The sequence below is a fragment of the Bufo gargarizans genome, chromosome 2 (assembly GCF_014858855.1).
Source record: "Bufo gargarizans isolate SCDJY-AF-19 chromosome 2, ASM1485885v1, whole genome shotgun sequence".
Classification (NCBI taxonomy): Eukaryota; Metazoa; Chordata; class Amphibia; order Anura; family Bufonidae; genus Bufo; species Bufo gargarizans.
Genome location: NC_058081.1, coordinates 71,524,775 through 71,668,953, shown reverse-complemented (window position 1 = coordinate 71,668,953; position 144,179 = coordinate 71,524,775). Strand labels below are relative to the sequence as shown.

Here is a 144,179-nt window from a genome sequence, read left to right as displayed (position 1 = left end):
GCCACAACCCATCTTTAATGCTTTTACTGAGGGAAGGAGGTTGTTGGCCAAAAGCTCACAATACATTGCACCATCCATCCTCCCTTCAATACAGTGCAGTCGTCCTGTCCCCTTTGCAGAAAAGCACCCCCAAGGTATGATGTTTCCACCCCCATGCTTCACGGTTTGCACAGTGTTCTTGGGGTTCTACTCATCCTTCTTCCTCCAAACATGGCGAGTGGAGTTGATACCAAAAAATTATATTTTGGTCTCATCTGACTACATGACCTTCTCCCATGCCTCCTCTGGATCATCCAGATGGTCATTGGCGAACTTCAAACGGGCCTGGACTATGGTTGTTTCAATACCAAAATTTAGATTCAGTTTTTATACCATAAAAAAGTATTGCGATACTCGATACCATGCAAAAAAAATAAAACGCCCAAAAAATCCACGTGCATTCCGCATTTTATGGAACGTCCAGCCCATAATCGAACAGTCCTATCCTATTTTTTGGGGGGGACAAGGTAACTAAAAATCGTGCTGTTTTTCTTTTCTTTTTTTTCTTTTACGGCGTTCACGGCATAGGAGATATTTTTTTATATTTTAATAGTTTGGACTTTTCAGACGTGGCGATATGTAATATTTTATTTATTGTTTATATATTTTATATGTAAAATTGGGAAAGGGGGGTGATTTATACTTAATATATTGGTGTGTTTTAAAATATATATATTTTTTTTTTTCTGTTTATTTAATAACTATTTCCCCCCTTAGGGGCTAGAACCTGGGATCTTTTAATCCCTTGTCCTATTCACCCTGAGAGAGTTCTATCTGGGTGAATAGGACCTCACACTCTCCCTGCTGCGCTGGGCATAGTGCACACAGCAGCAGGGAGATTATCATGGCAGTAGCGTCCTGGCTGCCATGGTAACCGATCGGAGCCCCGCAATTACACTGCTGGGGCTCCGATCAGAAGCTGCCACTGCCACCAATGAGAGGAGGTGAGGGGACTCTGTGGCCACTGCCATCAATGATTTTAATACTGGGGAGGGCGCACTGCGCCACCAATGTTTTTAATATTGCGGCAGATCACAATGCCCTGTCAGAGGCAGGGTGACGGCAATGTGTTTCTGCCGCCGCCTGCATTTGTAATGTATTAAACATTAGTTATCATTGGTGGCGCAGTGGCCACAGCCCCTCCCCTCTCATTGGAGGAGGCAGCAGCAGCACAGGGGGGAGGGAGAGACTGCTTCCTTCTTCCCAGTGCTTCTGAGGGAACATGGCCACGCTGAGAGCAGCACGATCCATATTCTCTGATACTGGGCAGTAGCACAGCCTAGTATCAATAAAAGACAAATCCTGGTATCGGATCGATACCGGGCTAAAAGTATAGATTGGGTATCGAAAGTTCAATACCCGAAACAACCCTAGCCTGGACATGTGCTGGCGTGAGCAGGGGGACCTTGTGTCCCCTGCAGGATTTTAATCCGTGACGGCGTAGTGTTACTAAAAGTAATCTTTGAGACTGTGGTCCCAGCAATCTTCAGGTCATTGCGCAGGTCCTCCCGTGTAGTTCTGGGCTGATTCCTGACCTTTCTCAGAATCATCCTTACCCCATCAGGTGAGATCTTGCATGGATCCTCAGACCGAGGAAGATTGAGTCATCCATCTTGTGTTTCTTCCATTTTCTAATAATTGCAAAAAACAGTTTTTGCCTTCTCACCAAGCTGCTTGCCTATTGTTCTGTAGCCCACCCCAGCCTTGTGCAGGTCTACAGTTTTGTCCCTGGTGTCCTTAGACAGCTCTTTGGTCTTGGCCATGGTGGAGATGTTGGAGTGTGATTGATTGTGTGGACAGGTGTCTATTATACAGGTAACAAGTTCAAACAGGTGCAATTAATACAGGTAATGAGTGCAGAGAAAATAAATACTAACCGGTCTGTGAGAGCCTGTATTCTTGCTGGTTGGTAGGTGATCAAATACTTATTTCATACAATAAAATGCAAATTCATTATTTTCTGGATTTATTTTTTGTAGATTCTGTCTTTCACAGTTGAAGTGTACCTACGATAAAAATTACAGACCTCTCCATTCTATTTTTAAATGTGAAAACTGGCAAAATCACCAGTGTATCGAATACTTATTTTCCCCACCGTATGGCCTCGAGTAGTACGACAGTTTCATGGGCACTAGTGATTATTACTAGATAGACGATACCCTAATTTAAAGGGGTATGCCCCTAGACCCTGATACATAATATATATGGAGCAGGACACACATAAAATCTAAAATAGATTAGTAGAGTACTGGGAATAAAATCAGGTCTTGACCCCAGCTGACATGACCCATGTATTAATACGAGCCTGTCTATTATTACCTCCAGTATATGGACCCTTCGTTGCCTATTGAGGGCTAAACATGTCAGTATATTATACCGCTGCTCTGGAAAATAATTTGCCATTTGTTAGCATAAAGCAGAGGACCTTTCACTGGTTCTGAGATTACAATATTAATACCTGGCATTGTAGAGCATGTTCAGGAGATGTCATCGCTATTTTTTTTTTTCATGACAGCGCTGTCCCCCCCCCCCCTCCTCCCTCGCATCTCTTTTGGCGCCCTGTAAGCTAATTAATAGTATCGGTACAGGGAGGAGGAGACAGACGCGTTTTTCAGGGGGCTTCTCCTTCTCCAGGGCTGTGAGTTGTCCAATCACAGCGGAGCGCGTCACAGCCAGGGCAAAGGTGAGGTTTTTTTTCTCAATGGCTGTGATGCGCTCCTCTGTGATTGGACAGCCCTGAGAAACGCGTCCGTCTCCTCCTCCCTGTACTGATGCTATTGATTAGCATATAGGGCGCCAAAAGAGACGGAGAAATGAAAATATATATATAAAAAATAGCGATGTGACTAAACATGCCCTACAGTGCCAGGTATTAATACTGTAATCTCAGAACCAGTGAAAGGTCCTCTTTAATAAACTGCAGGATCAGCTAAAGGGTTTTTCCAAGTGTGGTCAGAAGGGATTAAAAACATAAAAGAAGCAATACTCACCCCCACTGATCTCCTGCCGCTACCCACTACTTTCAGCTTCCGCCTCGACAAGCAGGACATTTTTTTTTTTTTTTTCATCACTTATGGTTCAAATAGTTTTTATTGAAAGAGGGTTAATAATTGTAGAGGTACCATCATATAGGTTGTACACAAATACAAAATACATCCAAAATGATGTAAAAAAGAAGGTGTCGGAAAGAACTCACATCAAGGCACATAACAAGATATATGTCTTTCTTAATAATAATAATTAAGTTCAGACACCATATAAGCAACATTGAGTCAACAAATACAGACAGGGGGAAAGACTGGGACGAGACATATGAAGGGTAAAGGTAAAAGGGGGAGGAGGAAAGGAGGAGAAGGGTGAGTGTCCAGAAGATGGCACCGGAATTCTATGCATCTGGAGAGAGAATAATACCACTGGTCAACTAAGCCGAAAACTGCACTGATTCCCGAAATTGGAACCAAGGTTCCCAGGTTTGTGTAAATATAGACCTCTGATTATGGGCCTCCGCACTCAACTCCTCCATGTGGACAAGAGCATCAAGTGCAGTTACCCAGGTTACTCTCTGCAAGCTATCAGTCGACTTCCACTTACGGGGGATTATCTGCCTCATGGAATGAATAAAAGTTCTAAATGCTCCTCTTTTCACTTGTTGGAATCGACCCGGGAATATAGACAGTAATGCTATCAGATGAGAGGGTGATATACGAGACCGGTAGAGATTGTTGTATAGGGCGAATACATCCTGCCATAGAGGTGCCACTCCTGGGCAGTCCCACCATATGTGGATCATGGAGCCCACTTCCGCCGTGCACCGCCAACAGGTATTGGGGGCCGAGGGGAATAACTGGTGGATCTTTACTGGTGTCCTATACCAACTAGTCAAAATCTTATAATTAAGTTCCTGAATTCAACTTGATATGAAGGATTTGTGTGTAAGCAAAAGTGCTCTTGCCCACTGTTCCTTAGTCAGGGAAACCTCCAAATCCTTCTCCCACGCCAGGATGAAACCAGGAGTATTCCCCTAAGCGTTGGCTGACCCATCTCCAACCTCACCCGTGCTCAACAGGTTGTAAACCAGTGACACAGCGTGTCTCTGCCCAGAGTCCGCAGTACATAATCTCTCAAAATCAGTTAGAGGGGCCGATAACTGCGAACCAGGAGACAGGGAGTTGAGAAAGTTACGACGTTGAAAGTATTAGAACCAGCGTCCTGCTGGGTTGGGTAAGTGGTGTAAAAGTTCATTGAGGGGGAGTAGGCCTCGTTCATTGTTTAGGTCTCGGATCCTAATCGGGGCTAAACTGTGATCTCTAAAAGATGGAAGGCTTTTGATGCCATCGGGCAGATCTGGGTGTTTCGAAAGGACCGCGGTCCTGGTGTTGAAATTAGCTTAGTTTCGTTGCAAACTTACTCCATGATTTTGCTAGAGTTAACAAAAGAGGTGAGAGTTGTGCTTGAGATAATCTCCGTCGGAGATAAAGAGGTAACCAGAAAATACCCGTTGCTAAATGTGGATCTAGTTCGTGTTCAATCTCTACCCACAGTTTCGTAGTACGTTTATGGAAGAGATCTAGGACGCAGCTAGCAACCGATGCCCTGTAATATGAAAGATAATTAGGGAGTCCTGTTCCTCCCCTAACTTTCGGACGTGACAGGACACTGTAGCTTAGCCTCGCCCTAGAGCCACTCCAAATAAATTGAGAAGCCATCTTACAAAGCCGGGTAAAAAATGTCTGGGGGCAGGCCAACGCCACCTGTAAAGCGTTAGTTAAGTGGCGACCAGGCCGGTCCTGCCGCAAGTTGCCCTCCCCCGCACCGGGCGGCTGCCGCACTGCCCAGGTTGGCACGTCTATGATTGTGCACCACCCGGGCGCAGCCTGAAGAGGGGGACTGACAGGAGGGAAGCGCCTCTAATGTTGCGTGGCCGAGCTCTGTTCGGTCCGCGGTACAGGAGCTTTTGTTTCCTGTACCCGGCCGGACTGACAGGAAATGCTCACTTAGTCTGCACTTCCTTTCAGTCCGGCCGGGTACAGGAAACAAATGCTCATGTACCGCGGACCGAACAGAGCTCGGCAACACTACACTAGAGGTGGGGGGGAATGAGAGTGACAAGGGAGGGGGGGGAGAAGAGAGTGACGAGGGGGGGGGAGAAGAGTGACAAGGGAGGGGGGGAATGAGAGTGACAAGGGAGGGGGGGAAAGAGAGTCACAAGGGAGGGGGGAATAAGAGTGACAAGGGAGAAGGGGAAATGAGCGTGACAAGGGAGGGGGGGGGAGAGTGACAAGGGGCGGGGTATAAGAGTGAGAAGGGAGGGGGGATAGGAGTGACAAGGGAAGGGGGAGAAGAGGATGACAAGGGAGGGGGTGAGAGAGTGACAAGGGAGGGGGGAGAAGAGAGTGACAAGGGAGGGGGAAGAAGAGAGTCACAAGGGAGGGGGGAGAGTGACAAAAGAGGGGGGGAATGAGAGTGACAAAGGAGGGGGGAGGAAATGAGAGTGACAAGGGAGTGGGGGGGAATTAGAGTGACAAGGGAGGGGGGAATGAGAGTGACAAGGGGGGGAATGAGAGTGACAAGGGAGGGGGTGAGAGTGACGAGGGGGGGAATAAGAGTGACAAGGGAGGGGGTAAGAAAGAGAGTGACAAGGGAGGGGTGGATTAGAGTGACAAGGGAGGGGGAGTGACAAGGGGGGGAGAGTGACAAAGGAGGGAGGGGGGACAGGAGAGTGACAAGGGAGGGAGGGGGGGGAGAGAAAAGAGTGACAAGGGAGGGAGGGGGGGAGAAGAGAGTGACAAGGGAGGAAGGGGGGGAGAAGAGAATGACAAGGGAGGGAGGGGGGGAGAAGAGAGTGACAAGGGAGGGGGAGAAGAGAGTGACAAGGGAGGGGGGGAGAAGAGAGTGACAAGGGAGGGAGGGGGGAGAAGAGAGTGACAAGGGAGGGAGGGGGGGAGAAGAGAGTGACAAGGGAGGGAGGGGGGAGAGAAGAGAGTGACAAGGGAGGGAGGGGGAGAAGAGAGTGACAAGGGAGGGAGGGGGGAGAAGAGAGTGACAAGGGAGGGAGGGGAGAGAGTGACAAGGGAGCCCCCAGATCCAGACCAAGAGCCAGACTGCAGCCAGAGACCAGATCATCTTATTGTTCTGGTGGTAAGTAGACAATACAATATGTTTATTATTTAATTGTTTAGTTAATAATACTACATTGGAGACAAATTTACCTCACATTAAAAGGACACTATAGTCCCAGAACCACTACAGTTTAATGTAGTGGTACTGGTGTCTATAGCCTGTTACTGCAGAGGACACTGTGCAGTACTGGTGGTAAAGGAGCACTATAGTGCCAGGAAAACAAACTCATTTTCCTGGCACTATATAGTTGTTAGGAGTGGGGCACCCTCGTGTCCCCCTCCCACTGGGCTGAAGGGGTTAAAACCCCTTCAGCCACTTACCTTTCTCCAGTGCCGGCACTGGGAACTCTTCTCCCCGATCCTCCTCTCAGCTGCGAATGCGCATGCCCACGCATTCAAAACTATGTCCCGCGTCTTCCCACTGTAATTTTCACAGTGAGTATCGCGGAAGAACCTCTAGCGGCTGTCAGGGAGACAGCTACAAGAAGCTTGTAAACATAGCAGTTATTTTAATTTAAATGCTGAGAAAGGGGTGGAACATATGTGATGTCATGATATGGGCAGATAATCTGATAAAGGAGGGGGGGGGCAATTTTTATCTTGCCTAGGGCGGCAAAAATCCTTGCACCGGCCCTGTCTGGGGGATATCACAAGGGATTGTCTGAAAAAGGTACAGGAGTTTGGGCAAAAATCCATCTTAAGGGCATTGATTTTACAAAACTATATCATGTAACAGATTATCATTTAACCTCCAGGAAAATGAACGTTGTTTTGTAAGATGTGATTGTATAAGGCCATAGACAGGGGAGTGGTCCGACCACAGGAACCCGTCTATCAAACAGTGGGGATCAGAGTCTAAAAGTTTATGTGAGATGAACAAATGATCCAGTCTACTATAACTATTGTGGGCTTGTGAGTGGAAGCTGTAATCCCTGACTCCTGGGTGCAGTATACGCCATAAATCTACCAGGCGAAGAGCGGCCAGATCTGCCATAAATCTGCGTCTAGAGACCGGGGAGATTGGAGACTTATCAGCCGATAAGTCAATGGATGGGCCATCACCATATTGAAGTCGCCTCCAAAGATGATAGAGGAGCCATCCGCAAACCGGGCCAATCTTCTAAGTATTGAGGATCCGAAGGTCGCCTGATCCTGGTTCGGAAAATAAACATTAGCGACTGTGAAAATTGTATTGTCAACCGATAGCTTGAGAGAAACATATCTGCCTCTGTGGTCAATGTCCACGGGCAAAACCACCGGATGGAAGCTTTTGTGGAAGGCAATAGACACTCCTCCTGCTTTTTTGGAGAGGTTGGGGCTATGAAACCAGGTATTATAGTAACTATTTTCACACTTGGGAACCGACTTAGCCTTAAAGTGGGTTTCCTGTAGTATAATTAGCATGACTCGTTTCCTATGGAATCGGTATAGACTCTGACTACGCTTTTCCGGCTTGTTGAGACCTCTGGCATTGTAAGTACAGAATGAAAGGTGTGCTATCATGAAGGACGAGTTGGTATCAAGACCTTTAGTTAAAGTGGATCAAATCACCCAATAACGTGGAGCAACACAGGGGAAAGATATGGGGAGGGTAGGACAAATAATAGACAGACAGACAGACAAAAGACGCAACAAAGATGAACAATAGAGCCGAATATTACGACTCAAAATTGAACTATGTTGTGACTACAGTCACAAGCAGCACTGAATGCTGCAATCCCTAAGTAGGGGAAGGAGAAGTCAAGGACCGAACAGCAGCCTTACTAATCTCCGGCCATAGAATATACAGTTGCAAGAAAAAGTATGTGAACCCTTTGGAATGATATGGATTTCTGCAAAAATGGTTGGTCATACAATGTGATCTGATCTTCATCTAAGTCACAACAATAGACAATCACATTCTGCTTAAACTAATAACACACAAATAATTAAATGTTACCATGTTTTTATTGAACACACCATGTAAACATTCACAGTGCAGGTGGAAAAAGTATGTGAACCCTTGGATTTAATAACGGGTTGAACCTCCTTTTGCAGCAATAACTTCAACAAAACATTTCCTGTAGTTGTGGATCAGACGTGCACAACTGTCAGGAGTAATTCTTGACCATTCCTCTTTATAGAACTGTTTCAGTTCAGCAATATTCTTGGGATGTCTGGTGTGAATCGCTTTCTTGAGGTCATGCCACAGCATCTCACTCGGGTTGAGGTCAGGACTCTGACTGGGCCACTCCAGAAGGCGTATTTTCTTCTATTTAAGCCATTCTGTTGCTGATTTACTTCTATGCTTTGGGTCGTTGTCCGGTTGCAGTACCCATCTTCTGTTGAGCTTCAGCTGGTGGACAGATGGCCTTAAGTTCTCCTGCAAAATGTCTTGATAAACTTGGGAATACATTTTTTCCTTCGATGATAGCAATCCGTCCAGGCCCTGACACAGCAAAGCAGCCCCAAACCATGATGCCCCTACCACCATACTTCACAGTTGCGATGAGGTTTTGACGTTGGTGTGCTGTGCCTCTTTTTCTCCACACATTTTATGATTAATTTGTGCAGAAATCCATATCATTCCAAAGGGTTCACATACTTTTTCTTGCAACTGTATAAGAATTGTAAATATGACAGGTAACACATGTCAAAACAGTGAGCAAGTATAATGATCAGGTTGGAAGGTAAAAGAGGCAGCGCACAGTTTTAGATGATGCGTAAAGAGAAAGACACCTATGTCACAGAATAAGAGAGCGCAGAACACTAAGTTGAAGGAACAATAGAACAACAATAGGAGCTGGTCTCTCAGCTGGTCAGTCTCTGGTGTCGAGAGGATCTCTGGGACTTGGAGGTCGGCGTCTGCCATTCTTCTCTTCCCAAGGGCAGTTGCACAATCTGGGGACGAGGCCAGTCGGGGAGCTCCAGAGGAGGAAGATCAAATGTGGCCAACATTTTAGGGAGGTCAGTCAATGACTTTAAAACAGCGGATTTCCCCTCTTTACTAGCGATGAGTTGAAACGGATACCCCCATCTGTAGATGATGGCTTTCTCCTTGAAAATCGTCAGGAGAGGTTTTAACGTCTTTCTTAACATCAGAGTACGTCTTGCAAGATCAGGTAGGACGAGGATTCCTTTATTTCCTGAGGCGATGCCTCGTCACTTCTGGACGCTCTGAGGGTGGCCTCTTTTTCTTTATAGAAATGGATTCGGCAAATAATGTCCCTTGGACGTGCAGGATCTGATGGTTTAGGGCCTAGAGCTCTGTGTTTACGATCAATTTCTATAGGTTTGTCCACATTCAGCAACTTGCTAAAATATTCCTGGGCCCAAGTCTCCAAGTCAGGAGACGCTATTGATTCGGGGACCCCTCTGAGGCGGAGATTATTTCTCCGGTTTCTGTTTTCAATATCGTCCAAGTAGGTCAGAATATCTTGTAGCTGTGTGGCCTGCTAATTTATGACCTTGCGGTGAGAGTCCAGTGTTGTTAGGACATGTTCTTGCAAGTTTTCCATTTCCTCCACTCTCGGTCCTATGTGCTTGATATCCTGATGTAAAGTGGCTATATCTTGCTTATGTGAGGCTTCCATTCTGCTGAGTAAGGCATCTACCTCATTTTTAGTGGGTAGAGCCCTTAGATGCATTTTCCAGTCCCAATTTCAGACTGGTTATATGAAGCTGGTGAACTGCCTGCTTTATGTGACATGGCAGGGGAGCCACCCAACTGTGATGAGGAGCCAGGAGAAGCCCTTGAGGATTTAGAGAGTGAGGGGGAAGATGGGTCCGCCGAGCGGGGACTTACAGCTTCTGCATACGAGGCTGAGGTTCTGTGGTCCCCTCCGCTCTCCTTTTGCTGCTGCCAGTGGACTGAGGAGCGCACGCCTGCAAGCTGGAATCACGCTCTGCCTCCGCCATCTTGGGTACTGCGCTTCTCACCGAAGTCTCAGCCGGCTGGCAGGGTAAGCCGAAATAGCGGGAGATGTCCCCTGGATCTCTGCCCGCAGGTGCAGGGGTGGAAGCGGGAGCTTTCTTGCACCCCATGGATGAAATATAACCTCCTGGAAGAGCCCTGTCTGAGAGAAAAGGCCGTCGGTGTTTGGGAGCTAAGCCGGCGTGCTGCTTACTCCGCCATTGGCAAGCTCCGCCCCCTTTTTCATCACTTATATAGCGCTTCTATATTCTGTGGCGCTTTAAAGACATAAGCATCAGGATGTCCCCAATGGGGCTCACAATCTAAGTTCCCTATCAGTATGACTTTGGGAGGAAACCAGAGAACCCGGAGGAAACCCACCTAAACACAGGGAGAACATACAAACTCCATGCAGATGAACCTAGGGCCCCAGCTCTGCAAGATACCAATGCTAACCATTGAGCCGGGAATGCCTCAAAATGCCCTCTCAGCCAATCACATAGTAACAGCTATGCTGTGAAGCAGGTGCTGATGGTTATCAGAGACCAACTTATCCCATAAAGCGATAGTGTCCCGGTCCCTCTTGTGAGAGAGGTGAGAAGATCGGATAGACTTGCTGCATGTGAGGCTATCTGACAGGTCTCTCTGTTTTCCTCTATGTTCGTTGTTGTTTGGCAGGATCTCACCTGTCCTCAGGTGCCGCTCGTTATCAGTGATGAGGCTCTATTTATATCCGCCTCACACTGCTGACCATGCGGTTGATAGTTTCTACTTGGAGTTGCTAGTGCTGGGTTGTCTTGGATCTCCCGCTTCTCCATACATCTCTAAGCTAAGTACTTGTTGCCTTCGCTGTTTCTTATTATCTGGTGTGTGTTGTTTCTAGGCCTCAGGGAGACTCAGTTTCCTTCATTCTGGAAGGAACCAGCTGTCTCATCCCCTGCTACCTATCCTGGGGCTCATCGCTTTTAGCAGGGCATAGGTATCTGGCGTATGAGTATTTCCACCATCAGGATCTTCTCATACTGGCAGGAGTTAGGGAAAGGCCTAGGGATTACTAGGAGGTCACCATCCCTCTTCCTTAGCTTTTGAGGCCTAGATTGTTGTCTATCCGTTGTGGTGTGAATTTGGCGTTTTCCCTACCCCTTTACCCGTGACAGATAGGCATCGAAAAAAGGCACCTCTGCTTTCCCAGGGCCATAATTTTTAATTTTTCTGTTTTTGTGCAGGACAAGTTGTACTTTGTAATGGCACCATTGCATACGATGTAGAGGGGGGCTGGAAAAAAAATTCCAGATTAGGTGAAATTGGAAAAAACCTGCGAATCTGACACAGTTTCATGGGTTTTGTTTTTACGGCGTTCCCTATGTGGTTAAACTGACCTGTACCTTTCATTCTCCAGGTCAGTACGACTAGGATACCACATTTATATAGTTTTTATTGTGTATTAATACAGAAAAAATAAATGTCTCTCTTTTCATCGCGATATTTTTATAATTATGTGTACAGAGCTTTAGGGGGCTCATTTTTTGAGGGACAATCTGCAGTTTTTATTCATACTTATTTGGAATACATATGATGTTTTCAGCACTTCTTAGTCAGTTTTTTATGGGAAGCAAAGCAGCAAAAAAGGGGCAAATCAGCAATGTTGATTTATTTTTTCAGTTTCGCCATCCCTGATAAATATTTTAATAGTACGGGCATTTAGGGACACGGCAATGTCTATGATGTTTATTTTTTGACCATTTCTTTTTATTCTGGGAAAAGTGTGTGATTTTAATTTTTTGTTTAGTTTTTACTCCTTTATTTTTTCTTAGGCACCCAAATGGCCTAACAACATGCAATCGTTAGACTACCATTTTTTTTAGCAATGGGATTTAAGACATTGCTAAATAGAAAATTGTGTATATTCAAATGCATGCCTAAGTAAAACCTCAGTGTTTTGTTAAGGCATAAATGTTTGGAAAAAAAAACAACGCCAGCAAGGAAACCGGAACTAAGACTAAGGCCTCATACACACGAATGACGTGTGAATTAGGCCTTAATATGTGCATGCAGGAAAATAATACTGTCAGTGTGTGACTGCTGACTGCCACATGTGTGGACTGATAGAGGAGCACTCCGCAGACACAGTATACATTTGTGTGGTGGATCAGCTGGGATGCCTGGCATCAGACTCCCACAATATTTCCTGAAGACCCTTTGAAACAAAACTTATTCTTGATTCAACTCCGAATGAAAAAATTCCTGGTTTCAGACAGAGACTGGGACTGTTCAGTGATCATGACCGATACTGGTGCATGCCTCTAACACACGCGATGGGTCCAGCGTGGATAAAGTCTGTTACGTATCTGCTTTGTGTCCTATAAGTGTAAGAACCATGTCAAAGGAGGGTAATTTCATACTGATCCACAGCATAGGTCATTAAAAATTTGATTTGGCTACTTTGCCGAATTTTACAAAAAAATGTGCTTAGTGACAAATTACTTTGTCATGAAGCGCATTTCTTTGTAAGTGGTGGGTAGAATGACAGGGAGCAGCGATTGCGCCAGCCCCCCCGGTCATTGTACCCCTTAGATGCCTCGTTCATAGCTGATGGCCGGGTCTGATATTAATAACAAAATTTTAAATAAAAAAAAATAAAAAATCATACCTCATTCATTTGCACGCTTCAGGTCGGCCACCGCCATCTTGCTTGAAGATCTGGCGTGAAATTTTGCGCGGCCCATGGTGACGTAAGACGGGATTTCGTGCAAGATCCTCAAGCAATATGGTGGCGGCCGGCCTGTCGCAAGCAAATAGATGAGGTATAATTTTTTTTATACTACAAACCGGATTCCAAAAAGGTTGGGACACTAAACAAATTGTGAATAAAAACTGAATGCAATGATGTGGATATGGCAAATGTCAATATTTTATTTGTAATAGAAAGTAGATGACAGATCAAACGTTTAATCCGAGTAAATGTATCATTTTAAAGGAAAAATACGTTGATTCAAATTTTCACGGTGTCAACAAATCCCCAAAAAGTTGGGACAAGTAGCAATAAGAGACTGGAAAAAGTAAATTTGAGCAGGAATGCTACTGTAAAGGAAATCACAGAATGGGCTCAGGAATACTTCCAGAAACCATTGTCAGTGAATACAATCCACCGTGCCATCCGCCGTTGCCAGCTGAAACTCTACAGTGCAAAGAAGAAGCCATTTCTAAGCAAGATCCACAAGCTCAGGCGTTTTCACTGGGCCAGGGATCATTTAAAATGGAGTATGGCAAAATGGAAGACTGTTCTGTGGTCAGACGAGTCACGATTCGAAGTTCTTTTTGGAAATCTGGGACGCCATGTCATCCGGACCAAAGAGGACAAGGACAACCTAAGTTGTTATCAACGCTCAGTTCAGAAGCCTGCATCTCTGATGGTATGTGGTTGCATGAGTGCATGTGGCATGGGCAGCTTGCATGTCTGGAAAGGCACCATCAATGCAGAAAAATATATTCAGGTTCTAGAACAACATATGCTCCCATCCAGACGTCATCTCTTTCAGGGAAGACCCTGCATTTTTCAACAAGATAATGCCAGACCACATTCTGCATCAATCACAACATCATGGCTGCGTAGGAGAAGGATCCGGGTACTGAAATGGCCAGTCTGCAGTCCAGATCTTTCACCTATAGAGAACATTTGGCGCATCATAAAGAGGAAGGTGCAACAAAGAAGGCCCAAGACGATTGAACAGTTAGAGGCCTGTATTAGACAAGAATGGGAGAGCATTCCTATTTCTAAACTTGAGAAATTGGTCTCCTCGGTCCCCAGACGTCTGTTGAGTGTTGTAAGAAGAAGGGGAGATGCCACACAGTGGTGAAAATGGCCTTGTCCCAACTTTTTGGGGATTTGTTGACACCATGAAATTCTGATTCAACATATTTTTCCCTTAAAATGGTAAATTTTCTCAGTTTAAACTTTTGTTCCGTGATTTATGTTCTATTCTGAATAAAATATTAGAAGTTGGCACCTCCACATCATTGCATTCAGTTTTTATTCGCGATTTGTATAGCGTCCCAACTTTTTTGGAATCCGGTTTGTATTTCAGGTAAAATCGATTCACTATCATGAAGCAGGAGGAAATTCGGCTTCGAAGTGAATTTATCTCGAAATTCAGGATCGCTCAACACTAGTCACGAACATGAGCTTGCCAGCAGAATTAAGGGGCTGCGTCACTCCATCGGGGCTTAGGCCCCTTCCTAGGCCAGTGACATCACCGTACATCGGTCACATGGCCTAACCACAGATCACTCCTATTCAAGTGAATAGGGCTGAGCTGCAATACCAGGCACAGCCACTATGAAACGGATGGCGCTCTTCTTGCAACGCTCACCAAAGCTCTGGCGAGCACCGTGGCCTCCTTAACCACTTCAACCCCGCTAGCTGAAACCCCCTTAATGACCAGGCCACTTTTTACACTTCTGCACTACACTACTTTCACCGTTTATTGCTCGGTCATGCAACTTACCACCCAAATGAATTTTACCTCCTTTTCTTCTCACTAATAGAGCTTTCATTTGGTGGTATTTCATTGCTGCTGACATTTTTACTTTTTTTGTTATTAATCAAAATTTAATGATTTTTTTGCAAAAAAATGACATTTTTCACTTTCAACTGTAAAATTTTGCAAAAAAAACATCCATATATAAATTTTTCGCTAAATTTATTGTTCTACATGTCTTTTATAAAAAAAAAATGTTTGGGCAAAAAAAAAAGGGTTTGGGTAAAAGTTATAGCGTTTACAAACTATGGTACAAAAATGTGAATTTCCGCTTTTTGAAGCAGCTCTGACTTTCTGAGCACCTGTCATGTTTCCTGAGGTTCTACAATGCCCAGACAGTAGAAAAACCCCACAAATGACCCCATTTCGGAAAGTAGACACCCTAAGGTATTCGCTGATGGGCATAGTGAGTTCATAGAACTTTTTATTTTTTGTCACAAGTTAGCGGAAAATGATTTTTTTTTTTTTCTTACAAAGTCTCATATTCCACTAACTTGTGACAAAAAATAAAAACTTCCATGAACTCACTATGCCCATCACAAAATACCTTGGGGTGTCTTCTTTCCAAAATGGGGTCACTTGTGGGGTAGTTATACTGCCCTGGCATTCTAGGGGCCCAGATGCGTGAGAAGTAGTTTGCAATCAAAATGTGTAAAAAATGGCCGGTGAAATCCGAAAGGTGCACTTTGGAATATGTGCCCCTTTGCCCACCTTGGCTGCAAAAAAGTGTCACACATCTGGTATCGCCGTACTCAGGAGAAGTTGGGGAATGTGTTTTGGGGTGTCATTTTACATATACCAATGCTGGGTGAGAGAAATATCTTGGCAAAAGACAACCTCCTGCATGTCTGACTTTTTAGTCCGGCGGCTTTCGCCGTGCACCGCCGGAGCTCAGCCCCCGTCCCCATTATAGTCAATGGGGACGGAGCGGCGGCTCGGCGAAACAGCGGAAGGACGGATCCGACAGGGAGACCAGCCTGCCGGATCCGTCCTGTCGCAAGTGTGAAAGAGCCCTTATACGTTTACCCGGAATTACTCTGCATAACAGGCTGAGCAGCTACGTATATACGATTACACTGCTTATCCTGTACCGCTCCAGAGCTACATTCATAATTCAGCAGGTCGCCATTGGAAACAATCAGCAAGCCTGTTGCCAGACACCTCCCCTAAACGCTTAGCTAAGCTTCTATAATGTGATGGAACCGTTAACTTTTCCTAAATCAAACCAGCCTGAGGGCCGTTTCAAGAATGCAGGGAGATTTCAGCTCTGAAGCACCCAGAATTGCGTATGAGTCCTTACAGCATACACTATGAAGCCTCATTCACACGTCAGTTTTCAGTCAGTGATTTCCATCAGTGATTGGGAACAAAAATCAGGAATGGAGCCTCCACAGACATAAGGCATAAAGGGAAGATCTGCTCCTGTTCTGTGTTTAGAGCCGCACCTGGTTTTGGCTCAAAATCACTGATGGAAATCACTGACCGAACACTGACTTTGTGAATGAGGCATAAGGGTCCATTCACACGATCGCAAAATGGGTCCGCATCTGTTCCGCAATTTTGCGGAACGGGTGCAGACCCATTAATTTTCATCGGGGCCAGAATGTGCTGTTCGCATCCGCATTTTGCGGATCCGCACTTCCGCATCCGTGCTTCCATTTCTGCAAAAAAAATATATATAGAACATGTCCTATTCTTGTCCGCAATTGCAGACAAAATTAGGCATTTTCTATTATAGTGCCGGCGATGTGCGGTCCGCACATTACCGTTGTACAAAAAAGGCAGAAGCCTATGGACAGCTCTTCATAAAGGGCTCCAGTAGCTAAAGGCATCCATTACAGGGCTGTGGGCTCCATTTCGGTGCCTGCAGGAAGACTAACTCCTCAACATCCGAAATTCCCTAGGACCGACACGCCCTTGGTACATTAGGCTGCTGCACTTTTTTTTTTTACGTGGGTCACGTGTCCAATGTCTGACAAGAAACCCCTCCCTATATCTTCAGACTAGACAGGATACGGGTCCTCGACCGTTCCCAAGTCCTGCCCTCTCAGGTCTGACTTTCTCCACAAACTAGGTCATTGTTTTTCAGAATTAATCCCAAAACAGCGCAACCGAGCACGACGTCCGTCACCGACCGCGTCACCGCCCTCCGCCATCCCAAAACACCGCGCCTTTGCAGACCACGCCCACTTACTTGAAGAACTACACGCCCCCTTTTCACTACTTTCGTTCAATTGGTTGGTAGATCTTTGATTTCGCGCTCCTGACGCGCTGACCAATCGCAGAAAGGCGTGCCGGGGAAGGGTGGAGCCTGCGCTACATATAATAGCGGCTGAGCCGCCCACAGGAGGTTCTTTTCGGTTTTTCTCCAGTACCGAAACGAGTTCCCTGGCCCTTCAGCGAGCAGCTGCGCGATCTTTCATTATGGCAAATACTAAAGTTTACTTCGATATCGCCGTGGACAACAACCCTATTGGCCGTCTTGTTATGGAGGTAACAATGAAGCGGCGTCGTTTTATTTATGCGCTTGGTTATTCATTCATACAAAAGGGCTGCACGACTGCTGCAGGGAAAGGGAGTGGCTCTGCGCTATTGTGTAGGGATGGGGGCGCTTATAATATACAGTCGACTGTGGTTGTATGTAACGCGCATATTTGTCGTAACCCCAACCATGTCGGCCGATAGATGTACAGACGATATCGCTCGCTTAGATTGGCGTTAACCCTGTCTTCACTAGCCGCCGCAGTGTCTGGCGGAACCTGATGATTGGTGGAACGACTGTTGGAAGAGGGCGTGGCTTGGTCTCTTGCCCCGCCCTCCCCGGCAAGTTAGAGGGTGGGGGCCTGAGGAAGGAATCCATTTTGGGCAGCGTGCTTTTATTTAAAATGTCTGCTTCCTCCTCTAGCGCAGGGGAAGCCGGAGGCGCCATCTTCCTCTAGTGTCATGCGGCCCTGTTTTCTGGGGGGGTTTTCTCTGCTTTCTTGCAGAAAACTGAAGATAATACATTATTTGACAGGCTTCCTGTTATAAAACACCGGCCCGAGGTGTGGTGAAGCGCGGGCATGGTGTGGGTGTAGTGCGGCTATGCCTAGGGCACTGTTCACATCGAGCAGTGCTGCGTCTGTCACCCCAGGGACTGTGTAATGGGGGCTGCCCGCTTCCCCTCGTAAGGATGAAAGGGAGTCTGTCAGCAGTTACAATACAAAACTGCTGAGGGAGAATACATAACACCAATATGGGGGCCATAGTCTTGTTGTGTGGCCTATACTGCCCCCATGGGTGCATGTTGTGTAACAGCAGCTGTAGACTCCAGAAAAAAGCCACCATACGTGAGTGGGGGTTATCTGCACCATGAGGACCACCTTTAAGGGGTTGCCCAGGATTAGAAGAGCATGGCTGCTTGCTTCCAAAAACACTGACCCTGTCGATAGGTTTTGTCTGGTATTGTAGTTAATACCGCACCTAACCTGTGGATGAGGGCGGTGCTGTTCTTGGAGGGAAGCGTCCATGTTTCTTAATTATAGACATCCTGTTTTAAAGGGGGTTTCTGAGATTTTAATACTTATGAGCTATGCTCAGGAGGGTCCAATGTCTGACATTGGGGGCCCCTGCTGATCTGAGAAGGTTCTGGCTTTCCCCAGGCCGGTGATGTCATGGCCTAGGTGCCGCACACTGATGTAAATGGGGCTGAGTGATGCAAGCAGGACACAGCGCTACAGCTGATTGGCGGTCTCGGCTTCCCCCCCCCTCCAACAATCAGATACTGGACGTATCCTGCAGGTAGTTCAGAGGTATTAATATCATAGTGTACGTGTAGTCCGCTTATTCACTGAGGGTTGTACTTGGGATGAGTTCAGAAAGAGCAGAGATGTAATTTAACAGGTTTTCCCGAATCTCTAGTCTGCGCTGCATCTTGTGGTGATGGGTTCCCTTTAAGGGGCAGGTGTCAGGTTAAAGAAGCACCAAACAAAAACTCTCCTGTCTTCTGCAGTGAGGACATTGCGCAGCCTTCTAGGGCCAGACAAGGGAGTTTAATGAGACTCTCAGCGTGAGCTCCCATTCTGACCTCTGCTCCTGACAGGCTTGCTCAGCGGTGTCACAGGACACTGCAGCCCTGTCCAGAAGAGCAGAGGTCAGAACAGGACCTCATGCTGCCAGCTTCTCTTGCTGGGCTCATGAATGTGTGCACCCCACGCTGCGGACTGCAAGTGACAGTCTTCAGTGCACAGGCATCCTGTGTGCCCGCAGATGTGGACCCCTTCACTTGATTGGGTCTGCAAGATTCATTCCCACCCCAAAGTTCAGTATTTTTGCGGTGCGGAGGGTCGGACCGAGATCCTGTGGGGCTCCACACCAGTACATATTTTGCAGATTGTTGACATCAAATACATGTACCCGCTAAGAGCTGGGTGACGTCCTGCTATAGGAGCATGGTGTAGAGCGGTTACATGGCATGGCACCGTGTGCTCCTGGGCATGGCAGTGGCGCCATCTAGTCCCTAAAATTGCGATTGATGTAAATATTCCAAGAAACTCCCTTGGGTAGCAGATCCTTTTTCATTCCTGTGACTGGTCTAAAGGGGAATCCTAAAACTCCAGTAATCTCCCCTTCCCGTCTGGCTTGTTCTAGAAGGTTCTGATTTCTCTGCATGTTGTCCACATCCCCCGACTGCTCCTATAATGCACTCTCCCTGGAAGGCATGCTTGCATATAATCTGTCATGTCTGCCGGCCTCTAATGTGTTTAAGCTTGCAGACGCTGGGCACGGCATTGTAAATGACAGTGACCTACAGCCCAAGGCATCTGCCACATGCCAGCCTGAATAAACAGCTATGTCAGGCCTTCCCCGTCTGCTGAGCGTGTCGTAATAATGGCTTCTGTCTGCTTTCTTCTGCAGTTGAGACCTGACGTTGTCCCGAAGACTGCAGGTAAGGAGCTCTGCAGATGCCTGGGGTGTGTTTCTGTACTAGTTACCAAGTCGCTTGGCGAGAACAGAGCCGATGGTCTAAAGCCAATTTGTGACACTTTACTTAAAAGGGTGTTTCTGGTTATTTGGGCAGCATGGGGGCTCAGTGGTTGGCACTTGGGTTCAAAGCCTAGCAAGGAGAAGATCTGCACGGAGTCTGTATGTTCTCATGTGTGGGTTTCCTCTGGGATCCTCCTTATCCACCAGATTGGGGGGGGGGGGGAATATAACTATTGGTTGGGGTCAGAGACCCAGTACCCCATGGAGCCCCCAAATCAGAGTCTGCTGCCATGTGCATGGGGGATCAGTGGTAGAACCCCACCAATGTAATGTATCCTGCTATCCTGGAGGAGCCATTTCTGCATAGAATGTTCATGTTTCCACGTGGCTGACTGAAGGATGGATTTATGTAATGCACTGAGCAAATCAGTAAGGCTACTTTCACACTAGCGGCAGGACAGATCGGACATGCTGTTCACCCTGTTGGATCCGTCCTTCTGCTATTTTATTGTGCCGCCGCTCCGTCCCCATTGACTATAATGGGGATGGGGCGGAGCTCCAGCGCAGCATGGCAAAAGGCCACCAGAAAGTCCTGCATGTCCGGTGGCCTCACTGCAAACTGCCAATCTGTGCCCCAGCTCTGCCCCATTATAGTCAAAGGGGACAGAGCGGCGGCATGGCAAAATAGCGGAAAGACGGATCTGACAGGGTGAACAGCCTGTCGGTTCCATCCTGCCGCAAGTGTGAAAGTACCCTTAGTATCTGACAAACAAGCTCAGTGCCATGGTCGGGCCGCTGTGCACACCAACTTGGAACAAGCCTCTCGAGTCACCTGAGGGCCTAGGCATAGGGAAGGCATTTTAGGGGTTAGATAACCCCTTTAATTACTCCAGTTGTGGTCCAGGAGGGTTCCCAGATGCTGGCCCATGTGAGCCTCTGGTTCTCATGTCTGTTCCTCAACTCCGGTCTTCAGGGCTCACTGGAATACCTGTGGTAAGTCTTGATGGATTGACACCATTTATATCAGCTTCTCGGTACTAAGAATCCTTAAAACATGACTGGCAGGTGGTCCCTGAGGACCAGAGTGCAGGAACCCTGCTTCAGATGAGTACTAGAGCTGAGGCTTGCATCCAGTTGGTGTGCAGGTTAATGTAGGTGTTCAGTCAGGTTCTCGTGTAGGTTTTGGCTGTACATAGAAATGTCCTCCTCTAATGGTCATCATTATCCAGCACTCTGAGGACCGTTGCTGCCCCTTACTACTGGTGGAGGGCTAATGTGGACACTGAAATCTTTACTTTAGAAAAGCAGCTGAAGGGGTGTGAAGGTGATGATTGGTAAACAAACCATTGACCCTCTGGGGTGTATGGGGTCTCAAACACTGCCCTGATGTCCTTTCCTGCTGTCATGCTTGGCTGAGTGTATTGGGGTGGAGTAATACAAGCATAAGGTGGCCATAATGGTGCTCCACATAATGACTGTGCCTAGCCTGCACTGATATTTGGACATCTAGTTTTGACATTAGACACCTGTCTAGCCATGCTCCAGACTTATCTAGCAGGAGCCCCTGTGATAAATGTGACATACGTCAACTGAGCCGGGTTTACGCTGCATTAAGTTTAGCACGTTTGGATTTTTCAGAATTGCAGAAGTGACTGGATGCCTTTCCTCACAGCAGGCCCAGTGGGATTGTCAGGGGACCCCTGTTCTCAATGGGTGTGGCACCTAATGGGCACATGGCATCCTGCAGATACACCATGCTTGTGTGGTAGAATTCCCATTTAATATATATTCCTAATCTCAATGGGCCCCTTGTAGGCTGTTTAATGCTCCTCATGCATTTCAGCAATGACATTTTCCTACTTGGATCACTTGTGGTATAGGAATGGCTAGCATACACTCTGCATCCTAGTCATCAATAGAATGCGGCTCAGACAAGTGCGACCTAAGCATTGTCCTGCATCAAAAGGTACCCAGCGCAATGTCTGCCAGTCGGGGTACTGTTGGGTATCAGGCTTGCGCAACCTTTATTCTTCAGACAATTGCTGATCCACCACCAAACTGGTCATGCTGTATGATGGGCACCACATCTTCAGCCTTTCATGCTCAATGTGAACCTGGCGCACACTAGTTCGATGCCTGTCCAACCATTTCATTTATGGCCATTCTGTTGGCATACCCCAAATGTCCCAGATGGGAATATGCCTTTAAAGAGGACCTGTCACCTCTGGATAAGTCTGGGGCATTTATGGCTGTGTTGTGCCATTCCTCTATTATTCCTGCTAGAATTAATGAAGAATAAATTGTTTGTACTGAGGGATGTTAACCAATTGGGGGAGGGGGGGGTGTCCCTCCAGAGTCTGTCAATGGCAGCACTGATTGGATGGACTGTGCAGGGACACCCCCAACTGGTAACACCCCTCTGTACCCTTACTGCAGACTACTAGTGATTCATCCATAACTTCTAGTAGAAATAAAGGGATGGCACAACATGCAGACATGGGAATAGTTACTGCAGAATTGTTACATGGGGAATTCAAGGAATTACTACATGTCAGGAGAGGTCTTGCAGTAGAAAACTAACCTCACCTGGAACTACTTGGAGTGCTCTCAATAGGACTTTGGCTCTTCATGGCTAGGAGTTGAGAATATTGGAAGTATATTTCTTTAGGTGAAATGTTACTGCATTCTTGTCTTGTGTCCTGGAACATCCATATTTTTAATACCTTTTTTTTTTTCTGCTCTTAGAAAACTTCCGTCAATTGTGCACTGGTGAGAAAGGATTTGGCTACAAGGGATCCACCTTCCACAGGATCATCCCAAACTTCATGTGCCAGGTATGACTTGTATCCTAAGTCACACTATGCTTGTGTTCCTTACACTTGGTCTTGAGTCACTTATGGCTACCTGGACCTATGTCTTGCTCACGTCATGCTTCTGCAATGCAGATGTAGACATGGCCTACAAGATGTTGTGGCATTTAAACCATTTTTTGGGGGGGTCAGACATCCTAGAGATGCACCCCATGTTGCCTGAGACATCCCTTTCTTATTTTTTTTCCCCATATCAATTATCATGCCTATAGGGAGGAGACTTCACTCATCACAATGGCACCGGTGGAAAGTCAGTCTATGGAGCCAAGTTCGCCGATGAGAACTTCCACCTGAAGCACACTGGAGCTGGTATCCTGTCTATGGCAAATGCTGGACCTAACACAAACGGTTCCCAGTTCTTTATCTGCACTGCTAAAACTGAATGGTGAGTTTCTGCAGGTTTGATGGCTTGGCAAAAAATGTTAGTGTTCCCCAGCAATTGGCAATGCATTTTTTTTTTTTGTGTAGTCACTGTGTATGGACCTTGCATCAATCCCTTGGGCCTAAATGCTCATTCAACCCTTAACTTGCCCTGGTCTACATATAATTGACACTGTAACTGGGCCATATGTTGCCTGAGGCTGTCCATAAACTTTAGATGGGTGTTGGGAAAGTGTGAAGGGCAGGGAGAGCCAGTGTGGATGTCCTGAATAGGGAATAACCTCTGGCAGACATAGCAGAAGGCTCAATCTGTCTAAAGGCCCCTCCATATGCTTCATGTCAGTGGTCTAAACCTGTGGCTCTCCAGCTGTTCCAAACTACAGCTCCCATCATGCCATGTTGGCAGGTAGCTGGAGTACCCCAGGTTGGGGAATGCTGCATTAGATGGTTTTTATGGCCTCAAGGTACTCTGGTAGTTCAGTTGTGAACGATGTCAAGCTCACCTCCCTTGTATCAACTTCCTGGATGCATGCAAACCTTGGTAAGACCATGAAATAATGGAAATAAAGCGATGGATCCAGCATCGAAGTTAGAAAATATCATGGGTTCCTTTATTCAGTATAGTACAAATCATGTTTGACTTTCATGGTCACCAAAGCATTATAGAGGGCTATTTGCATCAGGTGCAATGCCCAAGTTTTGCAGAGGTATGACCGATCCACCCTTCCCATAAACTTGTATTCCTGGATGCACACAGGTTTCAAACAAACATGTTCTTAGTCGTGACTGTCCGCTCACAACTAAGAACATGTTTGTTTGAAATGCATAGATGTTCATTTGGAACACCTGAGGTGATGCTGTCACTATGGATTTGTACTATACTGAATAAAGGAGCCCATGATATTCAACTTCGATGCTGGATCCATCGCTTTATTTCCACTTTGGTAGTTCAGTAAGGAGATGGTAACTGTCCTGTAAACAAGGTATGTAACCCATGTTATCGTTCTTCAGGCTGGATGGGAAGCACGTGGTGTTCGGCAAAGTCATCGAGGGCCTCGATATTGTAAAGAAAATGGAGGCATGCGGCCATAACAGTGGGAAGACATCCAAGAAAGTCACCATTTCTGACTGTGGTCAGCTTTAGAGAACTCGTCACTTGTCTTAACATTACAAGCATTCCTTTACTCCCCTTGACTGCTTCGGATCCATTTGATTATAAAATGAGGCTTTATGGACTGCTGGAGCATAACATTACACACTGTAACATCTTTTGTTTTTTGTTCATTTTCCATAAGTTCTGTGGTCTGCAGGACATGATCAGAGATTAAATAAAAAAAACAGTAATGAATGGCTTGTGTGACTTATTGCAGGGGCTCCTGCTGGGAAATGCTGTCCTTTTAACATTCTGCTCTCACTTCCTGTGGCCCGGTTCACCCAAATAAAAAGGCCTTTAAAGTGCAGGAATTTTCCTGTTTCCTGCACTTCTGTATATTAGAGGGCTATTTGTGTCAGATGCAATGCCCAAGTTTTGCAGAGGTAACCCCTCCCATAAACTTATAGTCCTAGATGCACACAGGTTTGGGGACTGATTCTGTGGGTCCACGAACTGGAACAGGTGGATCTGTCAGCATGTATGGTAGTAAGTACAAAGACATCACGCTTGTCTTTGTACTTGGCAAGCAAACTAGAGCTCTAACCCTAATGAATTCACAAAAAAAGCTTTCTGACAGTACATCAGCACCCACAATTACACTTCAATAAATCCCCCCCTCCCATCGTCATACTGTCACTATTGGCAGACAGAACACAGTGACAGGTAGTAGGGACAAATGAGGGGTGTCGGGGCACTTCTAGGCCTCTTTGACAAGGGTGAGTTTTCCACATGGGTGCAATGCGTGAGGTGAACACATTGCACCCACACTGAATCTGGACCCATTCACTTCTATGGGGCTGTGCACATGAGCAGTGATTTTTTTATTTATTTTTTTTCTTCATGCAATGCAGGTCCTATAGAAGTGAATAGGGCTGTGTGAAAATCACAAGTGCATATGCGGTGCGATTTTAATTTTCATGCATGGTTGCTAGATCGGGATGGGCACCCGATCATTATTTTCCTTTGTAACATGGTCTGGGTCGGGGACAGAAGAGATATAGCTAAATCCAAATGTTAAAGAAGGGTAGCCGGATCCCGAGCTAACAGGAGGATGTTGTCCAGGTAGGAAATTAACTGGACTCCTCGACTGCGGAGCCATGCCATCGCCGGGTGCATGATTTTGGTGAAGCACCATGGGGCTGAAAGGAAGACAAGTGAAATGCCAAATCTCTCCTTTCCACTGCAAGCGAAGGAGGTCTCTGGAGGGTAAGGTACACGTCCCGGAGATCAAGTTTCACCATCCAGTCTCCCCGAAGCAGAAGGTCTCTGAGGAGGTGGATGCCCTCAATCTTGAAATGCCGATAACAGATGAATTTGTTCAGTGGGCGGAGATTGATGACAGGTCACATTTAACTGCCCTTCTGGACCAGGGGGATGTTGCTGAGAACACCAGCTTTCGGGTCTGGACAGCGTTCGATCGCCTCCTTTCTGTAGAGGTGCCACGGTTACTTGTCTATGCTGCTTTGTGCAGGCATGGATAGGGCCAGAGGATGAGGAAAAGGTAAGTGGCGTGGGTACCCCTCAATTCTACTTGGAACCAGAGGACCGTGGACAAGACCCAATGGTCCGTGGTGATGTTGGCCCAAGCATGAGAAAAATGTTGTGCCCCCTACATAAACCTGAGAAAAAGGGTGAAGACTAACACTTACCAAATGGCCTGCGTGAGCCAAAGAAGCCTCTACGACAGGCATGTCCAAACTGCGGCCCTCCAGCTGTTGCAAAACTACAACTCCCAGCATGCCCTAATAGCTGTAAGCTATCCAGGCATGCTGGGAGTTGTAGTTTTGCAACAGCTGGAGGGCTGCAGTTTGGACATGCCTGCTCTACATTCTGGTGCACCACGGGAAGGGAAGAAGTTCGTCGGTTGTCTGGCCTCTTGGAAGGTGGACGTATGATCGGTTGGTGTCAGAGCCTGGACCCGAGCCCCGGGTCTGAAACGTGGAGCGGCCGGTCAGACGGCCCCTAGAGCTGCCGGCCCTTGTAGAGACCCGACCCTAGAACACCTTTCTCATTGAGGACTGGGCCTTGTCCATGGCTGTGAAGGCGCCCACGAACCGGCTTAAGTCCTTGATGAAGGAGTCGCCAAATAAAAGGCCTTGTGCGTCTTGTCCAGCCTCGGAGAGCATCAGATTGGCTAAATTGGGTTCTATTTTGAACAGTATGGCCTTACGTCTCTCGATAGAGTGACATGTTATCATTCCTGGCAATACATATTGCCCGTTGAATCCAAGGGGTTGGGGTGGGGCGATAAGGAGAAGTACCTGACAGTTTCTCCTCTGGTGCTTCCAAGTCCTCAAACCTAGCCTCATCAGAGCCGATATCGGACTCTGTATCAGAAACCGGTTGTGCTCTGGCACATTTCCAGTTCCACTCCTTTTCTGCCTGGCGTGGTAAGGCTCATGGGTAGCAATTGACACACCAGTCGTTGGGTTTCTGGAGGCATGAGGGACTGTAAATGGTGCCTGGGCAGGTTCCCTGGATGTGGAAGGCCGTGTTTTTAGGGCCTCTGAAATAGACCTGGAGAGGGTCTGGGACATGGATCCCATTGCCGCAAGGATGGTGTCTGAGACGGAGCGCTGAAAAGCGTCCGCTTGTGATTGGTCTAGGACGGAGGAAGTTCCACTGATCACAGGAGGTGGAAGAAGAGGGTGAGACTCTACGTCTGAGTCCTCAGCCTGAGGACTGGGAAGCGTATGCAGCTGAGACATGGTACTCCCAATGTGGCTAAAAACTGCCAGGTGACAGGGGTTTGCAGACTAATGTGGTCTAATACTGGCAGGTAAAAGGGCACTGTGGTAGGCAGGAATGGGGGGGGGGGGAGTTAACTGAGGGTAAGTTACCCCAACTAACCCGGAGCGTGAAGGAGCCGCTGGCTGCACGGAGCAGAGAGGAGCGGATGCGGAAGGGGCATGGTCGAGGGAAGCGCAGTGAACATCAAAAAGCGCGTGAAAAAGGAGCAAGAAGAGCCCCATGTATGTGGTGAATGATGAGAAGACGGCCGCCGAAGTACCACGTTAGCGGCTGAAATCTCGCGGGACTTAGCCGCGATAGAGGACGGGTGACAGGAAAGCGGTTGAAGTGGCGCGGAGGAGCAGGGGAGAGAAACTGTCGGAGGGGAAATCTCCCACCCCCCCAGGACAGCACGGGAGAAGGTAAAATAAATCAGGAAGGTATTGGGGAAACTTCCTGGCAACAGGGAGGAGGAAAGAAAACTGAGGAGAAGAGAGCAAGCTCAAGAGACAGGGCAAAGAAAATATACGCAATACCAAGAGGAGAAATGACATATATATATATATATAAAAACACAAGATAATGAAAAATCAGAAACACAGGAAACATGTCAATGGCACGCTGTAAGTGACACCGAATGGAGTATACTTATCTGTGGCTGCAGCAACGAAAGAGGAGGATTACCTAGTTCATGGACACTATATAGGGGTTCTAAAGGGGAGGTCCTGTTGCTATGGAGATATGTTAATCTCAGAACGTTTTTTCTTTGCTGCTGTGGTTGTCAGTAAAGAGAGATTAAGCAATAGGAGCCTCCGTGTCTTGAAATAAAATTACTCTTACTGGTAATTTGATTTCCCGTAACCTCCAAAATGGCACTGGGTCCCCCCTAAAAAAAATACACACACATATATATATATATATATATATATATTTGTTTGTTCTAGGTCACAGATTGTATTTTTTCATATGATGTTTTTTGTTATTAACTGGAGTAGGTAGGAGGAGGTGTCTTTTTATTTTGGGCTTCCGCTGTTGTTTCCTGTCCCTGGGAGGCGGGATCAAGCTCCTTTCCTATCAGTTGTGGAGGCTACGGGAAATCAAATTACCGGTAAGAGTAATTGTCATCTTTTCCAAAAATGGGCAGCCATATCCAACAGCAAATGAGTGCTCAGGGTGATTCAGGTGGGCTTAAGACTAGGGTTTTCCCTTCCTCCCACCACAATATTTATGGTGTCAAGGGCACATGCAAAAGAAATGAATATAACTAGAGATGAGTGAATTTCATATTTTGAAGTTCGTGTGCGGGTTCGTGTTGTGGTATTTACTGAATTGCGTTATGGATTCCTATATAACCCTAAGTCTAGAAGTACAAAAACTTCTATGATTAAATGTAGTGGTTCTAGTCCCAGAAGATCAGAGGGGGCAGGGATTCTACTCAAACCTCTTCTTGGTTAAAAAAAGAACGGGATGTTCAGAACCATAATCAATTTGAAGCCCCTAAACAAGTTCTTAGTATACAGAAGATTCAAAATGGAGACAAGATCCACAGTAAATCTGCTTTTCAGGGACTGCTACATGGTGTCTATAGGCCTAAAGAATGCATACTACCATGTCCCTATTTACGAGGGTCACACAAAAATGTTTAGATTTGCAGTGACAACAGAAGAGGCAATCCAACACTATCAGTTTAAAGCTCTCCACTTTGGCATCTCAGTGGCACCAAGGACATTCACAAAGATAGTGGCAGAGATGGCATACCACATAAGGGAACAGAGGATTAAAGGGGTTCTCCAAGAATATAAAATGTCCCCTCATGTGCCGGGCACCCCACATGGAATATACTTACCCCGCTCCCGGTGCCGCTCCTGGTCCCCGCACCGCCTCTGCTGTTTCTGCTCTTTAATCTTATCCCCTACCTAGACATCTTTCTAATAGTAGGAGATTCACAGGAATCCTTCATTGTTCAGACAGCAGCAGTACTTGCCATTCTGGAAAAGCTTCGGTGGTAGGTAGTCTTCTCTTATCCCTTCAAAATCAAGAATATTTCTAGAGATTCTTCTAGATTCATCTTTGGACTTCTCCTTTCTACCCAAAGAGAAGATTCTCAAGGTTCAGCAGGCGGCACAGACTTTGATTTCAAAACCCAGAGAAACCCTCAGATTGGCAATGTCAATTCTGGGGCTATTTACAGCCTGCATTTAAGTGGTCGCATGGCCCAGAATGCTACAAGCGTATATCCTAAGGAATTGGGATGGGGACTCTTGAAATCTGCACAGGAAATTCACTTACTCCCAGGGCACAGTGAAGTCTCTAGCTTGGTGGATTGTGGTAGATCATCTAGTCAGACGAGTTGCTTGGTCCACAAAAGATCAGATATTAGTGACTCCCTGGGGGTGGGAAGGCCATATGGAGAAGTTTTTTCAGGGCAACTGGAAGGGAAAAGAGAAGAGACATTAGCTCCAATGCCAAGGAGTTAATAACAATGGAGGAGGTATTGACCTTGTCCCTTCCGATAGTAAAGTGAAGGTCTCCACTTCTACTAGAGATTTCACTGCGGATTTTCCTTATAGCAGAAAAATAACTGACATCCCTATTGGCAATATATCTAAAGGAGAGCATGAATCAGAAGGCAAACTTCTTAAACTGTCACCATATAGATCAGGGGGAATGGTCAGAACATTTTCAACATGATAGTCTCTCTTTGGGGTCAAGCAGAGGTGGACCTCTTTACCACCAGAAAGGTCAGAGAGTTTTACTCTATACAAAAGGAGACAACCCAACAGCGGTACATGTGCTGGCTCAGAAATGGACCTGGAAACTGGCTTATGCTTTTCCCTTTCTGCCATTAATTTCCAGAGTCCTGAATAAGATCAGGGAAAACAGGACAAGAGTCATTCTAATAGCTCCTTTTTGGCCCAGAAGGGCGTGGTTTACTTGGTTTTAAAGACTTCCAGAGATTGAGGATCTTCTATTCCAGGGTCCAGTAGAGCATCAGGAGATAAGAAATTTACACCTCTCGGCATGGATACCGAAAGGTCTATATGAGAGAGTAGAGGTTTATATTCTAGGGTGGTGTCCACATTGTTAAGAAGTAGAAAACCTATTTCTTCTGGTGTCTACCTTAGGGTCTGGAATACTTTTCAGAATTTTCTGGGAAGGACAGATGGGAGGATTCCAACCTTTTAGGTGGCTCAGTTATGGGAGTTCTTACAGGCTGGTTATCGACATTAAAAGGTACAGGGGTCAGCTTTGAGTTTTCTGTTCCAGAGAAGTTTGCATTGTTCTTGACTTGAACATTCTGAGTGATTGGGCATCAACTTGGCAAATGAGGTTAAATGTGGATAAATGTAAAGTTATGCATCTTGGTAGTAATAATCTCCGTGCATCTTATGTCCTAGGGGATGTAACATTGGGAGAGTCACTTGTAGAAACAGGATTGGGGTGTCCTTGTAGATGGTAGATTAAATCAGTGCTCCTCAACTCCAGTCCTCAGGGCCCACCTACCAGTCATGATTTGAGAATATCCCACAGAATGAATGCCTGAGGTAAGTCCTGATGCACTGACACTAATTATATCACCTGCTTAATACTAAGGAAATCCTGAAAACATGACCGGCAAGTGGGCCCTGAGGACTTGAGTTGAGGAACCCTGGATTAAATAACAGCATACAATGTCAATCAGCTGCTTCTAAGGCTACCGGGATATTGTCATGCATTAAAAGGAGTCTGTCAGCACATTTACCCCTTTTTAACAGTTCCCATAGCGCTGTAGCCGCAACACAGATGATTAAAACGGTACCTTTATATGCTTTTGTGGACTTGTAAAACTGCCAAAAACGAACTTTGATGCATATGTAAATGAGGGCTCGCAAGTGCCCAGGGGCGGCGTCCACCGCGTTGGTGCCCAGGCAGCACTGCCTCTTCGGCTCTTATCCCCGCCCAGCCTCTTCCTCTGCCCGCCCATCTGTTTTCTCTCCCCCTCAGCGAGTTCCCGCGCCTCCACGATGACTTACTTGGCCGGGGCATGCGCACTGCGATGCCCATTGCTGGCACAGCATCGCAGTAGCTAATGCGCATGCGCCGGCTAACGGATCAAACAGATAAATTTACCTCTCTTGGCTCTCTGTGTCTGCAGTGACAGATGCTCGCTCAGCTTTCTTCCTCTTCTCCTGCGCCGTTTGACCGCCTCCTTTCTGCAGTTTTCGCACTGTTAGCCGGCGCATGCGCATAAGCTACTGCGATGCCCTGCCAGCAATGGGCATCACAGTGCGCATGCCCCGACCAAGGAAGTCAGCGCGGGATCTCGCTGAGAGGGAGAGAAAACAGATGGGCGGGCAGAGGAAGAGGCTGGGCGGGGATAAGAGCCGAAGAGGCAGAGCTGCCTGGGCACCAACGCGGTGGACGCCACCCCTGGGCACTTGCGAGCCCTCATTTACATATGCATCAAACTTCGTTTTTGGCAGTTTTACAAGTCCACAAAAGCATATAAAGGTACCGTTTTAATCATCTGTGTTGCGGCTACAGCGCTATGGGAACTGTTAAAAAGGGGTAAATGTGCTGACAGACTCCCTTTAAACAAGGCATGGACTCGCGGGACAGGGATGTAATATTACCCCTTTACAAAGCTTTGGTGCGGCCTCATTTAGAATATGCAGTTCAGTTCTGGGCACCAGTCCATAGAAAAGGATGCCCTGGAGCTAGAAAAAGTACAGAGGAGAGCGACTAAACTGAAAAGGGGCATGGAGGGTCTTAGTTATGAAAAAAGAGTAAAAGATGTATTTAGTCTTGAGAAGAGACATCTAAGGGGGAACATGATGAACCTGTACAAATATATAAATGGGCCATACAAAAAATACAGTGAAAAACTGTTCCATGTAAAATGCCCTCAAAAGACAAGGGGCACTGCCTCCGACGGGAGAAGAAAAAGTTCAGTCTCCAGAAGCATCAAAGCTTCTTTACTGTAAGAACTGTGAATCTGTGGAATAGACTTCCTCGGGACGTGGTCACAGCAGGAACAGTGGACAGTTTTAAAAAGGGTTTAAATGAATTCTTAAAAGTAAATGACATTAATGCTTATGAAAATGTGTAGAAATCTCACTTCCTTCTGGGATTCACAACCCCACCTATCGCTTGGTTGAACTTGATGGACTTGTGTCTTTTTTCAACAGTATTAACTATGTAACTATGATGAAACTTTGGTGGGTGGGTTTATAAAGGTCGTTTCCAGATCTCAGTTTTCTCCCCCTCCTAGGGTTACCTTTGGGATCCATTTGAACCTCTGGATAAAATATCACTAGGATTTGGTGGCTATCACTTTGTCCAGGAGAATAAGGGAGTTACAGGTCTTGTCATGTGCACAACCTCATATGGAATTTAGAGAAGATTGTTACCAAAGGTAGTCTCAAGTTTTCATTGTTCTTCTGTGATAATCCTTGTAATGAGAAGGAGAATGAGTTTAATTGTTTAGACCAGTGATGGATGGTGAAGTGACTGAGTGCCCACTTATTTATTGCAAAGTGCCAACACGGCAGTTGACCTGAATACTACAGTCCAGTAGTATAGTGTATCTTCCATGCACTTTATTCTTTAGCTATAATAGCTGCCTACATTCAATGCACTGCCTGTGCTGTTCATAGTGCACCCTGCGCTGATGAATGGCTGGAAGTCTAAGGCATATTGGTACACCATAGACAGTTTCAAGGGTGCAGGTGCCCACAGAGAGGGATCTGAGTGACGCCTTTGGCAACAGTGCCATAGGTTTGCCACCACTGGTTTAGACATTAGGTGATGCCTTCTTCGGTAGCTAGATAGCACAAGGGAATTTAGGAAATCAAAGTCTCCATTTGTTCTTTTTTTCTGGTCAGAATAAGGGAAAGAGAGCAACTAAGGATTCACTTGCAAGATGGATCAGACAAAAAACTGGCATGGCCTATGAATTGACAGGGGCTACTCTACCAACAGTGATTAAGGTCCATTCCACTTGTGCGATGGCAGCCTCGGGCTGAAAATGGCAATACTTCTATTGATCAGATTTGTAGAGCTGCAGTCTGGTCTTCACCTTCTACTTTCTTTCATCTCTATGCGTTGGACCTGGGACTTTCTGATCTTTTTTTGGGGTGGAAACTTCTGCACGAGGTAGTCCTGCCCTAATTTTCCATTGGTATATCTATGTGCGTGCTGTCATGGGAGAGGGGGAAAATGATAATTACCTATAGGTAATTTGATTTCCTCGAGCCCATGACAGCACCCCATATATTCCCACCCTTTATATAGTGGTTGTGTATGTATGTATATACTTTGTTAGGTTCTTGTATGTGCATCGTGGTTAGCTTCTGGAATGTATATTTACTAATTATGTCTCCAGGCTCCATATCTCAGAAACCATACTGAGGGTAGAGAAGTTCCTAAAGTTTTTTATAGGTTTCCTGTCCTTGGAGGCGGATCCTCCTCTCTCTGTGGGTGCTGTCATGGGCTTGAGGAAATCAAATTACCGGTAAGTACAGTAGTTATAATACAGGAGCTTTTTTTTGCAGGACAAATTGTATTTTTAGTGACACAATCTTGAAAAATAGCATTTTTTTTAGTTGATTGTCCTTCCTTTAACTCTTTTTTTTCCATCTAGGGGACACCACTTTATAATGCATTGGTATACCTTCTATAGCAGTGCATTATAGCCTATCTGATAGACATACAGTGATGGCAGTCCTGAGGGCCTGTGTTAAGCTGTCAGCTGCCAATGCTCAATCGTTAAACTCCCACCCAGCAGTTGACACTTGAGTTCAGCAGCTGGCAGGTTGACAGACATTACTCACTGTCGGAGCCCAGAACTGCAGCTGTTGCGCATGGCTTCCTCTTCTTCTCAGTCCTGATTCCTGTTCGGCTGTCTAGTGAAAATGGCGGTATTAAGACTGTTCCCTCTGACTCTGCCGTATCTCCTCCCCTCACACACACTGGCATTATGTTATGTGGAGAAGGTATGGGCAGGCAGTGGTAAGCTGTGGCTGAAATTACACTGCCGTGCTGGGCAGTCCCTGTCTGCATGGAGATGGACTCTAATGACTTTTCTGTAAGAATAGAATGTGAGTGAAGCTGGCAGTGGATATCAGAAGTGCCCCGGATGGCAGTACCACTAGTACTGCCTTGATGGTGGCACATTGGCACCCTGCAATTGCATTCACAGGGTCTACCTGAGCTACTTGTATAACTGCCTAGATGCCTCAGTTGACTGAAGCCTCTAGGGGGTTAAGCAGCTGGCAGTGGAGTTCTATCCAACGTTGGCCTACAGTCAGTGCCAGGCTCCTGCTGTGATCAGAGCCCTGGAGAAGGGCACCCTGTGCAGCTCTAGGATTATGGTACAGGCAGCAGGGGCACCAGGTAAAACATTTCCTTTTTTTTTTTTTATTTTTTTTTTTAAGCATTGTTAAGCTCTAAAAAGGTAAAGTAGGCCTGGACGGGATTACAACAGCGTGGGCTCCTGTACTGCCTGCATTGTGAGATTTGGTCCCAAGGAACAGCTCTTGCTATGTGAACAGCCCTCACCAGCTGCTATCAAAGTTTGTGCTTATGGCTTAAAAAGGAATTTTTATAACAGACAGAATGGGTTAAAAGTAAAGAGCCTTGCTCCTCCGATTGCCCTTCTGACTGGCCAGCACTGCTCTCAGCTCCACACGCCGGCTATGGCTGGAGAATTGGCGCTGGCTGAGGGAGTTATCTCTATTTCATGTGTGGTCAGCGGGGAACAGAGATGCTTCCTAGAAGCCCTTAAAGGGGTATTCCGCCCAGAGGCAATTGCCATTTATTTTCTGTGTGGGTGTTGGACTGCACTTGCCTACATGGAGTGGCAGGGTACCATTCAACCCTTCCTAGCTATGGTCTTGTGACTGGGGTTCTGGCAGTTGCCATGCTCCCCCTCCAAACTAACCTACCTGGCATTACCTATCCAGTGTATAGGTTGTCCCTCTAAGAACTTATCACCTATGCTAATATCTAAATAGTAGTGTTATAAGAGAGTCCCAGAGTGAATAAAGTGAAAGCGATTTCATGCAGTCCTATAGAAAATGAGCGGAGCAGCAGCATGTGATACTTGCTCCATTCACTCCAGGACCCTGTAGGTGGGGGTTCCACAGATGTGTCCCTGTGCAGTCTGACAATGGCAGGACTGATTGGATAGTGTCACTGGGCAGGGACACACCCCTAACTGGTAACACCCAGATGGGCCTTTATTGCAAACTGCTGGTAATTCATGTATAACTTCTAGTAGGAATAACTGAGTAATGGAGCAACAGTCATACTAGGTACTCCAGAATTATTACTGGGGAATGCAAGTAGTTTATTAAAACAGACATGTTAGGAGAGGTGGCATCTAGAGATGACCAGGAGACATGACCTATCCGTCTGGTATTGCAGTTCGGTCTTATGAATGTTCCTGGGCTGCAATGTCACAGTCCATGGACGAGAGTGGCAGCTTCTTGTCTCAACAGGTATGGAAAAAAGCTTAGGCAGGGTTCTGAATCTTCTTAAAGACCAGTCCTGTATGTCTCAGGGATATAGCCAAGCCCAGACATGGGCTACAACTGTCACATTCCTTGTGTCAAGACACTAAAGACCCAGCGACAACGTCAGAAGCTTCTTACCTGGGCTAAGGAGAAAAAGAACTGGACTGTCGCTGAGTGGTCCAAAGTCCTGTTTTCAGATGAAAGTAAATTTTGCATTTCATTTGGAAATCAAGGTCCCAAAGTGTGTAGGAAGAGTGGAGAGGCACAATCCAATCCAAGCTGCTTGAGGTTCACTGTGAAGTTACCACAGTCAGTGATGGTTTGGGGAGCCATGTCATCTCCTGGTGTTGGTCCACTGTGTTATATCAAGTCCAAAGTCAGCGCAGCCATCTACCAGGAGATTTTAGAGCACTTCATGCTTTTCTCTGCTGACAAGCCTTATGGAGATGCTGGTTTCATTTTCCAGCAGGACTTGGCACCTGCCCACACTGCCAAAAGTACTAATATCTGGGTTAATAACCACGGTATCACTGGGCTTGACTGGCCAGAAAACTCATCTGACCTAAGGGTATTGTCAAGAGGAAGATTAGAGACACCAGGCCCAACAATGCAGACGAGCTGAAGGCCACTATCAAAACAACCTGGGCTTCCATAGCACCTCAGCAGTGCCACAGGCTGATCACCTCCATGCCACGCCGCACTGAAGCAGTAATTCATGCACAAGGAGCCCCGACCAAGTACTGAGTGCATATACTGGACAGACTTTTCAGTAGGCCAACATTTTTGTATTAAAATCATTTTTTTAATTGGTGTTATATAATATAATAATTTTCTGAGATACTTTTGGGTTATCATTAGCTGTAAGCCATAATTGACATTAAAAGTAATAAACACTTGAAATAGATCACTATGCGTGTAATGCATTTATAGAATATAGGAGCTTCACTTTTTTAAATGAAATACTGGAATAAACTAACTTTTTGATCATATTCTAATCTATTGAGATGCACCTGTAAGTGTATTAAAACTGGCGGGGCCCAGCAATCACTATTATAGATTTTTTTGATTTTGCTACAAAATCCACAAGTACACGCAAATTTGGCCACAGGTTTGCTGCAGATTTCACCACGTGCATTACAACGGATAAAATTTGTGTTGAAATCTACAGAAAGAGTTGACATGCTATGAATTTAAATAGGGTTTGTCCCACAAAGCCGTTACACATAAGGGTCCATGAACACAAACGTATTTTTTTTCCGTGTCCATTCTGTATTTTTACTCCGTATGCATTCCGCTTCCGTATGTCCACAAAAAAATAGAACATATCCTATTGATGTCCGCACTACAGACAAGGTTAGGACTGTTCTATTAGGGGCCGGATGTTCCATTCTGCAAAATACGGACTGCACACGGACGGTATTAGTGTTGTGCAGACCGCAAAACATCCAACGGTCATGTGCATGAGGCCTAACTCACATGTAGAAGAAAGTTTGTAGTATACCTACCGTTCTGAAGCTGCATGGATCGACCTCTCAAGAACCCGGTTACACTGAGGCTCCTCTTCTAAATATCCAGGTTTCTGGCCTGAGCTATGGAGGTCCGACCACTGTAGGTCAGACCAGAACTATTCTTCTCCCTGGAACATCTGAAAACTCCTGATTCTACCTCGTCTGCGCATGGGCCAGGGACAGTATAGTCCATAGCTTTGGCTGGAGACCTGGCAAAGGATGGAGTTCCCAGAAGGCTGATCCACATGGACCCACTCCAGTCCACACCTGAGGTCAATGTATACAGTGATATTTTACGCCAACCCAAGAGTTTGTATACTTTCATCACTGGGGGAGATTTATCAATATCAAAACTGTATAATAGGAAAAACTCTTAAAGGGGATTCATCACCATGAAAATGCAGTGCACTCTATAGGGAGCATGTTATAGAGCAGGAGGAGCTGAGAAGATTGATATATAGTTTTGTGGGGAAAGACTCAGTAGATCTTGTCATGTATTCATTGAAATCCCTGCTCTGCTCTTTCTATGCTTAGGAGTCCAGTGGGCGGCACCACACATGATTGACAGTTTCTCTATGACTGTGCAGATAACTGTCAAACACTGATAGGACTGCCCACTGGACTCCTAAGCATAGAAAGTAAATCCCCACAAACTATATATATCAATCTGCTCAGCTCCTCCTGCTCTATAACAAGCTGCTTGTAGATTGAAATGCATGTTCATGGTGACAGGTCCCCTTTAAGGACAGCCATGATGTCACCCAGTAGTCAGTACTAATATCAGGGCAGTGGGAGACTTGAGGGACGTGACATGGAACTGGTGATGGACAGCAAGTATATAGACCAGGTGCTTGTGTCGCACGGCCAGACACTATGCATGATAATATCCCATGCTCTGTGCCGATAATAGAAACCCTTAAAGGGGTTGTCCCACGAATATTATTCTACAGTTTTCAAACCAGCTCCTGGATCTGAATACTTTTATAATTCCATGTAATTAAAAATGTATTATAGCTACTGAGTTATTCAATGAAATCTACCTGTACAGCGTCACCTCTTTGCTCTTTTTCTCATTTCTTTGTCCCGCTCACTGAGGTGGAAGCACATGCTCACCTCCATCCTTCAACTGCCTCTAGCTGCAGCAAACAGGTCACACCCCCTGATAAAGCATATCTCCCCAGAGCTGCCAGCTTGAAAAAGAAAATCAGACATCATATAGTACATGACAATCTCTTTCTAACTAAGCTAGAACCAGCGCTGTACCTCACATGGATCCAGAGATCTCCCCATTCATCAATTTATATCAAGCTGGCAGCTCCGGAGGAGTGTCTGTTCTGCTGCAGCTCAGGGGGAGTGTCTGTTCTGCCGCAGCTCAGGGGGAGTGTCTGTTCTGCCGCAGCTCAGGGGGAGTGTCTGTTCTGCCGCAGCTCAGGGGGAGTGTCTGTTCTGCCGCAGCTCCGGGGGAGTGTCTGTTCTGCCGCAGCTCCGGGGGAGTGTCTGTTCTGCCGCAGCTCAGGGGGAGTGTCTGTTCTGCTGCAGCTCAGGGGGAGTGTCTGTTCTGCTGCAGCTCAGGGGGAGTGTCTGTTCTGCTGCAGCTCAGGGGGAGTGTCTGTTCTGCTGCAGCTCAGGGGGAGTGTCTGTTCTGCTGCAGCTCAGGGGGAGTGTCTGTTCTGCTGCAGCTCAGGGGGAGTGTCTGTTCTGCTGCAGCTCAGGGGGAGTGTCTGTTCTGCTGCAGCTCAGGGGGAGTGTCTGTTCTGCTGCAGCTCAGGGGGAGTGTCGTATCTCAGGAGGCATGTCGTTTCTTCTGCAGATCTGGGGGCACTTGCTTGCTGATGCTTGCGATTTTCATGCAACCCCATTCATTTCTATGGGGCTTGCGTTACGTGAAAAACGCAGAAAGAGGAGCATGCTGCGATTTTCATGCAACGCACAAGTGATGCGTGAAAATCACCGCTCATGTGCACAGCCCCATAGAAATAAATGGGTCCGGATTCAGTGCGGGTGCAATGCGTTCACCTCACGCATTGCACCCGCGCGGAAATCTCCCCATGTGAAAGGGGCCTAACAGTAGATACGGCTGATATCAGTTAAAGATGAAAATGAGCATGTGTGTCCACCTGAGAGATGTTACTGAGGTGGACAGTAAAACTAGTAAGAGCACAAACAGCAGGTGGCGCTGTAAAGTTACATTTTATTGAATACCTTTGTGGCAGCACTAAATGCAATTACCAATTGTCTTCAGATCCAGGTGATCAGGGGCACAAGCCCACTGTGTTGAAATTGCACATTAAAGGCATGCTTAAAGGGGTGTTCTGGTTTACGCAAATTAAGTGCATATATAATACAACATTCGGTAACTTTCCAATATCTGTTATGTTTCATTTCCTAACCACTGCGGAAATCTTTTCTTGGGCCCTTTTAATATTGATGGGAGTGGACCTTTGGCAACCCCACAGATCATCCCCCAACCCCCCTTGTACTTGTTCCGCTGATCCGCTACTTGCGGCCATGAGTTCAGTCACTTCGGTGCGCAATCCTGTCCTGCGGCGCGTGATCCCGCGAGACCCGTGACCTCCCGCGGGGGGTCTCGCGGGATCACGCACCGCAGGACGGGATTGCGCACCAAAGTGACTGAACTCATGCCCGCGCAGCCCGCAAGTAGCGTATCAGCGGAACAAGTACGTTGGGGGGATGATCTGTGGTGGGTTGCCCAGGTCCAATCAATATTAAAGGGCCCTGGAATAGCCAAATAAAAAAAAAAGAATGCTACCAGGCCAGCATAACATTCGGGCACTGGACAAAACATCCGGGGCTCAAGCCCTAACCCTGGGTTCACACCTAAGCGTTCCTCAAACGCGCGTTTTACGCGCGTTTTTATGCGCGTTTTTTGTAATAGTAAACGCGCGTTTGACGCGCGTTTGTGTCATTGACTGCAGTGTCCTATGGCCACAAACGCGCGTCAAAACGCCCCAAAGAAGCTCAAGTACTTGTTTGAGCGTCGGGCGTTTTACAGCGCGTTCGTACGCGGTGTAAAACGCCCAGGTGTGAACCCTTCCCATAGGGAAGCATTGGTTTTCATGTCTTAAGCGTTTTACAGCGCGTTTGAACGCGCTGTAAAACGCTCAGGTGTGAACCCAGGGTAAATGTTTTGACCTAACGACGCCCCCTGCAGGTGATGGTTTGAAATATTGACATACATTTTTTAGGCCTTTTTTACTATAGAGAAGTCTGCGACAAACGTAGAAACATAGAAGACCGATGCATCATATCCATCCCCCTTTTGAGTAAAGTGACACATCAATTAATTTGGACTGTTTAAAAGGAAAACTGGCAACCAGTCACTGATCACAGGATTTCCTGCCCATGTCAGACAGAACTTATCGAGCCAAAATGACCCGTGAGAGCACACACGTTTGACGGCGGACACACAAATAGGATTAACTGTGCGACAATGCTCATTAGAGAGGACCTCCCATGATATAACACTGCAGGGGCCTCTTTACTTACATCTCTGCCTTGTGCTATTCCTCTGTTATTCCTCTTGGAAACGTATAACTAAATAAACTCCTGAGTGTTAAAATTACTCTTGTCCTTCCTACACAATCTGATTAAACACTGAGGATTGTATATTGGGAGGTACACTTCATCTAAAGCCCCGAAAGGTGGTAAAACAGGCGCTTTGTAAGTTTTTGTTTCAGGCAAGATTGCCTATTTAAAAAAATGGATTAAAAAAGATTTGGTGTGTGAATGGAAAAAAAATCTGTGAATAATATGATTAAAATGGAAAGAATAAGCTGGAATTAGGGTCCATTCACATGTCCGCAATTGCGTTCCGCAATTTGCGGAACGGAATTGCGGACCCTTCCCGAAATGCGGTCCCGCACTTCCGGGTCCGCATTTATGCTACCGAAAAAATAAAAGAACATGTCCTATTCTTGTCCGCAATTGCGGACAAGAATAGGCATATTCTATTGGTGCCGGCGATGTGCGGTCCACAAAATGTGGAACGCACATTGCCGCTGTCCGTGTTTTGCGTATCCACAAAACACAGTACGGACGTGTGAATGGAGCCTAATAAAGGAAGGAGAGATGGTCTTGAACAAATATGGAATCAATGGTATAGTGGTATATAGGTGTGTTTTGTTTTTTCCTTCTCTCTCTCCTCCCTCTCTCCTTAGAGCTCTTTCACACGAGTGGATGCCATGCGGGTAACCCGCTGCGTGAAAGAGAGCCAAGCCCCGTTCTGGAGCATAATGCTCCATGCTGCGGGATCTTTTTACTACAAAATGAGGCCCCTGCACACAAATGTTTTTTTTCCGTTTCTGTTCCGTTTTTTGCGTTCCATATACGGAACCGTTCATTTCAACGAGTCCGCAAAAAAAACGGAATGTACTCCGTATGCTTTTCGTTTTTTCGTTCTGTTCAAAGATAGAACATGTCCTATTATTGTCTGCATAACGGACAAGTATAGTACTGTTCTATCAGGGGCCAGCTGTTCCGTTCCGCAAAAACGGAATGCACACGGAAGTCATCCGTGTTTTTTGAGGATCGCAAAATACTGAAAAAGCCATACGGTCGTGTGCAAGAGGCCTCAAAGTGAGATAAAGTTGTCACTGTGATTTTATAGTAAAAAGATCACAGAGAGGCACGGAGCATTATCAATCATGTTAATGCTCCTTGTCTCTGCTGTCCGGAACCGGGCTTGGCTCTCTTTCATGCAGCAGATAACCAGCACGGCATCTGCTTGTGTGAAAGAGCCCTTATGGGTTGTAGGTGGGAAGGGTGTTGGTTTGATAAATATATGTATTGAAGTGTTATATTGCTTGGTTTTTGGGGACTTTTGTAATGTATATGAAAATGAATAAATAAAAACTATAAAAAATAAAAAATACTGCGGATCACTGGGGGTCACAAAATTCAGACGTCCACCAATCATAAATCGATCCTCTAGCAATATCAACATAATTTTTTAGATAAGAAGACCCCTTTAACTTATAGGATGCTTAGGATTTGCTAAGATCATGGGTGTGGCGAAAGCCACTTCGCCACAGTGTTTTGGAGGGGGCTGTTTGCTAGCCTCCTGCCCCAGGATTACGGGCCCTCTCATCAGCCAGGCCTCCTTTGTTCACAAAGGAGTTGGACTAACTTGAACCCCTGGTCTAATTCGTGCCATTTTGGGATGTTAAATGTCTATGTGTATTGTAAAGGGTGGGACATTGTATACGTTGAGTAGTGAGGTCTGTTCCATTGTCTCTCTGTGTGTATTGGCGATGTCCTTTGTCCTGAGAGATAATTTAATTAGTTCTCGGTTGTCTCCAGGACAGAGGATATTGTGTATTCGCCTGCCTGTGATGATTGCATCAACCCAGTGTGAGGTAATTCTATCACGGGCAGAGGGGAGGATTTTGTCTGGGAGTGTCTGATTGTATTGTATGTGGTTATTGGCTGTTTTTACAAAACCCTGTGGGTGGTAACCTTGTTGGAAGATGTGTATAAATCAATGCTTGTGTGTCCAAATAAAGAGTTTCTGTTTTACCCTTTACCAAGTTGAGGCTGGTGTTTGGGTAACCGATCGACACTAGGGGATTGCTATACGCTGAAGATTTGCAATACTCCCCTGGCATAACTACTAGCTCTTGTAAGAGCTGTTCCTTCTCTCTGGATGTAGGAGAGGTTCACCCACTGGAACCTGGAGCCTTGTCGTAGGTCCAGGGTGGGTAGGAGACGGTGAGACCTCAACCAAGCTTTGGCGGTTCGTGGGGTCTGCAGCGCTTACGGTGTCAAGTGGAGTGCTTGGAGTCCTCTGGAAGTGCTAGGAGCATCTATCGACGGAGGTACCCGGTCGGGGTGCCAGGAGATCCGTTACAATGGGATATCCCATTTGTATCATGGTTTAGTCGTAGGACACTTATCAAAACAATACTTCTCCCTATGATTCTTTAACATGTCCAGGCTCTACCTATCCCAATCCCCAAAAAGTATTTAAAAAAACTCAAAAACACAAAATGCAATCGCACACTGCAACCAGCTATCACGATCGGCGTAACTGTCACATACGTGACACGGAGGGAGGAAAAGAGGGAGGCCCTGCCCTAGTGAGAGGGAAGGTGGTGACCCCTGACTCACCTTGCGACTGGCGCCTGGCTGCCCTGTCGTCCCTAGACGGGTTCCTCACCCGTACGCCGATCACGTGCCTAAAACCCTGGCTTTCCCTAGGATGAGCCCTAGATAGTGAACAGGGCGGTGGGAACACTAGTCCGCACCACTAGCTCTAAAGGAAAACACCAAGGGGAGGACAGACAATACAAACTAAACATATAATCCCAGGAGGGCAACAACAGGAGACAACAAAAGCCCAACAGGGATCCGGAGGGTAGCACTCTGGAACAACAACCAGATTCTCAGCTCCAGTGGGTCAGCATAGATGTCCAGGCAGGAAGCTCTATAACTGGCAACAAGAGAAGTGTGAGAGGAGAATATAAGGAGTTTGGGAGTGGCAGACAAGAAACAGCTGAGGAGGAGAAGCTACGGATCCCTGAGTGAGACAAAAAGGATAGCAATGCAAACACAGAAAACAAACACTAAGAAACACCGTGATCTTTAGACATAGAGCGCGCAGCCACCCGCTGCGACTTCCTGACCCCGGGTATAACGGAGTCAGACGTGGCTCTTGACACCCTCGTGACAGTACCCCCCCTTTCACGAGGGGCCTCCGGACACTCAGGACCAGGTCTCTCCGGATGAGAGACATGGAAAGCCTGAATCAACCTGTTGGCGTTTACCTCTGACGCTGGAACCCACATTCTTTCCTCGGGACCGTAACCCCTCCAATGCACCAGATACTGAAGAGAGCGGCGGACCCGACGAGAATCAACAATTCTGGATATTTGAAACTCCAGATTACCATCCACAACAACAGGAGGAGGTGGCAGCGGTGATGGTTCTAGAGGTGGAACATACTTCTTGAGCAGCGACTTATGGAAGACGTTATGGATCTTAAAAGTCTGAGGTAGCTCCAGGCGAAAAGCCACAGGGTTAATGACGGCTACAATTTTATAAGGACCAATGAACCTAGGACCCAGTTTCCAAGAGGGAACCTTCAACTTAATATTCCTAGTAGACAACCACACATAGTCATTCACTCCTAGGTCCGGACCTGGCGACCGTTTCTTATCGGCCATGCATTTGTATTTACCACTCATATTTTTCAAGTTAGCTTGCACCTTCTGCCATACCGATGAAAGAGATGAAGAAAACCGTTCCTCTTCGGGAACCCCAGAAGACCCCCCCTCTTTGAAAGTACAAAATTGGGGATGAAAACCGTATGCACCAAGAAATGGTGACTTGCCAGTGGATTCCTGACGGCGATTATTTATGGCAAACTCGGCTAACGGTAAATATGATGACCACACCTCTTGGTTTTCAGACGCAAAACACCTTAAATATGTTTCTAGGTTTTGGTTGGTACGCTCAGTCTGTCCATTCGACTGAGGATGGAAAGCTGAGGAAAAGGATAAGTGTACCCCTAAACGGGTACAAAAAGCTTTCCAAAACTTAGAAATAAACTGGGTTCCCCGATCCGAAACCACATCGGAAGGGACCCCGTGAAGCTTCACGATTTCACTGATAAACACCTGAGCAAGAGTCTTAGCATTAGGAAGTGCGGGTAGCGCAATAAAGTGTACCATTTTGCTAAACCTGTCTACTACTACCAAGATAACTGTTTTACCCGCAGACAAAGGTAAGTCAGTGATGAAATCCATTGATAGATGTGTCCATGGTCTATTGGGGATGAAAAGTGGCAATAAAGACCCTGCTGGACGTGTATGAGAGACTTTCGCGCGTGCACAAGTAGAACAAGTAGACACGAAATCTATTACATCCTGACGCAACCTTGGCCACCAAAAACGACGAGACAATAGCTCCAAGGTTGCTTTACTACCCGGGTGCCCAGCAAGTGCCGAATTATGATGTTCCTTCAATAACTCAAGACGCAGGTTTAACGGTACAAACAATTTCTCTGAGGGGCAAGAGGCCGGGGCGTCCCCCTGGGCCTCTAACACCTTTCCCTCTAGAACAGAGTGTACAGCAGAGACAACCACTCCTCTTTGTAAAATAGGTACCGGATCACTAACATTACCCCCTCCAGGGAAACTACGAGACAATGCGTCTGCCTTGGTATTTTTTGCCCCAGGACGATAGGTGATTACAAAGTTAAATCTGGTAAAGAATAGCGACCACCTAGCTTGTCTAGGGGTGAGACGCTTAGCCGATTCTAGGTACAGAAGGTTTTTGTGATCCGTAATTACCGTGACGGGGTGGATTGCTCCCTCTAAGAAGTGACGCCACTCTTCAAACGCCAGTTTAATCGCCAACAGTTCCCTATTTCCAATATCATAGTTCTTTTCTGCTGCAGATAATTTTTTGGAAAAGAAAGCGCAAGGACGCCATTTGCCAGGAGACGGACCCTGAGACAATACAGCCCCCACTCCCACCTCCGACGCATCAACTTCAACAATAAAAGGCTGGGAGACATCAGGTTGAATTAGGACAGGTGCCGAGGTAAATCTCTCTTTTAGAGAGGAAAATGCAATTTTAGCGGCGTCAGACCATTTAGAAAAATCAGTCCCCTTCCTAGTCATGTCAGTAAGGGGTTTAACGATCACTGAATAATTTTTAATAAACTTTCTGTAGAAATTTGCGAAACCCAAAAACCGTTGTAGAGCTTTAAGGTTCTCAGGAAGATCCCAATCTAAAATTGCCTGGACCTTTCCAGGATCCATACGGAAACCTGAAGCAGATAATAGATATCCCAGGAATTGTATTTCCTGAACGGCGAAGACACATTTTTCAATTTTCGCATATAATTTATTCGTCCGTAGGACCTGCAGTACTTGCCTGACATGTACTTCATGTGTTTTCAGATCAGCCGAATAAATTAAGATATCATCTAGGTATATGACTACAAACCTGCCGATGAGATGACTAAAAATATCATTAACGAAATGTTGGAAGACAGCAGGGGCATTGGTCAGACCGAAAGGCATGACTAAATTTTCGTAATGCCCCTCAGGGGTGTTAAAAGCTGTCTTCCACTCATCCCCTTCCTTGATACGAATCAGATTGTAGGCCCCCCTAAGATCAAGTTTGGAGAACCACCTAGCACCCGCAATCTGATTAAAAAGGTCAGGAATGAGAGGAAGAGGGTATGGGTCTCGGACGGTTATCCGGTTTAGCTCACGGAAATCTAGGCAAGGACGCAGGCCCCCATCTTTCTTTTTAACAAAGAAAAACCCTGCAGCCACGGGTGAAGAAGAGGGTCTGATGTGTCCCTTGGCCAGACTCTCGGAGATATAATCTTTCATGGCTTGTCTCTCGGGACCCGAAAGATTATACAACCTGGACTTGGGTAATTTTGCACCGGGAATCAGGTTAACCGGGCAATCATAAGGACGATGAGGTGGTAGCTTCTGACAACCCTTTTCAGAAAAAACGTCCTCAAAGTCCTGAAATAAATGTAGGTAGGGAAGCTATGGAGGCGATTAAGCAATTGTTATTTAAGCAATTCTCTCTGCAATGCTCACTCCACTCCAATATCTCCCTGGCCTGCCAATCCACCACTGGATTGTGCGCTACCAACCAGGGAAGACCCAATACCACAGGAGAGGGAAGGCCCTCCAGAATGTAACATGAAAGACGCTCCTTATGGTGGTCCCCTACCCGAAGATGTAAGTTATGGACAACGTGAGTGAGGTTTCTCTGAGACAGAGGAGCAGAGTCAATAGCGAATATGGGAATGGGTCTCTGCAGCGTACAGAGAGACAAACCCATAGTGCGGGCAAAATGGGCATCTATCAAATTTACCCCTGCACCACTGTCTAGAAAAAAAGAAATAGACTCCGTCTTAACACCAAAAACAATAACCGCTGGCAACACAAATTGAGATGTTCGTATGGAGGAAACGTATACCCCCCGGCTGACATCCTCCGCACAGCCTGGGGTTAGTAGTTTTCCGGCGGTCTTTTGTTTTTGGGAAAAGGAGGGACAGACATTAATGAAATGACCCTTCCCCCCACAGAAAAAACAAGCCCCCCACCTACGGCGAACCTCAGGAGGACGGACCTGACGAGAAGTTCCTCCTAGCTGCATAGGCTCATCCAAGTCAGTACAGACTAACTGCTGCTTGGGAGAGGTTACCGATTGCTCAGGAATTTTCGATCTCTCCCTAAGACGTCTATCTATCCTGATAGAGAGGGACATAACAACATCAAGGGAAAGGGGGGTCTCATACAGCGCCAGCGCATCCTTAACCCTTTCAGATAACCCAGAGCAGAACTGACTCCTGAGAGCCGGGTCGTTCCACTGAGTATCCGTAGCCCACCTGCGGAACTCTGAGCAATATTCCTCTGCTGGCCGATCTCCCTGTAGGAGTCTCCGTAACTTCGACTCAGCCAGGGCGACACGGTCAGGGTCATCATATATGAGACCCAAAGCCCCAAAAAATCCCTCCACTGACCGGAGAGCCTGGGAACCAGGGGGTAACGAGAACGCCCAGGATTGCGGGTCCCCCTGAAGCAGGGAAATAACAATCCCCACCCGCTGTTCTTCATTACCTGAGGAGTAAGGGCGCAGCTTAAAATATAATTTGCAGGCCTCACGGAACAACACAAATTTGTCCCTTCCCCCAGAGAATCTGTCAGGAAGAACAACCTTGGGTTCTGTAACAACCTGGTTACCCATAGCAACCGCTGGGCTTACGGTCTGCTGCATTTGCTGCTGCTGTTGGAGGACAGACGCCTTCAATCCCGCCACCTCCAAAGACAGGCCTTGAAGCTGTTTTGCCAAAGCAGCAATAGGATCCATATTGGATTCTAAGTAGAGAAAAAAAAAAAACGTATATATTTTTTTAAATTTTTTTTTTCTCAAAAAAAAAATAAGGGCCAGTTATAATATCACGATCGGCGTAACTGTCACATACGTGACACGGAGGGAGGAAAAGAGGGAGGCCCTGCCCTAGTGAGAGGGAAGGTGGTGACCCCTGACTCACCTTGCGACTGGCGCCTGGCTGCCCTGTCGTCCCTAGACGGGTTCCTCACCCGTACGCCGATCACGTGCCTAAAACCCTGGCTTTCCCTAGGATGAGCCCTAGATAGTGAACAGGGCGGTGGGAACACTAGTCCGCACCACTAGCTCTAAAGGAAAACACCAAGGGGAGGACAGACAATACAAACTAAACATATAATCCCAGGAGGGCAACAACAGGAGACAACAAAAGCCCAACAGGGATCCGGAGGGTAGCACTCTGGAACAACAACCAGATTCTCAGCTCCAGTGGGTCAGCATAGATGTCCAGGCAGGAAGCTCTATAACTGGCAACAAGAGAAGTGTGAGAGGAGAATATAAGGAGTCTGGGAGTGGCAGACAAGAAACAGCTGAGGAGGAGAAGCTACGGATCCCTGAGTGAGACAAAAAGGATAGCAATGCAAACACAGAAAACAAACACTAAGAAACACCGTGATCTTTAGACATAGAGCGCGCAGCCACCCGCTGCGACTTCCTGACCCCGGGTATAACGGAGTCAGACGTGGCTCTTGACACCCTCGTGACACCAGCATTCTGCCCTGCCTTTATGCTGGATGTTGAATAAGGCATTGGTGTACATTTTGGCCAAAGCGTAATAAGCCACTCACCACGTCAAGGTCGCCTTAATGAGTGGTCCCTAACACTAGTTCCTACCTTTTATGGGCCATGACAGCCACACAAAGTCCCCCATATTTTAAAAAACTGCAACGTATTCTCACAAAATTTCTTTAGAGTAGCAAAAGAGCTAGATTACCTCTCAAATATACAACACAACATCCTAGAGATCGTGGTTTCGGTATCCCTGAACTATATTTCTATCACAAAGCGGTAATGGGTCTCAGATGTCTGGAATGGTTACGCTCAAGCTCACAGCGACTAGATCTAATAGTTGAAGAAAACATGTCGAACCTTCCATTGCACTCTATAATCTTACTAGAAAGAACCCAAAAGAGTGATGCACTACAAACACATAGCTCCATCACTGAGCATACGCTGAGAATATGGCAGAACTTCAATTGGTCAGAACATTTCCTTCCAAACCGCCTTGCCCTGATGCAAGTAAGAGATGTCCTATATCAATCCTCTACCCATTTCAGAACAACGTTACCTGCGAAATCAAAAACTCTCTCTACCCCCGTTTTGGCCTTATGCCCAAGAAATGACATCCCTACCTTCGCTGACTTAAAAGTACATCCTATGTTAGCAGGTCTCTCCACTTTCCACATGTTGCATGTTATTCACTTTATGAAGATCCACCTGAAGAACCTTCCTGATAAAACTGAACTTTCAGCCTTTGAAAAACTGGCCCTCCAAGTCAAAGACCCAAAGGGAAAGATATCGAAACTATACACCATCTTAAGATCCTTATCACGCCCAGATAGATATCTGTTTATCTAAAAATTGGAATCAGAACGAAATATTCGGTTCTCAACAAAAGAGCTGAGTAGGGTCTTGACAGCCCCTTTAGGGTGTCCAGGTGTGTCAGACTACAAGAAAGTAGTTATAAAGTTCTGACCCAATGGTACTATACTCCACAACGCCTTCACCTTATGTTCCCTGATTGGAGCCCTATGTGCTTGAGATGTAATTCGGAAATAGGCACTCAGAGACATATTTGGTGGACTTGCCCTAAAATTACACCCTACTAGCAAGAAATTTGTAAAGTAATATCTGATACAGTGGGGAGGAGCGTGTCAGTCTCGCCGAAGCTGTGCCTCTTTGGGGAGTTCGGGAGTCTCGGATGCCCTAGGGACACACAAACCCTTTGTAAAATTTTATTGGCTTCATCCAGACTGCTTATAGCTATTCACTGGAAAAAAGCTGAACCACCTCGATTTAGCAATGGTTTCAAAGATGTGATCAGCTGTACCGTATGGAGCAAATAGCACACTGGGACTCCTGCACGCCCCATCGATTTGAAGCTATCTGGAAACCTTGGAAAACTTTTAGAAACTTCAATACCTAATATTACAGAGGTTTTTCATGTTGTAGGGTAGGGAACTCCGATACCCCATTACCCCATTGATGGACGAGTAGACCTAATTGAAAACGTATTAGCTAATGAAAAAGTTCAATACATAAATTCCAATCTCTTTTCTTGGACAGGACGAATAAGTGACAAAATACCCCCCCCCCCTCTTTCTCTTTCTTTTCCTATCTCGCCTTCCTTGTTTGTCTTTCTCCCTCCTGTTATTATATTAAGTCTGCTCCTGACAGCGCATTTATTGGTACATATGTTTTTATGCAAGTATTTACTAAAATAGACATGCTATTACAGGGGGGCCTCATTACCTACCTAACGGTTTGCCTAATGGAAGTTGATATTGCTAGAAGATGCCGTTTATGATCGGAGGGGGTCCGACCTCTGGGACCCCCACCAATTCTCAGAGTGATTCAGCATTACAGACCCTTTACTATTTTCCCCCTCAGATTTCTTGACTTTCCCCAATCTCTTCTGCCGTTCCCTTTGCACAGCGGCGACCCTTCATTCTCAGGGTTGGTAGGGGGTCTCAGAGCACATACCTCCACTGGTGACAAAAAGATGGCATACCCAAGCGACATGGGAGTACCCCTTTAATATGAGCTCTAGAAGCTGATTTTGTGTGTTACTCCTTTTGATGGTGATGGGTCGTTTGTGCTTTAGATGACAGATTTATTAGCACTGGACGGGGAACATATGATGGGACTTGTTTAAACCACCTAACCGTGGATTAGGGGTATCAAAACTGTTAGGAGAGAAGAATGGCCATCTACCCCAGCCTGGAGGGGTCGGGTTTATATATAGAGAGGCACAAATACTTTGGCAGACAGCTGAATGTAGGTTATCATACCCAAATCCAGCCAGACCCCGGCCAACACGAAACATGGGTCCTAATTATGTCCGAAAAAATTGTCAAATTTCTAAAGCCATTCAAATTCTTCATTCTTTGGATGGGAGGGGTAGGGATTTGCATTTAAACAGGGATTGCCCCATGAAAAGATGGCCACTTGGGGGCTTTTTAGAGCTGGAACAATACAAGTTGAATTGTCAGATGTTCCTGAGGTTACTGAAATAGCTTTGTGTTCATTGCCTTCGCTCCCCCACCCTAATCACACAGCATTTGGTGCTACCCATGATATATCCGACAGGATTAGAAGGGGAATATACTGAGCTGGTATCAAATATTCCTGGGGAGGGGGGAGTGGGATGAGGGCATATTACGTGTTATTGCGTGTGATTGACAATGCAGGCACTAGTATGTCTATGTATATAAGGCAGCCGACACACAGACCCCAATTCAGCATCTCAGAGACTTCAGAAGGTGCCGGACCTCATTATGGAGAATAAACGGGTATTCTTTAACATCACGGCAGACGAGATCCCCTTGGGCCGAGTGGTGATGGAGGTATGATGTGTAGACAGAGTGGGGCTGCTGGTTCTTGTCTATTGAGATACTTACATACATCTCTCCTATGGTGTAGATTTGTCAAAACTTTACACAGATTCCATTTTCATTTTCCAACCCTTCATTTTCAGAGCTTCTTTGAACAATGAAAGGTGGAATCTGATTGGCTGCTATGGGCAACCAAGCTAGCTTTCCTTTACATCAGTTTGATAAATCCCCCCCTATGTGTTTGGATATGCTTTGGCTGTGTTCTGTATGGTACCCTATTCATACAAATCATGGTGTCCTCAGTGTAAGCAGAAAAGATCATTCTGTAGCACATATGTCTTCCGGACAACCTACAGCACGCATTCCTCATCAGCTTAGCTGCGTGCCGAGCATAGCCCTGGTACTTCTTTAAGGATTACGCTACTTGAGTGCTTTTGAGGAGTTAATTATACTGCCATCATTGCCAGGATTCATCTGCACCCAGGCACTAATTGCTAACCCAAGTGCCCAAAATCAGATGCACGCTAACTACATAGATACGTGTCCTAGGAATAACTCACATGCAAAGGCTGCAGAAATTCTATGGGGGTCATTCATTTTTTGAAGATCTTATGCCCGTGTTGTTGCCGGAAGCTGCACCTAACTTATGATGGGGGGTGCACCTTGTGATAAATTAGGCGAATCTTTAGTAGTCCACGCAGCTCCTGGAAAAACTATGTCAGTCCCTGGCTGGTGTAGTTTTCTGGCAAATTTTACGCCCTTCTTTCTGGCGTAACATTAGTAAATTTGTTGGGATCGGGACCCGCCCCTCCCTTAACACTCCTTTGTGTCAATTGTAGCATTTAAAAAGTTGTAAAACAGGGGTATTGTGACAATTTTCTACCAAAAACAGGCATAAAACTGGTAGTAAATGACCCCCTATATATTTTGAATATTGATTTCCCTTGTATTCCAATTTAAAGGCAACCTGTCACCATGAAATGAGGTGCAGTCTGCAGGCAGCATGTCATAGAGCAGGAGGAGCTGAGCAGATTGATATATAGGTTTATGGGAAAAACTCATTAAAACTTGTATTTTATTCATTTAAACTCCTGCTTATTCTGGGCTTTGAAGTCCAGGAGGCGGTCCTATCAGTGATTGACAGGCTGCCCTCTATGAGGAGGCGGTCCTATCAGTGACTGACTCAGTGACTCTCTCTGTATACACAGTCATAGAGAGAGCTGTCAATCACTGATAGGACCGCCTCCTGGACTGCAAAGCCTAGAATGAGCAGGAATTTAAATGAATAAAATACAAGTTTAATGAGTTTTTCCCATAACCCTATATATCAATCTGCTCAGCTCCGCCTGCTCTATGACATGCTGCCTGCAAAGTTTTAATTCGTTTTTCCCATAAACCTACAGTTTCAAGAAAAAGTATGTGAACCTATTGGAATAATATGGATTTCTGCACGAATTGGTCATAAAATGTGATCTGATCTTCATCTAAGTCACAACAATAGATAATCACATTCTGCTTAAACCAATAACACACAAATAATTAAATGCTACCATGTTTTTATTGAACACACCATGTAAACATTCACAGTGCAAGTGGAAAAAGTATGTGAACCCTTGGATTTAATAACTGGTTGAACCTCCTTTGGCAGCAACCAAACGTTTCCTGTAGTTGCAGATCAGACGTGCACAATGGTCAGGAGTAATTCTTGACCATTCCTCTTTACAGAACTGTTTCAGTTCAGCAATATTCATGGGATGTCTGGTGTGAATCGCTTTCTTGAGGTCATGCCACAGCATCTCAATCGGGTTGAGGTCAGGACTCTGACTTGGCCACTCCAGAAGGCGTATTTTCCTTCTGTTTAACCCATTCTGTTGTTGATTTACTTCTATGCTTTGGGTCGTTGTCCTGTTGCAACTCCCATCTTCTGTTGAGCTTCAGCTGGTGGACAGATGGCCTTAAGTTCTCCTGCAAAATGTCTTGATAAACTTGGGAATTCATTTTTCCTTCGATGATAGCAATCTGTCCAGGCCCTGACGCAGCAAAGCGGCCCCAAACCATGATGCCCCCACCACCAAACTTCACAGTTGGGATGAGGTTTTGATGTTGGTGTGATGTGCCTCTTTTTCTCCACACATAGTGTTGTGTGTTTCTTCCAAACAACTCAACTTTGGTTTCATCTGTTCACAGAATATTTTGCCAGTACTGCTCTGGAACATCCAGGTGCTCTTGTGCAAACTGTAAACGTGCAGCAATGTTTTTTTTTGGACAGCAGTGGCTTCCTCTGAGGTGTCCTCCCATGAAATCCATTCTTGTTTAGTGTTTTACGTATCGTAGATTCGCTAACAGGGATGTTAGCATATGCCAGAGACTTTTGTAAGTCTTTAGCTGACACTCTAGGATTCTTCTTCACCTCCTTGAGCAGTCTGTGCTGTGCTCTTGCAGTCATCTTTACAATTTGTCTTACTGTAGACTGATGAACAGCAAGGCTTTTGGAGATACTTTTATAACTCTTTCCAGCTTTTTGCAAGTTAACAATTCTTAATCGTAGGTCTTCTGAGAGCTCTTTTGTGCGAGGCATCATTCACATCAAGCAATGCTTCTTGTGAAAAGCAAACCCAGAACTGGTGCGTGTTTTTTATAAGGCAAGGCAGCTGTAACCAACACCTCCAATCTCATCTCATTGATTGGACTCCAGTTGGCTGACACCTCACTCCAATTAGCTCTTGGAGATGTCATTAGTCTAGGGGTTCACATACTTTTTCCACCTGCACTGTGAATGTTTACATGTGTGTGCAATAAAAACATGGTAACATTTAATTATTTGTGTGTTATTAGTTTAAGCAGACTGTGATTGTCTATTGTTGTGACTTAGATGAAGATCAGATCACATTTTATGACCAATTTTTGCAGAAATCCATATCATTCCAAAGGGTTCACATACTTTTTCTTACAACTGTATATATCTATCTGCTCAGCTCCTCCTGCTATATAACACGCTGCCTGCAGATTACTTCGCATTTTCATGGTAACAGGTTCCCTTTAAAAGGGTTCTCCACTTTCGACGAGTTGTTAGCAGGGTCTTTGACAATGAGCTAATCACCAAGTATCGCCCTGTTGGGACCCCTAGGGATCAGATGTAATCTCGGGGAACCTGGCAGTAAAGCTGCCCATACACGTTAAGATAAAAGGCATGCAATCTGTCAATTTTCGCCAACCGTCGTCCACAATGGCTGGCAGGAGATTGTCTATTGTGTGCCAAAAATGTCATCTGTCAGGTTGGATTTCTTTCTCAGCTATGGTCAGCTCAATCTATCAGTCTATGACGTGATTGTGCGAATTCACAGCGCTTGAACGACAAAGCTCCATGATGCAGTGATTGGAGCTTGTAACTGTAGCGGTTACCAGTACCATCCCCTACACAATGGACAGACCTGTCTAGTCCAAGTGCCGGAGATAGCTGATCAGAGGGGGTGCAGAGCATCAGACCCCCGCCGATCTGATATTGATGGCCTATCATAAGTATAGGTCATCAATGGTAAAGGGTTGTTAAGCCTGTTTATATTGATTGCCTGTCCTCGGGACAGGTCATCAATATCTGATCGGCTGAGGTCCAACACCCAGTACCCCTGCCAATCAGCGGGGGTCCTCTTAATTACACTACATGTCATCTTCTCTCTAGTGGTGTAGTGTAATTACAAGTACTCGCTCCACTTCCGAGACAACGGGCAGTGTAATGAAGAGGAATCGGTGCTCGCAGGGAGTGCTACCTCCTCCTGATTTGCAGAGGTGCTGGGTGTCGGACCCCTGCCAATCAGATATTGATGACCTAACCTGAGGATATCAGGCTGCACAACCCCTTTAAAATCCTGGAATACCCCTTTAAGTGTTGAAGTTCCGTGCAGCACCACCGCAAGGGACATTAAGCATTATACAAATTCTTCTAAAAATGAAAATACTTAGAAAATACCTAGGATACATAGAAAAATAGGTGAGCGAGCACATACTTGTGATTTTCCATACCACAACGATCCTAGGACTTACCCCTTCACTGAAGATCAGGGCTATCCTGTGCTGGAGCACCCCTACCCCTCAGTCCCCATACACACCACACAGTGTTCCTCTATGGTGTGGGGCCTTACTGCAAGCCAAATAGTTTGCTTCCACTTGGTCTACCACCTGTTATCAAATGTCACAAGCTAGACAGATCAATCACGCTCCTGCGCCCTGGATCTCGTAAAGTCTGGCCGCAGCTTTCCAGCAGAGCTTTACTGTTTGTATAGGAAAGACTTATGACGATTCCATTGTAAGTAACAGGGGATAACTGGCATAGCTACATGGGCGCTGTTAATTTATGAAGCAGCTGTCCAAGGCCCCGGCTGTCCACCTCATTCTGAAAGGATCCCATGGTGGAATGCATAGGCAGCAAAGGCAACGTCTATGCGAGGACAAGCTCATAGAAGCATCTCATTTGGCGCTGATTCTGTGCACCATGTGGTCATTATGCCTCTACAATTCTCCATAATCTGGTTTCATATGTAGTAACTCGAGCATTGTACCACAGTAACATGGCATTGATGGGCATGCATACCTCCACTATGGCTATACAGATCTTTAGGGATGTGACATTGTGATGCTTTGTGCGTTACTGGACCTTGGGCCGTCAAGATGGGCCTTTAGAACCAGTAAAGTCTATTACTGGGTCTACTGAGGTTACTGATTTCATCACATGTCATTGCTCAGTCCTCAGCACCGTTTAGCCCTGTATAATCTGTGTCTACTGTAACAGATGACATACCACCAGGAAATCCCACTATTAGGCTCACATTACACCGTCGCTATTCATCCTAATCCAATATTTGCAGAACGATGATGCATACCAGAGCGGCATACAACATGGTAATAAATACTCCCTCTCTCTTCTCACTGCTGGGATATGTGTTAGCCCCATTAGGATAATGCGGAGGTCTTTTTGTGCACTTATGAATGTTATTTTTGGACCTTTAAAAGATTTTTTTGACATCTAATGTGTATGCCTACCAGTGGCGTAACTAGAAATGACTGGGCCCCAAAGCAAATTTTTGAACGGGCCCCACCCCCCCCAAAACTTCTTCATAACCCCCTCCCCCTGCTGTGCAACCCCCACTCCTGAGGCTAGTCAAGATCAGTCCCTCAAACGAGACCCGGCAGTGTCACTGTATATAATGTCATTGTATAATACTGTTGACAATAAAATCTTTCAGTCCTCCTCCTCCTGGATGGGCCCCTTCTGAGTTCTGATGGGCCCCAAAGCAGCCACTTCCCCTGCTACCCCTATAGCTACGCCCCCGATGCCCACCTTTTAGTTTAACTATTACTGACAGAACCTGACTACAGAGAGACTGTTTGTAGTCAGAGTCCCTTAGGTAACCACAGAATTTTGTACACTAGTCGCAATTGCACCCAGTGATTGAGGCTAAGGGTGCACACACGGTCACTAAGGGTGCACACACGGTCACTAAGGGTGCACACACGGTCACTAAGGGTGCACACACGGTCACTAAGGGTGCACACACGGTCACTAAGGGTGCACACACGGTCACTAAGGGTGCACACACGGTCACTAAGGGTGCACACACGGTCACTAAGGGTGCTCACACGGTCACTAAGGGTGCACACACGGTCACTAAGGGTGCACACACGGTCACTAAGGGTGCACACACGGTCACTAAGGGTGCACACACGGTCACTAAGGGTGCACACACGGTCACTAAGGGTGCACACACGGTCACTAAGGGTGCACACACGGTCACTAAGGGTGCACACACGGTCAGGTTTTTTTATGCAGTTTTTGAAGTGTGGAGAAGTTGTATCTGTCCTTAATACTTTCTCTCCTCCTATGATCCACACCTGATTTTGGCTTCAAAAACTGCATCAAAAAGCCTGAACGTGTGTCAGCACCCTAAGGAAGCAACATAGGTGATTATCATGTAAAATAGTGGATTGTTATATTTTGTAGGTATTGGTATTAATTTATCTGAATGTGAACGCGTAGCTGGCAGGCTCCGATGTTTGTGGAAGACATAGGGGCTGCCATGGCAACCATCCGCACCCTGTCAGCGCAGCGCAGGGGGGCGATGGAGTCAGAGGGAGCCCCCTCCCTCTGTAAACCCTGCACGTGCCGCGGTCAGCGCTGACCGCGGCATGTGAAAGGGTTAATCTGCCGGCATCGCTGTATGCGGTGATGCCGGCGGATTAACCCTTTCACATGCCGCGGTCAGCGCTGCAGTAATATCAGTAACAGCGGGGCCCGCGCTGCAGATCGGGCGGGTGCAGCTCCTTTCACCTCCACAGGACTGCAGAGTACAAAGCTCGGCTATCTCCATCAGTTCCACAGAAGTGAACAGAGCTGGGGGTCCCAACAGTCGGGCCCCTAGCGATCAGAGACTGATGTTCTATCTTGTGGATAGGGAATAAGTAGTGTTAGTGGGAAAACCAATTTAATTACACATTTTAAGGATTCTTTACAATTGCAGCTTCTGGAAGTGTGATGTGATAAGTGGTCACTATGATGGACCACCATGAGAAGCAGAGCAACCATTTTGGCAGTCATGGCAGAGAAAGAAAGCACACGTATCACACATGACAACATGCTTTGACTATATAAATGTTCACAAGTCTCAGGCAACTATTACACAGTCGGTGTTCGGTCAGTGATTTTCATCAGTTATTGAGATCCAAAACCAGGAGTGACGCCTACACAGATATAATGGAAAGATTTTCTCCTGGTCAGTGTTTGATCACTGATGGAAATCACTGATCAAACACTCACTGTGTGAAAGCTGCCTAAAATATACACAAGATGAAGACAAAGAGTCTCTAGACCACACATCGCCCAAACAAAAGAAGGAAAGGCTGTATGTAATAATCCGATAATAATTGTGGTGCCTGGTACAATGATCTGCAGCGGCAGGACCTGATGGAAAGTCACGTGTCATGAAGACGACACCAGCAGCCATCTAATTCTTCTCCTGCTTCAGAAGACAAGTAAATTCCACCCTTTCAGCTCAGCTAACCTCTATCGGGGATGTCCCCATGGCTGGTTAAGCCCTGAAATAATGGACATACATTCTTTTCCAGGATCAAAGGCGTATGAGAGCGAGCTGTAGGACACCTCCACCTCTGCTATCAGTTACACACCACTAATAGATTGTAAGCTCCTGGGGACAGGAGTCTGATCCCCCTTCTCTTTTATCTAAATATGTCCTCTCTACTTTAGTTAGAAGGGAGGGGGGACTTGTCTCATAAAAATGTCTCATGATGCACCAGGAATGTGCCACATATGACAGCTACCTGTCATTCTATGCCTATGGAAGGGTGGGTGAGCCCTGTACGATTGTCTACGCTGATGATGAAAATAGTATATTATGAAAGGATGTAGAAGATTTGGAGAAGATCACCGACAACCTATTATTGGGGTAGGCTCAATATAGGTATTCAGATGCAACGATATAGGAGAAGATGTCAACTGATTAAAATGAGGGCTAAAGGAATTACGTCCCAGATCTGACTAAGCCTCAGCCAGCTGCATCGGAGCCACGTTAAACTCCTACCGCCCTCAGCATGGCTCATTACAATCCTAGGATTAACGCGCTAGTAGATCAGGGGTTAAATTATAGCTGCCCCATACTGCTGCGTGCCTCTAGGTCTGGGCAGCCTAACGTTTTTATGGCGTCTCTAGGTTTGTGCGCCTTTAATCTGAGTTCTCTGAGTGCCACCCATAACTCAAAGACATACTGGTAGATCAATTGGCTTCCTATGAAAGGGGTTTGCGTAAAGGGATCCAGAAGGGACGAGAATAATGGGGGAAATGAAATCCAGAATGACGGCAGGAAATATCTCCGCAGTGAGACAGGGGCTGCCTCCCAGTTTACTGCAGGATTTAGGATGAGGACACTGCAGGGTCTGTCACCCCAGGGATGCTGAGGCGTAAGCACAAAAGCTGTCAGTGGGAGTGGTTGTGACATCATGGGTGCATGGGAGGAGTTGTGACATCATTGAGTGTGGGAGGAGTTGTGACATCATTGTGTGTGGGAGCAGAACACAGGATGGCAAGATGTGCCAGCGTCTGACTCAGACAAAGCAGAACACTCAGAATATGTCATCACCAGGGAGACCACAAGACCCCCCATGTACAGACCCCAAAAACGGTCAGCAATCAGGCTGCAATAGGGGACTGCATACTTCCCAACTTTTTGAACGGTCAAATAGGGACACCTATGGTTCATGGTGTGAAGGATCCATCTTTCCTGCAGATCTACACACGTCAATAATTTTCTTTTACACAATAGCGCAAAATTATCTGAATAAAGACAAGACAGGCTTTAATACACAGAGAGGAACCACACAAACACTTTCTGGATTGATAGTGTAAATAATACAAATCTACACCTCAGATCAAAAATAGGGACTGTCCCCCGAATAGAGGGACACTTAGGCCTCATGCACACGACCATAGTTCTGGTCCGCATCCAAGCCGCAGTTTTTGCAGCTCGGGTGCAGACCCATTCACTTCAATGGGGCCGCAAAAGATGCGGACAGCACTCCGTGTGCTGTCTGCATCCGTTGCTCCGTTCCGTGGCCCCGCAAAAAAAAATAGCATGTCCTATTCTTGTCTGTTTTGCGGACAAGAATAGGCATGTCTACAATGGGCCGCCCGTTCCGTTCCGCAATGGGCCGGGCGGCTTCAGTTTTTTGCGGATCTGCGGTTTGCGGACCGCAAAAAAACGGCACAGTCGTGTGCATGTAGCCTTAACCAAAGTGACCAATTAACCAAAGTAATATATCCGAACACGTCTGTGTCCATTTAATGTCAGTGAAAAAACGGTCAGTGTTTCATCCGTGAAGAGGTCCATGAAGGGACGTTTTTTGGTCCATGTGTCTGTTTTGTGCCAATAAATTGGTTTGTGAGATCCTATCTACAGTGTGAATTCGTCGTCAGCTCAATTTGCTTCCTCTTTTGCTACAAACACAGATGCTATCCATGTTCTGTAGGAGGTTTCCACTGATCTACAGACTTCAATGGGTGTATTGCTCCACAACAGGGACCATAGTAGTGCATGCCTCTGTTGGACAAAGAGGTGCAAGTAGACACCTTAAAGGGAACCTGTCACCGGGATTTTGGGTATAGAGCTGAGGACATGGGCTGCTAGATGGCCGCTAGCACATCTGCAATATCCAGTCCCCATAGCTCTGAGTGCTTTTATTGTGGGAAAAAAACGATTTGCTACATATGCAAATGAACCTGAGATGAGTCCTGTCCCTGACTCATCTCACATACAGGACTCATCTCAGGTTCATTTGCATATGTATAAAATCTTTTTTTTTTTTACACAATAAAAGCACTCAGAGCTATGGGGACGGGATATTGCGGATGTGCTAGCGGCCATCTAGCAACCCATGTCCTCAGCTCTATACCCAAAATCCCGGTGACAGGTTCCCTTTAAATCAATGGATACGCGTGCCGTTCGCGAAGAAAACGGACAGCACACGTCTATGATTAATTTACATGTGAATAAAGCTTAGGCTACATGCACACGACCGTATGTGTTTTGCGGTCCGCAAATTGCGGATCCGCAAAAAAAGGATGACGTTCCGTATGGCATCCGTCTTTTTTGCGGATCCGTTTTTTTTGCGGATCCATTGTAATAATGCCTATCCTTGTTCGCAAACTAGAAAAAAATAGGACAAATAGGACAATAGAGCAAAGGAATGGACATACTGATGCGGACAGCACTAGGTGTGCTGTCCGCGTTTTTTGCGGACCCATTGAAATGAATGGGTCCGCATCCTATCCGCAAAAAAAACAGATCGGACACGGGAACAAAATACGGTCGTGTGCATGAGGCCTTAAAGGGGTTGTGTCATCTCAAACATTGGTGGTATATTGCTAGGATATGCCACCAATATCTGAGAGGTGTGGGTCTCACCTCTGGGACCCGCACTAATCTCTAGAACGGAGCCCGCAAAGTGAAGGAGAGCGGAATGCTCATGCCCGGCCGCCCTTCAACAATTTCTATTTGAGTGCCAAAAATATAAGTTCCATAGAAATGAATGGGAAGCGCACTGCGCAAGCGAGGCCATTGTTCCAATTACTTCTATGGGGCTGATGGAAAACGTTAAGATGGCTCGGCTATTTTCAGCATCAGACATTGGTGGCATATCCTAGTAATATGCCACCTATGATTGAGATGACAAAACCCCTTTAAAGGGGTTTTACGTGTATTTAATGATCAGAATAGGCCATCAGTATCTGATTGGGGATCCGACACCCGGCATCATCAGCTTAGACCGGCGGCCTCCTTGCAGCTTACCAAGCACAGTACCATCCATTAGATAACTGTGCTTTGGTATTGCAGCTGAGCCCCATTCATTTGAATGGCACTGAGCTGTGCCTAGGTCATGTAAACGATAAATGAGGCACACTGGCTTAGAAAGAGGCCACAGTACTCACCAGAGCGCCACGGCCTCCACAAACAGCTGATCGGCTAAGGTGACTGGAGGAAGACCCCAAAGGATCAGATACTGGTTCAAACATTGGAAAACCACTTTAAACCATTGCACTATTGCAGGTCTTCCATAGTCAGAATGCAGTTAGCATCTACCCAGTACCGTAGTACTTGGAACCTCAGAATCTCACACCTATTGTACAATGGGGTCCATGACAACTGTCTGCAGATTCATGGTAGCCACAACCTCCATAATACTCAATCGAGAGGTGCCCACTTTTGGAAATGTCCCTCTCCATTGAATTCAAGAAGCAAGCAGTTACCCACAACAATCAGGTATTTATTACATACACAGTTGATATGACATAAATGTTTGACACGTGTTTACCTTTTAAACCAGTCTATAACTCAAAAACATACACGTTGCCCAACGCCTTGCATCTGTACCTTCTGTACTAGGCTGGTATAAGGACATCCATGGTACATCCAAGGTGGAGGTTAGAAGATGCGCCATCTCTTCTTCATTAATCACAACAATTTAAAACTGTAAAATGAAATGCTATTAAATATACGCTGGTAGTGCTCAATGCCAAGATGAATGTGGTAAAGAAGTGGTATACCGCTGTAGGCTAGCAACTAAGCATAATCAATTCTCTGATTTAATTCATATAGAACAGGGCACCTTCCTTGTTCCTCTGATAGGCTGCCGACACAAGGCCCGCAGCCTATCAGACTCCGGTGCAGGCGGTGTGATGAAGTCCTTGCGCTGCCTGAGCCGTACAGCGCAGGACACAGGCCGGAAGACACCTTCATCGAATCGCTGCCATGGAGGTAAGTATAAGTGTTTTTTATTTTTATAGGTGTTGTTTATTTTTTTTTTAAGGCAATACTTGTGGCACATGATTTGGGGGGGGGGGGGGGGGCATGGAGAGGCACTTGTTACTGGAACATGATTAAGTAGCATCTATGGGGGCACCTCTTATTGGCACATTATTGGGGGGCATCTATGGGGGCACCTCTTATTGGCACATTATTGGGGGGCATCTATGGGAACACTTCTTACTGGCACATTATTGGGGGGCATCTACGGGGGCACTTCTTACTGGCACATTATTGGGGGCATCTATGGGGGCACTTCTTACTGGCACATTATTGGGGGGGCACTATGGGGGCATCTACTGAGGCCACAAAGAAGGGGTATTTTATATGGGGGAAGGGGGGAGAGGAACACTATGGGGGCTTCTACTGAGGCCACAAAGAAGGGGTATTTTATATGTGTGGTACTAGTATAATCAGGGGGTTTATCGGTTTCTACAGTATAATATTGGGGAGCACAGCGGCACAGTATTGGGGGTAGTAGGATGATTTGTTCAGAAGATGGGAGGATGATGGAAAAGTAGTAAACTAAGATTTTTTTTGTCAAACTGCACAGACGAAAAATGGCTGAAAAATGATGGTCTGGTCTGAAGGGAGAAGATAAGGAAAGAGAACATCTACATCAAAGGAGACGTCACTGGATGTAAGAGGTATGGGGCGCTGTATAGCAAGTACAGCAAAGTGGGGGGGAGAGGGGGAGACTTAGAGAATTGGGCCATATTCATTGGGGCTTGGGCCCCAGATATTTTTCGACCCTAGCAACGCCCCTGACCTCCACCCATTCCACCACGCCCTGCCCGCGGACACTGTAACTGGCATCTCAACAGCAGCAGACAGTGACGTCATGTTCCAGGTGGTTGATAGACCGGCAGGCTTAGCGGCTACTTTCTGCCAAGCTAAACCTGTCTACAAAGATCGGCCATGATGAGAAGGTCAAAATAGCATATCTGTGTGATGTCATCGTGTGCTGGGAAGGCTGTTACTGGAAACGCAGTGGTAGATAAAAAAGGAGAATATTACTGATAGCAGCCAAAGGCTGTGTATGATACCGCCAGCTGAACCACTGTATCTGAGCTTATCATGTGTTATACTGCCTGCTGAGATACTGTATCTAAGCTTATCATGTGTTATACTGCCTGCTGAGATACTGTATCTAAGCTTATCATGTGTAATACTGCCTGCTGAACCACATATCTAAGCTTACCATGTGTAAGGGCTAATGCACATGGCCGTGCCTGTATTGTGGCCCGCAATAACAGCGGGTCCGCAATATACGGGCATCTTACGTGTGCCCACTGTATAATGGATGCAGAGGCAGTGCCCCTCCTGAGACCAGGCTCTCTGGATTCACCACTGGTTCCATTGGGTTCAAGTCAGTGCTCTGTCTGGGTCACTTAATGACATTCACAGACTTGTCCCTAAGCCAGTCCTGTGTTGTCTTGGCTGTGTGCTTAGTCATTGGCTTGTTGGAAAGTGGACTTTTAGCGCAGTCTGAGGTCCAGATCACCCTGGATCAGGTTTTCATTAAGAATATCTCTGTACTTTGCTCCATTCAGCTTTGCCACAACTCGGACCAGTCTCCCTGCACCAGTCACTGAAAAACAGCCCCACAGCATGATGCTGCCACCACCATGCTTCACTGAAGGGATGTTATTGGGGAGGTGATGGGCAATACCTGGTTTCCTCCAAACATAATGCTTAGAATTGAGACCAAAAAGTTCAATCTTGGTTTCATCAGACCAGAGAATCTTGTTTCTCTCAGTCTGATGGCCCTTTAGGTGCTTTTTTGCAAACTTTCATGTGTATTTTACTGAGGAAAAACGTATTCATGGCCACTCTGCCATAAAGCCCAAATTGGTGGAGTGCTGCTGTGATGGTTGATCTTCTGGAAGTTTCTCCCATCTGCACACAGGATCCTTGGGGCTCATCCTGAATGACCATTGGGTTCTTGATTACCTCTCTTACCAAAACCCTTCTCCCCTAATTATCTAGATTGGTGGGGCAGATAGTTCTAGGAATAGTCCTGGTTGTTTAAAAATTTTTCCTTTTAAGAACTATAAAGACCAATGTGCTCTTGGGAACTAAGAGTAGAACAGAATTTTTGTACCCCTTTCCAGATCTGTTCCTCCCCACAATATTTTCAGCACAAGTCTGTAACATAACAAAATGTGAAAAAAGTGAAAGGATCTGAGGACTTTCCAAATGCATTCTATGCAAGTTACATACCATGGGGATCAGTGTATGTGAGACCAGTATACAGTGGTCAGTGTACGGGATACCAGTGTATGGGGGGATAGTGTATGAGGTACCAGTGTGTGACTGACCAGTGTATCAGGACCAGTATATGGGTCCAGATTGTGTGTGTGTGTGGGGGGGGGGGGGGGACCAGTGTATGGGAGGCTAGTATATGTGAACCAGTGTATGGAGGACCAGTATATATCGGACTAGTGTTAGGGGGACCAGTATATATACCAGTGTATAAGGGACTAGTATAAGGGGACCAATGTATGGGCACCTGACCCATCTAAGGGGGCCAGTATATGGAGGACCAGCATATGGGAACCAGTGTAAGGTGATCAGTATACGTGGACCAGTGTATGGGGAACCAATATATGGGAGACCAGTGTATGGGAATCAGTATATGTGGACAAGTATGAGCAATGTATGTGGATCAGTGTACTGGGGACTAGTATATGAGGACCAGTGTACAGGGCAAATCACACTGAACTTCAGCTTTGATGTTTTTACAAATTGGCACACCATAAAAAAAAGGCTGCTGATCCCTGATATTGGATGATAACTATCTGCAAGCACAATCTTATATATTTACACCATTGACAAGCACAAAATGTATGCAGGCTGTACAATTAGGAGAGTTGCAGGACGGTAATAATTGTAGTAATAATGCACTCAAGGTTAAGGTGAGGAGGGTACAGAGGAACCAAAAGCCCTCTGACTAAAGAGGTAACCTTATGGCAAGAGTTAAATGTTGTGATTTATTGTTGAAGTACTTTTTTTTCTTATCCACTATGTGTCCCACATGGTTATGTATGAGCAACAAATAGTTAACATTGGCAGTCCTACTAAGGTTGTCGAGAGACAGACAGAACTTGCCCCCCTGACTTAAAGGCTAGTACACCTTCAGGGGTAAAAAAAATATTTAAGATAGCATTTTACTCATTTTGGGTTAAAAATATTTTTTTGAATTGGTCTTCATTAACCACTTCCCGTCCGCACGTTGACTATAAACGTCCGGGAGGTGGTTCTCTATTTCTGAATGGACGTTCCAGAACATCCATTCAGAGACTGCAGCTGCACGCTAATGGTGCAGCTGCTGATCGGATTGCCCGCTGTCAGTGACAGCAGGGCAACCCTAAGGCTGGGTTCAGACCTGAGCGTTTTACAGCACGCCCGACGCCCCAAGAAGTACATAAGCTTAATTGGGGCGTCTTGTCGTGCGTTCCCGTACATAGACTTTAGCGGGAACGCGCGAAAATGGGCGTTCGCTTGTCTCTGTATGCGCGATTGCAAACGCCCTTATATCGCGCATACAGAGCGCTCCATCTCGAACGCTCAGGTCTGAACCCAGCGTAACAATCTCTGAATGACTTGGATAAGTAAAGACGTTCCAAAGTTATCAGTGGCGTCTCTAGCTTTCAAATTTTGGGGGGGCACACTGGGGGGGCAGGACAAAAGTAGGGGGGGCAGCTATAACAACGATACATTTACACAAGTACGCTTAGAAATGCTGCGATACTTTACCCAATACCTAAAACCGCAACAGGGAAGAAAAGTCCTGCTGTCTGTGGTTTAAAAAAAAATCACTCAGATTTCAACATGTCCTAGCTGCCTGTGGATGACACTTTTATAGGGAGGGGGATCTGTGGATGACACTGCTATGGGGGGGATCTGTGGATGCCACATACCGTATATAGCATCTTATGCTATATGTGTCATCCACAGATCCACCCCATGACAGTGTCATCCCCATTTCCCCCTCCATAACAGTGTCACCCACAGATCTCCCTCCCTATAACAGTGTCATCCACAGATCTCCCTCCCCGCCTCTCACAGGAGTGTACATGTGTAAGGCCGATTCATTGGCCTGTATTTTTGGGAGGGGCATGGCTGCCTACTTCAACGGCCAGCGTCCCTCTCACTCTGTACGTCGTTACAGCGTTTGATGAGCCATACCTGGCTTCCCAGTGAGAGAAGTTCAGCATACCTGGATATCCTGACGTCGGTGAGGGTGAGAAGCTGCTTCTCTGCAGCGCACAGTGTTAGAGTCCGGCCGGCGAGGGGCTCGTTCCCCTAGGTGAGGGGGGGGGCTCCCCCGCACCGGAGCATAATGCTAGGGAGTTGCGCGGCTCCCCACGCGGTACGGGTGTCCAGCCGGCTGTGGGTTGACCCCTGACTGATGGGGGCTCCCCTGCACTAGTGCACTCTGCCAGGGAGCTTCGTGGCTCCCCACGCGGCAGGAGTGACCAGCCAGGGGTGGGTCAGCCCCTGGCTGATGGGGGGCACCCCCGCACTGGTGCACTCTGCCAGGGAGCTGCGCGGCTCCCCATGCGGTTATCGTGTAGGGACGCAGCGGACACCGTGGCCCCGCTCCTTATCTTCGTTAAAGTCTGGCACGGGCCGCCGTGCCGTTAGTGAGGCAGGGATCAGGGATGAGAGAACCAGGCCGTTCAGGGGGAGCAGGTCATAGCCGGTGGCTAGCTTCCTTCTGCCGGCTGCACACAAGGTCGCCAAGAGGGTCATTTAGGCACGGGGGATTAATTAGTCTATACAGGTGAGTACTAGGTCTCCGGGGAGGGGTGTGTTACAGAGTACTGCACGGTCTACAGACCTGGTCCACCGTAGTAAATCCTAGCTGGGATTGCTGGTCAGGAGCTGAGGTTCACTCGTCTCAGTGTCAAGCCAGTACAGGGGCTTAGTAGGCGCAGCTTGCGGTGGTAGCTTCCCCCCCAGGTTAGGCAATTCTTATTGGCAAGGGTTAATGGTAAAATATATATATATATATTTTTTTTTTTTTACTTGTTTGCGTGGTTCTTTACGACAAATGCACAATCCAGGGTTAATGTCTTGATTGTTTTGCTTCTAGGTCCTAACTTGCCCCGGCTACACCCTGATTTGTGGCTTATCAGCAAGGTACTAGGGGTACATGTCGGGGAGGGGGGGTGGGAGAGAAGTCACAAGCTTGGTTTTCAATAAAGTCTGGCACGGGCCGCCATGCCGTTAGTTAGGCAGGTTTTAGGGGTGGGAGAACTAAGCTTGGTCAGGGTGAGCACGTTATAGATGGTGGCTGCCTTGCTTCTGCCAGCCGTACATAAGGTTTCCCAGGGGGTTATTTAGATACAGGGTGTTATGAGTCCATGCAAGTGATTTATTTTAATTTGCAAAGGGTTGATTTCATAAAAAAAAAAAAAAAAAGATAATAATGCTGTACGCACGTCTTGCACTCTGCCATGGAGCAGCGCGAGCTCCCCGCGCGGAAATTGCGTAAAAGTACAAGGGACAGCATGTCCCCGCTCCTTGTCTTCAACAAAGTCTGGCACGGCCCGCCGTTAGTTAGGCAGGGATCGTGGCTGAGAGAACTAGGCTCAGTCAGGGGGAACAGCTCATAGGCAGTGGCTGGCTTCCTTCTGCTGCCAGTACATAAGGTTTCCCAGGGGGTTATATAGGTACAGGGGGTTATTGAATCCATGCAGGTGATTACCAGGGATCTTAGGCGGATGTGTTAGGTCTGGTTTGGTAGGGACGGGATAATAAAATAAATAAATAAATAAATAAATAAATAACGGGAATTCATAGTTGGCGAAGCAAGGTCTCCGGGGAAGAGCGGGTTACAGAGTACCGCACGGTCTACAGGCCTGGTCCGCTGTGAGCAATCCTAGCGGAGGCTGTAGGTCAGGGGCCTAGGTTCGCTGGTGTCAGTGTTAAGCCAGTAAGGGGGCTTAGTAGATGCGGCTTGCCGCGGTATTTTACCCTCCCTAGGTTTCCAGGTTAAGTAAATTTAATTTGCAAAGGGTTAATTTGTAAAAAAAAAAAAAATGCTGCTCTTGTTCCATCATTCACGTTTTACACATTCGCAGGGTTTCCTCACGACATGTGCACAATCCAGTGTTGATGCCTTAATTGTTTTGCTTCTAGGTCCAAACCTTGTCTCAAGTTACATCCTGAATTTTGGCTTATCGGCAAGGTAGTAGGGGTACACGTCGGGGAGGGGAGAGCAAGCTTGGTTTGTGTCTCATGCACCGTCTCACATCCAGGTCGTGCTGTATTACTACCGTTCTGCGGGTGTCAGTCCGTAGGTATTCTGAGCAGGTAAGTGCATGGTCACCCTCTGGGTGTTACTTTCTGGGTGTCGGTTCTTGAAACCGAGTTGGAGAAGGGTTTTGATCGGTCCTTTTGAAGTGCCCCCCTTTCAGCGGTGCAGAGTTAGTCCCGATGGGGTGGTCACAGGTAAGTTTAGCAAGAAGGAGAGACTTATCATCGACCTGTCAGCCCCACATGGTTCCCACGTCCCTAGTCTTAACTCCCTCATTCCTTCAGAGGAAGTGGGCATGAGGTATTCTTCTATTGATGTGGAAGGTCCGATACTACTTTTCCACCAAACTCACTTTCTGTTCTAGGAGCAGCCTGTGGCTCTTTGATCAGTTGGCTCAGGCCTCCATTGGGTTTTAGAATATAAGGTACGCTCTGAATTTGTTATTCATTATTTAGATGACTTCCTGCTGATCTAGAGGCCAGGGTCAGCCCCCTTAGGGCTGGGGAGATTGTTGAGCTGTTTTCCCAGTTAGGTGTCCCGGTCTCCCCCAAGAGACCTGCTAGCTCAGGTTTTGCTGCTATTTTGGCACCCACTTGGTCGCAGGCGAGTGGCCTGCTGAGGTGAGACAAATCCCAGGTTTCCTGCAAACCTCAGAACTTTTCGAGCTGTACCCCATTGAGGTGGCCACCCGTGTTTGGGGCAGCAGCTGGGTGTTTGTAACCGACAACGCTGCGGTGGTAGATATCTTAACCAATGGGTTGTCTAAGTCGTCTTATGTCATATGTCTCTTGAGACGTCTAGTTCAACTCTCCTTGCGACATCATTTTAGTGTTAGTAGTACGCATGTGCCAGGTTCTCAAAATGTGGCAGCTGATCCTTTATCGAGGGCTAATTTCTCCCTTTTCGCAGGTCATGTCATAGGCGGATGTTGTGGGCGCTACCGTCCCCCTTCACGAGTCACTAATACTGGTTTAACTGGTCACCTAGAGACGACACTCCTTACTAGCCAAGCCCCTTTCGCCGTATACAACTAGGGCGTATCGCACTGGATGGAGGGCATTTGCAGGCCCGCCGTGCCAGACTTTGTTGAAGACAAGGAGCGGGGACATGCTGTCCCTTGTACTTTTACGCAATTGCCGCGCGGGGAGCTCGCGCTGCTCCATGGCAGAGTGCAAGACGTGCGGGCAGCATTATTATTATTATTATATATTTTTTAAATGAAATCAATATGTAGGGAATATGCCCTCAAAGGGAGTCCAGTTTTGTTGAATTCATCCTTGCCTTCATTGGCTACTGCCACTCTGAGCTCAAGCTGTCCCACAACACGGTGAAATCGTACATGTCAGGGGTGCAGCATTTCCTCTCTGTCAGTCATCCTGAACGGGCATCTGCATTCTCTGTGCATGCTGTCAAAGCTACGTTGAGGGGTTTGAGCAGATGTGGACCAGGAGGCCAAGTACGCAGACAAGCTGTTACTGGACTGCTTTTCGTAACCTATCTGACATCCTGGATAGGAACTCTTTCAGGGTTTTGCCCAGCCTGGTGCTTAAATCCGCTGTTTATTTAGCCTTCTATGGTTTCTTGATGTCACGGAATGTGTACAGGTAACAAGGCAAAACAACATGCATAAATGACTCGCTGGATCCAAAAGCTAAGGAACAAAAGGGAGACCCCTGTAGAAGACCTGGCACTTTCCCTGGCTGCTCAGCCTATGCATAGATCCGAATGGTGGAGGTATGCATATCCACGTACCTTGACTATATAACCCCTGAGCACCCTACAATAGTGAGGGGACACGACCACCGGCTCCCTACACCAGACACGGAGGGAGTCAGGGTCACCTGGGATCCAGCAAACAGAAAATAACAGATAACAGTTTAACACTTAACTTTGTAGAGGAGAGGAGAACCAGATGGGCATGCACACATACTCCAGGAATAAATATAAGCCGCCCAGAAAAGCCTTCTGGGGAAGAATTTAAAGGGAAGCAATTAGTCCAACACATGACAGCTGAGAGAGGCTAACGAGAGGAGGAGCTGAATACCACAACACAGAAACTCAAGGAGGAGGTTCTGAAAGGCCTCTGTCAGAGCTTCTCAGCTGTCTGGTTGTGACACTTGAGGCCTGGGGAGTTTACTTGTTCCCCTAATAGTAGCAAGTTTCTCACAGTCAGCCAGTTGGTCCAGGGTCCCGAGGGTTACGTGCTGCTGCTGAGGACATCCAAGACCTTGCAGATAGGTCCCCCAGTCCCAACGTCCTAGTTCCCTATGTCTCATCGATGGTGCCCTGTCAGAGTTCTTCATCAGCTGCAGATAGCCTTAGCTGGGTTCAGGCCAGATAGTCCACTATTGCCTTTCGGGGTGGTACCGCTCGCTTCTCACCAGTTCGTGTCTCACATACGCTCCTTAGTTGCCAGTTTGGGCGGCGACCCAGCTACGATCTCAGGACATCTATTCGTAAAGGTGCAGCATCCACAGCCTCCAAGAATCAGGTACCAGCGCATGCCATCCAGAAGTTGGGTCGTTGGCGCTCCTCGTGTTTTAGCCGCTATATACCTTACCCCAAAACTAAGATGTCAATGGCTTTCCAAAGTCTGGTTTTGTGATCTATGCTGTAATAATTACTCCTGCTACTCAGTATGTCTTTTGCCCTCTTTCAGGTGTCCCTACTACGGCGCGGTTGCGGCATAACTCTAACCGCTTAGGGGCAGGGTAGTCTCAGGTGGGACGGGGTGCATTCTCTTGGTTGCCACGACCACAAGTGTAAGGCCGATTCATTGGCCTGTATTTGTGGGAGGGGCATGGCTGCTTACTTCAACGGCCAGCGTCCCTCTCACTCTGTACGTCGTTACAGCGTTTCCCCACCCACCCACCCTTACTATCCACTACTCTTAAAGGGGATGCCCTCTTTCAGGTGTCCCTACTACGGCGCGGTTGCGGCATAACTCTAACCGCTTAGGGGCAGGGTAGTCTCAGGTGGGATGGGGTGCATTCTCTTGGTTGCCACGACCACAATTAACATTTCTAAACTGTGGCGGATCCAGAGCCTGGTCTCGGGAGGGGTACTTCCAGATTATTTTCTGTCTGCCACCACAGAACAAGGATGCTTATAGAACAGAATACACAGTGTAGCGGTATACTGTACATTGTGTGGCACAGTGTAGGCTATATGTGTATAACATAAACATATTTCACATGAAAATTTACAATTATTTGGCTTGGCCCTTCGCGATCTCGGACGCCACTTCAACACTTTTGGCCGGGGGCTCGGCGGAGCTGATGTGCTTTATCCTAATGAGAAAGATTTCATAATAAGGATTTGGAGAAGGGGCAGAGGGGTCACAGAGCAGGGAGAGGCTGGTGCTGCTACTAGGGGGTCATACCATGGGGGAGTAATAAAGCCCACCATAATGCCCCCCCAGTAGAAATAATTCTCCTTATAATGTGACAATGCCCCCTTGTAATGCCCCCAGTTGAGCTAATGTCCCCATAGTGCCCCATAATGTGCCAGTATAAAATAACCCTATATAGTACCCCCAGTAAATGCCCCCATAGTGCTCCTCTCCCCCTTCCTCCTAGTGCCCCCATAATGTACCAATATAAAATGCCCCATATATCGTGCCCCAGTAGATGCCCTCAGTGTCCCACATAATTTGCAAGTATAAAATAGCCTTTCTTAGTGCCCCCGTAGATGACTCCACAGTACTCCTCTCCCCCTTCCCCATAGTACCCACCATGTGTCCCAGTATAAAATGCTACTGTACAGAGCCCCCTATATAAAATACCCCTTCTTTGTGGCCTCAGTAGATGTCCCTATAGTGCCCACCAATAACGTGCCAGTAACAAGAGCCCCCCATCATGTGCCAGTAATAAGAGCCCAGTCCCCCATCACGTGCCAGTAATAAGAGCCCAGCCCCCATCACGTGCCAGTAATAAGAGCCCCCCAATGTTCCAGTAACATAAGCCCCCCATCATGTGCCAGTATTGTAATAAGCCCCCATCATGTGCCAGTAATAAGCCCCCCAATGTGCCAGTATTGTAATAAGCCCCCATCATGTGCCAGTAATAAGCCCCCCAATGTGCCAGTAATAAACCCCCCCATGTGCCAGTAATAAGCCCCCCAATGTGCCAGTAATAAGCCCCCCAATGTGCCAGTAATAAGCCCCCCAATGTGCCAGTAATAGGCCCCCCCAATGTGCCAGTAATAGGCCCCCCCAATGTGCCAGTAATAAGCCCCCCCATGTGCCAGTAATAAGCACCCCAATGTGCCAGTAATAAGCCCCCCCAATGTGCCAGTAATAAGCCCCCAATGTGCCAGTAATAAGCCCCCCAATGTGCCAGTAACAAGAGCCCCCCTTATTGTGCCTGTAAAAATATTGTAAAAAAACAACAAAAAACACTTATACTTACCTCCATGCCAGCTATGCGATGCAGGCCTCTTCCGGCCTGTGTCCCGCGCTGTATGGCTCAGGCGGCGCGATGACGTCATCGCGCCGCCTGCGCCGGCCTCTGATAGGCTGCAGGCACTAGACCAGCAGCCTATCAGAGGAAGGGGAAGGGACACGCCTCTCCATCCCCTGCACCGCCGCTGGCACAGGCAGATTACTATAGAGATGAGCGCAATGGAAGCGCTCATCTCCCTGTACCCGACTGCGACAGTGCGGCGGCTCACTTGGGGGGGCATTTTAGTTGGGGGGCACAGCGTGATGTAGGCGGGGCCGTGGCCCCCTCTGCCCCCCCCCCCCCGCGACGCCACTGAACGTTATCACCACATAAAGTGAGATATGTCAGATTTGCTAAATTAGGCCTGGTCAGGAAGGGGGCAAATGGCCCAAATGGGAAGTGATTAAAGAAATATTGAGTCGTTCTGTCACAAAGTGTTAACTGTTTTTCTAGCTGTGTGCATCCTACTTTCACTTTGTGCTGTCATCTAATAACCCTTAGCTCTATTTTACTAAGAGGTCATAAACACTTATTTAAGCCACATTCTTATCAGTAAGAGAAGGATTGAGCTTTGATGAGTGTTTATAGGGTCTGAGAGCAGAGATTAGGAGCCTGTCCCCAGCTCCCTGCCTGCTGGGAGTAGAGAGAAAATTCAGCGGCTGCTAGTAGAGCATCTCTGTACAGAGAAAAGGACTTTAAAAAAAAAAAAAATTAAAAAATTATTTTTAGCTCATAATGAGTACAATGCACTAATAAAAAAATGCCCTCAACAGTGTACATAGCCCTTAATTAAGAGACTACCCCTGAGGGAAAGAGAACAGATATTCGCAGAAGGTGGAGAACCACATTTCAAGACTGCTTGTGGAAAGGGTATATTGCTCTGGCACCCACCACACTTTGAGACGGACTGGCCAATGGATTCTTAGATCTGCACCCCACACCTATGGTTATTTGGAAGCATTGCAAAGTGTACTTAGAGAGAGACTCGAGGGGGGGGGGGGGGCTATTACCATCATTGTTGCTGCCTATACACAGCTATTGGGAGAAGCCAACCCTGTGATATACCTCAGTACTGTGCCTGCTGTTGCTATATGTTCTGCAACTCCTATAATCTTTTTAGTAAAGAGAGACTTTTTGTATATTGTAACCAAATAGGCCTGGTCATTGACTTCATCATCCTTCAGCCTTTCACCTGCCCTCCTGCCTTGCAACGTGCCAACTGTTTACTATTAAGGGCACCCCAACTACCACCAGGCAGGGGACTCCAAAAGCCCAGGGTGTGCCCAGAGGGGAAAAGGGTGCTCCCTCAAACCACTGCACGGCCCTGGGAGCCAGGGCCGTCTTTAATATTGATTGGACCCTGGGCAAGAATTTACTTGGGCCCCCTGGATCCCGCCTTCCCACACCGTAGCATGCAATCATGCCCTCCACCACAACACAAACACAAAAAAAACAATCCACCCACCTCATAGAGTAGTAAACTTTAATGATGATGAGTGGCCACTAGAGGTGTTCCTTGGCAGTAATGTAAATACTGCCTTCTTTCTGAAAAGGCAGTGTTTACATTAAAAAGCTTGCAGAGACATGCTATAGCCGCCAGAACTACTACGTTTAGCTGTTGTGGTTCTGGTGACTATAGTGTCCCTTAATATTGAGAAAATAAAAAAAAGAATCGGCACAAAAGTATCTAATAAAATGGCTGTATAATCATTCTAAAAATTAAAAAAACACAACTTCTTCTATAGTATTTTGCAGATTACTTTTTTCTTTTTTTACAATGTGCATATAGTACTGTACTACTAACCCCTCCATCCACCCCTACATACAGGGTAATAAAGCGCCACATACCTCTTACATCCAGTGACGTCTCCTTTGATGTAGATGTTCTCTTTACTCATCTTCTCCTTTCAGACCTTCAGACCAGACCACCATTTTTTAGCCATTTCTCGTCTCTGCAGTTTGGCAAACAAAATCTTAGCTTAATACTTTTCTATCATCCTCCCATCTTCTGGACAAATCTTCCTACCACCCCCAATACTATGCCACTGTGCTCCCCATTACTATACTGCAGAAACAGATAAACCCCCTGATAATACTAGTACCACACAGATAATGCCTCCTTCAATAACTATTGGCACACAGTGGCCCATAGTGCCCCCATAATGTGCCAGTATAAAATACCCCTATATAGTGCCCCCAGTAAATGCCCCATAGTGCTCCTCTCCCCCTTCTTCCTTGTGCCCCCATAATGTACCAGTATAAAATGCCCCATATATAGTCCCACAGTAGATGCCCTCAGTGTCCCCCATAATTTGCAAGTATAAAATACCCCTTCTTAGTGCCCCCCATAGATGAGCCCATAGCACTCCTCTCTTCCCTTCCCCATAGTACCCACTATAATGTGCCCCAGTATAAAATACCCCTATACAGAGCCCCCATATAAAATACCCCTTCTTTGTGGCCTCAGTAGATGCCCCCATAGTGCCCCCAATAATGTGCCAGTAAGAAGTGCCCCCATAGTGCCACCCAATAATGTGCCAGTAAATAGTACCTCCATAGATGCCCCCACAGTGCCCCCCAATAATGTGCCAGTAATATGTGCCCCCATATATGCCCCCAATAATGTGCCAGTAACAAGTGCCCCCATAGATGCCCCCCAATCATGTGCAAGTAACAAGTACCCCCTTGATGCCCACCAATCATGTGCCAGTAACAAGTACCCCCATAGATGCCCCACAATTATGTGCCAGTAACAAGTGGCCCCATAGATGCCCCCCCAATCATGTGCCAGTAGTAAGTACCCTATAGGTGCACCCCAATCATGTGCCAATAACAAGTGCCCCTATAGATGCCCCTCAATCATGTGCCAGTAACAAGTGCCCCATAGATGCCCCCCAATCAGGTGCCAGTAACAGGTGCCCCCCAATCATGTGCCAGTAACAGGTGCCCCCATAGATGCCCCCCTATCATGTGCCAGTAGTAGTACCAAATAAAAAAAAATAACACTTATGCTTACCTCCATCAGGCTGGCAGTGATGCGATGCAGGCGTCTTCCAGCCTGTGTCACGCGCTGTATGGCTCAGGTGGCGCGATGACGTCATTGTGCTGCCTGCATTGGCCTATGATAGGCTGCAGGCCTAGTGCCTGTAGCCTATCAGAGGAACGGGGAAGTGAGATGCCTCTCCCTCCCCTGCCCCGCCGCAGCACTTCCATTCGTATCACTGTCCTGAGGACGGCGATACAGATGACTATGGAGATGATCGCTTCCACAATGGAAGCGCTCATCTCCCTGTGCCCTGCCGCCACCCTCCACATCACCAGTGGTCAGCGGAGCTCAAGAAGCAGCTGCCTTGGGCCCCCCAGGAGCAACTGGGCCCGGGGCAGCTGCCCCTTTTGCCCCGCGTTAAAGATGGCCCTGCTGGGAGAACTGGAGTGAGGACAACCACCATGAACTACCACCACTCTTATCAGTGCCACAACTACCACTCCCCTCCTCCCAGCTCTTTCCCTGTTTGGTACCTGCATGTACACTTCTCACACCGGTTAACATGAACAGGAAGATGGTGACCACGACCAAATCCTGTATTATGGGTTAATTAATAAGCATGCATATAATGAGACTGGGGAGAGGAGTGTCAATACTGGACAACAAAATAACTGAAGATTGGGGGTTGCGTGTTGAGACATCTGTACCCTCTGTTCTACCTACTGTGAGGGGTAGCTTTCTTTCAGGGAATCATCCTCACAGATACGGCTTCAGGACACCAGGTTTAAGGTCCAAACAGTGCATTTATTGTGGCAAACCAGCAAAACAATCAAAACGATAAACACTCGCCCATCCAGGCTCTAACTAAACAGTATTCCTGACTCACCTATTAGGTAAAGTTCACACACTGTGATCTGATGCGGCTTTCCCAGCCAATGTCCCAGAGCCTCCTGGCTGTTCAGAGCACAGTACACCCACTGTCTCCAGTCCAGTGTCTCTTGTGGGGGATTGGGGCTCAGTAGTCTGCCTGACTATGGCCCTGCGACCCTCCCAGGCATCGCTTTGTCCCCCAACTCTAGGCTACCACCCAGCCTTGTGGTCCCTCAGCCTTGCCCAGCTGAGACCACACTCGCAGAGCCTGTCCACAGGTAACACACTTCCCCCTTACTGACACCCTGGGAGGTGCTTTATGCCAGCCTGACTACCTCCAGCTAGTCTCACATGTGGTGGAATAGGGGTGTGGGCCGCACTATCCACCCCTTCCTTGCCTCTAACCTGTGTGAGATCTGTTACTGTCTCACACTACCTTTAGTACTACTTAGTGTAAGAGAGAAGGAATGGCTTCTGTGTTACTCATGTGATAAATCTGTATATGTTGTATGTAACGTGTTGGACTAATCCATGTTCTGATCTTTCCTTAGCTCCGATTTGATGTGGTGCCTAAGACTGCAGGTAAGTGGCACCTACAGGTCACAATATGAAAGCATTGCCTTGTGAATTGCATGGTCTGATTCTAGTGCATGCTATACAAATTATTGCCCACTTTAATGGCCAGGCAAAGATCTGAGCCATGTGCATTTTGGGGACCAAAAGTGGTCAGTATCCATGCAGGATCCATGGTCAGAGTTGAAACCCAAGAGCCCATCACTGCAAGGAAACGCTGCCCACTCTGCCACCAAGATGCCCATAGTTTATTCTCATCATGTATGTTTTTTTTTTTAACCTTGCATTGACTCCTTGCTTTCTTTTCTGCTTGCAGAAAATTTCCTTAAACTCTGTACAGGTGAAGTTGGCTACGGCTACAAGGGCTGCACTTTCCACCGTATTATCCCTAACTTTATGTGCCAGGTAACAGTGGCTTTATTCTCCGTATACATCGTAGATACCTGAATTATCTCTTAAGCAGAGACATTCACAGAGGAGGGCATCACTGGGCACAACCAAATCCAAATGGATTGGTTCTCTTTATTCTGCTAGTTTGTAATTCTTCACCTTCATCATAGATGATGCTACAGGTAGTGGTGTCTTGGTAAACAAATAGGAATTAGTAATTTCTGGTGAAATTACTTGGCTTTGCTTTATGACAGGAATGGCACAGTCTTTGAACCCTTTCCTCTGGCTTCCTCTACAGGTTCTAAATACTTCTACTATAATAACTCTTCCCAGCTGTTTCTCCTTATGGAGATCGAGCTGACGTAGGGAATCTTATAGGCAATGTTTCCTGGGAAAATGTATGCAAAATAGTTCTCCTGCAGAAAGAAGAAATCTTTACTGCCATCTATAGGTAGTTACCCATCAATGACCAACCCATTAAAGGGGCTCTCTGGGAATAAAATATTGATGACCTATCCTCAGAATAGGTCATCAATATCGGATCATTGGGTTCCACTCCAAGCAACCCTTCAGTCAGCCGATCCCAGCAACCAGTTCTATCAAAAGAAAAGACAGCTCACCACCCAAAATTCGCTTGCACAGGAAGAGATTGCTCCCACTGCAAAATCAAATAAATCCCAGCAGGCGTATCGATTTTCTTCAATGCTTTATTCCTTTTACAGGACGCGTTTCGGCCCATCCAGCCCTCCTCAACTGCATGTTAACAACTGATAATATCAGACACTTATAGGCTTGGTCACATGACCCTGCCAATCAATTCAAACAGGAAGTGACATCACATCAAAATTAGTATCAAAACTACATTTAAATAACACCCTTGCGAATACTCTGATGAAAAGATACCCTTGTGAACATTATAACGAGTCTCCTCCCATCATCATCGCGTCGTAGTAGTCTGCAAGGAACCATATAAAGTTCATATTAAAAACACATCACTTCATAATCCCTATTAAGACCCTTGGGATGTAAAGTGTCAAGGGTGTGAATCCAGAACGAATCCCTTTTGAGTAACAACTTCTTCAGATCCCCCCTCTCCGTGGTAAATGTACGCGCGCAATAACTTGATATTTCAATTGTGATATGGAATGATTGTGATTATGGAAATGTAACGGGATAGGGAATAAAAGATTCTTGTTCCTGATTGTCGATTTGTGTATGTTAATCCGATCCTTTACTTTCTGCATTGTCTCCCCTTTATACAGTATGCCGCAAGGGCACTTAATTCGATATATAACATTGGTTGTTTCACAGGTATAATAGCTCTTGATTCTATAGGATTTTCGTGTCGACAATCAGGAACAAGAATCTTTTATTCCCTATACCGTTACATTTCCATAATCACAATCATTCCACATCACAATTGAAATATCAAGTTATTGAGAGCGTACATTTACCACGGAGAGGGGGGATCTGAAGAAGTTGTTACTCAAAAGGGAGGCGTTCTGGATTCACACCCTTGACACTTTACATCCCAAGAGTCTTAATAGGGATTATGAAGTGATGTGTTTTTAATATGAACTTTATATGGTTCCTTGCAGACTACTACGACGCGATGATGATGGGAGGAGACTCGTTATAATGTTCACAAGGGTATCTTTTCTTCATAGTATTCGCAAGGGTGTTATTTAAATGTAGTTTTGATACTAATTTTGATGTGATGTCACTTTCTTGTTGGAATTGATTGGCAGGGTCATGTGACTAAGCCTATAAGTGTCTGATATTATCAGTTGTTAACATGCAGTTGAGGAAGGCTGGATGGGCCGAAACGCGTCCTGTAAATGGAATAAAGCATTGAAGAAAATCGATACGCCTGCTGGGATTTATTTGATCCCAGCAACCCACCAATGAGCATTGTAGGCTCTTCCTAGGCCAGTGATATCACATTTATCAGTCACATGGCCTACAGTATGTCCAACTTAGTCCTATTAAAATGGATGGGCCTGGGCTGCAACACCAAGCACAGCCACTATCCAATGCACCGCACTGTGCTTGGTATGCTGCGAAGAGCTCGTCCAAGTGCTGCATCCCTTTCAAACAGATGATCTATGGGGGTTCCTGTATTCGGATACTCCCCCCCCCCCTCAATCTGATGTTGATTGCCTATTGTGGGGATAGATAGTCAATATTGTACACCTGTAAAGCCCCTTTACCCCCTTACAGACATTCGGTGTACAGGCTTCACAGAAATTGATTTTTTTCAAAATCTTTGTCTCTGAAGACTTTGTAGAGTTAATGGTGGCCCAAACTAATTTATATGTCCAACAATTTATTGCCCAACATCCCATATCATAACATTAGCATATGCTGCATATGTACGGCATACATATTAGGACATCCTCAGACATCATCCACAACTCCCTCCTCCCTCAGACGTCAGCCAAAACTCCCTCGTCCCTCAGACCTCAGTCAAAAAATACCTCCTCCATCAGCCCTCAGCGAAAACTCCATCAGCCGTCAGGCATCAGACATCAGACATCGGGTGTCATCCGTCAGCTGTCAGGCATCAGCTGTCAGCCATCAGCCAAAACTCCATCAGCAGTCAGTCGTCAGGCGTCAGGGGTCGGGTGTCAGACATTGGTTGTCTGGGGAGGGGGCGGCACAAAGCATAATGTCACGTGTACTACTGCCGGATCTTTTCTTCATGCAACCAAGCCTGGAGGGGAGGGACCTCTCATTAAGTCCCCAGGATTATTTCAGATGGATCTTTATCCCTGGGCAAAGCACTTAGATGCACGGACCCACTACACAGCAGTCACAGCAGTAGCAGCCTTAGTGTCTCTCCTTGTATTACAGGTATTTACTTTATGGGACAGAACTTTATGATATGGCGTCCACGTCCCTGGCCCTTTAAGAGATCGAGACCCCCACCCTGAGTCCCACCATACACAAAATTTACCTGAGCCATGAGTAAAGTAAATACCTGTAATACAAGGAGAGACACTAAGGCTGCTGCTGCTGTGACCGCTGTGTAGTGGGTCCGTGTATCTAAGTGCTTTGCCCAGGCATAAAGATCCGTCTGAAATCCTGGGGACTTAATGATGGGTTCCTCCCCTCCAGGCTTGGTTGCATGAAGAAATGGTCCGGCAGTAGTACACGTGACATTATGCTTTGTGCCGCCCCCTCCCCAGATAACCAATGTCTGACACCCAATGTCTAACACCTGACCCCTGACGACTGACTGCTGATGGAGTTTTGGCTCATGGCTGACGCCTGACACCTGACGACTGAGCTGACACCTGACGGCTTATGGAGTTTGGGCTGAGGGCTGATGGAGGAGGTATTTTTTGACTGACGTCTGATGGACGAGGGAGTTTTGAGTTAGGGGGAGGGATTTTTGACTGATGTCTGAGGTAGGAGGAGTTTGGTCTGACGGAGGAGGGAGTTTAGCCTGACGGAGGAGGGAGTTTGGTCTGACGGAGGAGGGAGTTTAGCCTGAGGAAGGAGGACTGATGGAGTTTTGCCTGGCGGAGGAGGGAGTCGTGGATGATGTTTGAGGATGTCCTAATATGTATGCTGTACATATGAGCCTTTTAAAAAAAGCCAGAATTTAAACAGTATGGGAGGACAGATGTTTTGTACAACACAGATATTTTCCTTATGGCCATGAGTCGGAAACGATTGAAAGCAATCCATAAATGTTTACATCACAATGATAATGCACAATGCCCACCCCAAACTGACCTGAGATTTGACTGTCTATTTAAAATTAGTCCTGTCCTTGACTACTTTAGCACCAAGTTTGCTGAGATGTACAACCTCAAAAAAACATCTGCCCAGCAAGAGGGCAAGGTATGGAATTAAAATGTATTTACTATGGGAGAGTACCTCTTGGTACAACACAAGTTCCAGGTTTACGAAAGGAAGGACACCTGAATTGAACTCCCAGAATGTCTCCCCCATCCTAGGAGCTATTAGTAAAATAGTGTAGGACACAGTGCCCCCACTGCTGGACCAGGGTTACCACCTCTATGTGGATAACTATTACACCAGCATTAAACTATTTAGGTCCCTAAGTTCCAGAGGTACTGTAGCTTGTCACACATTACGCAAAAATAAAAGATGGCTCCCTAGTTCCTGCTAGGGCAACCACTCAGAAAGGGAGACAGCCGGGCTCTCCTACATGAGAACATGTTGGTCAAATACATAAACAAGAGGGATATCTTTGTACTGGAACATCATCTCCCCTGCTTCTGTACGAGGTACCTCTAAAACTACCCCTAAACCAGACTGCATCCTGGATTACAATAGGCACATTGAGGGTTTGCAGGAAACCGAAGGTGTGGTTTAAAAAGCTGGCCGTGCACTCTGTACAGACAGCACTGTATCATGCTTACGTGTTATTTCAATCTGCAGGTCAGACAGGTAAATGAACAAAGATGAGGGATGGTCATACAGCTCACCACTAAACCACTTTGCATGGGCCAAATCCCGGGAAAATGTGACGGTGCACAGAGAAGCCGCTCCAGAAACGGTCCAATACCGATAAGAGCAATCCAGCACTGCGTCTCAATAAAACAATTCTTTATTGGCCACTTCTAAAAAAGATCCATGAAGTGCAAATTCACATGCTACGCGTTTCAGACGAACGCATGTCGTCCTTCATCATACCATCAGACGCAGTGCTGGATTTCTTAGGTCAGACAGGTACGTTCTTTCATTTTCAAGAGGTGATGATCAAGGCCCTATTCTTTCAAAATCAGGAAGAGGAGATCCCCGATACTTTTAGAAGTGCCCGTGTTGTACGAGGGGAACATTTTCCTGGTGAAGTTCCCCAAACAGCAAGAAGGGGAAGCACCCAAAAAAAGATGTAGAGTGTGTTCCAAAAGGGGGATACGAAAGGACACCATTTATCACTGCAAAACGTGCCCTGTGCATGAAGGATTGATTCAAAGAGCACCACTCATCCATGCAGCCTTAATGTTATCTTTTATGTGCTTTGTAAATTTACCACCTGATTACTTTATGATATATACTGCCCAGCTTACATATTCACTTATCACCATCCACTACACATTCTTATCTGGAAAACACTTGTGGGGTGGTTTCCAAAATGGGGTCACTTTTAGGGGGGATCTTCTTTATTTCACATCAGCGCTTCTGCAGTTGTCAGCCAATACTCTGTAAATCACCAAATTAGGGCCCAAAAGCACATGGCACTCTTTTACTCCTCAGCCCTGTCGTATAACCACATGTAGGATATTTCTACAATCAGGAAACTTTGTATAATAATTAGAGAGGCGACTTTTCACAGTGGCATAAATTTGGCACGACACAATGGCACAAAAATGGATATCTGTATATCAATGCACATTCATTTCTGGAAAACACCTGTGGAGTCAAAGTGCTCACTAGATCCCTTGAAAAATTCCTTTGGGGGGTTTTCCAAAACGAAGTCACTTTTTCAGGGTTTCCACTGTAGGGGCACCTCAGGGTCTCTGCGAATGCAACATGGTGCCCTAAACCATTTCAGCAAAATCTGCTGTCGAAAAACCATATGGCGTTTATTACCTTTCTGTAAACTGCAGAATCAGGGTAATAAATATTGAGGTTTGTTTTGATGTTAAAGGGGGGGGGGGGGGGGGGCAGTGGATGAACCACAGGGGACCAGGTAAGTATGATCATCACTGCAGGTCGGCCACTCGGTGAGGTCTGTCATAGTCTTGGATTACCCCTTTAACAGTAAAACAAACCTCAATATTTATTACCCTGATTCTGCAGTTTGCATTTGATGAGAACATGATAAAGCCTTTAACCTTTGCTGTGTTATAGGTAAAATGGATTAAAATGGGAAATACACAGAAAAACACATAAAGGCTTAACAAAGTTTCTAAAATCAGTTTTGAATAATTTGAGGGGTGTCGTTTCTAAAATGAGGGTCTATTATGTAAGTGAACTGAATTGGTCCTTAAAAAAGTTGGTTTGGGAAATTTTCTTGAAAATTTGAGAAGTTGCTTCTAAAATTCTAAGCCTTTGAATGTCCTACATTTTTTTAATGACATTTACATAAATGATGCCAAGATAAAGCCGACAAATGGTGAATGAGGCAGCACTATCTGTCCTAAAAGCAGATAAATTCAAATTTAGAAAATAGTGAATTTTTCCAAATTATCTGTGAATTTTGGAATTTTTTTATAAATCAAGGTAAAATATACCGACTCAAATTTATCACAAATATTAAGTATGATGCATCATGCAGAAACTTTTGTTTCCAAAGCTATTACTACATAGAGTGACGTAGGTCATATTGGGGTTAAAGAGGTCTGAAACATGACTAGGGATATTAGCCAAACCGGAGACACCCATCTGTAGACACCTGTTTCGGAGTTCTTGTTTCTCATCGACATCTCTATAATTGACAATAACCACATGATTATAACTGAGGCCTATTGTCTGATATTCGTATATCAATTGCATTTTTTGAAATCTGAGATTTGTAAATTAACCGTTAAACAAACTAAGGCTGAGAACGTTGCAATGCCACTGCCACAAAGGCCCCCTAGAAATGGAAGATGGGTTACTGCAGGTTCTGGTAGAGAGTTGTTGATAGAAGACATGTCCCACAGTCTGTGGCTCTCCATAATTCATTTGCAGCACTTTCAGAGTGCAAGAGCAACATGGAGGATGGCTCAAGCACAGTGGGTGAGAAACAATCATCTCCCATGCCTAAAGTATGCAAGACTGCAGCCAAAGACAAAAAGGAGAAGGTGAGGACTGATAGTAAGCAGCTGTTGGTGAGCGATTCCATCATAAGAGGTGTGAAGTTTGAGGAGAATGGTGTTGTGAGATGTCTCCCTGGTGCTACCGCTAGCAGGGATAGACGACGTATCCTTAATATTGTTAGGCAATCAAAGCAGGAAAGGGAGGTGGATGTTATTGTCCATCTTGGGACAAATGATCTGGCTTGCAATGAGGTTTCAAAGGTGAAGGAAGCTTTTCACACACTTGGAAATGATATACGGGAGGTTGCATCAACTGTTGCATTCTCTGCAGTTTTGCCTGTGCATAACCTTCAGCATGACAGGAAGATGCGCATTAAGGAATTCAATGTATGGCTTGGTGAATGGTGTCTGAACCAAGGGTTTGGCTTTGTGTCTCATGTTAGCTCTCGTTGGAATGGAAAAGAACTGTACAAGAAAGATAGTTTGCATCTTTCTCTCAAGGGAACGAATGTCCTCAGTGAACAGTTCCAAGAGGTTCTAAGTCAGCTGTCTAAAATTAATACAAATAAGTCACAGGGGCCTGATGGGATACACCCAAAGCTATTAAAAGAGTTCAGCGGTGAACTAGCAAAACCATTAACAGATTTATTTAACCAATTACTGGTAACAGGAGTCGTCCAAGAAGATTGGAAATGAGCAAATGTTGTGCCCATTCACAAGAAAGGTAGTAGGGAAGAATCGGGCAACTATAGGCCAGTAAGCCTGACATCAATAGTGGGGAAATTAATGGAAACCATACTTAAGGAGAGGATTGTGGAACATCTAAAATCCCATGGATTGAAAGATGAAAAACAGCATGGGTTTACTTCAGGGAGATCATGCCAAACTAATCTTATTGATTTTTTGGATTGGGTGACTAAAATAATAGATGGCGGAGGTGCAGTAGACATCGCTTATCTAGACTTTAGTAAGGCTTTTGATACTGTCCCACATAGAAGGCTTATCAATAAATTGCAGTCTTTGTGCGTGGACTCCCATATTGTTGAATGGATTAGGCAGTGGCTGAGGAACAGACAACAGAGGGTTGTAGTCAATGGAGTATATTCAGACCATGGTCTTGTTACCAGTGGGGTACCTCAGGGATCTGTTCTGGGACCCATATTGTTTAATATCTTTATCAGCGAAATTGCAGAAGGCCTCGATGGTAAGGTGTGTCTTTTTGCTGATGACACAAACATTTGTAACAGGGTTGATGTTCCTGGAGGGATACACCAAAGGGAAAAGGATTTAGGAAAACTAGAGGAATGTTCAAAAATCTGGCAACTAAAATTTAATATTGGTAAGTGCAAGATAATGCACCTGGGGCGTAAAAACCCAAGAGCAGAATATACAATCAGTGATACAGTCCTAACCTCAGTATCTGAGGAAAGGGATTTAAGGGTCATTATTTCAGAAGACTTAAAGGTAGGCAGACAATGTCATAGAGCAGCAGGAAATGCTAGCAGAATGCTTGGGTATATAGGGAGAGGAATTACCAGTAGAAAGAGGGAGGTGCTCATGCCTACAGAGCACTAGTGAGACCTCATTTGGAGTATTGTGCGCAGTACTGGAGACCATATCTCCAGAAGGATATTGATACAGAGAAGAGCTACTAAACCAGTACATGGATTGCAGGATAAAACTTACCAGGAAAGATTAAAGGACCTTAACATGTATAGCTTGGAAGAAAGACGAGACAGAGGGGATATGATAGAAACTTTTAAATACATAAAGGGAATCAACAAGGTAAAAGAGGAGAGGATATTTAATAGAAGAAAAACTGCTACAAGAGGACATAGTTTTAAATTAGAGGGGCAAAGGTTTAAAAGAAATATCAGGAAGTATTACTTTACTGAGAGAGTAGTGGATGCATGGAATAGCCTTCCTGCAGAAGTGGTAGCTGCAAATACAGTGAAGGAGTTTAAGCATGCATAGGATAGGCATAAGACCATCCTTTATATAAGATAGGGCCAGGGGCTATCCATAGTATTCAGTATATTGGGCAGACTAGATGGGCCAAATGGTTCTTATCTGCTGACACATTCTATGTTTCTCTGTTTCTATGTTCCTATTTCCTTTCCCGTAATATTGCTGTATCAACCTCGAAGAATAGAGAAGGCATCTTGATTGACCTGATGCCACCTAAGAAGACACCAGTATTATAAATGACACAATGTAGATAGGGGACCATTTATAGATTTTGTATTTTGGTCAGGATCTTCCTGACATGTGTTTGTGGTCCTCATGGTGCTGACCTTGAGAACGTGGCTACAGGTAGAAAATACACAATCCCTTTAAGAATAAAAAAGCAGCTGAATTCTTTAATATTTCCTCCTCTCTATAACCACCAGGGTTACCTATTCTGACATTATCATCCTTATATGCTTTTGCCCCCAGGGTGGCGACTTCACCAATCATAATGGCACAGGTGGTAAGTCTATATTTGGTGGTAAGTTTGAAGATGAGAACTTCATCCTAAAGCACAACGCTCCAGGTACACTCTCTATGGCAAACGCTGGACCCAACAGCAATGGCTCTCAGTTCTTCATCTCAACTATCAAGGCTGACTGGTAAGAAGAAAAGACTAGTACAAATAATGCAACCCATATACAGTACATTAAATGGGTTGTCCAGGAACAGAACAAAAGTGCTCATTCCTTCTAGAAACAGTATCACATCTGTCCACTATTCTGTCCCATTTAATAAACAGGGCTCAACTGTGATACCGCACACAACCTGTGGACAGATGTGACACTATTTTTGAAAAGAGGCATAAGGTATGCAAATGAGCTCTTAACAAGCTCTGCCTCTGATGCCACTAGATGTAAGGCAGCTATCCTATAAGTCAGTGTTTGACCCTTTAAACAGGCCTTGAGACATGACTCGTATATTAAATAAGCCAGCATCTCATCTGCAGACAGCTGTTTCGGGGTGATTGTCCCTTATCAGTGCTGAGCAGAGAGTGCTGGCTTAACTGGGTGAGAGGCCTGTGACAGGATTTGGGGGTACTATCTCTCCTTACAGAGAGTGCCGTAGTCGGTGTGAGGAAACTTATAGGCCATACATGCTCCTCTGGAATTCTGGGAAGAAATGGATACAAATAAGCTCTTAGATAGCTGTGCCTCTGATTCCACCAGATGTGGCACCAGCTGAGCGACTAAGGCGCTCTCTGTAAGGAAAGATAGTACCCCAAAAATCCTGACCTAGGCCTCTCAACCAGTTAAGCCAGTACTCTCTACTCTGCACTGCAGAGGGGCAATCACCCCGAAACAGCTGTCTGCAGATGAGTTGCTGGCTTATTTATTATCCAAGTCATGTCTCAAGGCCTGTTTAAAGGGTTGAACATTGACTTATAGGATAGCTGCCTTCCATCTGGTGGCATCAGAGGCAGAGCTTGCAAAGAGCTCATTTACATCCCTTCTTTCCAGAATTCCAGAGGAGCATGTATGGACTATATGCTTCATCGCGCTAAATAAGGCGCTCCTCGTAAGGAGAGATAGTACTCCACAAAAATTGGAAAGAGGCAAACATGTTTTTATTGTCCTGTACAATCCATTTACTAAGTGTATTCCTAGTTCCTCATGTTTCTAAAATCCACCATTCTCTTCTTGTCCACAGGCTGAATGGTAAACATGTGGTGTTTGGCACTGTAGTTGAAGGGATGGAGGTGATAAAGAAGATGGAAAGTTATGGCTCCAACAGTGGGAAGACCAGCAAGAAAATTGTCATTGATGATTGTGGGATTCTGGAAGAGGCACCCACTGCTTAATAACCACGCATGAAACCACAGCTGACCATAATGCTTCTCCACAACATGTGTTCCTCTCTGTGCCATGTCCTCATGTGGCTAGGACTTGTCAGCTCATTCTACTGAACATTGTGGCTGTGCCATTATCAATAACACTGCCCCCTACTGCACAAAATCATGCCAGACTGAATAAAACGCATCTGATCATGTAGTAGGTATTCAATAGTTCCACCACTTTGCTTTAAAGGAGTTTTCTGGGGGTTTAATACTGATGACTTTTCCTTAGGATAGGTCATCAATATCTGAATGGTCCGGCACTCCTACTGATCAGTTGTTTAATAAGGCTGTGGCGCTGTGAGCCCGAGGCCTCTTCCTAAGCCAGTGACATCACATCCATCGGACACATGGCCTAGGTGCAGATTAGTCCCATTCAAGAAAGTGGGCTCAGCTGCAAAAGCAAGCACAGCCGCTATACAATGTACAGCGGGAAGTTGTGAAAAGGCTGCAGCACTCACTGGAGCTGATCTGCGGAAATCGGACCCCCACCATTCAGATGTTGATGACCTATCCTGAGGATAGGTCATCAATATTTTGCCCCCAGAAAACCCCTTCAATAATATCTCCATCCGCATCAGGAGTCTCCATCATAGATTCTATCATTTTTGACTTGACGAATAGTGCTGCATGCAATGCTATGTTTCCCACTGTAACAAGTGGCAAAACAAGGGATCCCATTATAAAAGGATCCATTGTTGTGTGTATCTAGCACTGTGACATGGTTTCCATTTATGATGGGAACCACAACACAAATGTGAAGAGAGCTTTAGAGTCTTAGCCACATTTGCATTTAGTACTTACATGCATGACGCCAATGAAGAAACATAGCCTTCTGAATCCGACTTCCTGGCTATATAAGGAGCAATGCCATGCAAGTCTACTGTTTACGTCTGGAAGACCCACCTTGGGGTTCTTTCTTTATTACTGTTTATTTGATGTTTAAACTTATAAATAAAATGCACAAATAATGATATATCCATGATACGATGTGTTCTAAGTGTATACCATGCAGGTATGTGAGGTACAGATGGTCATAATGTAGTATGGAGAAGACCATGAAGACTCAGCTTGTACATGTTCCAGGAGATGAAGCACTGTCATTATTCATGTGTATACTGAGAGACCACATGCCTCTTATTGATGTGCAAGATATCTCCATACTGTATATCTGGTGGGTCATTGGTTCACCCCAACCGGAATTTCAAATTTTCTGTTGGTTGCCTTTCTAATTGGTAACTAGCCATAGACCTCCATTTTCAACAGTATGTCAATTGTAATCAAACAATATAGATTGTAAAACAGGCTGCAATCTGTTCAAGGATCCAAGCAAAAATCACAAGATTTTATCGTCTTCTTTGATTTTATAAAATTTCCCACCACACCCATAAGGGGGGACTCAATTTTTAGGGGTATAGTTGTTTTCCTGGCACCTGAGTTTGACGAATTGCTTTTTGGGTTGATTACTGGGAGGAGTTGGTGAGGACCTACCCGTCATGGTACATATTGGCGCCAATAACAAAGTTAGAGGTAGATGGAAGATCCTTAATTTTATTTCAAGGATTTAGGTCATAAGCTCAAGGCAAGGACCTTGAATGTAGTGTTTTCAGAAACAAGTGGCTCGAGAACCGGTGTAGGAAGCAGGGGTTTAGGGGAAAGCGGGGCCAACTGCAGGCTCTATGGTAGGGATGGGCTGCCCCTTAATGGGGAGTGGTTGTTTTGTGTAAGAAAATGGCTAGAAGTTTGGAGGATCTTGTAAACTAGGGACTGATGGAGGACAATTACATTATAGGAGAGGAAAACAGTATAGGCCCCCATACACATTAGTGGGATACCACAGGGGTCAGTGTCTAGTAGGGTACTAGAGGAGTCAATATTAAAGGGGTCACCATTTCTAGTGCAGTGCCACAGGGGGCAGTATTGCTCCCTATTCTCTGCAGACCTGAGCAAAGTTTTGAGACTGACACAAATTTCGGTTTTTACAAAGTTTGCTGCTTCAATGTTTTAGATTTTTTTGTCAGATGTTTCAATGGTATACTGAAGTACAATTATAAGCATTTCATAAGTTTTTTTTTTTTTTTTACTTTTATTGACAATTGCATCAAATTTTTGAAAAGACTCAATATTTCCAGTGTTGACTCTTCTTTTTCAAGACTCTTGCAATTCGTCCCGACAAGCTGGATATCAGCATCTGGGTCAAATCCTGACTGATAACAACCTGTTCTTGTCTAACCAGTGCTTGGTGTTTATCACCATTTTTATGTTTTTCTATGTCCACTTGCTTTTTTAAGGATTGACCACAAGTTCTCAATAGGATTGAAATCTGAGGAGTTTTCTTGCCATGGACCTAAAATGTCAATGTTTGGTTCACTTAGTTATCATTTTTGCCTTGTGACATGCAATGCTATGTTTCCCACTGTAACAAGTGGCATGAGGCATGATGGATGATGCATGACGGAAACCATCATGCAAATTGCCACCATAAAAACGGAAGCAGCAAACTTTGTGAAAAACAAGCTTTTGGCCATGACTGTATAATATAAAAGGATGTGGTTATTAATGGTACATACACAGATTGGGTCACTGTTACTAATTCGGTACCACAGGGGTCAGTATTGGAAGGCTCACTGTTACTAGTGACCTCAGAGGCCAGTATTGGAGGGGGTCATCGTTACTAGTGGGGTTCCACAGGTGCCAGTATTCCAGTATTGTGCCCTATTTTCTGTAGTGTATTAATTGATTCAATGATCATGTAGAGGGGATGTACAGTAATATATATGTATTTGCTGACAATACTAAACTGTGTAAAGTAATTGAGGACAGTATACGGCTACAGATGGATTTGTAAAGAATGGAGGCTTGAGCAGAGAAGTGGAAAATGAGGATTAACACTGAAAAATGTCACCAGTACAAAATAAACGGAAAAACAATTGGAAAAACTGACATGGAAAAGAACGTTAAGCGTCAATCAGCTGCTGCCAAGGCAAATAAGATAATGGGTTGCAACAGAAGGGGCATAGATGCCCGTGATGAGAACATAGTCCTACCACTTTACAAATCATTAGTCAGACCACACATGGAGTACTGTGTACAGTTCTGGGCTCCAGTGAACAAGGCGGACATAGCAGAGCTGGAGAGGGTTCAGAGGAGGGCAACTAAAGTAATAACTGGAATGGGGGGACTCCAGTACCCTGAAAGATTATCAACATTAGGGTTATTCACTTTAGAAAAAAGACGACTGAGAGGAAATCTAATTACTATGTATAAATATATCAGGGGTCAGTACAGAGATCTCTCCCATCATCTACTTATCCCCAGGACGGTGACTGTGACGAGGGGACATCCTCTGCGCCTGGAGGAAAGAAGGTTTGTACACAAACATAGAAGAGGATTCTTTACGGTAAGAGCAGTGAGACTATGGAACTCTCTGCCTGAGGAGGTGGTGATGGTGAGCTCACTAAAAAGAGTTCAAGAGGGCCCTGGATGTATTTCTGGAGTGTAATAATATTACAGGCTGCTAGAGAGGGGTCGTTGATCCAGGGAGTTATTCTGATTGCCTGATTGGAGTCAGGAAGGAATTCTTTCCCTAAGGTGAGATAAATGTGCTACACACAGTTCTGTTAGTTCTGGCTTTCTTATTGAGGCAGTAGGGTGCAAAAACAATCTTAAAATAAAGTGTTTTATCTTGTGAAAGTGATCAAACATAAAAACCTATACATATTTGTTATGGCATACAATAAAGGAAACATTATTTATGGTGAACGGTACAATATTACAACACAAATAACAATGGCAGAATTGCCTTTTTTAGATACCATGTGGTGGAACAAAAAGGTCAAATAACCTACAGCAATTGTGGGGGAGATAGATGTCGGACAAAAAAATGTTTCGATGATCTAAAGAAACTTCCTGTTTGTGTTTCTATTGGTTTTATGGTTTCTAACAATTCCAAGTGAGGAACATTGTTTGGTCTTTCACTACGTCTATAGATGGAAAGGCTTGTTTAAGCCAGTTTTGGAGTAAACCCCTTTTAACTAACATGATTATATGCCCATTTTTAGGACTTTCCTTCCGTTATTGAGGGAATATCCAAATGTAAAAATCACAAAACTAGTAGATGACAAAGGGTAGGTATTACATCGGCCATTATCTTCCCATTGCTATTGTGCTTCCTTGATTTCCTCCCCTGATGAACCGCTGCATTCTAGCTGGGGAAATGCGTTGGGAGTTTGTGATAGTGGAGATGGGACACCATATGGACTTATCCTTACTATAACCATTGGGATATCTTTCATAGGTAGGGATTCCAATACCAGGGCACAGTCACCGAGAAGTGGGGTCGCCCCTTTCGGAGCGATCACTCCGCTTGTAGGCAGGGAGAGTGTAGATTGATAGGGATAGCCTCCCAAACTGCCTATTAGCGGATGTGTATCAATTTTTTCATCATATTGTCCGGCATTTCTGAAGAGCACAGAATCGGTATCCTGGGAATAACCGATTGATTACCACCCTGGATAGTCCAAGCCTTCATCCAAAGAGTTACCATTCACCTGGAGAACCTGAAGTAACCTCATTGGTTATTCGTCACCCCCACCTACATTCCATCAACAGTATCGCGAGTAACCGCGGTGCGGTAACCTTTCTCTATGTGACTAAGTCCTACTGGGTCATACATCTCCCACCTTTTCTTTTTATCAATTTATGATTAATATTTGTTTGTATGTATGTGGGTATACTTTTTAAAAGCATTATTAAAATTAGCTTCAGTGACATATATGGAATATCCAAATGTAGAATAACCATAGAGATTGCTCTGCTAGATTTATATCAAGCTGGAAGAGTGACTTTTCTGCTGCAGCTCGGTGGAGGGGGTGTCCTTTCTGCTGCAGCTCTACTCCTATCACAGCTCAGGGGGCGTGTCTCAGCTCTCCCTATCACAGCTCAGGAGGCAGTGGAAGGATAAAACTGAGCATGTGCGTCCATCTCAGAGAGCAGGACAAAAAAAAGAAAAAGAAACAGCAGGTGGCGCTATACAGATACATTTTATTGAATAGCTCACTGGCTATGTTAAATTTTTCATTACACACAATTACAAAAGAATTCAGATTCAGGTTCTGGTTTGAAAACTGTAGAATATTTTTCATGGGACAACCCCCATTAAAGCCTAAAATAGCCTGGTCGCTAATAAAAAAGAAAGAGGTGGTTTATAGACAGATTTTACCAATTTCTTCATGGAATATCCATTGAAATCCGCAATGCACTGTATGTTTTTATGTTAAAGGGGTTGTCCAAGATAATTGGGAACTTTACCAGTGGCCCTGAATTCTCTGGGTCATCCTAGTCCTTTTTCTCGTGTATGTTTACAGACTAAAGCAGTGACGTGAAGGTATACTGGACATGACCACTGCAGCCAGTCACTGTCCCGAGCGGTTGGCCAAGACAATTTCTAATTATCTCAGACAATCCCTTTAAACATATATTACAATGACAGATATCACCTCTGTATAGATAACAACACAGTATCCACCATTCACAATAGGTGATGTCACAGCTTATCTACTCCCCTCCCTGCACAGTGACCTCCGTACAGGTTTAAAAGGACACTGACAGGCCCAATCAGCATATTTAGGTATATATATGCATGCACAGGTCTTCTAATGTGTATTCAAAACATATAAGTATAACCCCTGTCCACCTTATAAATACAGCAAAATCGTGTTTGATAACCTGATGTTATACTCCAAGTGACAACCTCACTTGGAGTATTGTGCGCAGTACTGGAGGCCATATCTCCAGAAGGATATAGATACTCTAGAGAGAGTTCAGAGAAGAGCTACTAAACTAGTACATGGATTGCAGGATAAAACTTACCAGGAAAGATGAAAGGACCTTAACATGTATAGCTTGGAAGAAAGACGAGACAGAGGGGATACGATAGAAACTGCTAAATACATAAAGGGAATCAACTCGGTAAAGGAGGAAAGAATATTTAAAAGAAGAAAAACTACCACAAGAGGACACAGTTTTAAATTAGAGGGGCAAAGGTTTAAAAGTAATATAAGGAAGTATTACTTTACTGAGAGAGTAGTGGATGCATGGAATAGCCTTCCTGCAGAAGTGGTAGCTGCAAATACAGTGAAGGAGTTTAAGCATGCATGGGATAGGCATAAGGCCATCCTTCATATAAGATAGGGCCAGGGACAATTCATAGTATTCAGTATATTGGGCAGACTAGATGGGCCAAATAGTTCTTATCTGCCAACACATTCTATGTTTCTATGTCTATGTAATCGCTCTTCTTTCTGCCCAAGGGGCGGCGTTTCAGCTCCACATGGGCGCACACACGTGCCCCAACCGCCGGTTTCAAGCGCCGCCCAGCTCATCAATATTCACTTCGCTGGGCGGCTTCTGCTGTCCCCGACGTTCCGAGATCCCGCGCATGCCCAATAGAAAGATCTCGGAACGTCGGGGACAGCAGAAGCCGCCCAGCGAAGTGAATATTGATGAGCTGGGCGGCACTTGAAAACGGCGGTTGGGGCGCGTGTGTGCGCCCATGTGGAGCTGAAACGCTGCCCTTGGGCAGAAAGAAGAGCGATTACATCAGGTTATCAAACACGATTTTGCTGTATTTATAAGGTGGACAGGGGTTATACTTATATGTTTTTAATACACATTAGAAGACCTGTGCAGTCATATATATAGCTAAATATGCTGATTGGGCCTGTCAGTGTCCCTTTAAAACACTCTCCCACCAGCGTCACCCGCGATGCTAGGGAGGCTCATCCCCGTTGCAGTCTTCAATTGGCTGCTCCTCCCCCTCACCAGATGATCCGAGTAGCGGGGTGATGCAGCAGCAGCCGTGCAGGGGTCCGAAGCAATGCAGGAGCTGGGGAGCAGGTAAGTATAATGTATAGGGGCCCGGACATTGGGGGGGGGGCATTATAGCGGTTGAATTACCCCTTTAATTAATGCTGAGAGGATCAGTTCGCTATGTACTGGGCAAGCAGCCGTGATGGCCCCCTGGGGATCGTCCAATGGGAATCGTCCTATTTCCCTGTAGGGTCTACGGCAAGTCCACCCTTGCCCCCCTACGTCCCCCCAATCCAATGGTTAGGTACCACTGTGCTAGCCTTACATTTCTACATTAATCAGAGTCATGAAGCTGAATACAGCAAACACTAGAGGGCGCACGTAACTCATCATTCATCCAGACACACCGCTTTTTACCTTCTGATTTATGCACATGGCCTAATCCCATAAAAGAGATTGAATATCTAGTCTGAACCAGCTCATATATCATATCTATCTAATATCTATCTATCTATCTATCTATCTATCTATCTATCTATCTATCTAATATCTATCTGTCTATTATCTATCATCTATCTATTATCTATCTATCAATCAATCTAATATCTATCTATCTATCTATCTATCTATCTAATATCTATCTATCATATATCTAATATATGTCTATCTATCATACCTCCCAACCATCCTGAATCTGGTGGGACAGTTCCGGTTTGGCTGAGATTTTCCCTTATTTTAACTGTATCCGGGTCTGCTGAGCTGAACAGGAAAGCACACGGGCTGGGGATTATCCCCCAGACTGAGTCCCCCCGCCCAGCTCAGCAGACAGGATGACGTCACTGCACTGCGCCTGCTACTTCGGAGACCAGGATGTGCTCCACTCATCAGGGGCTAGGTGAATGCTACCTTTTTATTTTATTAACACTACAGGGGATTCAATAAGGGGCACAAAAGAGGCAACGTTACTGTAAGGAAGCACTAATGGGGCATAACTATTGTGTGGGGGCAGCAAGGGGCATAACTGTGGGGGCACTAACACTGTGGTGATTTTATACTATGTGGGGGCAGTAAGGGGGAATATATTTACTGTGTGTGGGCACAAAGGGGGCTGGGCGTTTGGCTGAGGTGTTGTTCTCTTTGGGCTTTTCAAAAGTTGGGAGGTATGACCTGCCTATCTTATATGTTCCAAAGGGTGAGGGGAAGGCCTTCCAAAAGAGCGTTTGTAAGGGCATGTCTGATGCTGGATGGGAAAGTTTAGCTCACAGTTAGAAATGATATCCATCCCTAAGGTGTTAGTTGAGTTGAGGTCAAGGCTCAACTCACTGAAGTTCCTGCAAATCGACATACCACAGGGCAGATATACTAAATGTGTAAAGTATTTTGGGGCAAAACGCACCAGATTTATGAAGAGGCACTGGCCTTTTAAGTCTGTGCCCATGAAATTTAAACCTCCACCAGCTATGAGCTCACTTTGTGCATGGGGACGACCCAAATTTGCAGGGACTGTCTCTGAAAATGAGGGACATGCCCTGCAAATTTGGGACAGTTGGCAACTATGGTTATGCTGGGCACAAGAAAGAGCCTCCCCCCAACCTGTTACTACAAGGCTGGAAGTGACTGTTGTCTGAAATGTCTTTGCATGGTATAGCAGTAACACAAGGGGACAAACCCTGAAAAACAGCCCCATACCAATATCTCCTCCTCCCCCCCTGACCCACTGACTTTAAATGGTTCGGTGGTCCGCATTTTATGGCCAAGTATAGAACATGTTCCAAGATGAATGTATTGGTCATTCTGTTAATAATAGATCCCATACCCTCATCAATCGGGAGTCCTTTTGGATTTTTAAATTAAATACTTTAGTTCCCTTTGGATTGAATAAAACTATTGAGCATGTTAAATTCTTAATGATTTGCTTGTGGGCGGAGTTTGTATTGCTATTGCGGGCTGACCCTTGTGTTGTCATTTCCTGTTTTATCCCTACATCAGTCTTAGCGGTTTTCATCATTTGTTATGTGCCTGATGAGGAGAGTGGTTCACTCTTCAACCGCTTGGCACTTTTGCACTATATTTTGTTTTAATAAATTTGTCAACTCTAGGAGCACTCTGCAATTTCCATTATTTTATTTATATATACTTACCCGCTATTATGTCTGTACTGTCATAGTTCTGTGACATCACTGTGTGTATTATCCCTGTACTGTGACATCACTGTGTACATTATCCCTGTACTGTGACATCACTGTGTACACTATCCCTGTACTGTGACATCACTGTGTGTATTATCCCTGTACTGTGACATCACTGTGTACATTATCCCTGTACTGTGACATCACTGTGTACATTATTCCTGTACTGTGACATCACTGTGTATATTATCCCTGTACTGTGACATCACTGTGTGTATTATCCCTGTACTGTGACATCACTGTGTACATTATCCCTGTACTGTGACATCACTGTGTACACTATCCCTATACTGTGACATCACTGTGTACGTTATCCCTGTACTGTGACATCACTGTGTGTATTATCACTATACTGTGACATCACTGTGTGTATTATCCCTGTACTGTGACATTACTGTATGCATTATCACTATACTTTGACATCACTGTGTGTATTATCCCTGCACGGTGACATCACTGTGTGTATTATCCCTGTACTGTGACATCACTGGGTGCATTATCCTTGTACTGTGACATCACTTTGTGTATTACTCCTGTACTGTGACATCACTGTGTGTATTATTCCTGTACTACAGTATCAATGTGTGTATTATACCTGTACTGTGACATCACTGTGTGTATTATCCCTGTACTGTAACATCACTGTGTATATTATCCCTGTACTACGACATCACTGTGTGTATTATCCCTGTACTGTGACATCATTGTGTTCATTATCCCTGTACTGTGACATCACTGTGTACATTATCTCTGTACTGTGACATCACTGTGTACATTATCCCTGTACTGTGACATCACTGTGTACATTATCCCTGTACCGTGACATCACTGTATACATTATCTCTGTACTGTGACATCACTGTGTACATTATCTCTGTACTGTGACATCACTGTGTACATTATCTATGTACTGTGACATCACTGTGTACATTATCTCTGTACTGTGACATCACTGTGTATATTATCCCTGTACTGTGACATCACTGTGTACATTATCCCTGTACTACGACATCACTGTGTACATTATACCTGTACTGTGACATCATTGTGTTCATTATCCCTGTACTACGACATCACTGTGTGTATTATCACTATACTGTGACATCACTGTTTATTATCCCTGTACTGTGACATCACTGTGTGCATTATCCTTGCATAGTAACATTACTGTCTGCATTATCCCTGTACTGTGACATCACTGTGTACATTATCCCTGTACTGTGACATCACTGTGTACAATTTCCCTGTACTGTGACATCACTGTGTACATTATACCTGTACTGTGACATCACTGTGTACATTATCCCTGTACTGTGACATCACTGGGTGCATTATACCTGTACTGTGACATCACTGTGTACACTATCCCTGTACTGTGACATCACTGTGTACATTATCCCTGTACTGTGACATCACTGTGTACAATTTCCCTGTACTGTGACATCACTGTGTACATTATCCCTGTACTGTGACATCACTGTGTACATTATCCCTGTACTGTGACATCACTGGGTGCATTATACCTGTACTGTGACATCACTGTGTACACTATCCCTGTACTGTGACATCACTGTGTACATTATCCTTGTACTGTGACATTACTATATACATTATCCCTGTACTGTGACATCACTGTGTGTATTATCCCTGTACTGTGACATCACTGTGTACATTATCCCTGTACTGTGACATCACTGGGTACATTATCCTTGTACTGTGACATCACTGGGTGCATTATCCTTGTACTGTGACATCACTTTGTGTATTACTCCTGTACTGTGACATCACTGTGTGTATTATTCCTGTACTACGGCATCAATGTGTGTATTATACCTGTACTGTGACATCACTGTGTGTATTATCCCTGTACTACGGCATCAATGTGTGTATTATACCTGTACTGTGACATCACTGTTTATTATCCCTGTACTGTGACATCACTGTGTATATTATCCCTGTACTGTGACATCACTGTGTGCATTATCCTTGCATAGTAACATTACTGTCTGCATTATCCCTGTACTGTGACATCACTGTGTACATTATCCCTGTACTGTGACATCACTTTGTACATTATCCCTGTACTGTGACATCACTGTGTACATTATCCCTGTGCTGTGACATCACTGTGTACATTATCCCTGTACTGTGACATCACTGTATGTATTATCCCTGTACTGTGACATCACTGTATACATTATCCCTGTGCTGTGACATCACTGTGTACATTATCCCTGTACTGTGACATCACTATGTGCATTATCCCAGTACTTTGACATCTCCTTGTACATTATCCTTGTATTGTCATCACCGTGTATATTACCCCTGTACTGTGACATCCTACCCACTTTTTCTAACCCATGCCCTTTTGTCAGATGAGTCTCAAAAAGTGTCTAAAACAGTAAATAAATATGGTGCAAAGCATATGCATTTTGCCACACATTGCAGCATAGTTCTTGCACATTTTGAATAGTAAAATCGCTTGCATTGTGACTATTCAGTACTTTGCAGTGTCGTCCTTCAGTCATGAAAGCCATGTTGTGACGTCTGTCTATTACTACAAGAAAATTTAGACTAGCACATTCATATTCATAGTCACAGGTGCATATCCATCAAGCAAACATGGTTAATAAAAAAAATGGCTGCACAACATTTTACATGCAAACAATAGAGCTGAGAAATGGGGATCATTCTAGATTAAAGTGGTATTATACCTACTATAAATGGAAAAATAGAAGCTCTTTGCGGACATTTTTGATTAAACGTGTGTCGGGCCCATCTACCAGGTCGTCAAGGTGGCTTCCGCAGATGGGTACCTAACACTAATATACCGCCTCTCTTGGACTTACCTGAGCCTACAATATTCAGGGCGGTGTAGGAACCAGCTACATTTAGGTCCCTTTCACACGAGCGTGATTTCCGCGCGGGTGCCATGCGTGACGTGAACTCATAGCACCCGCACTGAATCCTGACCCATTCATTTCAATGGGTCTGTGTACATGAGCGTTGTTTTTCACGCATCACTTCTGCGTTGCGTGAAAATCGCAGCATGTTCTATATTCAGCGTTTTTCACGCAGCCCTGGCCCCATAGAAGTGAATGGGGCTGCGTGAAAAACGCATTGCATCTGCAAGCAAGGGCGGGTGCGATGCGTTTTTCACTGATGGTTGCTAGGAGATGTTGTTTGTAAACATTCAGTTTTTTATCACGCGCGTGAAAAACGCATCAAAACGCATTGCACCCGCGCGGAAAAAACTGAACAACTAAACGCAATCGCAGACAAAACTGACTGAACTTGCTTGCAAAATAGTGCGAGTTTCACTGAACGCACCCTGAACGCATCCGGCCCCAATCCGCAGCGCCCGTGTGAAACCAGCCTTTTTTATTCTGCTCAGAAGCCCCAGGCAGATGGGCGTTGCTCAGTCTAAAAGAGACTCTACCCTCAATATATACTACATTTAGAATGATCCCCATTTCTCAGTTCTATTGTTTGCATGTGAAATGTTTAGCATTTTTTTTTATCAACCATGTTTGCTTGATGGATATGCACCTGTGACTATGAATATGAATGTGCTTGTCTAAATTTTCTTGTAGTATATATTGAGGGTAGCGCCTCTTTTAGACTGAGCAAAGCCCATCTGCCTGGGGCTTCTGAGCAGAGTATAAATGTAGCTGGTTCCTACACTGCCCTGAATATTGTAGGCTTAGGTAAGTCCAAGAGAGGCGGTATATTAGTGTTAGGTACCCGTCTGTGGAAGCCACCTTGACGCCTGGTAGATGGGCTCGACACACGTTTGATAAAAAATGTGCGCAAAGAGCTTCTATTTTTCCATTTATAGTAGGTATAATACCACCTTAATTTAGAATGATCCCCATTTCTCAGCTCTATTATTTGCATGTGAAATGTCTATCTATTACTATACATGACTGCCACCAACTTCCCCCCATGACTACATATTGTACATTATTTCCTCCATAGGAAGAAAGGGACATAGGATCAGACATGTTACCGGCATGTGGCCTCCTGACGAAGCTAGTGTAGCGAAACACGCGTCGAGGGTGTCTGCTGTACGGAGCAGTTTGGGATCACCGCCAATATGGGTATTTACATATTTTACTGATTGGTTATTTATAGTATACTTTGCTTTGTTATTTTTGTCCACACAATAATGTTATCTCTGTGAGAGTCTTTTGACATTGCAGCATAATAGGGCTTATGGTTATATAACCTCTTATGCCTGATTATATTATACGGTTGGTTTAAATAACTACCGTACCTTTTATATGTATTATTTACTATACATGTGTATAAATATAATGTTTTATTTTGATACTCCGTAGTCTATTGACTCTGAGTTATGATGTGGGATATGTTGACTACTTCCTTCAATGTAGTTATGTGTGGGACTGTTATTATACTAATTTAAATCTAGTCATCTTCATGACTATCCCATTGGCCTTGTCCTAATTGCCCGGTATTGACTTCTCGTCTGTAACATACATTTTGGGGCTTTTGGCCCTATTTTTATATCTGTGTTATTATTTATGAGATTAATAAATTCTACTTTCCTATCATGGTTTATTATTGATCTGTGTCTGGGGCTATTGACATTGCTATATGGGTTGTATGTTACAGGCATGTGTCAGAGGGTTATTCCTCAGTGCCAAACATCACGTAGTGCACCCCTGTCACCTAAACACATGCTCGATACTATTTTGGGTTATCTAAATACTTGTAAGTGGAATGTATGGGGCAGGTGCAAGCGAGTCATAGGGGGAGCAAAGAACAGTCAACTTCCTGGAGCAGTATGGCTGGATAATAATGTGACCGAGCTAAGGACAATAGTCCGGCCAATCACAGGGGTTCACATAGTCTTCTCATATGGAGAGGGTCAGTTCCTAAACGTTATTGAGACAATGAAACTCAGAAATGCAATGTGACAAAGTTGGCAATGGTGGTTCTCCCCTGTAATCCTAATTACTACCTGCAAAGTGAATATTCACCAATCCAACGTTCCCACAATAAATGGTGCAGTGTCTGTGGGTCGACAGTGCAGGTCATGCGATGATGTCACTGTATCGTGCCTGCCTGCATCACACCACCGGCAGCACAGGAATGGTGGAGCAGAATGCTGATGGCACACATACAGTTGAAGTCGGGACATATTGCAGCCTTCCCAGGATCACAGGAGAGAGACCGAATTTTGGAACTGCCCCGGGATGGTTGGGAGACATGACAGTGGCAGTATCGCACAATCGGAGCGCCCCCATATCTATGTTTTCTCAGGCTTAAAGGGGCAATTACTGTGTAATTCCCCACCAATTATGGGCCAGTGCCTCACTAGTGCCCTTAGAAAGGACACAGACTAAATAAACTAGTGTATCGGAGAACCACCATGCTTTACAAATGTGATCAACGCCATTAATGTCACAGTAATGAACGCCTCATTGCGTAGCTATACATAATCAATAACTGGACTTGTCTGCAGGACCTGTCATGGTTAGAAATAATGCACCAACTCAGTCACACCTGACAGCAAGGCAGTCCTTTGGAAGATACGTGAAAGTGTCCCTACATTCATTACATTTTGGGTTCCTGTTGTGTCTGCGCTCTTGCCATTTGGGGCGTTTGTCCTTTTATGCTGCTCTCAGCACCAAAATGCAACAAATGTTCCATTTAGTTTTGTTCCCAGACCAGAGAGCAAACCGCAGCATGTTGTAGTTTGCTTTCCGTCCTAGGATGCAGAGCAAGACGGATCTGGCATGACTCCCAATGCAAGTCAACGGGGACGGATCTGTTTTCTATGACACAATCTGCCGTGATAGAAAACGGATCCGTCTCCTATTGACTTTCAATGGAGTTTGTGACGGATCTGTCTTGGCTATGGTAAAGATAATACAACCGTATCCGTTCATAACAGATGCAGACGGTTGTATTATCAGTAACGGAAGCGTTTTTGCTGAACCATGCCGGATCCTGCAAAAACGCTAGTGTGAAAGTAGCCGAAGAGGCATGCACCTCTAAATACATTTGATACATCTAATGCCACCGCAAAACCAGTGTTGATATACAGTGGTACAAGAAAGTTTGTGAACCCTTCAGTATTTTCTATATTTCTGCGTAAATTTCACCAAAAACGACATCAGATTTTCACACAAGTCCTTAAAGTAGATAAAGATAACCAAATAAATGAGTCAAAAATATTAGACTTGGTTATTTGTTGAGGAAAATGATACAATATCACATGTCTGTGAGTGGTAAAAGTATGTGAACCTTTACTGTCAGTATCTGGTCTGGCCTCCAATAAGTTTGAGTAAACTGCTGATTAGTCCTGCACATTGGCTTGGAGGGATTTTAGTCCATTCCTCCTTACAAAGCAGCTTCAATTGATGGTTCCTTGTTGATGGTCTGACTGTCTCCATTTCTTCCCTTACGCTCACCGATCGGCGCAATAAATGGGTCTTTATGCTTAATGGATCCGGCCTTTCAATGTTTATCCAGGGACAGAGGTGTGAACATGAATATAACGGTGTGCTGGATCCATCTCTTCACCTACGGTATTTTGATGCAACTGTAAAATGCTGCAGACTTTTTGCCTGCAATCCTGTTGTGGAAAACGCATAGCATGTATCTGCCTTGTGTGAATGTACCCTTAGGTCTAATGCACACGACAGTACTGTTTGTCCGCAGTCAGTTCAATGGGGACACAAAAGAAGCAGACAGATCACTGTGTGCTATCTGCATCAGTTTTATCCTTTTCGTCGGCCTGCACAAAAATAGAACATGTCTAGGGATGAGCGAATCGACTTTGAATACTTCATCCGAAGTCGATTTGCGTAAAACCTCATTGCAGGAGATCCGTACAGTATTAGAATGTATTGTCTCCGATGAACTGAAGTTATTACTTCGCAAAGTCTCGCGAGACTTCGTGTAATAACTTTGTGAATTAATTATTACTGTAAAAAACCTTGATACATTGGAAGTCACCTGAGAGTTTGAGAAGGATCACTTGGGTCTCTGCACTGGATGTATTGATCCACATGGAAGAGATGTGTGCCTCTGATCAAAACAAGGTTCCAGCGTTTCTTAAGAGTTGGGAGCCATGGTCCAGGTTTAGAGCCCCTTCCTCTTTCTCGGTTTGGGTAGCTTCTGGGGTTCTCCCTGATTCCCCTCCTTAAGTGTCTAGACAGATTCACCTGCTATGCCCTACGATTTTTTCCCCTTCCCCCACCCCTCCTAGTGTGTGTCGTCTTGTCTTTCCCCCTCTTTTATGTCAACGTTTGTCTAGAATTATGGGCCTATGTACCTTTTATTAGAGGCCTTTTTAAGCCCTTCTGGGGCCTTTTGATTCTGCTGTCTATATTACAGCTGGTTGTTTGCAATACAGTTACGGTTGCATGCTTGTACCATGTCCTTAATGCTATACTGCTGTTTAAGACTGCATGTCGCATTGTAACTATTTATGTTGTTTCTCTACTACAAATTGTGATGTTTCCTTTATGATTATAAATGAAAATAAAAACTTATTGAACCATAAAAAACCTTGATACTGAACTTGGGTTCACTTCCAAGTGGATAGGTGGGGCCGGCACCTATCAGACATTGGGGGCATATCCTAACTATACGCTCCCAATGTCCAAGATGAGATAACCTCTCTGAAGGGGTTGTGCAAGAATGGGGACATTTTTGGAACTACCCTCCCCCCCCCCCCCCCCCACACACAAACACCTTACCTTCTTCCCAGCGCTAGCTCTCTGCTCTTCCAGGCCTGGGCTGCTCCTCTGCGCTCCCTCGCTAAAAACATCTGGTTTGACATCGCCGCAACCAATCACTGGCCGCAGCGGAGACCAGATCTTCTTTCGTCATGTGACCATTTGTAATCACGTAAGGGGATCTGGTCACCGCCGCAGCTTGTGATTGGCTGCAATAATGTCAAATTTGTCAAAAATTACATCAAAGGAGCCCAGCACAGCATCATGGCCCGGGAGGAGAAGGAGCAAGGAGCCACCATTGGGAAGCAGGTAAGTGAGCTTCCCTTTACAGGTCCGGTCTCCCCCATTCTTTACAACCCCATGCATGTATTTATGTTTTAAGCTATTACAGGTGAAGCAAAAAAAATTAGAATATTGTGCAAAAGTCCATTTACAAAGAATTGTATTAATGCAGCTTAAAATTAGATTATTTTTTTTAAAGGTTCAATATTCTAGGCTCAGAGTGTCACACTCGAGTCAGCTAATTAATCCATACCCCCTGAGCAAAGGGGACCTCAAAATTGTGACTTTGGGGTTTCATAAGCTGCAAGCCATAATTATCCAAATTATAACAAATAAAGGATGAAATATCTCGCTCTGCATGTGATGAGTCTCATATGTTAGGTTCACCTTTTAAGTTGCATTACTGAAATACATGATCTTTGCACGATAGTCAAATGTTTCGAGTTTCACCTGTATATTTCCTATGCTAGTATTTTGCCATCATCTGACCACCCTCCATGGGAACCTGACAGGGTGCTGTCAGCAATAAATATATGGTAGTTTAAAGCAATGCGCAATAATCACATTTAATAAAACTTGAAACCTTGATAAAATAAAGCAAATCCAATCTTATTGGTCACCAAACCTCAGTAAGCAAATCTGGAACATAAAGTATAACCCTTTCCATACCAGACATTCTTGTAGTGTATAGGTATAAGTGACCTTTAGTTGATGCCTCCTCAGTTGCCCTGTTAAAGGTCAGTACCAGCTGTCACTGTTGGATGAGACTATTTTAAGCCTCTTCCCCCCTTTGCACTTCTCTCATTGGACTCCTGTCTTTGCCTAGTGATTGGACCCTATGAGAAGTAACGCTGGGTATATAAGCCCAATGACCTGTGTGTGACTGTGGGGACATTTTAGGGACCAGGATTTTCATCTGACTACTTCACAGCTTTGTTTCCCCCCCTTTAGAAACCACAGTGGACATTCATCAGTCCAAGGCATATTAGCTGAAGCTCTAGTTACGACATACTTTTGGTAGTCACCATGCCTCACCGTTTGGTAATTGTACGTCATGGCGAAAGCTCCTGGAACCAGGAAAATCGGTTCTGTGGCTGGTTCGATGCTGACCTCAGCGAGAAGGGAAGAGAAGAGGCTAAAAGGGGGGCTCAAGCCATCAAAGACGCCAAGATGGAGTTTGACATCTGCTACACATCTGTTCTGAAGAGGGCAGTGAAAACATTGTGGTACATCATGGAGGGTACAGACCAAATGTGGCTGCCAGTGCACAGGTCTTGGAGGCTGAACGAGCGTCATTATGGAGGGTTGACTGCACTCAACAAGGCAGAAACAGCTGAGAAACATGGAGAGGAGCAAGTTAAAATCTGGAGGAGGTCTTTTGACATCCCTCCACCACCCATGGGAGAAGATCATCCATACTACAAACTCATCACCAAGGTAAGAAACTATAGTGATTTCCATTAAAGAGGTTGTCACACTTCATACTTATCCATAGTATAGGTAATAAGTGTTTGATTTGGAGGGAGTCCGCTCACTGGGATCCCAACCGATCACAAGAATGGAGTCCTCTTGTATAAATGTAGCAGTGGTTAAAGGGGTTTTCCAGTACTTACTTATTGATGAGGATAGATCATCATTATCAGATAAGCAGGGATCCGACTCCCAGCACTCCCGTTGATCAGCTGTTTGTAATTGCTGCTGTGGCCAGAACCAGGCACTGGAACACCATAGCTACCTCCACTGTATAGTGTGGTGATTCACTTGAATGGGAACAGTAGGCATGACCACCACACAGTGGACACTAGGGGTGGACTGGGAACTTAAAGTGGACCTTAAAAAACCCTGAAAGTGTCCCCAATTTTGTAGGTGGGTCCAAATTGACAGAAGGTGGGGTAATACAAGTAGATGGAGCCAATGCAAGTTGATAGGATCAGTAATACGATAGTTCAGCGCAGAATACCTCCTCAGAAGCTGTCCCTTTCTAGTGGTCATCAATAGCTGCCATATTCTGTCCAGTTTTCTCTAATATAGACATGGAGCATGCTGCCTGGTTTTCCTCTAATAATGACCCCTATAGTTCCTCCAGCAGTATGTACGCAACCAGCGGCAGGGAGGAGGACTCTTGTCACCCTATGGGCATCCGCCCATAGCAGACACCACTGTGGAATTCTGGACTGGTGCCTAGTTCCGGTGCCGGTGTTCTGCCAGATCTCTATAGATTGCCGAAACTCTATAGCGGAAGTCACGCGCGCACAAGCGCACTTCCACGAATCATCCCTGCAGCCTCCATTGAAGTACTTCGCGCACAATTAAGGGTATAGTGACGTCTTAAAGTGACAGTCATCTCCAGTATAATACAGCATCTACATTAATTTGTACCCTCGCTTCGCTCGCCACGCTTCGGGCTCGGCCTCGCTACGCTCGGCATTTAGTAAAACTAGCTCTTTGCCGCCATTGACAGTAAAGAAGGAAATGGATTATAAAGAAAGACTATCCATCTCTTTCTTTACCATCCATTTCCTTCTTTACTATCAATGGCGGCATAGAGTTAGTTTTACTAAATGCCGAGCGAAGCGAGCCCGCGACGGTACAAATTAATGTAGATTAGAAGCGAGCGCTGGGGGGGGGGGTTTCGGAGCTGTATTTTAATGGAGATGACTGTCACTTTAAGAAGTCTCTATACCCTTAAGTGTGCGCACGCGCGGTGTGCGGACTACTGCAGTGGAGGCTCGTGACTTCCACTGTAGACTTTCGGCAAACTATAGACTTTTGGCAGAACACCGGAGCTTGTGAAAACAGTTGATCATCAGGGGTGATGGGAGTCACTCCCCTCTCCCTCTTATCTTATATTCAAGAGTTATCCTTAGGACAGGTCATCACTAAGTATGTTCTGGAAAACTTATTTAAGCATGGGGCTGACTGAGATAGCCGAACGCCGTACTTGGCTTCTCTTTGGCAGTCCGTTAGACATTAAGGCCTCATGCACACGACAGTATTTTTTCACGGTCCGCAAAAACGGGGTCCGTAGGTCCGTGATCCGTGACTGTTTTTTCGTCCGTGGGTCTTCCTTGATTTTTGGAGGATCCACGGACATGAAACAAAAGTCGTTTTGGTGTCCGCCTGGCCGTGCGGAGCCAAACGGATCCGTCCTGAATTACAATGCAAGTCAATGGGGACGGATCCGTTTGACGTTGACACAATATGGTGCCATTTCAAACGGATCCGTCCCCATTAACTTTCAATGTAAAGTCTGGAGTCCCTTTTATACCATCGGATCGGCGTTTTCTCCAATCCGATGGTATATTTTAACTTGAAGCGTCCCCATCACCATGGGAACGCCTCTATGTTAGAATATACTGTCGGATATGAGTTAGATCGTGAAAACTCATTTCCGACAGTATATTCTAATACAGAGGCGTTCCCATGGTGATGGGGACGCTTCTAGTTAAAATATACTACAAACTGTGTACATGACTGCCCCCTTCTGCCTGGCAGCACCCGATCTCTTACAGGGGGCCATGATCAGCACAATTAACCCCTCAGGTGCCGCACCTGAAGGGGTTAATTGTACTATCATATTCCCCTGTAAGAGATCAGGGCTGCCAGGCAGCAGGGGGCAGACACCCCCCCCCCTCACCAGTTTGAATATCATTGGTGGCCAGTGCGGCTCCCCTCCCTCCCTCTATTGTAATAATAGGTTGGTGGCACAGTGTGCGGCCCCCCCCTCCCTCCCTCTATTGTAATAATTCGTTGGTGGCACAGTATGCGCCCCCCATCGGCCCCCACCTTCCTCCCTCTATTGCAATAATTTGTTGGTGGCACAGTGTGCGCCCCCCCCCTCCGCCCACCCGCCACCCCCCCTCCCTCCCTCTATTGTAATAATTCGTTGGTGGCACAGTGTGCGCCCCCCCTCCCTCCCTCTATTGTAATAATTAGTTGGTGGCACAGTGTGCGCCCCCCATTGGCCCCCCCTCCCTCTATAGCATTAACAACATTGGTGGCCAGTGTGCGGCCTCCCATCTCCCCCCCCCCCCCCCGATCATTGGTGGCAGCGGAATTCCGATCAGAGTCCCAGTTTATCGCTGGGGCTCCGATCGTTAACCATGGCAACCAGGACGCTACTGCAGCCCTGGTTGCCATGGTTACTTAGCAATAGTACAATAGTAAAAGATTAATACTTACCTGCGAGCTGCGATGTCTGTGTCCGGCCGGGCGCTCCTCCTACTGGTAAGTGACAGTTCATTTAGCAATGCGCCGCACAGACCTGTCACTTACCAGTAGGTGGAGCTCCCGGCCGGACACAGACATCGCAGCAGCCAGCAGGTAAGTATGAATCTTCTACTATTGTACTATTGCTAAGTAACCATGGCAACCAGGACTGCAGTAGCGTCCTGGTTGCCATGGTTACCAATCGGAGCCCCAGCGATTAAACTGGGACTCCGATCGGAACTCCGCTGCCACCAATGATCGGGGGGGGGGGGGATGGGAGGCCGTACACTGGCCACCAATGTTGTTAAGCTATAGAGGGAGGGGGGCCGATGGGGGGCGCACACTGTGCCACCAACAAATTATTACAATAGAGGGAGGGAGGGGGGGGGGCGCACTGGCCACCAATGATATTCAAACTGGGGAGGGGGGGGGTCTGCCCTGATCTCTTACAGGGGGATATGACAGTACCTGAAGGGGTTAATTGTGCTGATCACGGCCCCCTGTAAGAGATCGGATGCTGCCAGGCAGCAGGGGGCAGTCTTGTACACAGTTTGTAGTGTATTCTAACTAGAAGCGTCCCCATCACCATGTGTTAGGATATACTGTCGGATATGAGTTTTCACGAAGTGAAAACTTAGATCTGAAAAAGCTTTTATGCAGACAGATCTTCGGATCCGTCTGTATGAAAGTAACCTACGGCCACGGATCACGGACACGGATGCCAATCTTGTGTACATCCGTGTTCTTTCACGGACCTATTGACTTGAATGGGTCCGTGAACCGTTGTCCGTCAAAAAAATAGGACAGGTCATATTTTTTTGACGGACAGGATACACGGATCACGGTCTCGGCTGCAAAACGGTGCATTTTCCAATTTTTCCACGGACCCATTGAAAGTCAATGGGTCCGCGAAAAAAAAACGGAAAACGGCACAACGGCCACAGATGCACACAACGGTCGTGTGCATGAGGCCTAAGGGAGCGGTAGTGTGCATGTTCATCCGATGTTCCATGGATATGGCGGAACAAAGCACCAGTGTTCTCGTGATCAGCGGAGGTCCCAGTGGTCGGGCCTCCACCATTGAAACACTTATGGATAGGTGACACGTCTAAATCCTGGTAATACCCTGCATTCATGCAGCAGATGACTTCTTTTGTATATATCACAGTAAAACACTCCTGGCTGGCAGGTTATCTGAAAACTCACTCACCTCCAGGGTTTCTCTAGGCAAACCACTGCTCTGAGGGCCTGAAGAAGAACTTTGTTCGAAATATCACTATTTTACCTTGTGAAACCCTGAAGACGTAGGTGCATATTAACTTAATGCAATTAAGACTGTACGTTTGCTTCTCTATGGATTTAGTATTTCTGTGAGTCTTATTGGCTGCAGGGAGCGGGTTCAGAACGCATTACCTCATCATTAGCTTTTAGGTGAGTGACCATCAGATACATCTTTATGGCTGTAAAATACTTATTCTGAGTTCGGTAGAGTCACGGTTGTATACATCGCAGAGGATGCCCTATAGCAAAATATAAAACGAGGCCTCCTCCTACTGCTGCTGTCCTATGTACAGAGCCGTAGAATGCTTTAATGCTATAATGGGAGATACACAAATATGCATAATGGGTTTTTCCAATATTGGTCTAGGTTGTCTGGACTGGGAAACTTGGAATTATAATTCTTGGACTTCCAGGAGACAAGTGGGTGATGATGGGTTTCATAGCTGTCAGACTTTATCAGCTGTTATTGGTGAAAACCATTAGTCTAGGATTTCTTTGAAAATGTTGCTCCATTTGTCTTCTGCAGCTTCTATGTTTTACAGTGCAAAGCAGCTGCAGAGGGCCACTCAGAGGGCCACTCACAGTGACATACATCATATTGTTCATGCTTCCTCCATTGAAACATAATGCGCCTGCCATCTGTACATGCCTGCATACTGTATGTCCACAGAAATCCTCAGTATAGTTGAAAGGGGCTATCCCATGATTAATGTAAAAAATGTCAATGAATTCAATGCAAATTTCAAAAAAATCTGGTAATATATTTCAAGCAAGCAGATTAGGGGGCATGTCCTTACTCAGAGGGGGTGTCCTGTCTGCTACAGCTAGTGGCAGCTGAAGGATAGAACTGAGCATGCACTTCCATCTCAGCGAGCAGGACAGAGAAATTAGAATAAGAACAAACAGCAGGTGGCGCTGTACAGATTTAATTGAATAACTCAGTAGCTCTATTAAATATTTAATTACACGCAGTTACAAAAGTATTGAGATCCAGGTTCAGTAGAATATTATTCATGGGTCAACCCCTTTAAGCATGTAAGCTCCAGACGGGAGAGGATGGTGCAGACGTCCATTAAGCACGCCAATGTCTGAACTGCTCGATTAACCAAAAACATTGCTGGTAGGTTTTTATGAGCTAGAACAATTGGGAGCAGCAGCCTATTACAGCCTGTAAGCAAAATCCATTCCCTTCTAATAGAAAAGGGTCCCTAGAGGCAGAAGAAAGTGTCTGTGTCATCAGCCTACAGACTGCTATAGATATAAGAGCGCTGACAGCCAAACATACACTGACGAGGGAGAAAGACTACTGCGGCTGGTGACGAAAGGCTTAACCATGGGCCATTGCTGTGAGGTCTGACACACTTTACTAGGCTGTGTACCTCCGTCACGATGTGGATAGATTTTCAGTCTCTGTTGGTACCCAAGAATGTTTCCATTCACTGACGGTAAGCAGAAGTCTTAAGAGCTAGAAACACAATATACAGTACATTACAAAATTACGTTAAGATTTAGTTTACACCAAAAAATCCCTTTAATGGAAACCTGATCAAAGCATTAGACTAATTTTAGGGATGCAGCACCATGATATTGTAGTGTCCCGTTACCGTGGAGGGCAGTGGTGCCGTTCTCAGCCATGTGTGCATGTAGGCGTCTTCCATACCGCTCTTATATACAATGTACTTGCCTTACATAGAGGAAATGGCATTGTTTGTCTGCTTCTTGCTGTACTACAGGATCGGCGCTACGCTTCCCTGACTGCATCTGAGCTGCCATCATGTGAGAGTCTGAAGGACACCATTGCCCGGGCACTCCCATACTGGAATGACGTCATCGCCCCACAGATCCTTGCTGGCAAGAGGGTGCTGATTGCAGCCCACGGGAACAGCTTGAGGGGCATTGTCAAACATCTGGAAGGTAAGGAGCGAGTTATTTCCTGTACTGACATGTTATGCCAGCATGCCCTGGATCCGTCACATACTGGACACCAGCAACGCCCAACAGACGCTGATGACTAATAATGGGTTCCGCGATTTTATACAAAAAAATGTTGTGCTAGTTGAGCATCTTGTACATAACTAAAGATGAGTGGAGTTTTGAACAATTCGATTCAGCAGCTTCACGGAAATTTGACAGGAAATTCAACTCGTTACAAATTAATTCATCACAAAACGCTATAAATCAGGTATACCCAGGCAAATCAGCCTAAAAGTAACAGTGGCCTGTAATACTGACGCACAGTAACTCTACAGCTAAGGGTACTTTCACACTAGCGGTTTTCTTTTCCGGCATAGAGTCCTGTCCTAGGGGCTAAATACCGGAAAATAACTGATCAGTTTTATCCCCATGCATTCTGAATTGAGAGTAATCCGTTCAGGATGCATCAGGACGTCTTCAGTTCAGTCGTTTTGACTGATCAGGCAAAAGATAAAACCGCAGCATGCTACGGTTTTATCTCCGGCCCCAAAAAATGGAAGACTTGCCTGAATGCGGAATCCGTCCTTGCATGCGCATATCGGTAAAAGTGTGAAAAAAAATTGAAACTGATCCGTTTGTCCGTATGACAAATGGACAGACGGATCCGTTCCTGCAATGCCTTTTAAAGACGGATCAGTATCCTGCCTGCCGGATTCCTCTGCCGCAAGTGTGAAAGTAGCCTAACCGAACGAATTAACTATGAAAATTGGTGCACTGCACACTTATGTACACAGCGATAAATTTGACCTGCCTACAATACTGACGGCACAGTAACTCTACAGCTAACAGAATGGATCACCTATGACTCTTTGTGCACTGCACACTTATGTACATGGCGATAAATTAGACCTGCCTGTAATACTGACGCACAGTAACTCTACAGCTAACAGAACGGATTAACTATGACTCTTAGTGCACTGCACACTTATGTACACGGCGATAAATTAGACCTGCCTGTAATACTGACGCACAGTAACTCTACAGCTAACAGAATGGATCACCTATGACTCTTGGTGCACTGCACGCTTATGTACACGGCGAGATATTAGACCTGCCTGTAATACTGACGCACAGTAACTCTACAGCTAACAGAATGGATCACCTATGACTCTTGGTGCACTGCACGCTTATGTACACGGCGAGATATTAGACCTGCCTGTAATACTGACGCACAGTAACTCTACAGCTAACAGAATGGATCACCTATGACTCTTGGTGCACTGCACACTTATGTACATGGCGATAAATTAGACCTGCCTGTAATACTGACGCACAGTAACTCTACAGCTAACAGAATGGATCACCTATGACTCTTGGTGCACTGCACAGTTATGTACATGGTGATAAATTGTAGTAGAGTCTGTAGTATCCTACGCTCTCCCTGCAGTCTCCCTCTCTAATATTCTCCTACACTCTCTGTTAACAGTTTGTAGCAACACTGCATTCCCGGGCTTGTCTCTTCTACACTCACTTTCACTTTCTAACACGTGCAGCCGCCATTTTAGGAAAATGGATTTGTTACCACGAAGCGTGAGGAAATTTGCATTAGAAGTTTTCCTAATATTCGGACCGAATTCCGCTTTGGATGCTTCTTCACTGAACACTAGAGATAACCCCAAAACCATGTATTTTAAAAGGATATTCCCATCTTTTAAAGTGATGGCATATCACTAGGACATGCCACTAATACGTTGACCCTGACAGATCGACACTGAATCACGCGCACTGTGCCTGACTGGGGTACCTAGGGACCACCAGTAAAATTTATTTTGGGGGCCCACCGTACGGATGCATTCAAATATAAAAAATAATCCCCCAAAAAATTGTATATGAACATAAGCTGGTTGAGGTGCTGTACATTGAATATATGTATGTAGTGTACTAAATCGAATGTGTTATGTGCCACTTGTGCAGGGGGTGGGAGACTAGGGGCCCACCGGGGGATTCCCCTGTACCCCTTGTGCCTACCAATGCAGCGACCCACAGGAGGGGAGAGAAGGATCAGAAGAGAGGTAATGGCTATGATGGTGGTGGTAGTACTCCCAGTCGCTCTCGGGCTGTGCAGTGAATAGATGGTTTCTCCTTTCTTCCCAGCACCAAGCCCAAATGAAAAAGGGCTCCCCTTTAAATGTCAGTTTAAGGTTAGCTACATCTGAATGTACTCTGCCATATAACAGCTAGGACATACAGAGTTGGTCACCTCTCAAATGTCACTCTTCCTCACACCTGTCCCCTCTCATCATCTGTCTGGTTCAGTTACTCTGACCTTTTCCAGTTGACCTTATACTGGCATTTCCTAAAATGACCTCAAACCCTTCGTGTTGCAAGGGTTGGCAGGACATATATATACCCTTCTCCTTACAGGACCATTATTCAGATTTAAATTTACTCCTTATAACTATAGCACCATATTGCCTTGTAGAGGTTTCTCATTCCCTCTCTTCAGCCTCCACAAGTACTTCTGACCTCTATATAACCCTTGCTCTTCTCCCCCCTTATTCTTAAGGTCTCCCTGTTACTATTCTGGAGGACACCAATGCTAGAAGCCATGTATAAATATCTGCAGCTGCTTCAGCCGATCCTGTCTGCTCATAATGCCACCTTGTGGTGCGCAGTGGTAACACATTTGATGCCGCATTGTGAGATGTATCATTAAAAGAAAATATAGCAGTGTTACTTATATTCTAACCTTTTTTTAATTTTCTTTCCACATTGCGGTAGGAAGATGTGGTCTTATAAGCAGGAAGTCTAAAAGAAAGAAAGGTGCTATTTTTAGGAGGCCGACTACAATTGGGTTCACAATAGGTGCCCATGTTTTGTTCTGACATTCCCATTCACACACAATTGGAGAGTATTCCAACTATTATATTGGTGCCTCCCCCACAAGAGACAAATTGGGCAATTACCCTAGGAGCCAGTGGCGTAACTAGAACTGACTGGGACACCCAGCAGATTTTTGAATGGGGCCCTCTCCTCCAATGCAACCACCACTCCCGCAGCGAGTCAAGATCGCTTTCTAAGACCAGTACTGTCACTGTATAAAATGTCATTGTATAATAGTGTTGAGGGGGCCCTGACAATAAAATCTTTCAGTCTTCTTCAATGGGCAGGCCCCTTCTGAGTTTGGGCCTGTAGCTACTTTCCCTGATTCCACTATAGCTACACCCTGCTAGGAGCTCCACAGAACAAACCTCCATAAATCAGGAAGAATAAATCTATCCAGCCTCTTCCTGCATTAGACATTGTACTATAGAATTTAGATAACTTTAATGAATTTTCCTTGATCCAAGAGGATTGCGGACACCATGAAATGAAAAATGTAGCAATGCAATATTCTCACAAAAGTAAGGATAACACCACTTATCATGGTGTCAAAACTTCTCCAATTTGGAGGGGGTCTTTTAATGAGCAGGAGACTGCATAAAGGTTAATTCCTACTTGGTCTCAGTTGGATTCTGAGGTCACATGGTGAGGTGAATTTTTGAGATCTGTTCAAAAAATGCGCTGCACAGCAGCTGCTGTTGCTGTAGTGCTGTGTCTGTGGATTGGTGTGGCCCAGTGCCATAGGAGGCTTAGCCTGATCATCGGGGTGTTGTTGGGCTTCTGGGTTGCACTGACTGCTGGTCGCCAAGTGGCACTGCGCCATTTTAATCTAGAGACCTCCTCGAAAGAGGTCACCTTGACATGGTGAGTGGGCTTATACATTTTGATCAAGAGACCTCCTCGAAAGAGGTCACCTTGACATGGTGAGTGGGCTTATACATTTTGATCAAAAAGTATACAAAGTACCTCATGTACTGTTTATAAAGACTGTTTATGTAAGACTTTAAAGGGAATCTGTCAGCAGTTTTGATCATGTTAAACTGCTGACAGCACTAACTAGGGCTTGGGAAGAGCACAAGAAACATACCTTTTGTGGAGCTTTTATCATCTGTAGTAGTGTGAATGTGAAGTTTTGTCCTAGCAGAATAAAACTTTACATTCACACTAATCCTGATAAGGAAACCTCCACAAAAAGTATGTTTGTACTGCTGTCCCCAGCCTCTACCTAGTGCTGTTAGCAATTTTGCATGGTCAAAACTTCTGACAGATTGCCTTTAATAGGGGTTATCTGCTACATGAGCCTTATAGCACCAATTGCATGTAGTATGGCCAACAGGACAACCCACTTTACTAAAAGCAGCACCCAGATGGGCCTAGATGTAGGATTTTACTATTATGTCTGACTCATTTGCATTTCTTCTCCTTGATGCAGGAATGTCTGATGCAGCCATTATGGAGCTCAACCTGCCCACAGGAATCCCTATTGTGTATGAGCTAGATGACAATTTAAAGCCGCTCAAGCCCATGTCCTTCCTTGGAGATGAGGAGACTGTGAAGAAGGCTATGGAAGCAGTGGCTGCCCAGGGCAAGGTCAAGAAATAAAGAAGAAGAATAACACTTGGAGAAAGTAATGTGGACTATTAGAATAAATGCTTCTCTCATGGTCCTTAGAACATTTTATCGTCATATAAATCATCTCATTTTTTTCAACTTTTAATGTGTCCTTATTATCAGTCCATTTTGTGTTGACTTTCTGAAGTCTTAAACTGACATTACAAAGTGTCTTAGAAATAAAGCTCTACTCAAATATGTAAGTTACATCAAGGGAGTATCTGTTGCTGCTGTTTGACCCATCATCCCCCTTCTCCATGGTCATGTAACCCTGTCCAGGTACCATATGGGAAAGGAGGGAAATGTTCCTACTGCTTGTATCTTCTACAAAGAATAGTATAGTGAAGGAGATAAGTGCTGAGCTTGCCTCTTCCACTGATGGGGGTATGGAGGCATTATCCAGTGTCAGAAATTGTGTTTCCGTTCCTATACAGATGTAATTTCCTAGTGGCTCAACATATAGAAAGTTGTATGGCGCAAGATAACCCACTTTAAACAACAACAACAACAACAACCATGATTTTGGTATAATCTGTTAAGAGTTGTCCATGCTACATGTGTCATTGTTTATGTTATATGTGGCCACCCAGTGGATACAGAGTGCATTGTGGCCTATTGAGAGTTTTGCTTGCATGCTGTGATTGCATTGTGAGAAATTAGAGTCCTTAAATGGTTGACTGTCATTTCACACAAGTTTTCATACATCATAAAAGTATAGGACTGTAAGAAACTTTGTAATATATCTTATCAGAGAAAAATGCCTTTTTCTCCAGTTATCAGCTATTTCCCCCCCCCTCACTTTCCAAAACGTAAGGACCTACTAGGCTGGATTATTTTTAGGACAATTATAGGAACAAGCAGTTATAGGAACACTCATTCCTGATAATTGGCCCGTATAATGTGCCAGTGATCAGTTGATAAATGAGCAAACACTTGTTTGTCAGCTGATTTGCTTCTTTCATGAGGGTGAAAAATGTATGATTATTGCCAGCGCATCTCTCTGTGTAGAAAGTGCAGACAGAAACAAATAGAGAAGGAGACAGACATGATTCAGCAGCTAGTAGTAATAATTATATCTCACATCCTTACTGCTCAGTACGTCTCTACAATGTATGCAAATAACATGATAAATACAGACGATATAAAAATGAGATTCCTTAGTGGTTAATACTGTTTAATAGCTGAGAAGATAGTGACAAAATTGCAAGCTTTCAAGACTTTTCAGGTCTCTTCCTCAGGCATGTTATAACAAAGTGTTACGACACTCACCGCCAGGTAGATGGAGCCGCTGTTTAGTGAATAATCCCCTTTCTCCAGAAATGCAGTTTTAATCCAGTCGATCGTCAAACTCCCGAACTGAGCATATGGACGTGGCAACTCCCGATCAGCAATTCAGTCGAACTCCTTCCACAGCTAGAATTAAACGAAAGCGCTGTCCCAATAATGAATCCCTCCACAAACGAGACCCCTCTCTGTCTTGAAGGTCAAACAGGAATATATTTAATGGGGGCTACCTGCCCGGTATTTATGCGGGTCTCCACAAGGTGGACACTCCCCTAGGGGACCTTGTGGAAGACTGTACAATATATTGGACAGTAGCCAATCGCAGTGGCTTCAACATAAGCCCGTCCCATCTTACCCATAAATCCTTCTTCTCTATCCCGGAGATAATTAGGAAGAAACCCAATTATCTCCCAGGATAGGGACAATCGTCATTTTAAAATACAGTAGGAAAAATACAATAAAATACATAACTTCAGAAATACCGAATGCATATGGTTCGTGTAACGTATTCCCAGATAGCCTGGATCTGAGTGCATATTTCTACCGAACAGCGCTCAGATCCGATGCACCCAATTCAATCGCCATGGAGTCAAAGTCTCTCACAAGTCCTTCGGTATACGAATGACTCCATGGGACGGCTATCTGGGTAAAGTCCATACGAATGATATAAACTCCCGAACTGACCAGTGTTCGCACGCCTCGACGAAATAGAAGTCGGGCGGCGACTTCCAGCGGTATTCGGCAGATAAAGTAGCCGTTTTTAGTTCCATAGGATTTGCACCGAACGCCGCTGATTCTCCTCGTGTCCCAAAATGCCCGCCGCCTCGTGGTCGGCATACGAACGACGACCACCCGTACGAATGGAATGCAGAGGGGTCTCCGGTCAACCGCAACGTTCCAATTGAGGCCAATAGGTTAACTAGCAGCACACTCCTCTCCTGGGTGGCCGTCCGTTCGGTAGTTTCAATCGGTATTTGGGGCAACACACGAACAGGGGCATACGGACAGGAAATCCAGCGAAATGAAAGCAAACAGACGAACTAGCAATATAGGTCTATACAGATGGACTGAAGATTCACATATTTATACACAACAGAATATATGAATAGTGAGGTAATAAAGACAAATGGATGCTACAGCTTATTTGGTGGATACGTTGGTATGTACAGTACATGTATGTATCTAGTCCATTGTCTGAATATATGCTATTCACACTTGGCCAGCCCTACTCCTTAAAGGGGTTGTGTAAGAATGTGTGTGTGTGGGGGGGGGGGGGGGGTTGACAAACTCCCTCCTCTTGGCCAGACCTGTGAAGGGAAGCTTACTTACCTGCTTCCCGGCACTGGATCCCGCTCCTTCTTCTCCAGGCCAGCAATGCTCCATTGGGCTCCCTCGATATAAACATCTAGTTAGACATCACTGCAGCCAATCAGTGGGTGTGGCGGTGACCGGCTCCCCTTATATCATGACAAATGGTCACATGATACTAGGGCATCCTATCTCCACTGTGGCCAGTGATTGGCTGCTGCAATGTCAAACCAGATGTTTACATCAAGGGACCCCAGCGGAGCATCGCAGGCCTAGAGAAGAAGAAGGTGCAGGCAGCCAGCACAATCTTACATTTACAGGATCGGTAAAGTGGGAGAGGGGTTTTCCAAACACGCACCACCACTACCACCTTTCTTGCACGACTCCTTTAATCCTGGAATTTAACATTAGCAGTCATTTCAGAAATGTGAGGCTACCATTTATAATGCCTCCTCTATCCTACCCCAAGACCCAGACACAACTACTCGTACAACTGTTAATGCCGCCATCTCATTCAACATACATACACGTTTTGGACCCAAATACCAATCGTACTGAACGTAACATTTTCCAGGCGACTTTCACATTTCCAGTCTGCAGTGGTTCATTAGACATCTTTGTGATGGCTGTTGTGTTCTGAATCCAAGAACAACATGATCCAGTTAGGACTGAACAATCTGTGAATGTTGTTATCGCTAAGAACACGGTGCTTACTGTTACTGGACATAGATGTCTCTATACAAAGAGATATTGTTATATAACCTTAACACTTGTACCTGGTATGAATAACACATTTACAAAGCACATTGATTTCAGGGAGCACCATTTATTTCTTAATTCTCCTGGTGCCGCAGAGGAATTGAACACTTCTGCGTTCCCTGCAGGTTACAGCTCTTTCCTGGGGGTCCTAGCAGCGGGACTTCCTATGATCAATCAGAAACACTCCTTAAATATTTGGTCTACATCGGTGAGAGCTCTGTCTGTCAATATCCATGGTCACCTGTGGCAGACGTTACCATATTTCCTCTGCAAATTCATGAGTGCTTCATTGAGTTTCAGTGTTTCAGAAGAAGCCTTGTAGAGTACAGTGCAGCTGAAGAACAAAGCGTAGACTTCGAGATGATAGCTCACTGGCACAAGATCACGACCCGAAGGATGTGGGTGAAAATATTTTTATTGCCAATATTCACAATGACAACGCATTTCGGGACCACTTTATCAAGTCTGCTGAGTACAATGCTCCAGATAAGAGGAATGCAGAGCAGTGGAGGCATGAGCCAATGCGCTTGAGGAACCCATCCTGGAGTCCAAGATAGCATGTGTCCATCAGCACAACACAAATAGGTGAGCATGACTAACATACCCCTCTGAGGTATACATCTGTACTTATGTTTTGTTGGCCATGTCTCTTGTTGTACAGTACAGTGGAAGATCTCAAGAAAGGTCTAGTTCAGGTTAATGACTTGGGGGCAAGTAGAGCTCCTTAGGTGTAGCTGTCACGGCTGTAAGTGAGCAACACACAGTAAATAGCAACTGACCGGACCCAAACTAGGGAGGATAAAGGGTGACCCCTGTCAGACCCTAAAAAGCTCTCCCTAAGCTGCTATGCACATGTCCAGATCCATATGGTGGATCGAGACATGCCCGCGTACCTAAGGCTGATGACCACTGAAACCTCTACAATAGTGGAAGGGGCACGGCCACCGGTGCCCTGCTCAGTATATGTACGGAACCGGGGTCGCCTCGGATCCAGTCAGCAAAGAAACAGAAACACACAATGTCTGAACACTTAACTGAAGGAGCTGCGGCTGCAGTGAAAACAGATCCAAAGTCAGCAGACAATATCCGAAGTACTTGCTTCAGCAGAACACAGATCCAGTGAAAAGATATCACACAGGTGAAGATACTCAAGCGAGAGATACAGCTCAAATAAAAAGTATAATCCGCACCTCTACAAAGGAGGAGGGGTGATTTAAAGGCAGCGAAATCAAACACAGGAGAGACAGCTGGGAGGAAGGAAACCGAAAGTATAGACCTCATCACAGGGGCGGAGAAACAGGGCAGAGGGAACTCCTCCAAGCTCTAGTAGTGACATCATCACAGGGGTGGAGAAACAGAGCTGTGAGAACGTCTCAAAGCTCTGGTAGTGACAGTAGCCTACAGCTAATTTTTAAATAAGCTTTTAAAGGGGTTTTCTGGGGCTTAAATATTGACAACCAATTCTATGGTCGGGTCCAACTCCCAGAATCCCAACTGATCAGGGGCTACAACACTTGGGCGATTGACGTGACCTCTTCCTCTGAAGTCACGTCAATTGGTCACATGGCCTTTGGGCAGCTGAGTCCCACTTAAGCAAATAGGATTCAGTTGTAAAACCAAGCACAGCTGCTATAAAATATACCACTGCTTAGTATACTATGAGGAGTTCACAGTGTTTATCTGAGCGCGGTGACCCCCTTCAAACTGCGGATCGGCAGTGGTGCCGGGAGTCGCCCTTCACCAATCATATATCAGGATAGGTCATTAATATTTAAAGGGGTTGTCTCATCATGGAAAATGGGGGCATATCACTAGGATCACTGGGATCCGCACCTATATTGTGAAAGGAGCCCTGCAAGGTGGTGGCTGGAAGACTCCGGCCCAGCCACCACCAAGCTGGCTCCCCATAGAAGTGAATGGTAGCGTACCGCACATGTGCGCACTGCGTCCCCCACTCCCATTCATTTCTATGGGGCCGACAGAAATAGCCGAGCCAGCAATTTTCGCAAGCCCTATAAAAAAAGAATGGAGGGTGGCTGCGCATGCGCAGTGCGCCCTCCTTCACTTACGGGGCCCCGTTCCCGGTGTAGGTGCGGGACCCGCACTTATAAGACAATGGGGGCATATCCTAGCAATATTCCCCCATTGTCCATGATTAGACAACCCCTTTAATTCCCAGGAAACCCCTTTAATTAGAGTAAAACTGTAACCAAATGGCACAGATTTACAGGTCATGTCCATTGTCCTTACAGAGAACACATGTATGCTCGGCTGAGCCAAGCATACACGTGTATGGAAGGGTTGGGAGAGATAGCTGTCAGCCAAACAAGCATTCCAATAGCAGCTATCTAAGGGCCCTTTCACACTTGCGTTGGCCGGTTCCGGCATAGAGTTCCGTCGTCGGGGCTCTATGCCGTAACAATCCTGATCAGGATTATCCTAATGCATTCTGAATGGAGAGAAATACGTTCAGGATGCATCAGGATGTCTTCCGTTCCGGAACGGAACGTTTTTTGGCCGGAGAAAATACCGCAGCATGCAGTACTTTTTGCTCCGGCCAAAAATCCTGAAGACTTGCCGCAAGGCCGGATCCGGAACGAATGCCCATTGAAAGGCATTGATCCGGATCCGGCCTTAAGCTAAACGTCGTTTCGGCGCATTGCCGGATACGACGTTTAGCTTTTTCTGAATGGTTACCATGGCTGCCGGGATGCTAAAGTCCTGGCAGCCATGGTAAAGTGTAGCGGGGAGCAGCATACTTACCGTCCGTGCGGCTCCCGGGGTGCTCCATAATGACGTCAGGGCGCCCCAGGTGCATGGATGACGTGATCGCATGGCACGTCATCCATGCGCATGGGGCGCTCTGACGTCACTCTGGAGCGCCCCGGGAGCCGTGCGGACTGTAAGTATACCGCTCCCCCGCTCCCCGCTCCTACTATGGCAACCAGGACTTTAATAGCGTCCTGGCTGCCATAGTAACACTGAAAGCATTTTGAAGACGGATCCGTCTTCAAATGCTTTCCGTACACTTGCGTTTTTCCGGATCCGGCGTGTACCTCCGGCAAGTGGAGTACACGCCGGATCCGGACAACGCAAGTGTGAAAGGGCCCTAATGTGTGTGACCAGACAATACAAAATCTGTACCAGGACCCCCAAATAAGATGTGCCTTTAACAACACTGCAGTCTTTCTGTATGTCAGAGAGGTCTTGGCACAGGGGACAGGTGGGACCACTGTCCCTGCGCAGCTTATGTCCACGCCCCTGCATTTATAGCGGTGTGTTTAGTATGTCTTTACAGTACTGTGACCAGTGGGGAGAGGTGACATAATCACTTCTCAGTTACAGATGCTAGATCATTGTATTTTATATGTGTATAACATCCCATCCTAGTTAACGTCCTTAAAGCCAACCCAACCCCTATTATGCCCCCCCCAAAATGCCCGGGCCTCTCACACAGATTGTACTTACCCCACTCCCCGACACCCGTGTTGCTGCTTCTGCATCTCCCTGTCGCACGGCTCAAAACATCCGGTCACACGGGGGGGGGGGTTGTTAGCTAATAGCAGGGCGAGATGGGAACTAGCCTCCTTAGCATCACCTGCGATTCTAGAGAGGCTCGTCCCTGTTGCAGCCTGCTATTGGCTGCAGCCCGCCCTTGACCCTTCCTGGATGTTTTGATCCGCGCGACAGGGAGATGTAACAGCGTCCATGCTGGTGTTCTGTCAGAAAACCTTACCTAGTCAGATTCCCTTACCCACGTGACTTCCGGGGGGTGCGCCTCTGCGCAAGCGCAGGGCAAAATGCGGATCCGCAAAAAAAACGGATGATGTTACGTATGGCATCCGTTTTTTTTGCGGATCCATTGTAATAATGCCTATCCTTGTCCACAAACTAGAAAAAAATAGGACATGCACTATTTTTTTAGCGGAGCAATGGAACGGACATACTGATGCGGACAGCACACGGTGTGCTGTCCGTGCTTTTTGCGGACCCATTGAAATGAATGGGTCCGCATCCTATCCGCAAAAAAAACGGATCGGACACTGAAACAAAATACGGTCGTGTGCATGTAGCCATATCTTTACGTTTGGAAAAGCAACTATTAAAAAGGTTTTCTTCTTTGGACAATCCCTACAGGGTCCCCTGAGAATACGCAGATCACAAAATGTCCACCTGCTGCGGTCAGCTATAATTTATAGGTAGTACCTGGCAAAAAGTGTTCCATTTCCTTGCAGCGCCACCACAGGGTAAATGAGGTATTAAACAGTTTCCGTCCATATCAATGGGTTGTCTGTATCATGCAGGACAGGGCAGGTCTTCCAAAGTGAGAGACACTCTTTCTAACCGCTCTCCACTCTGGCCAAGAGATAAGATCCTTTAAAGAGGAACCCCAACTATTAACTGATTATTACCTAATAGGATGTGTAGGGGATTTCTAACCTGAACAACGCCTTTAAGCACTGGTTAACGTCTTCAGGAGATCACTGCTGTCAATCACCTTTGGTCTTCTGACAAGTTCAGCATCTCCTAAGTTTTCACACATGAGGGACAATATGTGCGGAGTGCATACTAGGCCACGCCCCTAACTCCGCCCAAAGCATAAGTACTGACGCTGTCACAACTGCAGCAGCTGGGGATCGGTAAGGTGAGTGTAAGTTCCTTTATTTATTTTTTACAGCATGTGGAGCCCATGGGACAATTTTTGGATTATAGATAGATATTTTAAAAGGGAACCTGTCATCACCTTTATGCTGTCCATACTAACGGCAGCATAAAGTAGAGGCAGGTGAGCTCATTTCAGCGGTTGGTAATTTATAAGTTAAAAGTAAGGCGACTTTCACACTAGCGTTTTTTGCGGATCCGTCATGAATCTGCAAAAACGCTTCCGTTACAATAATACAACCGCATGCATCTGTCATGAACCGATCCGGTTGTATTATGTCTTCTATAGCCATGACGGATCCGTCTTGAACACCATTGAAAGTCAATAGGGGACGGATCCGTTTTCTAGTGTGCCATATTGTATCAGAGAAAACGGATCCGTCCCCATTGACTTACATTGTGTGCCAGGACGGATCCGTTTGGCTCCGATTCGTCAGGCGGCGTTTTGGTGTCTGCCTCCAGAGTGGAACGGAGGCAAACTGATGCATTCTGAGCGGATCCTTTTCCATTCAGAATGCATTAGGGCAAAACTGATCTGTTTTGGACCGATTGTGAGAGCCCTGAACGTATCTCAGTAACGGAAAGCCAAAACGCCAGTGTGAAAGTAGCCTAAGTGGTTGCCAAGAACCGACATCACAATCATTGCAGACTGGGCCTGGAAAAGAGTCCCGGCCACCTGAGAAGAGTCCTGGTTATCCATGAATTCCTGCTCTCCTGCTGCTGATGACTGACAGTCTTCTATCTAGTTTAGTCTAGGAGAGACCTGCCAATCATCAGCAGATGGGCGAGAGCGCAGGAGATTATGAATAACCAGGACTCTTCTCAGGTAGACACACCGCTGACATCAGCAGATGGGCGGGAGAGCAGGAGATTATGGATAACCAGGACTCTTCTCAGGTAGATTTGGCTCTTTTCAAGGCCTGGGCTGCAATGATTATGATGCTGGTTCTCAGCAACCACTTACTTTTAGCTCATGAGTGACACAGCGCTGACATCATCATTTCTGTCACTATTTTATGCTGGTCAGCATAAAGTTGATGACAGGTTCCCTTTAAGGTCCAAGTTGCACCAAATAATGAAGTTATGGAGGTAGAAACCATACAGAAGGTTTAGTAAGGAGCAATTTAATAAATGTATTAATGCACATTTATGCACTAATTCCCCAGGTCAAAAAGAGGGACATTTAAGGATCAAAGAGGGACTTGGGTCAAAAAAAGGGAATGTCCCTCCAAAAAAAGAGGGACACTTGGGAGGCATGCATTAATGTACCTTAACGTTGCTTTATACTATGATTAGTAGTAGAACATCCTAGCGTAAAATACAGATTTTTATTACCCATCAGAAAGAATTCAGTTGAAATCAGATCAATGACAGATATTCTCTCGACCAGAGAGTGGAGCCACCCACTGGAGACATATGCCACCCACACATGCAAGACATACCTGTCAACACATGACAACACATAGTGCTGCGTTATTATCTACACAAACTATATATTATCCTGTAAATAACCAGCATATATTGCCTCTGATCTTATCTTCTCCCGTTACTATCTATAGCTTTGTAAACTATTTTCCATGTCTATCTAGCATCATTTTCTTCTCAAATTTTTTTTAGCCATTTTATTTTTTTTATTTTTTTTTAAATTTCACAAAAAAATACTAAAACTGTCACAGATAAAGGGTGGGGAGTGAAAACTAGGTGAGAGGGAGGAGAAGGGGAGATTGGGTAAAGAATGTAAAGAAGGGCTGAATACAAAAACATTTTAAAAAAACATATAGCAAAAAAACATGCAGCAAAAGATATATAGCAAAAAATGTAGCAAAAGACAAAAGCAGGCATACAGTGAAACAAAAAAGCAAAGACACAACAAAAGACATATAGCAAAAGACAAAAGCAAAGACATTCAGCAAAAGATGTATGGCAAAAAGCAAAAGACATTTAACAAAAGACAAATGCACAAGATATACAGCAGGTGACATATAGCAAAAGACAGTGTCACGAGGGTGTCAAGAGCCACGTCTGACTCCGTTATACCCGGGGTCAGGAAGTCGCAGCGGGTGGCTGCGCGCTCTATGTCTAAAGATCACGTTGTTTTTTAGTGATTGTTTTCTGTGTTTGCTTTGCAACCCTTTTTGGCTCACTCAGGGATCCGTAGCTCCTTTTCCTCAGCTGTTCCTTGTCCAGCACTCCCAACCTCCTTATATTCTCCTCTCACACTTCTCTAGTTGCCAGTTATAGAGCTTCCTGCCTGGACTTCTATACTGACCCACTGGAGCTGTGAATCCTGGTTGTTGTTCCAGAGTGCTACCCTCCGGATCCCTGTTGGGCTTTTTGTTGTCTCCTGTTGTCGCCCACCTGGGATTATATGTTGAGTCTGTATTGTCTGTCCTCCCCTTGGTGTTTTCCTTTAGAGCTAGTGGTGCGGACTAGTGTTCCCACCGCCCTGTTCACTATCTAGGGCTCATCTTAGGGAAAGCCAGGGTTTTAGGCACGTGATCGGTGTACGGGTGAGGAACCCGTCTAGGGACGTCAGGGCAGCCAGGTGCCAGCCGCAAGGTGAGTCAGGGGTCACCACTTTCCCTCTCACTTGGGCAGGGCCTTCCTCTTTCCCTCCCTCTGTGTCACGTATGTGATAGTCACGCCGATCGTGATAGACAGGCAGCAAAATCAAAAGTCATAGCAAAACACAAAAAGACACAAAGCAAACAACATGCGAGTCATCTACCAGAAATATGGAATTCTAAGGCCTCTTTCACACGGGCATGAGGTGAACGCATTGCACCCGCACTGAATCCGGACCCGTTCACTTCTATGGGGCTGTGCACATGAGCCGTGATTTTCACGCATTACTTTTTGCGTTTTTCACGCAATGCAGGCCCCATAGAAATGAATGGGGCTGCGTGAAAATCGCAAGCATCCGCAAGCAAGTGCGGATGCGGTGAGATTTTCACGCATGGTTACTAGGAGATCATCAGGATGGGGATCTGATCTTTATTATTTTCCCTTATAACATGGTTAAAATGGTTAAAATTTTATTTCCCTTATAACATTCTTAAAACAGAATGCTTAGTAAAATAGGGCTGGAGGGGTTAAAAAAATAATAAAAAATAATTTAACTCACCTTAATCCACTTGTTCGCGCTGCCCGGCTTCTCTTCCATCTTTGCTGTGCAGTAGGAAAATGACCTGTGGTGATGTCACTGCGCTCATCACATGGTCTGTCACATGATCCATCATCATGATGGATCGTGTGATGGACCATGTGATGAGCGCAGTGATGTCATCAACGGTTCTTTACCCAGGTCCTGAAGAAAGAAGAGAAGCCGGGCTATGCGAACAAGTGGATTAAGGTGAGCTAAATTATTTATTTTAACCCCTCCAGCCCTATTTTACTATGCATTCTGTATTAAGAATGCTATTATTTTCGGTTATAAGGGTAAATAATACAATCTACACAACACCTAACCCAAACCCAAACTTCTATGAAGCAGTTCGGGTTTGGGTACCAAACATGCCAATTTTTCTCACGCGTGTGCTAAATGCATTAAAATGTTATGCACTTGTGCGGAAAAATCATGCATTTTCCCACGACGCACGCGCATCTTATCCGGCCCAAATCCATGACGCTCGAGTGAAAGAGGCCTGAGGCTACTTTCACACTAGCTTTTTTGCTGGATCCGGAATGGTTAAGCAAAAACGCTTCCGTCACGATAATACAACCATTTGTGTCCTTTATGAACGGATACGGTTGTATTATCTGTAACATAGCCAAGATGGATCCGTCATGAACTCCATTGAAAGTTATGGAGTTTTCGAATGTGTCAGAGAAAAAAGAACCGTCCCCATGGACTTGCATTGTGGGTCATGATGGATCCGTCTTGCTCCGCATCTCATGACGGAAAGAAAACTGCAGCTTCCTACGGTTTGCTCTCCGGTATGGAAACGCAACCAAACGGAACGGAATGCATTTTAGAGCATTCTGTTCAGTTACGCATTGTCCCCATTCTGTTCTGTTCAGTTACGCATTGTCCCCTCATCTATGGCTACCAAGCATTTCTGGATTCTAGAGGACCTAGTTCATCTAAGCCTCACAAGAAAAGCCCCTGGAGTTCAATGAGAATTCAGTGATTTTTCCCTGTGGTGCTTTGCTGATATGTTCTTCCACCGATTACAGCTGATTGTTGGGGATTACAGCAGAAAGACACCAAGTGATCAGGTGTAGAATCCTTCAAACAAAAAGAGGCAGTCCAAAGAGGACAATTCATAAGCCTATAAACAGCACACAGTCCCTAGAGGTCTGTATTATGGACTGCAGGTGTAGGAGAACTGCAAGCTAGCCATTCAGCATGCAGAGCGGAAAACTGGTAAAAACAAAGTCATATAATGGGCAGAAATAGCGTTATTTCTCATGTACACATGCTATACTAATGATTAATGCAAAGCTTTTTGAAAGGTTAGGAAACCTCATCCACGCGCTGCAAAAATAAATCTGCATCAAATTAACCTGCGGTGCGGATATGAAATCTACGTGGATCTCCACCGTGAAGTTGACCCTTTGCAATGCAGAGTGTGAAAACCACAGCCATTTCCTTGGCAATAACCACATGTAACGGTTTTTGCCGCTGTATTTTATGTCCGTTGTGGATGTACCCTTAAGGGTAAATGCGCACGATCAAGATTGCGTGCGGATTTTCTGCGAGGATTTGTATGCGGAAAATCCGCACTGTAGGTCATGTACTTTGTATTCTACGCGAATCTGAAATTCTCAATGCACACGTTGTGGATTTTTTTCCGTGCGGATTTTGACCTGTGGTGTAGATTGTAAAATCTAGCATTTTATTTTTCCTGTCAGGATTTTCTCCATTCACTTCAATGGGGACAGGGAAATCTGCACCAATTGACCGCACGGATTTCCCTGCGAACACCTGCAGATTTCAGTGCGGATTGTCCGCACATAAATCCTGAACGTGTGCATTTACCCTAAAGCGGAGAACCAGCTTTGAAGAAAACTGCCTATTTGTCAGCAAATGTAACATTTACTTCTCCATTTGCTTTTACTCCGTGTAGAAAAACACATACGGTATGCTGGGAAACAGTTAACGCACTGCTGGTGACAGATCTCTACTGTATCTGCTCGTTAACTAATAACTAATCAAGGCAAATATGAAATATGTACGTGTTAATCGGACTGTCAGGAAATATTTGTGCATTAATAAGGCTCAAGGAAACGATGGCAGCACTCCAGATGTTCAGAGAAAATCTTTCAGGTCTATATATATATATTAAGAGAAAATGGCAGCACAGATAATAGCAATAAGCGGGTGCAGCGCCCTATGGGAATAAGCGATTACCCACCATATAAAATACCAGAAAAAGGGCAGCACTCCAAAAATAGAAAATAAAAACCTTTTATTCACCCATGTGGTACAGCAACGTTTCGGCTCAACATTAGAGCCTTTCTCAAGCAAAGACCAAGAACCTAATGACCAGTATATATACATACATACAAGAAAGCCACAGAATATCAACTATGAGATAATAGTGTACATTTGAAATAAAGTGCATAATGAAAAAGACAACTCATGTCCACACTGGTAATAAAACCAAATACATATCTCACAAAATTCATAGTATTCACAATTGGATAATTAATTAAATTCATAACACAAGTGTAAAGTGACTGTGCCTAATAAAGTGTCAGGTGCTAGAATATTGGTGGGTTCAATTAGGGAGGGGAAACGTACACACCCAGATGCAGCCCATCAATATTCTAGCACCTGACACTTTATTAGGCACAGTCACTTTACACTTGTGTTATGAATTTAATTAATTATCCAATTATGAATACTATGAATTTTGTGAGATATGTATTTGGTTTTATTACCAGTGTGGACATGAGTTGTCTTTTTCATTACTCGGTGACACGTATCTTCCGTCAATGACGGCCCCTTGTTCCTTCTTACAATATATATATATAATCAATTATGTAAAACAGCAATCAAACACATATGTAGATTAGCCATGGGTCACTATATAGTAAACATTTCTTAAAAGGGTTCCGCAATTTCATTTAACTGATGACCTATCCTCTGGATAGATCATCAGCTTCTGATCGGCAGGGGTCCGACACCCAGGACCCCCGCCGATCAGCTGTTTGAGAAGGCAGAGGCGCTCCAGCAGCGCCGCGGCCTTCTCACCGTTTATGGCCAGGCCGCAGGCCCACTGACGTCACAACTAGTATCAACTAGCGTAGGCGGGGCTAAGCTCTGTTCACTTGAATGGAGCTTAGCCGCGCCCACTCTAGTTGATACTAGTCGTGACGTCAGTGGGCCGGCGGTAAACAGCGAGAAGGCTGCGGCGCTCCTGGAGCGCCTCTGCCTTCTCCAACAGCTGATCGGCGGGGGTCCCGGGTGTCGGACCCCCGCCGATCAGAAGCTGATGATCTATCCAGAGGATAGATCATCAGTTAAATGAAAGTGCAGAACCCCTTTAAGTAAAGTGCATAATACACCTCTGATTGGTGTGTCTTGTGTCAATCTGCACACACCTAGTCTGCCAGTGTGGAGCTATTCACATGTAGAAACTGCCAACTACATAACTAAAAAAGCCAAAAGCCATCAGTCAACCATGTGCATGCCCTTCAGCTTATCCATACGCACATGTGTAAAAGGGTTCCGACTTAGATACAAAGTCCAGTATCCCATTTAAATTAATATTCAGGTCCTGATCTATTGGGGGAAAGGGAAAACCAACAGAGCATGGTACGCCGTATCGGAGTGACTTGATAATAAAAACTAGGGTAGAACTCTGTCAATGCTCTGAAGGCTAAAGAGGTGTTGCTCATGCAAGTGGCTATGCAAACTCGTGACCCAGAGCCGTTCCTGTCACTTTGGGTCTGATGGGACTGCCGGGAGCCACAGCACAGGAACAGAGAGCATTTTTAAAAGGTGAGTTATTTTTTTAAACTATTTTCTAACACACACCACTGCCTGCCCTGTTTTTTTATTATACCAGGCAACCCCTTTAATATCCACATCTACAACGACTAGAGGGTAAAAAACAAAACAAAACAAAAATGCAGTTTTTGAAATCTGGGCAATGCTAGTGAAATCGCTTTACAATCCACCAAAGAAAATTTCATATTCACCAAAATAGCCCATCAAAAAGGAAAAAAGAAAATTAGAAATAAGAAGCAGTCAAAATCAGACGTCACATCTACATCTACAGATGGTGCGCCTGCGCCGATTGAAGACAGGTACGATCCCGTTCCCTGGCCCTGTCAATCAACATGCGGAGGCGTCTTTAGGATCGGAGGATGCGGCTGCTACTAGCAAGTAGCCGCCCTACTTGCTGGTAGCAAAGGTAATTTGCATATTTTAAAATTACGTTTTTAACAAATTCTACTGAACCGAAATGATTATTTACAAACCGGATTCCAAAAAAGTTGGGACACTAAACAAATTGTGAATAAAAACTGAATGCAATGATGTGGAGATGGCAAATGTCAATATTTTATTTGTAATAGAACGTAGATGACAGATCAAACGTTTAATCCGAGTAAATGTATCATTTTAAAGGAAAAATATGTTGATTCAAATTTTCACGGTGTCAACAAATCCCCAAAAAGTTGGGACAAGTAGCAATCAGAGGCTGGAAAAAGTAAGTTTGAGCATAACGAAGAGCTGGAAGACCAAATAACACTAATTAGGTCAATTGGCAACATGATTGGGTATAAAAAGAGCTTCTCGGAGTGGCAGTGTCTCTCAGAAGCCAAGATGGGTAGAGGATCACCAATTCCCACAATGTTGCACAGAAAGATAGTGGAGCAATATCAGAAAGGTGTTACCCAGCGAAAAATTGCAAAGACTTTGCATCTATCATAATTAACTGTGCATAACATCATCCGAAGATTCAGAGAATCTGGAACAATCTCTGTGCGTAAGGGTCAAGGCCGTAAAACCATACTGGATGCCCGTGATCTCCGGGCCCTTAAACGACACTGCACCACAAACAGGAATGCTACTGTAAAGGAAATCACAGAATGGGCTCAGGAATACTTCCAGAAACCATTGTCAGTGAACACAATCCACCGTGCCATCCGCCGCTGCCAGCTGAAACTCTACAGTGCAAAGAAGAAGCCATTTCTAAGCAAGATCCACAAGCTCAGGCGTTTTCACTGGGCCAGGGATCATTTAAAATGGAGTGTGGCAAAATGGAAGACTGTTCTGTGGTCAGACGAGTCACGATTCAAAGTTCTTCTTGGAAATCTGGGACGCCATGTCATCCGGACCAAAGAGGACAAGGACAACCCAAGTTGTTATCAACGCTCAGTTCAGAAGCCTGCATCTCTGATGGTATGGGGTTGCATGAGTGCGTGTGGCATGGGCAGCTTACATGTCTGGAAAGGCACCATCAATGCAGAAAAATATATTCAGGTTCTAGAACAACATATGCTCCCATCCAGACGTCATCTCTTTCAGGGAAGACCCTGCATTTTTCAACAAGATAATGCCAGACCACATTCTGCATCAATCACAACATCATGGCTGCGTAGGAGAAGGATCCGGGTACTGAAATGGCCAGTCTGCAGTCCAGATCTTTCACCTATAGAGAACATTTGGCGCATCATAAAGAGGAAGGTGCAACAAAGAAGGCCCAAGACGATTGAACAGTTAGAGGCCTGTATTAGACAAGAATGGGAAAGCATTCCTATTTCTAAACTTGAGAAACTGGTCTCCTCGGTCCCCAGACGTCTGTTGAGTGTTGTAAGAAGAAGGGGAGATGCCACACAGTGGTGAAAATGGCCTTGTCCCAACTTTTTGGGGATTTGTTGACACCATGAAATTCTGATTCAACATATTTTTCCCTTAAAATGGTACATTTTCTCAGTTTAAACTTTTGTTCCGTGATTTATATTCTATTCTGAATAAAATATTAGAAGTTGGCACCTCCACATCATTGCATTCAGTTTTTATTCACAATTTGTATAGTGTCCCAACTTTTTTGGAATCCGGTTTGTAGCTCATGTATGCAGAAATCGCACTATAGGGATTATAAGTAAACAAAAAAAAAAAAAACGGTTTAGTGGGGTGACAGAAGCCCTTTAAAAAGGACCTGTTACAAGTGGCGTAGCTAAAGCCTAAAGGGCCCTGGAGCATGAGTTCAGCTTGGGGCCCCCTTCCCTTTGTGACCAGGGGCAGAGAAGCACATAGTCTTCGTGCTGCCTGAGACAATAATTGAAACGGCACCCAACACTCCCACCCCCCGTTCCCACTAATCCCTCAAGTCAGAGGTGTAACCTGATGATTCTGGAACCCAGTGCAATATCTATAATAGAGCCCTACCATGCACTTTCTATAATACTGGTGTCTTCTAATGCGGCACAAGGGTCTTTGGGCCCCCTCAGGCTCCTGGGCCAGGAAGCGACTGCTACCCCTGTACCCCCTATAGCTACGCCCCTGTCTGTTACCACTCCTGAAATGTCTGACCTGCATTCCCCATGTAATAATAATTTTGGAGCATCTATTCTTATGACTCCTTTAGTATTCCTGGTAGAAGTTATGAGTGCATTGTTAACAGTCTACATTGATGGTCCAGCTGGATGTTACCAGTTGGGGGGTGTCCTGCACTAGCAGCAATGATTGGATAGTGTCAGACTGTGCAGGAGTGCGCTCCCAACTGGTAACAAATGACAATAGAAAGCACAGAAAAACTGTTTAAAGGGGTTCTCAAAGATATTTCTGTGAAAACTAAGAAAGAAAAAAAAACTGACTCTAAATTTTACTTACTTTACCTTAAATGTCCTGCTGCTTCGATCTCCATGGGCCTGCATCGGTCACGTGTCTTTCATTGTTCCCATGACCGCTGAGCAGCGTTGGCGGCAGCAGCCAAAGGAGCGATGAACAGCATGTGGCCGCAGAATCAGAGCCGCATACAGCGGTGGCTGGAGACCAGTGAAACAATCAGGGGTGGACTGGGAACTTAAAGTGAACCTGGAAAAAAACTAAATGTGCCCCCATTTTGTAGACATAAGTAGACGGGGTCAACAATACTATGGTGCAAAATACCGTCCCAGCGGAACCAAATAACACAGTATAGCACAATATACTGCCCCAAGAGCTGACCCTCTGTGGTGGCCATCAATAGCTGCCATCTTCTGTCCTCTCCTCCAGTTGTCTATGGAGCAGGGGGCTTAGGAGGTGAGGTGCGGGCCACAGCAGTTAAATTCATGAGGACATGTGCGGTACTGGCCGGGTACATGAGTACCTGATTCTCACAGCGTTAATTACTGCAGAGAGCTCATTATGGACTCGGGTGGCCCCCAGGGACATTAGCCCATCGGGAAATTTCCCTGTAAGGTCTATGGCCAATCTGCTCCTAGGAACATTTTAAAGGTAATTTTTATGTTTTTTTATATATTTTATTTATTTTACAAATAATTATTTTAAACATTTCAAAAAAAGATTGGAGAACCCCTATAGTTATGATCAGAGGAAATTAACTTTGACGAGTACAAGTAGTATGCAAGACATTAGAGTGATCTAAACAGACTCGGCTTATGCTGGCACTGTAATAAAGCGTATAGACAATTCAATGACAGAGGGGGATGCAGAAGGATAGATACATCAGAGGAAATGTGAAGAGAGAGAGAAAGGTGAATTCAGTTACCGTTAAGGTCCATCCACACAGCACATACTGTATTTTAACATGGATTTCGTCACAGATCCGCAGCACAATCAGCACGTTTTACATGTACATATTGTTGTGGATTGTCAGGGATTCATTCAATGCATTGCAAAGCCTCGCATTCCATCTGAAGAATTGATATCCAGCTGATTTTAAATCCGCATGAGAAATTCTGAGTGGAACTTATTCTGCAGTGTGTGGGTGAGATTTATTAAAGTCTCATCCAAGTTGCCGCTACTGCAATACATCCACAAATTCAGACAGAATTTCTGTAGAATATCTGCTACATCTTGGGTAAAATTGGAAACAGAGGTCAATTTTCCTCTTTTTAGTCTGACTTTATTTGGTCTATTACAGAGATAAAGGTATAAAGCTCATTGCGTACAGTTCATAGGTTGAAAAATCAAAACATAACCCAGTATACAAGAAGCTCCAAAGCTCCCTCTAGTGGTGGCAGAATGTTGTCATGTAAGTTTTTGGAGCTCCGAATCAATAAAATGGACAGAATATAGGACCTAAAAATCATGAGGTGTTAAAGGTGGGCATTCACTTTAAAACGTTTGTCCAGGATTGTTCTATTGATGCTTATCCTCAGGATAATCAATCAATATCTGATTGGTGGTGGTCCACAACTCCTGCCGATCGGTCAGTTTGGAGTAACTCCAGCACCGAAACTACACGCTCCATCCATTGTGTAGTGGAAGGAACTGGCTACTGCAGAGCTGCTCCCATTGAAGTGCGCTGTGTAGGTCCAGTGGAGGTGCAACAGGGTCTATGACCCCCGCCCATGGGCGTAGGGATCACCATAGCAGCCATAGCAATGGCTATGGGGCCCTACGCCACTGGGGGCCCGGGCTGCCGGCTGAGGATTATATATTTTTTTTAATTCATGTGGCGTAGCTACAGCGGTCGCACGCCCCTCCAGGACAGACAGAGAAAGCACTATCTGCAGGCTGTGGGCGGTGCGATAGGGCACGGCCGGAGGCAGAGAGGCATACCTGCAATGAGGAGATGGAGCGGTCCCGCTCCCAGTCTGGGCGGCAGTCAAAGTGGCCGAAAGTGGAGGATGCAGAGCGTACAGCGAAGCTGCTGGGCCTGGCAGCGCTGCTGGAGTGTGGGCGCGCAGACGTTCAAGTGGCTGTGAGGTGAGGGCTGGCTGACTCTGGGACTGGTAAAACTTACTCTGGAGTCCTGGACCATTATATCTGGGGAGGAGGGGGGAGCAGCACCCTGGAGGTCTGGACCAGTACATTTAAGGAGAAGGGGGGAGCAGGACCCTGGAGGTCTGGACCAGTACATTTAAGGAGAAGGGGAGAGCAGGACCCTGGAGGTTTGGTCTGGACCATTATATAGGTGGGAACAGGACACTGGAGGTCTGGACCATTATATCTGGGGAGGAGGGGGAGCAGGACCCTGGAGGTCTGGACCATTATATTTAAGGAGAAGGGGATAGCAGGATCCTGGAGGTCTGGACCATTATATAGGGGGGGGGGGCAGGACACTGGAGGTCTGGACCATTCTATTTAGGGGGAGCAGGACCCTGGAGGTCTGGACCATTATATATGGGGAGTAGGGGGAAGCAGGATCCTGGAGGTCTGGAACATTATATATGGGGAGTAGGGGGAAGCAGGATCCTGGAGGTCTGGAACATTATATATGGGGAGTAGGGGGAAGCAGGATCCTGGAGGTCTGGAACATTATATATGGGGAGTAGGGGGAAGCATGAACCTAGCGGTCTGGACCATTATATAGGCAGGAGGGGGGAGCAGGACCCTGGAGGTCTGGACCATTATATTTAAGGAGAAGGGGGGGGATCAGGACCCTGGAGGTCTGGACCATTATATTTAAGAAGGGGGGAGCAGGACCCTGGAGGTCTGGACCATTATATAGGGGGGGGGAACAGGACACTGGAGGTCTGGACCATTCTATTTAGGGGGAGCAGGACCCTGGAGGTCTGGACCATTATATAGGGAGGAGGGGGGAGCAGGACCCTGGAGGTCTGGACCAATTATATATTGGGAGTAGGGGGAAGCAGGATCCTGGAGGTCTGAACCATTATATTTAAGGAGAAGGGGGGGGATCAGGACCCTGGAGGTCTGGACCATTATATTTAAAAAGGGGGGAGCAGGACCCTGGAGGTCTGGACCATTATATTTAAGGAGAGGGGGGAGCAGGATCCTGGAGGTCTGGACCATTATATAGGGGGGAACAGGACACTGGAGGTCTGGACCATTCTATTTAGGGGGAGCAGGACCCTGGAGGTCTGGACCATTATATAGGGAGGAGCAGGACCTTGGAGGTCTGGACCATTATATATTGGGAGTAGGGGGAAGCAGGATCCTGGAGGTCTGGACCATTATATATGGGGAGGAGGGGGAAGCAGGATCCTGGAGGTCTGGAACATTATATATAGGGAGTAGGGGGAAGCATGAACCTGGCGGTCTGGACCATTATATAGGCAGGAGGGGGGAGCAGGACCCTGGAGGTCTGGACCATTATATATTGGGAGTAGGGGGAAGCAGGACCCTGGAGGTCTGGACCATTATATTTAAGGAGAAGGGGGGGGTCAGGACTCTGGAGGTCTGGACCATTATATTTAAGAAGGGGGGAGCAGGACCCTGGAGGTCTGGATCATTATATTTAAGGAGAAGGGGGGAGCAGGATCCTGGAGGTCTGGACCATTATATAGGGGGGAACAGGACACTGGAGCTCTGGACCATTCTATTTAGGGGGAGCAGGACCCCTGAGGTCTGGACCATTATATAGGGAGGAGCAGGACCTTGGAGGTCTGAACCATTATATATTGGGAGTAGGGGGAAGCAGGATCCTGGAGGTCTGGATCATTATATATGGGGAGTAGGGGGAAGCAGGATCCTGGAGGTCTTGAACATTATATATGGGGAGTTGGGGGAAGCATGAACCTGGCGGTCTGGACCATTATATAGGCAGGAGGGGGGGGGAGCAGGACACTTGATGTCTGGACCATTATATCTGGGGACTGGCAGTGGGAGATTTAGGGTGGGGGTGGGAGGTCTAGGAGGGGTGTGGGGATGTTGGGGTGGTAGGTCCTGGAAGGGTGGGTGGGAGCTCTGGAAGGGGTTGGGGTCTGAGAGGTATGTGGGGGTGGGAGATCCGGGAGGGGGGGCCCATAAAAAAATTGTTGCTATGGGGCCCAGTTATTTCTAGCTACGCCCCTGCCCCCGCCAATCAGATATATAGCCTAGTCAAGCTCAATTTAAAAATAATTGTCTCAGGGCAGTGATATAAATTGTCTCAGGGCAGTGAACAAATTCCACAATACCCTACCAGTTGTTCATAGGACTGCAGAACTGGACTTCCCAAGTACAACAGTTTTCTTGGTATTCAGATACCTCCAGTAGAGCGAAACAGCACATAGGGTTGCAAGAAATAAATATGAGGAACACATTGAGACTGGCAGATAAAAATGTACTGATATAAACTCACCAATAATGATAGGAACCAAATAATTATGACCACAGATAAAGGAGATGGAAGTCTTGCAATGGAGTAGTTGGGAGGTGGTAATGGCATACAGATTACGAGTGGATGAATGAAAATGAACAGAAATAAAGATACGTTGAATTGAAATACAATAATGCCAGACACATCAAAAAGCAACTCAGCAAACACAGGGAAATAAAAAAAATCCACAAACTTTAACGGTGACAGCAATAATAGGCAAGAGGACCACAGGTCCCATGATACACTGACACAACACAATAGACAAGAACAAGATACTAAGCAAACAAAGTATTCCCAGTCTGCCTACAGCTATCAGCCTACAGCAGGGCATGATGGGATTTGTAGTTTTACAACAGCTGGAGAGCCGCAGTTTGCCCATCACTGGACTAGACCAAGCTAGGCAATAACCTGACCCTGTTTCCGATGCAAATTGCACAAAACAATGTTAGTAAGCAGGAGAGGAATATCCCTGTTGCTCATAACACCATGGCCCAGACCAGTGATGGGCAAACTACGGCCCGGTGGACCTTTTTATCCGGCCCGCAGAGCTGTCCAGAGGCAGCAGGAGTCGAGATCAGTGCTTTCATTGTGGAAGCGCTCATCTCCATATTTATCTGTATCGCCGTCCTCAGCACAGCGATACAGATGAATGGTGCGGAGGAGCAGGGGAGAGGCGTCTCCCTTGCCCGTTCCTCTGATGTCATTGCGCCACCTGAGCCGTACAGAGCGGGACACAGGCCGGAAGAGGCCTGCATCGCATCACTGACAGCAGCATAAGGTAAGTATATGTGTTTATTGTTTTTATTATTTATAGTATACTGTGGCAAAAAGGGGGGTGGGGGCCCTATATACTGGCACATAATGGATTGGTACTATGGAAAAGAGGGGAAGCACTATGGGGCCACTATGGAGAAGAGCGAAGCACTATGGGGGCCCTATATACCGCCAAAATATGGGGGGGCACTATGGGGGCCACTATGGAGAAGAGGGGAAGCACTATGGGGGCCCTATATACTGGCACAGTATCTATTCTGCGAATTGCACCAACAAAGTTAACTCCAGACTTTGATGCCTTAGCAAAAAAGGGAGACCAACAACACTGTTCCCACTAAAATTGAAGGTGAGTTATACATACTATGTTATGAAAGAAATACATTGCATAAAAGTTTTGTACAATAACTCTTTTTATGCTTTTCTACCTTGAATTAAACTAAACCTTTAATGTTACGAAATTTCAATTTTATTTATATTAATTTATTAATTCACAAAAACGCCCCATCCATCTACTCTTGGTCCGGCCCCCGGGTCCAATATATGAACCCATTGTGGCCCACGAGTCAAAAAGTTTGCCCACCTCTGGCCTAGACATAGGAAACACCGTTACATCTTCAGTAGAATAATGTATAATGCATTGGAATATTATAATCTATATTGTTCTCTTCTATGTCGTGCGTGTAGACAATTGCCAGGCAATAACATTTTACATTCATCATAATAGAAAACCGGAAATATATGAAAAACGAATGGGATACAAAAGTATACTAACAAAAAGAGACTGCAGAAAACAGAACACAATAAATAGGAAGGACAGAACAGTTTGTGAAGGAACATGAACGCGAAAACAGGTAATGAATGAGAATCAGTGAGCACAACAGTGAGGGATAATGTGCAAGGAGAAAGAGGTAAACAAAGGAAGAAAGGAGCTACCGAAGTAGGTGGTTAAAGTAGGCAATAAACTGGAGGAGAGTGCATTCCGGGAAGTATGTGAAAAGACTAGAAAAGAGGAGTCAACAGGGGATGTAAGGAAAGGGCAACAGAAAGCAGAAAATGACAAGTAAAAATGGGAGGGACGGACAGAAGAAGGGAGGGGGAAAGCAAGAGAAAGATGGAAATAAAAATGACGAACATCATCTCTGAAGCCAGACACTGGTTGCAGCAGAGCATGAGGAAGGGAAAGGAAGGAAGGGAAGAGAAGGAAGGAAGGAGGGGAAAAGAAGGAAGGAAGGGAAAAGAATTCACGTGCCGGGGGCCCAAATGCAGACCTCCGACACGTCTTGCAAACAGGACACAGACAAGATTCAGACTAGGGACCAAAAGAATACTTTATTACATATGTGAAAAAAAGCACATGACAGTAAAGCAGGTTAGGCAAAAGTGGTAGCACTACCACAGAACCAAGTGCACCAGTAGACCACAGGCAAAACCCAGAGGGCAGAAATCCAGTGAGCCTGCTCTTTACAGAGCCCCTGGTGGTGGGGATAAACTGGGCCGAGGGGTCACTGGTCGCACCTCCAGGAAGGGCCCAGAACACTTGGCCCCTACCTGCAAGGAACCACAACAGAACTGGAACCCAAGCAAACACTGGACATGGAACAGACAACAAGACAAACGGGAACCAGCACAGAAGCAGATGCCTGGACCCCAGGCGCAATGGAAGCATGGCGGTCTCAGGCAGAGCTGCACACAGACTAGAGATCCTCCCTCCAGAGAGCCCAGGGGCCCTCTCGCGAAGGCTGGACAGACACAGGAACAGAAGCAGTAAGGCACTGCAGGACAGACAAGCAACAGACTAGATCAGAGGCAGTTTAGCACTGCCAGGCTATCAGATGCAGTTAGAGCACTGCTAGGCTACACATGGAACAGAGTGGATCCAGACAGAACAGGTACAAAGGAACAGGCAAGGCATGGACAAGGATAACAACATCAACATCACAGAACAGGTACAGAGAACAGACTAAGCATCAACATCAACACATTACCAGGCGACACCACAAACAAGGCAGATGGCAAAACCCCCTGGGTCAGCAGAAAGGGGCTACAACCAGTAAGACACAGGACAGACAGAACCTCCTGGGAGAGCAGCAAGATGCTACACCCAGTAAGGCACAGGACAGACTGACCCAAAGCCCCACAGCTCACAGAAAGATATAGCTGGATAAGGAGGGCACCTGATAAGCCACACCCAGGAACAGATCAGGGGAAGTTAACCCCATCAGAACCAGGAGTACCAGAACCATAGAACAAACTGGCCACAGTTCACACACAAGGCCGCAGCCAGCACGTATCGCAAAACCAGCATACATATGAAAACTCACAGCCAGCCTACCTGTCACCGGTGACAGGAATCACAGAGATGCAGACACGGAAGCCACAAATACAGGCCACAGTTCCCACACATCACCGCAGCCAGCACGCAGTCCCAAGCAACCAGCATACACAGGTGTCAGCCTGCAACCAGTATGCGAGGGAGGCTGCAGCCAGCCTACACGGCACCAGAGACAGGAACTGCACAGAGAAGCAGAAACGGGGAGTACACACAAACACGGGCATAGTTCACACAAGACACCGCAGCCAGCACGCAGTCCCAAGCAACCAGTATACACAGGTTTCGGCCTGCAGCCAGTACGCGGGAGGGCATGCAGCCAGCCTACACGGCCAAAACTGTCACAGTGAACCGCACCGTGACAGAAGGAAGGAAAGCAGCACATCATCTCTGAAGCCAGTCACTGGCTTCAGCAGAGCATTTGGAAGAAAGGAGAAAGGGAGGGATTAGGGAAGAAAAAAGGGAAGGTAGGAAGGAGGGAAAAAAGAAGCAACGAAAGAAAGAAGGTAGGAAGGAAGGACCAAAAGTGAGATAGATAGGAAGGCAGGAAGGAAGAAGGGAGGGACGAAATGAAAGAAAGAAAGCAGCACATCATCTCTGATGCCAGTCATTGGCTGTAGCGGAGCATGGGACCATGACCATGGACAGCCACATATAAAGAGTGCGGGGACCAGAAGATGGAGACAGCGAAGGCAGTGCAGAGAATCAGAGTGGTTGGGAGCAGGTAAGTATTGCGCTTCTGTTTCAGGAGGCAAGCTGTGGGTATTAGATAAAATGTCATTATTACCGGAAAACCCCATTTAAAAGGAAGTAATTGGTAGAATGAAGAAAATGCAAAATAGGCAAATATTAGGTGAAAGAAGAAATGTAGACAGATGGACAGAGAAAACGTTGAGAAAGATGAAGAGGGGAAGAAAAGAGAAAGAAGAAGGTAGGAAAAGAATATGGAGAAATATCCATAGAGACAATTTTTAGGTGAATGTCCAATAGAAGAAAACGGGGCAAACAAGGAATATTAGCGCAAATAAGTAAAAAATAGTCATCTAGAGGTATAATTGGAATATATTGATTAGAGTCCAAGTATGTGAGAAATAACAGTGAGATAGACAGGATGGAAAGCACAAGACAGCTATACAAAGGAGAGTATGATATGTCATGGATAGGATAGAAAAGAAAGAGGAAATGGAAAGACGGCAGTGGATAGAAAGGAATAGACAGACTGGGAAAATATGTTTTAAGTGGGAGAGACTGGAAGAGGTAAGAGAATAAGAGGGGGTGAGTGCATAAGAACTGAGAAAGAGGAATAATAGAAAAGTGAGGACAGAATACAGGAAATAGAAGCATAGAACTGAAGAGAGTGCTTCAACAAAGAGAGCGCTGGGAAAGAGTGTACATGAGGGTGC

General features: G+C 45.6%; 3 protein-coding genes across 7 annotated transcripts; all 3 read left to right on the top strand.

Moving 5' to 3' along the window:
- Nucleotides 1-16,924: 16,924 nt before the first annotated feature.
- On the top strand, nt 16,925-24,152 carry LOC122927378 (peptidyl-prolyl cis-trans isomerase-like). The gene is made up of 5 exons (XM_044279175.1): nt 16,925-17,081; nt 19,485-19,515; nt 22,299-22,387; nt 22,636-22,808; nt 23,816-24,152. The coding sequence occupies exons 1-5, from the start codon at nt 17,013-17,015 to the stop codon at nt 23,946-23,948; spliced, it is 495 nt and encodes a 164-aa protein (XP_044135110.1). The 5' UTR covers nt 16,925-17,012; the 3' UTR covers nt 23,949-24,152.
- A 26,885-nt stretch (nt 24,153-51,037) lies between these two features.
- On the top strand, nt 51,038-89,561 carry LOC122929462 (peptidyl-prolyl cis-trans isomerase-like). 5 transcript variants are annotated; one of them, XM_044283051.1, is made up of 7 exons: nt 51,124-51,158; nt 68,660-68,708; nt 68,779-68,833; nt 77,627-77,657; nt 77,965-78,053; nt 87,194-87,366; nt 88,415-89,561. In XM_044283051.1, exons 5-7 carry the CDS (start codon nt 78,045-78,047, stop codon nt 88,563-88,565), a joined length of 333 nt encoding a protein of 110 aa, XP_044138986.1. In that variant the 5' UTR covers nt 51,124-51,158; nt 68,660-68,708; nt 68,779-68,833; nt 77,627-77,657; nt 77,965-78,044; the 3' UTR covers nt 88,566-89,561. The 5 variants fall into 5 exon arrangements, with proteins under 5 accessions (XP_044138984.1, XP_044138983.1, XP_044138986.1 ...); XM_044283047.1 differs by lacking the exons at nt 51,124-51,158; nt 68,660-68,708; nt 68,779-68,833 and adding exons at nt 66,685-66,755; nt 67,611-67,657; nt 71,187-71,268; XM_044283048.1 differs by having other exon boundaries at nt 51,104-51,158; nt 68,660-68,833.
- A 16,909-nt stretch (nt 89,562-106,470) lies between these two features.
- Nucleotides 106,471-117,588, top strand: PGAM2 (phosphoglycerate mutase 2). Its single transcript, XM_044279174.1, has 3 exons — nt 106,471-107,028; nt 112,815-112,995; nt 117,311-117,588. Exons 1-3 carry the CDS (start codon nt 106,618-106,620, stop codon nt 117,478-117,480), a joined length of 762 nt encoding a protein of 253 aa, XP_044135109.1. The 5' UTR covers nt 106,471-106,617; the 3' UTR covers nt 117,481-117,588.
- The last annotated feature ends 26,591 nt before the right edge of the window (nt 117,589-144,179 follow it).

Coding starts and splice junctions, on each gene's coding strand:
- LOC122927378 (XM_044279175.1), top strand. CDS start 17,013: ATGGCAAATACTAAAGTTTACTTCGATATCGCCGTGGACAACAACCCT. Junction 17,082..19,484: donor TTGGCCGTCTTGTTATGGAG/GTAACAATGAAG, acceptor TTTCTTCTGCAG/TTGAGACCTGACGTTGTCCC. Junction 22,388..22,635: donor TCCCAAACTTCATGTGCCAG/GTATGACTTGTA, acceptor TCATGCCTATAG/GGAGGAGACTTCACTCATCA.
- LOC122929462 (XM_044283047.1), top strand. CDS start 66,690: ATGAGCCATACCTGGCTTCCCAGTGAGAGAAGTTCAGCATACCTGGAT. Junction 71,269..77,626: donor CCACAGCCTCCAAGAATCAG/GTACCAGCGCAT, acceptor ATCTTTCCTTAG/CTCCGATTTGATGTGGTGCC. Junction 87,367..88,414: donor TCAACTATCAAGGCTGACTG/GTAAGAAGAAAA, acceptor TCTTGTCCACAG/GCTGAATGGTAAACATGTGG.
- PGAM2 (XM_044279174.1), top strand. CDS start 106,618: ATGCCTCACCGTTTGGTAATTGTACGTCATGGCGAAAGCTCCTGGAAC. Junction 107,029..112,814: donor ACTACAAACTCATCACCAAG/GTAAGAAACTAT, acceptor GCTGTACTACAG/GATCGGCGCTACGCTTCCCT. Junction 112,996..117,310: donor CATTGTCAAACATCTGGAAG/GTAAGGAGCGAG, acceptor TCCTTGATGCAG/GAATGTCTGATGCAGCCATT.